This window comes from Dryobates pubescens, chromosome 6 (assembly GCF_014839835.1).
Source record: "Dryobates pubescens isolate bDryPub1 chromosome 6, bDryPub1.pri, whole genome shotgun sequence".
Classification (NCBI taxonomy): domain Eukaryota; kingdom Metazoa; phylum Chordata; class Aves; order Piciformes; family Picidae; genus Dryobates; species Dryobates pubescens.
In genome coordinates, this window is record NC_071617.1 from 18,950,318 (window position 1) to 19,094,496 (window position 144,179).

General features: G+C 39.5%; 1 protein-coding gene across 1 annotated transcript; it reads right to left on the reverse strand.

Moving 5' to 3' along the window:
- Positions 1 to 38,607: 38,607 nt before the first annotated feature.
- SCAF8 (SR-related CTD associated factor 8) lies at positions 38,608 to 90,547 on the reverse strand. The gene is made up of 20 exons (XM_054162698.1): positions 90,188 to 90,547; positions 70,623 to 70,706; positions 69,099 to 69,143; positions 66,712 to 66,873; positions 64,811 to 64,967; positions 63,652 to 63,782; positions 60,133 to 60,309; positions 55,300 to 55,379; positions 54,765 to 54,882; positions 51,577 to 51,708; positions 51,315 to 51,427; positions 50,598 to 50,791; positions 48,128 to 48,228; positions 45,621 to 45,734; positions 44,893 to 45,049; positions 43,788 to 43,918; positions 42,278 to 42,422; positions 41,686 to 41,766; positions 41,152 to 41,373; positions 38,608 to 40,522 (listed from the first exon to the last, which is right to left on the reverse strand). The coding sequence occupies exons 1-20, from the start codon at positions 90,215 to 90,217 to the stop codon at positions 38,826 to 38,828; spliced, it is 4,071 nt and encodes a 1,356-aa protein (XP_054018673.1). The 5' UTR covers positions 90,218 to 90,547; the 3' UTR covers positions 38,608 to 38,825.
- Between the last annotated feature and the right edge of the window lie 53,632 nt (positions 90,548 to 144,179).

Consider the following 144,179-nt stretch of genomic DNA (forward strand, 5'->3'; position numbering starts at 1 on the left):
AACAAAATAATTACATTTTATGCTTAATTACTCCCCTTCCTATAGCACATAATAGTGTTGGCCTTGTTTGCAGTAGCACATCACTGGGGCACGCTCAGCTTGTGATTATTATGACACTGGGTCTTTACTGCAGAACTGCTGCTTGGCCAGTTGTTTCCCATTTGTATTTATGTGCAGCTTATTACATTGAGCTCCATGTACAGTTCTGCATTTGTTCTAATTGAGCGTCTGGAAAGATGATGTTTTCTAAGCTGCTCTGCTACTTTATGAAGGTTGTGTTCATCTCCTTGCTTCCAACATGCTTGTTTTGCTCTAAGCATTTATTAAGTGTACTTTCTAACCTTTCATCCAAGCTGTCAGTGAGAATACTAAATAGTACCAGAACAAGGACAAACACATGCAGAACTGCACTTAATGGTGTATCATTGAGAACTGTTCTCTGTGAATGGTTTCCAAATAATTCACACACTCACATAATGATCATGGAATCATAGATTCATAGGGGTTGGAAAGGACCTCTGGAGATCATCTAGATCAACACCCCCTGCTAATGCAGGTATATCTAGATCAAGGTTGCACAGGAACGCAACCAGGCAGGTTTTGGAAGTCTCCAGAGAAGGAGACTCCACAGCCTCTCTGGGCAGCCTGTTCCAGTACTCTGTCACCCTCAAAGTAAAGAAGTTTCTCCTTGAATTCAAGTGAAACCTCCTGTGTTCTAGTCCAGTTGCCCTAGCACACATGAGAACAGAAACAATACAAGTAGTCTGCCCTACAGCCTTGTTCAAATAGAGCAGATTATACTAGTAGGTATCTTTTAAAATGAAGTATTGTATACACTTTGAAAATGAAAGCATTATGGAGAAAAGATTTCAAGTGAGAATACAACTTTTTTACATCCATATAGCTACTTTCATGAAGTATGTGCTCTACTGGAATATTGTTCAATTTAGGCTTAATGGAGGTCTTTCACAGCCTCTTAAAATTTAGTTTTGTTCAGTGGAAATCCCCACTAAGAATGCTGCAAAATCATACCACTACAGTACCTCCTCTGGAAATAAATCCATTGCACAAGTTCAAAAAAATTCCAAGCTGCAAAATTACTGTTTACAATTGATCTTGCATAACTTCTTGATCAGAAACATACTGAACAAGAACTGCTAACAACAACAGGACTGATGGTAATGAGCCTTTCAAAGAAAGTATCATCATTTACATGAATCTTTATGGTGATATAAGGCAATCCCACAAATAAAGAAGGCACAGATCACTCTTGCCTAATATGGGTTATTTGGTAGACTTTTTCTACTTCTCATCCTATGATATATTCTACTTATGTTATCTGAGCTACTCACAAGATTGCTTCCTGAGGCAAAGACAGAGCCCCCAGTTCCTTCCCAGTGACACACAATATTATATTTTCAGTTCTGGACTGAAAGAATTTGGGAGCAGGAAAAATTGAAATACAAACCAGTGATTAAATACAACACAAAGCCCATCTTCCCTTCAATTAACAAGAAATGTGATTTGATATCTAGGACTAAATACCATTGGATTTCCAGTGAAAGGAATCATAGAATCACAGAACAGCTTAGGTTGGATGGGACCTTAGAGATTATGTACTCCAACCCTCCTGCCATGGACCACCTCTCAACTAGACTTGGTTGCTCAAGGCTTCAAAAGAGAGATACTGACTTTGCTCTGAAAAATATATGGTTACAGAGAGACAGAAGCATGAATAATACACACAAATACTTTTGACTTTCTCCAGTGCAACAGAAAGGAGGAAGAAGGAAATAGAAGAAGGAAGGATGGCAAGACATCCTGACCTAGGACTGCTCATGACATACTGCCTGCTGTTTGACCACCGAGGCAGAGGATTCCCACAATAAACTCCCTTGTTACAGGAAGTTGAAAGTCCTGAGGCTAGGATAAACCAGATGTCTGTGTCTCTCTGAGAACAGCTCTAGGGATTTTAAACTCAAAGATTTAAGAGACTTCACTGAGAAATGTAGACATCCAAATACCAAAATTACCTTTGTCTTTTTGTCAGAGGCAGGCCTAGGATTTCTGACCTTTCCTGGGATCAAGACTTTTGCTAACAAGGAAAGAGAAAGACAGAAACACAGCTTGAGAAAAAAACAAACAAACAAACAGCAAGCAAACTGCCCCCCCAAACAACCAAAACCCAAAACAAACCCCAACCAACCAAAACCAAAAAACAAACACAATCAAACAAAACCCACAAATAAAACAAAACAACCAGGCACCATCTGGTTTAGAAGCAGAAGAGCTGGTACCCTTTGGAAATGGAAAGATAATACGTGTCATAGCAATTTCACTCTTAAAAGATCATCACTGTTCTCTTCGCAATCTAGAAATGAAATCCACTCAGCTTGTCTACTTTACAGGCAAAGAAAGGTGAACTGTTAAGGAGTGAACTCTGCTTTCTGTGCAGGGTATCAACACACAGTCATGTCCTGGCAGAGAACAGAATAGAACAGAACAAAACAGAACAGAATAGAATAGAATAGAATAGAATAGAACAGAATAGAATAGAATAGAACAGAACCGAACAGAACAGAACCAGGTTGGAAGAGACCTTAGAGATCATCAAGTCCAACCTATCATCCAACACCATCTAATCAACTGAACTATGGCACCAGGCACCCCATCCAGTCTCTTCCTAAACACCTCCAGTGATGGTGACTCCACGACCTCCCTGGGCAGCCCATTCCAATGGCCAATCACTCTTTCTAGGAAGAACCTCTTCCTAACATCCAGCCTAAACCTCCCGTGGTGCACCTTGAGACTGTATCCTCTTGTTCTGGTGCTGGTTGCCTGGGAAAAGAGACCAACCCCCACCTGGCTACAACCTCCCTTCAGGTAGTTGTAGACAGCAATAAGGTCTCCTCTGAGCCTCCTCTTCTCCAAGCTAAGCAACCCCAGCTCCCTCAGCCTCTCGTCTTAGGGCTTGTGCTCCAAACCCCTCACCAGCTTTGTTGCCCTTCTCAGGACACATTCCAGCAAGTCAACATCTTTCCTAAACTGAGGGGCCCAGAACTGGACACAGGACTCAAGGTGTGGCCCCCAGCTTGGTGTCGTCTGTAAATTTACTGATGATGGACTCAATACTCTCATCCAGATCATCAACAGATATTAAAGGGCATGGGTCCCAGCACTGATCCCTGGGGGATACCACTAGTGACTGGCTGCCAGCTGGATGTGGCACCATTGACCACCACTCTCTGGGCTCAGCCCTCCAGCCAGTTCCTAACCCAACACAGAGTGCTGCTGTCCAAGCCACGGACTGACAGAAAGGGGAATGAAGGGGACTGCACCATCCTGCTCAGTGTTTGAACTGCCCTCTCTGTGGATATAGGCATATCTTGCCTATGGGCTTCATGTGCTTAGAAGAGCCCTGAGCTCCAAGATGTGGACAGGATACTGCTTCGTTCCTCCAAGACCAACGAAACCTGCATATGAGGTCACTTGAGTGAGTTTCCCAAGGGAGGGAAAGGACAGATGTTAGCAGGGTTGGACAAGATGACCTTTGAGGGTCACTTCCAACCCAATGCAATATGTGAATCTGTTAGCACCAGCAGGCTCATACTACTACAGTGGGGCACAACTCATAGGCCCATGAGGATGCCAGGCTAAGCATAGCCAAAGCCTGTGATGCCTGAGGCAAACCTGGATGATTTCAGAGGTGCACCTCATCTGCAGGCAAAAGAGACAAAGTGGATAGGTTGATATTACTGTGACCTGAGAAATAAAGATAATTCACCTGCAGTAATTCTATAGCAGTCCAAAATTCTTGCATAATTATGATGCATGTGTTTGAAACACGTAGTGTATTTTTTCCTGATCAATGCTTTTCTGTGGTGGCTGAAGTTGCACACAGAGATGCAGTTCTAATGAACACAAAATCTCTTCTTACACCTCAAACAACATGCAGGGAAGCCAGTTCAGTCATGTGGAATGGGGTGGGAGACCAATCACCTCACCTGAGTTGGGTACTAAAGGATGGGACTCACTTATCTATGCTTAGATGCCTAGTGCCTTTTCAGACATCCTAAAGGTTTTCTGTCTCATTAGCATGGGAATCATCATAGAACAGTTTGGGTTGGAAGGCACCATAACAATAATCTGGTTTCAACCCCCTTGCCATGGGCAGGGACAGCTCCTACCAGGCCAGGTCACTCAAGGCACCATCAAGCTGAGATTTGAACACTTCCAAGGCTGGGGCCTCCCCATCTTCTCTGAGCAGCCTGTTTCAGTGCCTCACCACCTTCATGTTAATCTAAATCTAAATTCTTCCAGTTTGAAGTCATTGCCTCCCATCCTACATGCTTTTGTAAAAAGTTCTCCAGCTATGCTGTAGGAGCCCCTCAGGACATCTTTAATGGCACATATATACACTACTCTTTAGGCAAGCAAACCCATAACTGTCATGTGCTCAGCCAGAGTAATCTAGAGCCACTCAATGATGGAAGGAGAATTGGTCCCATGCTTGCCTAAGTGTCTAACAGAGTGGCAGAAGCAGCTGCGAGCAATCACTCTATACTACAGAGACAAAGCAAGCAGCCATGCAGGGTAAATGTTCTGCAAGGGTAAGGTTAAGTGAGATGAGTCCCACACATATTGTTTTTTATACTCATAGATACAAAGAAAAGGTGCAAAATATTATTTTAGCTGCTGATAGGCTCTGAAGAGGCTGAGAAAAGCAGAATGCAAAAGAAAAGGGAATTCCAGAGCCTTAATTTTATGTTTATAAGATTTTGAAACCAGTCTCATAATTTTTGAAGCCACAATTTTTGAATGTTTGACATTTGCAAGACAAGAAACATCCAAATCAACTGTCTTACAGCCTCTCAGGCTGATGCAGTTATCCTGCTCTGCCTTGCCATGAGAGAGACAAAGATTTATGTTTGTTATGGAGTATGTCTGTAAAGTTACATGACTGAATCTTGACCACAAGCCAGCTCTGGACATACTTGCTAGAGCACTTCATCTGCATTCAAGCCAAACAGTGCTCATCAAGGTGGCTACAATATGGCAGAGGGTGTGAGCTGGAAACTGCAAACAACACTTCAAAGTGTTAATGAAGAGCAGTCTTAGTCTATTCTCAGATGAGCTTGACTGCAGGAATGCTTCTGGTTTGCTTCAAGGCAAAGCATAAGCACAGCAGGGTTCAACCCTTTTGTGCTGTGCTGAAGCAGTGAGGATGGGCTCACAGAGTCTGGTGGTGCAGAGAACTGCTACACAGCATCCTCCTGGAGAAACTGGCTGCTCGTAGCTCAGATGGGTGGACGCTTTGCTGAATTAAAAGCCAGCTGGATGGCTGGCCCCAAGGAATGGTGCTGAATGGAGTTGGAAATCCAGTTTGTCGCCAGTAACAAGGGGTATTTCCAGGGCTTGATATTTGGGGCAGTTCTGTTTAATATCTTTATCTATGCTCCGAACAAGGGGATTGAGTGCAGCCTCAGTAAGTTGGCAGATGACACTAAATTGGTGGGAGTGTTGATCTGCTTGAGGGTACAAAGGCTCTGCAAAGAGGTCTGGACAGGCTGGATTGATGGGCTGAGGTCAGTTATGTGAGGTTTAACAAGACCAAGCATTGGATCCTGCACGTGGGTCGCAACATCCCATGCAACGCTATGGGCTTGGGGCAGAGTGGCTGGACCTGGTGGTGCTGGTTGACAGCTGGCTAAATATGAGCCAGCAGAGTTCCCAGGTGGCCAAGAAGGCCAACAGCATCCTTGCCTGGATCAGGAACAGTGAAGCCAGCAGGAGAAGGGAAGTGATCATGCCCCTGAACTTGGCACTGGTAAGGCTGCACCTTGAATACTGTGTTCAGTTCTGGGTCCTTCACAACAAGAAAGACATTGAGGTGCCAGAGCAACAAAGCTGCTGAAGGGTGTAAAGAACAAGTCTTATGAGGAGCAGCTGAGGGACATGAGGTTGTTCAGCCTGGAGAAGAGAAGCCTATGGGGAGAGCTCATTACTGTCTATAACTACCTGAAAGGAGGATGTAGTGAGGTGGGGATTGGTCTCTTCTCCCTAGTATCAGGTAACAGAATGAGAGGAATTGGCCTGAAATTGTGCTGGGGAGATCTAGATTGGCTATTAGAAAAAAATTATTTACTGAAAGAATAGTCAGACATTGGAATAGGCTGCCCAGGGATGTGGTGGAGTCACTGTCTCTGGAAGTGTTCAAGACATGTGTGGATGTGGCACTCTGGGATGTGGTTCAGTGGCCATGCTGGTCATAGGCTGACTGTTGGACTTGATGATCTTAAGCACTCTTCTCCAACCACAACAATTCTATCATTCTAAACATGGTGAGAGCATCCCAACCATGCAGCCACATGTCCAGTAGGACAGCCAGGAGCTGACAGCATGACTGCTCTTGTGCTGTGTTAGTCCTATGAGATAAAGCTTTAAATTAAACTGAACCTCTTCACCTTTCAGAAGCTGGGACAACCTCCAAGTGGCTGTAACTTATTTAGGGAGGTGTTTGGTGCCAGAGTCCAGGTGAATGCAATTTGTCCCAAACTGCTTGTTTCTCCCAGTGCAAGGCAGCAGGGAGACGGAGTGCTCACTGCCGGCACCTTTCTGGCCTGACTGACAGGTTGGGTGCTGCTGCCTCCCAGCTGTGGGCCTGGAGTGTTCCTGTAACTGATTGCACTGAGACAAAGTAAAAAATCATTGCACAATCACAGAAGATCAAGTGGAATTAGCTAACAAATTGCTTGCCAGCAGCACAGAGCACTTCCCTGTACTGTCTCAAAGCAGTAGCTGATAGTTGGACTTCCAGTGATGGGGAAGAAGCCAGATGAAATCCAAATCAGCATTTCTACCCAGAAATGGACTTAAAGCTCTTACAGTTCTCTGAGTGTTTGTCAAAGCTGTATCACACAATCAAGAAACCTAGATGTTTATTCTCTCACAGCTGAAGTGTCTTCTTGCATTTTTACTATTGTGTCCCACCTCACTGAATACCTTACGAATGTTTGGTTCCCAAAGGCAATCTCAGGAACATACAAAACTGTTCATAGTCCTTTGCTTTGTAGAACAGGAGGGGTACAAAGTAAGGGCGCAGGAGACTGAATGATCTCAGCATGAAGGCATTTGCTGTTCCTTTCCATTACCTGGCCAAGCTCTATCCCTAAAAGCTGGGTGTTTTGTTGTGATTTTTTTCAACGCCTTTTTGCTTACTGCTCCAGAAATTCATTGCTCTGATGGCAGGTACATTTTTTTCTAATTTGCACCTTACATTTATTCATGATCAATTTATACCCCTGAGGTTTGTGTCTACAGTAAGCATCTTTTCTGGTTTGTTTTGGGTTTTTTTTCAGGCATACACTACTTGAAGGCAGTTAGAGAGACCATGATCAGCATCTTCTTCCCAGACGTCCTTTTACTGGGTTATGCCAACAGCTATTAGCATCCTCTTCCCTCTTAGTTTTTCTGTAGTTTGTCTTTGAGTCTCTTGGCGTTTGACTTGATCTTTCTTGAAAGTGGATGATGAGACTTACATACTTTATCCTACAAAGGCCCATTTAGGGGCCTGGTAGAGAGAATCCCTTGGTAGGCAGTCCAGGAAGGCTGGACACTGTTCAAGAAGGAAATCTTAAAAGTGCAGGAACAGGCCATCTCTATGTGCCAAAATATGAGCAGAACAAGAAGGAAGAAGGCCAGCCTGGCTGAACAGAGATTTGTCTGGAACTTAGGAACAAAAGGAGAATTTATGGCTCTTTGGAAGAAGGGGCAGGCAAGTCAGGAGAACAGCAAGGGTGTCATGAGGTTATGCAGGGGTACAACCAGAAGGGGCGAAGCCCAGCTACTGCTATAAAAGACAAATAAAAAAGGTTTCTATGAATACATCAGCAATAAGAAAATGTATGTGAGAGGAAACATAGTGACAAAGGATGAGGAAAAGGCTGAGATATTTAATGTCCTACCTCAGTAAGACCAGTTGTACCTGCGTTACCCATTCCTGAGATGGAAGACAGGGATGAGAAGCCAGGATTATGAAGCCTCCATAATCCAAGGGGAAATGGTCGGTGGCCTGCTACACCATTTAGGCATACACAAGTGTGTGGGACCAGGGTATAGGAGGAGCTGGCAAAGTGCTCACCAAGCCACTTACAAGCATTTACCAGCAGTCCTGGCTAACTGGGGAGGTCCCAGTTGAGTAGAGGTTATCAAATGTGATGCTCATCTATAAGAAGGGCCTGAAGGAGGACCTGGGGATCTACAGACCTGTCAGTCTGACCTTAGTGTCAGGGAAGGTTATGAAGCAGATCATCTTGAGTGCTGTCACATGGCATATACAGGACAATCAGGTTATCAAGCCTAGTTAGCATGAGTTTATGAAAAGCAAGTCCTGCTTGATTCACCTGATCTTAGTGGAAGAGGGAAAGACTGTGGATGTTGTCCACCTAGTAAAGCCTTTGACACATTTCCCACAGCATCATCCTGGAGAAACTGAATGCTCATGGCTTGGCTGGGACCTTCATTGGATAAAAAACTAGCTGGATGGCTGGGCCCAAAGAGTGGTAGTGAATGAAATTTAATCTAGTTGGAAGCTGGTCACAAGTGGTGTTCCTCAGGACTCAGTATTTGGGCTGGTTCCCTTTAACGTCTTTATCAATGATCTAGAAAAAGGGGTTGAATGCACCATCAGTAAGTTTGCAGGTAATACCAAGCTGGGCATGTGTGTCAATCTTCTTGAAGGTAGAAAGGCTCTAAGGAGGGAGCTGGTCAGGCTGGATCAATGGGCGAAGGCCAATGCTATGAGGTTCAACAAGGTCAAGTGTGGGGTTGGGCACTTGGGTCACAAACCCCATGAAAAGCTACAGGCTTGGGGCAGAGTGGCTGCAAAGCTGACCAGCCCAGTGAAAAAGGACCTGGGGGTGTTGATTTGACAGCCAGCTACATGAGCCAGCAGTGTGCTCAGGTGGCCAAGGAGACCAAGAGCACCCTGGCTTGCATTAGAAATAGTGTGGCAGACGGATTGATTGTCTTACTATGCTTGGCAGCGGTGAGGCTGCAACTCAAATTCTGTGTTCAGTTTTGGGCCTCGCACTACAAGAAGAGCATTAAAGTGCTGGAACGTGTCCAGAGAAGGGCAATGAATCTGGAGAGGGTTGTAGAACTAGAGCACAAGTACTATGAGGAGAGGCTGAGGGAAGTGGGATTATTTAACCTGTAAAAGAGGAGGCTGAGGGGAGACCTCATTACTCTCTACATGAAAGGAGGTTGTAGCAAGGACAGGTGTCAGTTTCTTTTCCCAAGTAACTTGTGATAGGGAGAGAGAAAATGGCCTCAAGTTGTATCAGAGGAGGTTTAGATTGGATATTAGGAAATATTTCTCCACAGAAAGGGAAGGATGCCCCAGGAAGTGGTGGAATCACCATCCCTGGAGGTATTTAAAAGATATTAGACATAGCACTTAGGAACAGGGTTTAGTGGCGGACTTCACAGTGTAAGCTTCATAGTGGGACTTGATAACAGAATCATAGAATCAATAAGGTTGGAAAAGACCTCAAAGATCATCAAGTCCAACCTGTCACCCAAGACCTCATGACTACTAAGCCATGGCAATCCTGAAGATCTTTTTCCAACATGAATGATTCTACGATTCTACGATAAAGGCACTGATAACCTCACTCTCTGTTGAAGATATCTTTCATCAAAAAGGAATGTTGGAAATTGCTTATTTCTCTAAATGCCTGAATTTATATTTGTACTACTAAATTTTATCTTGGTCTTTCAGCATCTCTTTGGGATAAAAGGTGTCCATCTGCAGTTGCCTCCCAGAGTTTTACCAATCTGCAGAATGAACATGTTGCTGTGTTTACACTGTGTCTTCTGCCTGGCTTTAGCCACACAGTGGAGCCCATCAGCTTCCTTCCTACATACCCATTGCAGTATTCGCTCTGCAGTGGAAATACCATTTCCAGTAGCTGCAGTGCAGGAATTGCCTTCCTGGTGAATTAAAAATGTGTGACTAGCCATGGAAGGTGAACTTTGCAACCTAGAGCTCCTCTTGAAGATCCTGAAATTGCTTGAAAATATCAAGTCTACATTTAAACTTAATCATTTATATTTAGCTTTAATTACTGACTTAAATATCTTTATTGTAGGTGCAAGCTTTGAGCTGTCATTACATTAGTGTGATTTCTTTGTGACCTTAGCTGGTATTGATCAGAAAGCAAATAATTACAGTGCTCATTCTGTCATGTTGGGGCTGGCATCAAAAATATTTTGGCATTCTTCATTTAAAATTTATATATTACACAAATGGAATGCCTCTTACTCCCATACCCTTATTATTCTATAAATATCTCCGTATTGATGCTAGATCCATCCAGCAATAAATAAGCAGAAGATACTCTTCCTGTAGGTCATTTGCTTTCAGATCATTAATTTAGTTTTGCAGCCTGGTGTATCTCTGTAGAATTCTAAAGACATTAAGTGAATCTATACTGGTGTTACTGTGCATCCATTTCCCTTATTCCAACATACAAAAAATGCCTCAGATAATCATTACAGGACTACAGAGCTTCAGGGCATAGGCAAGACTCTTGCACCCACTGAAAGATATTGGCTGCTAGCATGCCAGCTACAGTCCCTCACTTACTTACTTTTGAACCCATACTGGAGGTTTAACTGGATGAACAGATTTTGCTTCTATATTCACTCACATTACATTATAGAATGCCCAAATACAGCCCCCCTTTTTTTCCCTTTATTTTTTAATCTTTAATATCCTTCTTAATAAAACCCAGCTTTCTATAATTAATTGTCATAATTAGCAAAATACTTACTACTACTGCAAGAAATCTTAATAGAGAAAATAAGAGAATGCTATTATTTTACCAATGACTGAGCCCACCTTTTTCTTCTAAAATACAAACCAAGCCACCCTTCATGTTAACACAGAAACATCTCCATCACCACTATTTTTCTCCATTAGCTCTGGCAAAGACTTTGATCTGTTTTTAAAGAATGGCTTTTGCATTTGTTTGACACCACTGCTTTTGAAATGATCCCTTTTGCACATATCTACTTCTAGAATCTAGTGAAGTTCCTATGTTGTTGGGCATTTAATATCAAATCCTCGAAACTGTTTAGCTTTTTCAAACATACTATTGCCAGCAGATACTATTTTTGTAAGAAATGATGGGATTAAAGTAAAATTCAACTCTGGTTGTGCAGAGACAAATGGGTTTTTTCCTAAAAATGACAATCATTAAAGACAGTCTTTCTTCCTCACCTCCACCACAGACCACCCCACCTACAGAAAGCTATCTGTCAGCTCTGTTCAGTGGAGGAACATAGTCTGCTCTGGATGCCAAGGATCTCCAGAGAGTGGCAGAGCCAAATTCTTGTCATCCCTGTTCAACCAAGGAGTTAAACCAGAACTATTCTTGCGGATTACTATAATCTTTCTTACTGTAACTACCATCGGTGTTTCTGAAGAAATATGACATTATGCAAAGCACGAAAAGTTGTTTGAAGCAGAGGAAGGTAAAGAAACGTCAGAAGACAGTTGCTTTCTAATCAGATTAAGAATATTAAATTAAAAAATAATCTGAAGACCCTTAATTTTACCACGAAGACACATTCTGTTTCTTCGTCCAAACAAAAATTCGGCACAAAGGAAAATTTGTTTACTTTAAGCAAAGCTTTTAGTACACAAACCAAGGTGTTGCAGTAGAAGGCATTTGTAGATGTACTAAAAAGAGTAATATATCTCAATGCCAAAATGGCATTTAAAAAAACAAAAAGAATTAAACTATGTCTTATTAACTGTTAGGTTGGGTGTGCTTTGGATCATATCACTAACAGGAAAAAAGTGCTATCAGTATTTATTAATTCTGCAATTACAAAATGAACAAGCACATTTATTTTTTCTTCTAATTGTAGAACAGGAGGAGACTTGATAGGGTGCTTGGTTGCATGGTTTAGTTGATTAGGTGTTGTTGGATGATAGGTTGGACACGATGATCTTGAAGGTCTCTTCCAACCTGGTCTGGTCTGGTCTGGTCTATTCTATTCTATTCTACTCTACTCTATTCTACTCTATTCTATTCTATTCTATTCCTATTCTATTCGGCTTCTGCAGTGATATAAATAGCTGGAAAAACCTATGTATATATCATGTAATTGAGACAACTGAGCAAGAAGGCTTAACCAGCCAAAGCAAACTTTATCCCATAGCTACTTCACAGAATTCCTACATATGTGGACATAAGATTAGGAAAATATAATCTTCATCAAAAATATATACTTGCTATATTTCTTGAATGGTTTCAGCCTAGAAAATTGAGTCTGGTGCCTTTAAATACAACTTCTTTGGAGCTTCCTAAGAATGTAGAGGACTGTCCACAAATGTCATTTGTAAAGTTGGGTCTTTCTGCGAGTGCAGTGCTGCCAAATATTTTTACCACTAAAGAAATGCTATTTCAGCCGCATTTGAGCAGAGTAATAGTGGTAGCTAATGGCCTATTCAGTTAATCATAGTTATTCACTCCCTGGAAATGCCTCAGAATATAATAAATGTTTTGTTTTCCTTGTGGGCTCTTAAATTACAAGCATTATATAATACCCATGATATATAACCTATCAGTATGGATACAAACTGAATCCAAAACCACTCTTCTAAAATAATTCTAATATTTGGAGCCTCCACTGACAGAAAAATGCTGTTGTTACCCACAGAGCTACTGAAATGTAACTGATAGCAGGGTAAGAAATGGCTATAAAGAAAGTTCTAGTTTAACTAAACTGTGTCTATTTGTCATCCATTTACAGACATCTGAAATAACTATTGCAGAACATTTTTTAAACAAAGAAAACAAGAAATGTGCTCCAATAGCTGAACCACATACATCCTCTCCTAAAGGAAAAAAAAAAGGTGCAGATGTAGGGTTGAAGTTTGGCCCATAAGAGACAGATCAACCATGGAGTTTTCACTATGAGATCAATGCTCTCACTGGGTGTTCTGCCAATATAGGATTCATCTTCTTCACCTCTGTATTCACATCCATATAGATTGTAGAAGTCCCTGTCAGACTTGGCTCTGCTTTGTCTGCTGCTCAGGGAAGATTATTACACTGCAAGTTGAGTACCTGTCACAAGGGTAAGGTTATATCTCAATGGTTATATCTCTATGCTCTGTGGTTGCCATTACACTGATGAGGCATAGAATCCCTTGTAGTTTCTTCTGGAAGTTTCTTCCACACATACTTTAAAAAGCTGCACAATATGATTTTAAAACAATTTCAAGCTTCTGAGGTCAGAGCAGCCGGTGTTTTTTAGTTGCACCTGCTTTGAAAAAATGCTGAGATTACTAGCTTATAAAAAATATTCCACTGGCTATTTCAGGGAGCGAAGCCAACCCTTAAATCAGCCTTCTGTTGGCTTCCTGGATAGAAGAACACCTCCATGGAAGCACAGAGAAACTCAAAATCGCCTAAAAATCAGAATGCACACAAAGTTTGGTATTAAATGTCCCTTTTATTTCTCCTGAAGAAAGAGATACTCATGTATTGGGTGAAAAAGCAATCTGGGAGGCCATAAAGTGACAAAAGGTATTGCACAAGTGATGGTGTCCTAGCTTTCACTTCAGTTTTGTAGAAGAACTGTTAAGAATTCAGTGATTAAAAGAAAATCAAATAAAACTGATTACAAAATGAGAGATTCATGACTCCTAGGAAAAGAAGAGCAGACAAATGTTAGGAAAGCACAGGAATGCAGCTGCAGGGAGCTCCAGGGACTAATGCAAGACGCCCTCAGGCAAAGGGGGAAAAGTTCAGAGAGAGGACAAGCTTACAGGAGGGAAGTGCTAGAGGCACAGCAGCCTGGAGGTATTTAATTACCTTAAAGCCCCAAAGGAGTAATTTTACAGGCACTGGCAAGTATACACAGCTTAGCATGTTGGGGGACTCAGGGAAAAAGAATATGAAACAAGGACAAAGAGCAATGTTTTTAAACTAGGGTAAGGTAGATTTAGACTGGATATTAGAAAGAAGTTCTTTGCTCTGAGTGATGGAACACTAACAGCTTCCCCAGACAGGTGGTGATGGCCCCAACCCTGGAGACATTCAAAGTTGGGCATGATGGGGCTCTGAGCAATCTGATCTAGTTAAAGATGTCCCTGCTACTGCAGGGGGATTGGACTAGGTGACCCTTAAAGGTCCCTTCCAAACCAACACATTCTATGATTCTAGGAAATATAAGAAAAAAACCTTGCAAATGTGTTTAAAAAAGAAGGAACAACTGTGGTAGTTCAGAATAAGCTCTGCCCGAGAGTATACTGTTGCCATGACCTGCAGCTCCACACAGGCTAATTTAGCATCCCAGTGTTGCTTTCGGGGGAAACCAAAACATCAGTTACCTCAGGTCATCATACCCTGTCACAGCAACCAGCGGAAAAAAGTTTGACTACATCCTGTAACATAACTGCTGCCTGCTCACCAGAGAGGTGGGCACGACCAGACAAAGACATTTCATTGTGTTTTCAAAACAAGCTATTCATAATTCTGTTGCCCTGAGTACTTGTTGATAAATGAGACTTGTAAAATCTGATGTGGTAAAAAACTGGGCAAGGTTGCAAGCAGTTTACAAGATTGGCTTAAAGTTCAACATGATCACAGTAACTGGAATAATTTTTCTGAAATTAATGAATTAGACCCACAAAGAGAAATGTAAATTGCCACAGAAGGATAATTAAAGTGCACAAATATATAAAGGAGCCTTGCCAGGCAGCTGTACTGCAAAAAGAATCTGCAGGGGAGTCTTAGTGGTATACAAGCAAATTACAAATCAGGATGATACCCATCTGCAGAAAAGGTAATATGATGCATATTCATAGTAATACTGTAAGTAAATCAAGTAATTATTTTTCCCCTGCTAGCAGTGGCAAGGCCCTGACTGCATTACTGTGTCTAGCTCTGCTGACCGGGGCTGTTGGAAGAAGGAGACAGTTGGAGGGAGTCCAGGTAAAAGACAGAAAAAAATGGTAACAGATGTAGAACAAGAGGAGTATGAATTAAATTGTTTAGTCTAGAAAAAGCAAAGAGTAAGAGAAGACATGATAACATATTTAAAATATGTGAAGTTTGTTATGAGGTTTTCTCCACGTCCATCATGCGGAAGACAAGGCCTATTACGTAGTTGAGGAGAAAAGCTTTCTAACACAATGACAACCAGCCCAGAAGCAGGCTGCCTACAGGTATTACATGTAATGTTGTCACAGGAAGTGATGGGAGCAGTTGAGACCAACACCTCAAGATGAGGAAAGGTATGCTCGATCCTCCCTGAAAGCAAGTGAACAGCCCAGGTGATCCCATGTGAGATCATGTCTAGCCTTATTCCTCATGCTCAGCCACAGAATCAAAGAAGAAATCAGAGATTTCCTTCAAAGAAACACAATACCACAATCCAAATGACTTGTTTGTTAATGTTTGCCAGGAAGGACAAGGACTGCAGGACAAGGGATGGATCTCTCAAATCTGTTTAACTAATTAATTCAATTGGCTGGAAGTAGCAGAGAGCAACCCTCTCAGTCACCGCTGCATGCTTTTACTTCTTTAATGTGCTCATACCCAGGCATACATTTACTCCACCTTTGTTCCAACAGCCCTTTTCCCTGGTTTGTAGGACTGATCCAGAGTAATTAGGTGTACACTGCTGTCTGGCCAGTGGAGAAATGAGTTGAACAGGCTTTAAAAAAATAGGCAGGGCCAAGGCTGTAGCAATGCCTGGCAGGAACCAGTCTGGTCACAAAGCTGGTAGCCTAGAGAAAACAAATGGTGTGCAGAGGCCCTCAAGTTCTGCCACCTTTAGAAGAGTCTTAGGTGTAAGGATGAGGGTAAAAGGGCATGAAAGGTCCTGTCACCTCACATGAAAGTGATGAGCTCAAGCATGAATACCCTCAGAGCAGCTTTGCCTTGTACACTGGTGTATTCACAACAGGTCTCTAGCCATTATTATGCTTTTTCTTTTCGGAGGTGTAGAATTCAACAGAGGTTAGCAAGGATTTTCCAAAATAAACCCATGTGTAAGCTGGTGAATTGGGCTCAGCCATTCAGAGAAGGGTCTGCATGGCTAGAAGGTGCTTCTGGGGAACTTGTGTAGTGGTCTTGGATGGTGCTGCCAGGGCCTTCCACAGGTTCCTCCTTGAGCTACCCTGTGCCTGACTACAGCCTGTTTACAGGATAAGGTACTGCATATGCTGAAACTTCCTTCTCATATGACAATGCAGACTACAGTTCTTGCCCTGGGAAAAGCAAATTAATGGATAAATGGTACTAAACTGAACCTATCAATGTTTCAATTGTTCTTTCTACTTTCCTGCCAAGCCTAACACCTTGCTGAATAAATTCCTCAGGTTGGAATTAAAAAACCCCAAAATTCATACTTCAACCAGCTTTAATGATCATTTACATGGTTTTCCTGCCATGATGTCAAAATCCCTGTAATGACATTCATTTTTTACTTACAAATATACACAACTAAGGACAGTTTACAAAAGTACAGTTTACAAAAATTGAGATTTGAATCTTTTAATGGTCCCTGCAGGGGGAAAAAAAAAATATATATATATAAGAAATTGTACAATAGTGATACAGAAATGTTTGTAATGCCACGTCCTGATTACCCTCTTTTCCCTTTCAAATGCACTGAGGTAACATTAACATTTAATTGCCTAATTCCTTTTAAAACTGATTTAAATTTAACAGCTCTTTTCACCTGTAGCCACTTCAGGGGATGCACCTGTAATTCTAGAAATGAGCAACAAAGCAGTACTTTTAAGAATTATTTCCTCCTTTGATTCCTCAGCTGTTCTACAGCCTCTGCAGATCCCATTTGCATGGGTAATGGTGACTCATGAAGAACAACAGTTCTGAAGGTGAGTTCTTGATAAATTGATGCAGCTAAGTGAGACATCATCAGTTTCCAGAAAATGCCTGGAAAATGCCTGCTTTTCTTCACTTTGTAAGATTGCCCTAGTGGGCATCTACTTCAGTCTCTCCACTGAATGCCAGCACCAGCTAAATGCTATGAATATAGTAAATATTCCTCCTGTTGCTATGTATATTTCGATTGCTGCAAGTTGAACAATGATTATAAACATTTATGGTGGCATAAACACCTAAGAAACTATGCTGACTAAGGATACAGAAAATAAATATAAGCTTCCAAGTACAGAAAAATTGCCTGTAAATGCCCAAATTACATGATAGCATCCTTGTCATTCTTAAGCTGTGTCAGTCTCCTTGAAAGTGTACAGGATGAGAAGGCATCACAAAACTGCCAGTAGTGGCAGTAGGACCCAAGTCCGTTCCTAGCACTTCTGTAATGAAACCTACCACACACATGCAAAAATGTTCCTCAGCTAAAATGTTCACACTCAAAACAGAGAAGATAAAGAACTGAAGGAAAGGAAATGCCACTGTCATCCCTTTATCATGGAAAACCAAGGAACTGAAACAGCAAGCAATACCTTCAGTATCACACTGCAAGCCTACAGTAAGCCACCGAAGATCTCAACTTTAGAGCACTTAAACCAGTTCCCATTTAAACTACAATTCATACAAGAGATCATACTCCTATGAATTAGCACTATATATAGGACAAGGTGTCAATGCAGGCAAAAATGCCTGAGTCCCCTGAGTTTTCTGAAATCATAGCATTGATATGTTTAAATGAGTGCCTCAGATCCCTTCCAACAAGAAATAAAGCAGGAACACTTCTCATCTGAAATGGAAAGTCTGAAGTACATAGAAGAGAAACAGGTGCATGTTAGTCAAACTGCTCAGGTGATGACATACAATAAGGTGAAAAATAAAGATGTAATGTGGAATCAGGGTTTATGAAAGGTAATATTATATTTTCCTTTGATCTCTGCAAATCAAAGAGAAGGAAGAAGGAATTTACAGAAAATCAGCAGGCCTAACACTCTAACTATCACCATAACATTTTGAATGTTGTGATTTTAGTGGTTTACCTGGCAAGTATCTTTGCATGAGAGCCTGAAAGATAAAGGAGTACATTTGTGTACCTGGCCATGATTCAAAAAGAACACAGACTTTTAAGCATTGTACTTCACAAGTTAAAATCATTGGACACAAGGTTAAGTGCTGCTTAAGTGCCTTGAGAAATGAAGTGATGGTGTGTAGAAGAGCAGGGCAGTTCGATAAGAAGAGGAAGCCTGAACATAAGAGACATTACATTTTGTGGGAAGAGACAAGGAAATCCAACATGCAAGACTACATGAGTGCATATTTGTAAGCATGCACAGGAAGCTTATTCTGTGATAATCCAATCCCAGATAGGCTGATTTCAGCACAACTACCAGGAAATATCAAACATTTTAATTAAAAATCTGCTTTACTTCTCAAGAGCAGTTCCATCAGAATTTACACCCACCTGGTGGGGAACACAATCTGTCTCTTTGAAAACTTGTGCTTTTATACTGTGCACTGTATCATGCTCAGGGTGAACAGATGCCTCAAAAGAAGGGAATGATGGAGTTGTGTAACGTCTGACACTGAAATTACTGTTTTATCTTTAGTACTACAGGCCAGATTGTCATGTCTTGTAATTGCTTACTTTTTATAGTTACACAATCATAAGCTAAAGAAGCCTGATAAAAGTAGTAGCATTCATTTCCTGTGCTGAAAAACAAGCATCTTTCAAGGGGAAAGAATGAAATGGCATTATCATATGTTGCAAAGCAAAAGTAATCTATTATGGCGGTGGAGTCCTTTTTTAATGTGATGACACATTGATTTTTGGAGGCAACCACAATGCAGCTTTATTTTGTATAGAAGCTTCCATACAAATCATGTCCTTGTTTGAGTCTTCTTTTGTTTAAACAGTGCAGTAATTCAATAATACAGTATCAAAGTTCATGTAAAATAAATGCAGATAAGGAGACAAATTAAGGATGCATAGCTATTTACATTTATATCGTAACTGTCCAATAAGGACTTAAAAGGGCTTCAACTATTAAGTCTGCTTAAGAATCAAGCTAAATATCATACTGGACTAAAAGCAGTCAGACACCAGAAAGAGCATAATTAAAACCTCAAGGATCTTAGTGACAAGATATTTACTCAGACAATACCCAGGCTTATCGACACTCATCTGTAGGTATTAGAATATGGTTTCACACACAGAAATAAAACATCACTAAAACCTGTGTCAGTTAAAAATCTTGCAGCCTGTAAAACATACTTGCTTTATGAGAAGCTAATTAGAAGTTAAGGAAGGCATCATATCTAACAGAGCTAATGAAAAATCAACATTTTCCTAACTTAATATGGAACTGAGGGAGATGAGCTCAGTTTCATAACTTGCCAGGTGCTTTAAAAACATGAATAGTATTGCACATTCTAGCATAGAAAAGGTGGTTTCAATAAAAAAACAAAACAATACCAAATCTGACAAGCTTATTTACCTTGAACTACAAGGTCAGGAAAACAGAAACCTGCAAAACCAAACCAACAACAACAAAAAGGGGGGGTTGGGGGGGAGGGAGCTAAACTAGGTGTGGTTTAACTTATTAGACTTCATGGGCTGCATCAAGAGAAGTGTGGCCAGCAGGTCAAGGGAGGTGATTCTCCCCCTCTACTCAGCTCTGGTGAGACCCCACCTGGAGGGATATGGACATGCTGGAACGTGTCCAGAGGAGGATGATCAGAGGGCTGGAGCACCTCTCCTATGAGGACAGACTGAAGGAGTTGGGGCTGTTCAGTCTGGAGAAGAGAAGGCTCTGAGGTGACCTAATTGTGGCCTTCCAGTATCTGAAGGAGGCCTACAAGAAGGCTGGGGAGAGACTTCTCAGGATCTCAGGTAGTGATAGGACTAGCGGGAATGGAATGAAGCTGGAGGTGGGGAGATTCAGGCTTTACATGAGGAGGAAGTTCTTCACCATGAGAGTGGTGAAGCCCTGGAATGGGTTGTCCAGGGAGGTGATTGAGGCCCCGTCCCTGGAGGTGTTTAAGACCAGGCTGGATGAGGCTCCGGCCAGCCTGATCTAGTGTGGGGTGTCCCTGCCCATGGCAGGGGGGTTGGAACTAAGTGATCCTTGTGGTCCCTTCCAACCCTGACTGACACTATGATACTGTGATACTTTAAAACTTGTCACTGCTTTATCAATCATGTTCATCCCAAGTAAGCAAATTATCAAGTTTATGTAAGTATTGTTTTAAAACTCATCTTTCATTTTTTACATTATTTTTCTGTTTCTCCAGATTTGCCTTATTTATCCTTTTTCAAGTAGGCAGTACTGCAATTATGCACTCATGTACTTAAATGTAAGCACAGAAGACATTCCAGTCAGTCAGACTAGTTACATTTTATGTGCTTTGCTGTATTACTTTCTAGATTCTTAAATTTTATATTAACCATAAAAAGGATTGGTGAAAACAATCAATGGGGGGAAGCATTTCAACCCACTTTTCAAAGTATTAATGATAAATCAAAGACAATTATTATGATAAAATTTAAAGCACTGCTGAGTGTTTATCACAGTATCACCAAGGTTGGAAGAGACCTTGAGGATCATTGAGTCCAACCTTTCTCCACAGACCTCATGACTAGACCATGGCACCAAGTGCCATGTCCAGTCCCCTCTTGAACACCTCCAGGGATGGTGACTCCACCACCTCCCTGGGCAGCCCACTCCAATGACGAACTTCTCACAGTTGACCATGTCTCCAGTGGACATATTCCTAACAGATTATCTTTATGCTCTTTTTTTGTCAGCATTGCTCTTCAACCTCTTCAAATGTGGCTTGATCCTAAAAACTGCCAAGGATTAAATAAAAGTGTACAAAAGATGCCAGGAAAGCTTTCAGTTACACATCATTAAGTAATGTTTAATTACCACTTTCAGATAGTCAGTCACTATTAAAGCCTTACACAGACAAAGCAACTGTGCCACCAAATAGCCACCAAACTGACATCCATTCCACTCACTATCAGCTTACATATATGACAAATGGAAAAAAAATGCCATCTGCTGTGCAATGGTAGCAGGAAGTGGTCATAAGTTTTAAGTTCATTGACCTGGCCTGTCTTATAATCTTCAAACCATGTATGTATCCCATTTAATGTAACCATTGTCCCAATTTTGCTGGGACAGAATCACAGGCCTCTTATAGGCTGCAGGCCACTAGCAGTTCTGTGCCAGCCAGGACAGCTGACTGGAGTTAGCTCAGTGGTGAATCTCATACCATGAGCCTCACAGTCAGCATGAAGAAAGAAGTTTGCTGAGGAGAAGGGAGCTTCCCCCTAGAGCTCCTCCTTACCCTGTTGTTCTTCCTTCTGCTCTCGAGAATAGCTTTCCTGTCTATTGTGATTACTGCACTTTTGTTGGGCTGACTATCACTGAGTGATAGAGTAACTGCTACAGTTTAGCCCCAGATAAATGTAGACAACTGTACATATCTGTTTATATTGTATCTGTTTATATACTTGGGCAGTATTTTGTTTCCCTAGTATTAAAACTAACTTTATATTCTGTTGCAATGTGTATGAATGAGTACTGATTGAGGCAGGGTGACAGCTTGAACTCAGCTCCTTGGCCAGTTTGAGGGGTGCCTTCCTCACCCTCTCAGGAGGCTGGCTGACCAGGATTAATGTCTACTCCTCACACCAGAGCCAGCATCACAGGAAATTACTGAGTTGCTTATTTGACATCAAGTAGGAATTTGGGAAAGAGGTGCAGTACATACCTTGCCAGCCTGGGAACAATGTCTATCATAATTAAGCCTTGGTCTCCACAGTAATCTCTGAGTTAATTTAATTTAGCATCTCTAGTCGTGTTGGTGGTAAATATTTAAGACATGCTTTAGAATAAGAAATTTTTGTTAGGTATATAGAACGTGCTTAGAGCAACTACAGGGAATTGTGATCCCCTAGTAACTACAAAGAAGTTCTTTTAACACAGACCCCTTTCTCTATTGGTTCCTTCCACACACCAGCTCAGACTTGAAGAATCACAGTGTAAAATATGAATGTTTCATGGAAGATGTGTAGTTCCTGCTCTCAAAATTTCATTCCTTTTCTAGACAGTAAAAGTTTCACATGTTGGAGATTGAGAATTGGATATAACAAGAAGTAGTTTTGCTGACTCTTTCCAAATGATACCAGGACTTCTCCTAGGTCTCTCAGATTTTGTAAGTGTCTTGGAAGATAAATAAGAAGCAGCACTTTTTTCAAGATTTGTCAAGTAGCCAGGAGAGCTGCTTCCCAGCAGGATGAGTCTGAGATTTCGTGTTTCCAAGAAACGCCTTTGGAAACCATCACCTTGCTGGGGCTTGGGCAAGCATACCCACTGGCGGATGAGCAACAGTAAGGTTGCTCATGACCTAACGACATGAGCATGTGAAAAAGAATCATTTTCTTCTTAAGTATCTTTAAGAAAGCTGACCTTTGGACACTGACACCATTCACTGAGCAGCACAACCTCACCTGTAAAACCCCAGCAAAAGCTTGAACTTTGTTCTGACAGCAATGAAAACTTCCTGCACCTGCATTTACTTGGCCAGCAAAGAGGTGGACAGACAGCTTCCTTGTTCCTGCTATGAAGAGCAGCCTTTATGCTCTCCTGTTGTCATAGAATCATAGAATGCTTTGGGTCATCTAGTTCAAACCTCTCTGCAATCAGCAGGGGCATCCTCAACTAGATCAGGTTGCCCAGAGCCCTGTTGAGCCTCACTTTGAATATCTCCAGGGATTGGGTCCAAACCACCTCCCTGAGCAACCTGTTCCAGTATTCCATCACCTTCACAGTAAAAAACCTGTTCCTAACATCCAATCTAAATCTGCTCTTCTCTAGTTTGAAGTCATTGCCCCTCGTCCCATCACTACAGGCCTTTGTAAACAGCCTCTCTCCACCCTTCTTGTAGGTCCCCTTCAGGCACTGAAAGGCTGCTATTAGGTCTCCCCAGAGCCTTCTTTTCCAGGCTGAACAACCCCAGCTCCCTCAGCCTCTTCTTGTATCGGAGGTGCTCCAGCCCCCTGATTATTTTTGTGGCCCTCCTCTGGACCCGCTCCATCAGGTCCATGTCCTTCCTTCACTGAGGGCTGTATGTTGCTGGTGTGTTTCTCCACACAAGCTGCCTTTGAAGCCAGCCCACTTGCCACATCTCCAATTATTATTCATTAAACATTCAAATGCTGCTTCTCCTGTCACAACAGTACCTGGACAGCCTGATCTAGAAAATCTGTAAACTGGGAAACTTTTCCTTCTCTCTGCTACAGTAGGAGTGCAAAAGGGTTCTTGAGAAGAAGAAGGTACCATGTGAGATTTTACCATACTGACATGCCCTCAGTAACACAATGGCCTGATGATAAATGAATAGAAGAATCCAAGATGGACAAACGACAATAGATTGTTATGAATGACAGAGCTGCTGCCCTTGGCTCCACACACAGAGAGATCTGTCTAGATCTCTGTGTTGCACCTACTGCACCACTCTGATAAAGGTGTTCAAGCAGCAACCAAATACCCAGATTTGATCCAGTGGAGGTTATGCTATTGCGGCATGGAAAACACCCTTTTCACCTCCTTCACACAACCAATTCTAGCAGGTGTTTCTTTCTTTGATACAAATAAAACTGCAAACATGCCTCTTTCCTACTGTTTGGGACAAACTAGGATTTTGGTTAACAGATTGACAACAACAACAAAAAAATCTACTAGTTTGGGATTTTTCAAGCAATATTTTTTTTAAATACCTTATTAAATCTGTATTTGACAAGACTTCATGTCCATGCAAAAGGTGAGAAAGTGTACTTATACTCTATATGCCCAAGAGCTGTGTAAAAATGGAGACTCCTTTACTTCCTTCAATTCACAGTAAAGCACATAATATATATTCTGCAGCTGCAGAGAATACAACAATTACATTGGTTTTGAATGGTGAGGAGATATTTGATGTAGTATGAGGGGTAGGGGAACCAAAGAATTAGGACATCACAGAAGAACTGCAAAAGACTTCAATAAAGAGATCAGTATGAAATTAAGTCTCAATGAAGATTATCATGTGAAAAATCTCTAGTTTCCTGGCACTGCCTCTCACATTTCAACATCATAAGGATAAACTCACAGGTTTCTCTTGATGCATTGAAACAAAGTACTGTGAAAAAACTGAAATACAAATCCAACAGGCATTCCAACATATTAAATGTAGCACTAGATACACCACTCTCATTAAAGAAACTCTCAGCTTACCCAAACTGTACAGAAGTGAATTTTATGAGTGAGATTGAAATATTAGTAAAGCAAAGAAGACCTCAAATCACTTGCTCCTTTGGATGCAAACCTCCTGTCATCACCCCTCTTTCCAACCGTTGCTAGTCAGTAAAAGAGAAACTGAAGGTAAGTCAGTACAAAGAATGTTACACTTCAATCCTATTCTGCTAGTACTAGATGCTGCATTTCCCTGCGAAACTACAGAATTACACAATGCTTTGGGTTGGAAGGGACCTTTAAAGATCATGTAGTCCAACCTTCCCACAATAAGTAGGTACATCTTTAATTAGATCAGGTTCCTCAGAGTGCCATTCAACCTGACTTTGAATATTGCCATGGACGAGGCTTCCATAACCTATCTGGGCAACCCATTCCAGTGTTTCATCGCACTCACTTAAAAAAAATTCTTCTTTACATCTAGGCTAAATCTACCCTCTTTTAGTTTAAAACTATTACCCCTTGTCCTGTTGCACAAGGCCCTGCAAAAATATAATTTCCCTTTTCCTTCTTATAGGCCTCATTTAAGTACTGGAAGTCAACAATAAGGTCTCCCTGGAGCCTTCTCTTCTCCAGGCTGAACAGCCCCAACTCTCTCAACCTGTCCTCATAGAAGTGTTCCAGATCCCAAATCATTTATATGGCCCTGATCATGTGACCTACATTGTTCTGCAAGAACAGCCCCCAGAGTCAGAGACAGGCTTTAACTACCTTACTGGCATCCAAACATTCTTTGAGGCAGAAATGGTGTTTACCCAGAAAAGAAAGAACTGCTGGCATACATCATGAGCTGCCTAAGTCATGGCTTTCCAGCCCATACTCCCAGACACCAATGCACCATGGTTTAGAGAGTGAGGAAATAAGTACCTAAGGAAGGCAAACCCCATCACAAGTAGGCTGAAATTTGCTGTTTGACATTAAAGTGACCAATTAACATTAAAACATTTTGAGGGCTATCAGCAGGCTGCCGAACCTTCAGAACTAGAGTTTGCATCAGTTATTTAAATTAATGTTCTCTAGGGCTGGTTTGAACTGTTCCTACCTCTACAGGGACAATTAGCTGCAGGGTCAAAGGAAGAACATAGGATGATGTCTGCAAAAACCACAAGAAAAAGTTTTCAGGGTAAATGCAGTTAAAAAAGGCCCAAAACCTATAGAAATAAGACTCACTTGGAACAACTGATGATTCTTCTTATAAACAACAATAGAAAGAATTGTTTTTAGCACTTTGAGATCCACAGTTAATTACAGCACAACTTAGCTAGAAATGAGCTTGGCCTGCTAGAAATAAGCAACAACCAAGCTGTATTTGATACAAGCATCTTGATTTCAACAAGATCCTGGGAGAACAAGATGTTTCTGAAAAAAAAGATACAAACAGGACAAATTACAAAGCAGAAACATGTTAAGAGGAACTAACAAGAGAGCTACCAAGTGCATTTCTGTGACTTAGAGCAGGCTAACTGACAGAATTAGGCACTTATTCTAACAACCAAGCAATAGAAACATACCACCAGACATAAGGGGGAAATTAAGCGCAGGAAAAGAGTGCCTCACTGTGGACAGAAAAAAAATAATCCTTCCAAGTGGTATGCAACCAGATCACACTGATGGTAAGTGTCTACTAAAGTTTACGTTTAGAGTTTAAAGTTTATGAAGCTAAACCATAGATTGGTTTTTTCCCTTCCATTCCTTAAAATACTTCTTGTAGAAATTAATTTAGGGCTTTTGAGATGTCACAGCTGCAAGGTCCTACATGTTGAATTTACAAAGACTCCTTTTATGTCTGCAAAAATCCTAGCTGTGACCTATTTTAAAGTAAGGTAGTGAAACTACATATAAAATGTGCTCATGTTTTCAGTATACTTAAAGGATTGAAGATCTTATTAAATATTAATGCATAGATATCAATAATGTCCTTGTTATATGCAATATTCGCTATTGCAATACATTTACTGTTACAGAATCACAGAATCACCAAGGTTGGAAGAGACCTCAAAGATCATCAAGTCCAACCTGTCACCACAGACCTCATGACTAAACCATGGCACAAAGTGCCATGTCCAGTCCCCTCTTGAACATCTCCAGGGATGGTGAGTTCATAAAGGCAATCATTTCCTTAAATCTTTCAGATAATTGTAGTAAAATAAATACTACCCATTTTGAGCAAATGTATGCTTAAAGCCAAAGCTGATTGACAGCCGCCTAAACATGAGCCAGCAGTGTGCCCAGGTGGCCAAGAAGGCCAACGGCATCCTGGCCTGCATTAGGAATAGTGTGGCCAGCAGGAGCAGGGAAGTCATTGTGCCTCTGGACTCAGCATTGGTTAGGCCACACCTTGAGTACTGTGTCCAGTTCCGGGCCCCTCAGTTTAAGAAGGACATCGAGACACTTGAACGTGTCCAGAGAAGGGCAACAAGGCTGGGGACAGGCCTTGAGCACAAGCCCTAGGAGAGGCTGAGGGAGATGGGATTGTTTAGCCTGGAGAAGAGGAGGCTCAGGGGTGACCTCATTGCTCTCTACAACTACCTGAAAGGTGGTTGTAGCCAGGAAGGGGTTGGTCTCTTCTCCCAGGCAACCAGCACCAGAACAAGGGGACACAGTCTCAAGCTGCGCCAGGGGAAGTTTAGGCTCGAGGTGAGGAGAAAGTTCTTCACCAAGAGAGTCATTCGTCATTGGAATGGGCTGCCCAGCGAGGTGGTGGAATCACCATCCCTGGAGGTGTTCAAGAGGGGACTGGACGTGGCACTTGGTGCCATGGTCTAGTCATGAGGTCTGTGGTGACAGGTTGGACTTGATGATCTTTGAGGTCTCTTCCAACCTTAGTGATACTGTAAAGGACTACCTTAGTCATTATGACTTCATCACATAAATGACAAAACCCTATGTAAATAAATTTGTAAAGCATTCATATTTTTTCCCACAGGAATGACGTTGGAGAATGGTTTGTAGTGGAAAATGGAAGATTGCAGCTACTTTTCCCTTTCTGAAATACTGCAGGTGGTAGGATATGCAGATGGACATCAAAAGAAGAGTATAAATGGGATGGCAGGGACAAGCATTGCAGCAGCTTTTGAGGAATGGTAATAGACATGCAGCCCTGCCAGGAGGCAAGAGGTAACTGTCAGAAGAGGAATCCCTGTTGGAGACACAGATTTGAAAGGGGGCTGTTATTGAGAACTGCTGATCTCCAGAGTAGTACTTGATTACCTGTGAGCACTTTCTACATAGTTGATAATAAGAAACCAAAAGCACTCTAAAGCTGATGGAAGTACCTATCTGCTGAAATGTATCATCCAATCGAGTCACGTTATCCAGAAATACTTTGAAAGTGATGAAAATATTTACAACATCCCAGTCTAGAAACAAGTTTTTTAGATATTTTACTGGGTTATTACACTTCTGTAATTGTGCCTGGAGAAGAATGGTATATTACTCTAAATACATACAAGCCCATTAATGTTACTCTTCAAAGAAAACTTCTCTCATCTAGGGTATCCATAAATAAGGGAGAATAATATCCAAGAGATGATAGGATCAAAATCATCCTACTAAAAGCTGTTACAAACCTACAATGCACCTCAAATCCTAACCTTCAGCACTAGAGCAGACAGCTTTAGGTAAAAGCCTTTTTCCCTTCTCACTTGGCTTGCTCCCCGCCAGACACGATACTTTGCAAAGTCAAAACAAAACAGAATGCAAAACCAACAAACGATTACTCAATAGAATAAAACGTGGTATACAGCAGTTAAATAGAGCATTTCTACATGGAGGAAAAAAAAAAACCACAACATATTCCACAGCTAATTACAAGTATATTGCCTCAGATACATTTCTTAACTGAGCCCTCCTGACTGCAATTCTCTAATAAATACATACATTTTTTTAAAAAAGATCATGCAGAGCAGAAGCACTCTGGCAAAGAAGCCCAGGACTTGTAAAAGGAAACAAATTTAAAGTTATCTAAGTGCTTGAGCTAGTTTGTTATGAGCAGATAAGAAAGAAACGGGGACTTATCACTAATTATAGCAGACATTTAAAGGCCAGGTATATGGAAATTGTACATTACCCTGAGCCTGGCATACAATGCAGGGGAAAATTACCCCCAGTTAGAATGTAGATGCAGAATTGGATAGTAACCACTGAAGCACAACAGTGAACTGTTTTGAATTGCACTTAAGTCATATGGCACTTCACCTGAATAGAGATTAAGAGGAAAGCTAGCTATCTGGTTTCGAGTTATCAACCACTAAGTGGACTGTGAGAAAACGGCCGCGACTAAGTATGTTCTGTGCCCCCTCTGCTGGTTTCACTGCAGCAAGCAACCACATCTCAGGAAACAAAGGTAATAAACAAAGGTAATTCCAGGAAAGAAGAGTCATTTTAACTGCAAAGCAATAGTTAAAAAGCGATACCAAAATTACTTTCAAAAATTGAAATATATTTTTTTAACCTTTTTTATTTTGAAATTACAAAAAGAAATCTAATTATTGGGTGGTGTCCCTTGCTGGAAGTTATTTGCTACATGTTGTAAATTACTGGTCCTATGTTTCTACCGAGCCTTCTTAATGGTTGCTTAAGTCTACCTGCATTTTTCCAAAATGATTTAAAGCATTTGGTTAGATTTCAGTATTCTGTTCTTTTGCAAGAGAATAAGTCAACTGGACTAATCTTAAAGATCTTAGGAAAGAAACTGATTACTGTGTGTTTAAGTAAGCCAGGTATTTTCCTACCATCTATTTCAGCTGTTTTTAGTTGTAGTTTCTACCAGACTAATAAAGACACTCATAAACATAGGACTCAGCATTTCTGGTTTTCAGAATTGCCTTTTCCCCCGCCTTTAACATAGCTTTTACAAACATCCTGGCTTGCAATGATCATTTCTCCTTAGTTTACAAGGCTCCTTTTGACTGTTCAAAGGGTTAAACGTGAACCTCTATGGTCTGTAAAGTGGGCATAACCCAAACTCCTGCATGTTTGAAATTACCAAAACCTAAACCAGTAACAACGTACCAAGCCATAACAGTATTAACCCTCAACAGCAGCCAGCTGCTTAAGCACCAATTCCACTTTATAACTGAATGACCCCCAGTAACTCCACATAATATCCTTTAATCTCATAGTTCTTCTGAAGCACAGTAATCTCCCTTTGGTCACTGCTGACACTTCTAAAAAATGTATTTGATCAGTATTAAAACAATAACGAAAGGAATATCAAATCTGAAGTTCATTGTGTCACTGACAAAATCAGGAAGTGCTTAGAAAACGTAGAATGTACAACCGTTTGCATCTTTGTGAGAGGAGCTTCTGTACCGTTTCTTAATTTTCACAAAACAAGAATCTCTTAAAACAAAAGTCCCTCTGTCATGTTCCAGCTTGCTCCTGCCTGTGGACTTGATTACAAACGTGTTCATTTTAGTGTGCAGAACAAAATATTATGGCATTAACCAGGGATAAGGTGACTGAGCAAGGCCTCTCCTTCCTTCTACACACAACTCACTCAGTCCTGCTAGAACAGATTTCCCAGTTCCTGCGCTAATCTGCTGTTTGGCTGCTCATGGTTGCATCCTACTCTCACTCCATTATGTTGTGACACACTCAGATGGAAACAAATGCAGAAAAGAGAATTTTCCAAAAAAGAAAATAAACTACTAGTAGTTTTTTTCAAGGAGCACACCGTACATAGAACCAATGTACAGGGATATAGGAAACAGAGAATAAAGTATAAAAGGCAGAAGAATAAACAGAAACTAACTCAAATTCCTTATATTGCAGTCTCGACAGCCAGAATACACAACTTTGTTTCTCGAAACCAGATGTAATCACCACCTGAAGACAACAAATTTAATTGCACTGGTGTGGAGTAGAAGATCCTCTCTACATCAATTACTGCTGTAAGCAGGAGATAAGCAAGTCCTCTCATCACTACTGTAATTCAACCAGCTGTATTTTATGCAGAAAGGAATTAAATAGCAAAAAACAAGTGTTTTCTTTTTAAAGAAGAGACAGTAAAAGGCACAAAGAAATTGAGTGCTTTCCTCACATCACAGACAAAACCTAGCAACACCTGGTACCTGCATACTTCACAGGTAACAGTAGGGTTCACAGCTTTGCTTGGTATTTCAAATGTACAGAACACGTCAGAACTGGCTCCACTTCACTAAAGGACAGCCAGCTACTGGCCTTGTAATTCATACAGGGTCCCTGACCCTCAGCAAAGGTGATAGTTAACTAGCAGCACAACTCATGCAATTGCCCTTCTTATCTTCTTTTATCTAGGGGCTTGCTGCAAACAGAAGTTCAAAAAACAGGTAAGGTGTCCTGGCAAGGCAGGCTCACTCTTTTTGCACGCTCCATATGCTGCACATACCCTGAGAAGGTGCTCTTCCTGGAAGTTGCAAATGTCTCCTAAGGACACAACATACCTTCCCTCTTAAGAAGGTGAAAAAGTAGGCTGCAGGGGCTGGTTGGACACCATTGCTTTATATATGCATAAACAACAGTACTATATGGATATATATATATGAGAATAGCAAGAGTATATGGAAACTGTTCCTTCAAAACCCATCAAAACTCTCAGACTGAAGATGCTGGAAACCATGTTACAATAATCAGCTTTGAAACGCTCACTGAAAACAGCTTTTGGCAAAGAAATGACAGTGAAAATACAAACTTCAGAAGTATATTATCACTTAAGGAGAGTTTGTCCCCAAAGAAAATAAATCAAATTTCCTAGTTCAAACGCCTTAGAAATGGAGACTAATGACATCAGGACACAAAAGGCCACTGGAAGAGACCTAGTAGTATTTTGGTTAGGCACAGTGGTGATAGTGGGACATAGCACTTTTGTGCCAGTTGTTTCTAAACATGGTCAAGACTTCGTGAAGAATGGGAAAGCAAATGCAGGTGAATGCTGTATTAGAGGCATCCACCTACTGCCTTTCAAGCCAGAATCTGGAATTTTCAGAATTTAACTCTTAGGCTTTTCCCAAAAAGTGAGACCTAAAAGTAGGAATCACATGACTACAGCATCTTCAGATACAATTCTGTTTCAGAACAATCTGAACAAGCACTTATGGTGGCTTAATCATCCTTCCAGCTCGTTTGTAAGCAAGGTTCCTTCTACATAAAGCACCTGCTTTGCAAATCTGACTTGCCAGCATTAACTTGAAAAATCACTAATTAACTTTAAATACTTTTCCTATTTATCAATATTAACCATGAGACAAAGTTCAGTATAAGACTACTCTGCTGCCTGCAGTAGAAATATTCTTATTATGGCCCATGAAGAAAAGCAAGCCTTCATCCCCAGGTGAGTGGGAGCCCTGTGTTTGTATGGGTCAAGACTAGCCCACCCTCAGGGCATATGCCTGTGCACCTTTAAGGCACAGCAGTTTGCCTGGACCTGTTTTCAGTCCCTGTGCTACCTCATAACTGAGATGAAAAGTAGCAGGTGTTTTTTTTTCCAGCCAAGTGCCAGAGTAACTATGACTTTGCCTGTCACAGTTCACCAGAGCACTTTTTTTCTATAGTAAAAGGCTGGGAACTTTGTACTTCACATAATAGAATCAATCACCAATGAGACTGAACCCTTCCTACACAGACAGCAATATTTTACTGAAACAAAAAAATCTTACCCACAGAATGGTGTAAAGTCTAGTGTAACCAACCAAATGTTTTATAGCAATCTAAATTTAGGTTTTGAACCTAATATTTAGATGTTTAAATATTCACCTGATTTTCAAATATGATGTGAACTTAAATCTGTCTGTGAACACATCCATGCCTAACTCTTTTGAGACAGTAAGAGAGGAAGACAAAACAAAGATGCTTCAACTGCAGGAACACCACAAGTGTGACATGTACAGCAAAAGGAAGACTTCGTACTGTACTTCATGTTTCCTTTCATATGGTGTTAAGCTCTACATACTGTGGCTAAGCTTTCCAGAAGCTTCTACAAAAAGGATATAAACACACACATCAACAGCTGAACAGTAATAAATTCTAATGTATTGTTTATCTTGTGGTATGTGGCTCATATTAATGGTACACAATTATTGTAACAAAAGAGGTAGAATTTCAAAACTGTATGATAAAATACTTAATAGTGCCCTGTTTGTTTGTTGGTGTTTTGGTGATGGCTTTTTTTTTTTTGGTGTTTTTTTGGGGTGGGGTGGGGGTTTTTTTTTGTGGTTTTGTTGTTTGGGGTTTTTTTGTTTTTAAAAAGACAAACCAGTGGCATCTCTATGGATGGACTTCTAAAAATATAATTTCCAAATAGATGGCTTTCAAATAAAGCTAGTATGGTGAAACTACTACTTAAAATCTTTACAGTTCTATAGCACTAGAAATATTTAGAAGATAGCTGTCACATGTCTTCGTTGGGGATTTATGTTTGCTTGCCTTCTTTTTTTTAAATCAATATGAGAGAAACTTAGAATAATTACTCAAAGTTGGGAAAAGTGAAAATTCTTCATGATTTTCAGACAATATGTTGGTTAAATTGCTTCAAGAAAGACTAATATCTGCTAATAAGGTAAGGAATGGAGAAGGGCAATGTAAGACCTTGGCATTCACTAAATTGTGCGAATGAGGTTGCTCTAACTTGTCTGTAACCTTTCAAGTTGCTACCAGAGAGAGCACAAACTGTTAAGTGGTGTGAAAAATATGCCAGTTTAGTTATGTTCTTGGACACGCTATAACCAGACTATCATGACAAAAATGTGTAATTTTGGATTAAAATTTTATTTATTTTTTTTTTTTTTACATATCATCCATTCTTATTTCTATTCTAGTTAATACAGAAAGGTTTCCACTGGAGAAGGAAATTTATTAATGAGAGTTAGGCAGCACATTCTAAAATGAAATAAAAACTTTTATTAACCTAGTGCATTCATTTTTTCTTTAAATCTCTTGGAAAAAAAGCTATTTAAATAAGATTCTAAACAAAGACCAGAGACTGTGTATTACAGGGCTGCTCTACGTACTGCAGTGAAAAGATCTACTTAGAACGTGCAATCATTTTGGGAGAGCCAGAAGACCAATGCATTTGACTAGCTTTAATTTGCTTGCTTTCTTTCATTCCATGAACTTCCTAGCACAGGACTAGCCGAAGTGTAGAGCTTGCCATTTTTTTTTTCAGACACGTTGCACTGTCTATTCCACCGCAAAAGATTCACAGGATCTCAAAACGATCCGTATTAAGAGCTGCCTGCTCATAAATACTTACACATGGGAAGAGGACTCGAAAGAGAAAAAACAAAACAAAACCAAAAAACTATCCCCTAGAAGGCTTTGGGCATGTAAGCAGTAGAAAAGTCAATGAAACCAGAACCACATCATCTTCTACCACCATCTTTTCTAAAGGCCACTGACGAAGAAAGTGAGATGTGCAAGTGTTTGAAATTCTGGATCCAGTGAAGCCAACAGCAATGTCCACTGGTAAACTAGTAAGGCTGCCTATCACATATTGGTTTGGTACTATGAATAAAGTAGCATTCTTTTAAAGTCTCTAGAAATAACATGAAAGGCAATGTAATAATTTTCCTCATGAAAAGTGTATTTTCTACAATAGCAGAAAGCAAATGATACTGTAGCAGTAACTTTCCAAATTGGGATACTGCTGTGCAGTGCACCCTTCCAACTACTGAGGTACTCAAGGGTAATCAGTAATTCCTCACACATTCCTTAACAGCAAGGTTTGAGATTGGTAGTTCACACAGTTCAGCCACTTCCTCTCTTGATTTCTGATGATTTTGACCGAAACAACATTGCTGTCAGTGTCTGTATTACAGCAATACATATCCTGCATTACATATTAAACAAAAATTAATCAGCAATATCACTGTAACTAGGCAAGTGCTGAAGTGTACGTTTCAAATTTCTTCTAAAAAAATACATTCATATTCAACTGCAAAATAGATCTAAGAGTGCACAGTCCTTCAATTCCTCTAATCTTTGGTAGCAGAGAACCTAAGAGATACTAAGAGTAGGATATTCAATGAGACTACTCTTTTTCATCAAGTTTGTGCAAGATCAAAAGGAATGTAAGAATTATGGACAATATAATTTCACAGCTTCTCAACTTCAACAAACCTCCTATTAACAGACTTTCATACCATCTCAATATTGGCAGGAATAATTTTTCAGACCTTACACACCTTTGCTGGAAGTTATTAATCTTAAAGGGATGTCACAAATTTTCTTTTCAGTAGCTCTATTTAACTTGACTGTGAAATATCATGTACATACATTACTAATATTCAAAATGTTTTACCGAGTATCCAAAGAGCTCATAAAGACTAAGTGGAATGAGTAGCATCACTCAAGACAACCTTTCAAGAAGAGTAAGCCTAGTCACAATTAAGTAACTATTGTAGTATAATAGCATCTTTGCCACTGCAAAGTTTCTGCTGATGCAAATGAACATAGCCAAGTATCATGGCAAAAAGATGCTTTTGCCATTCTTATTCCAATAAAGAGCTTCAAACTAAAGAATATCCTGCTTTTATGCCTTTTAAATGAATCTCTCATCTACAAAAGCAGATAGCTCCACAGTACATGCTTACTTGTGAAATCTCACACTTGGATGGAAAATGTGGCCAATGTAAAACTGAAACAACCTGCAAGATTCTTTCATTACCTGAATTAACAATAACAAAAACTTGTTCTAGTTACTCATGATGACTCCTGATACTCTGCATAGGTTTTGAAAGTATATCTGCTTAGCTCCCATTATCAAGAACAAAAACGTCACCCTTATTATGCTGTTAAACACATTACTGAAAATACAAAGAAGGAACTTTGGGATCCATTTTTAACAGTTTCTGATCAAACGGCCCAAAGATTTAACTTGTTTTGGGGAATATGAATTAAGAAAGAGAGTACTTTTAGTGTTGACTGGCATAAAGTATCCTTGCAAGTGTTCACAACTGCTGACACTGCATTATGAGAAAATTCTACAGTAAATGAACTTATTTTATAAATACCTTCCATAACCATCTTATTTGAGAATTTTCCAACTGTGCTTAAGTAATCTGTGCGTGCTACACCACAGGCTTGATTACGGTATTTTCAACTTGCCTTATTCAGGGTAAGAGTACCTTAGCTTCATAAATAAAATCATTTAAATCACTGAAATGGCTTGAAGAATGGTATAGTAATCTACTGAAGCAAACGAATCTAACAGCATCTATCCCCTTGGCTTTGTAATAACAACATGAAGCACAACATACAAAAATGAAAGTGTGGCAACATTTTCACAGGAAAAGGCTTCACCAAAGAATTCATGCCCTTATAGGAAATGAAAGTTGTATTTCCTCTTTCTAATCTTTAGGAACATAGCATTCTGCTCAAATACAGTACAGTAGAAGATCACAGGCTGTTAATAAAGGTAATAAATCCATCAATCAACTAAGCATAATGTTTTCAAGTAAATGTGCATTCCTAAATAGACTGTGTTACCTGCAAAGCTACCTGCAATACTTTTCAATATGTATCTTACTTATGTAAATAGTAGATCAGCGTCCTCAGTTGCTTATCACTAGAGATCAAACTTCAAACAAGCATAGGACTGAACTCCTTCCCAAATGCCTGGCCTCCATCATCCTTCTGTCCCATTCTCACTCTTCCTTTCGCACCATCAAAAATTACATATCACTACTATGAACTGTACCAAAGAACTGATCTGGACCTCAGGACAACTCCTTTCAATGGCTTATGATGACTTAATCTACAGTGAGAAAGGTAAATCTTCACCTGAACTCTGAAAGTCCTACTGGCACGATAGACATTCAGCTGTTTTGGTAATACCAAGTCCCTTCTGAGTTTCTGAATATGTCTGTCTTGGTAATATTTGTTTGCAGGCTACATTAATAAGAAATTGAACAATTCTAGCTGTAAACATGATGCAACTGAAGACTGTACAAAAAACTTTTATTCTATGAAAAATAGCTGTTAGAAATTGATGGTGTAACACATATGTACAGTAGCCAATTTATTAATGCTTGAAAAATATTAACAAAGATGAAAATTCATTAAATAATACACTGTTGCATACCACTACCAACCAAATTGTTTAACATCTCTTATCTGATTAACTTCCCATTTTAAAGAGGCATTTACCAAAATGTTTGAAGAGCTACTGCCAATATGTGTTTGATTCCGAGTATTTATGTGGTCTATGACTGAAAGCCTTTCCAAACTTAACATATTAAAATGAAATACAGAAAATCCCTTAAGTTCATAAAGTACCCTTTACAGCTATTTTGCACATTTCAGCTTTCACGTAACCATATTCACCTGACCAGAACACTACCAGCAGGTGATGCAGCAGTATCAGTCAAGTTTTTTGAGCCAAAGTCTGCTCATGAAGATATTTTATCTTAAACATTGTTCATCTCGACTCTGGAGACACGTTCTGCTAATAAACACATCAGCAAGGTCTATTACAAAGCAAAAAGTTATTTAATGCATACCTCACTACTTCCTAATGACTACTACTTGCACAGTAGATAAGAATCATTAATGCAAATCCACTCTTTCAAAGGGCTGCCTTCATTAAGCTGACAGTTTACTACCCAGAATAAAAGTCTCTGTAATTAAAAAAACTGAACCATGACACAGCATGAAAAATACTCCAGCTCCCAGAGGGAGAGGGCAACACACACATGCGTAACTTGCTTCTACATTCAAAGGCATGCTTATGCTTTACACTCACGTGACATTCTCATACTTTCATCCCTTTGAGGGAAGCAGAAAGGGAATTAAAACTTGCATGTTAACACTTTAATGGTAAAGATCAAAATTCTAATCTGAGCTAAAAAAAAAAAAAGTTTCTTCTACCAAAGGGGCATTCATGTAACAGAATTTACTCTTAGATCCTATTATGCAAGAGAAAAAACAACTTTCTTAAAACTGAGTGAAGGGATGCTTTCAGACACAGAATTTCACAGAAGTTATGTTGAAAGAAGTTGGTGAAATGCACTTGAGTGGAACAAATTGAAAATCTGGCATTATCCTATAGCCAAATCTTTTACCACCAATTTAAAGGATACACAAGCAGCAAAGTAGCTGAAACAGGAGAGAACAGCGCTACTATTTTACCTAAGCAGCCAGTTAATCTCAACAGTTTAGCAAGAGGCTTCAATATTAAGCCATCAAAACACAAAGCCCCCCTTATTTCTGTTAAAAACATGTAAGGTTTTTTAGACCAACAACAGATTTTTTTTCGTGCAACATTCCTGGACTTTGAGTCACTGAAAACAAACAACCACAAAGTACTGGAACACTGTCACTATCTATCCAGAATACCAAATATTTTACAAAATAAGACAATGCAAATATTTGCTTAAGTTTTGGCTTCATGCATATCTGCATTTTAAAAAGTAAGCTAAAATCCTACTGTATATTCTTATAGAATATCATGTTCCACCTTCTATAAGTAGTAAGAACATCGTAACAATGAGCATGAGAAGGTAAACATAAGCTTGCAGTGAAATAAGCTTTATCTTGCTACCTAAAGAAGGTGAAAGGCAAATTTTTACAACCTAATTAAATTTCAGTTTTATTTAACTGTCTACAATATTCTGTGAGTGTGTGCACATACACAGGCACGCACAGAAAGAGTGGTATCTACAAACAGTTTACACAAATTATTTACATACATGTTATTTACATAAACTAGTATGGCTGCATGATCTTTGATGTAAAAAACCATATGCTGCTTGCACATATGACTGTTGCATTGGTCTTACAAAAGTAATATAAACCTTCTGCAACAACTATCTAAGCACATATCATATCTGGCATGTCTTTAAAAAAAAATACAATACCTAGAACACTGTTATCAAACAAATATGCTTTATTGGCATCTAAAAACAAAATGCACCCAACATTAAAATGTACTTTTTTCATTATTTTTTTTTTTTAAAACCCACTGCAGTACGAGGAACAAATCACAAACACTTACTTTAGAGAAAACAGAGACTATAGTGTGGATTTTACAAAATCACTTTTAATCTCTGTGTTATGCTCCTTAAATAACATGGGCCGTTTCTTTTTCTGCCGAATTGTAGGAACATAAAATATGACAGCTTTGTCTATACTTTAAAACTCTGCAGCAGCCTAAAAACACGGACAAGATACACCAGCACCTCTTTTCAAGTATAACAATTTTGATAGCCAACCTAAGGGTAGTTATCTAAAAAATTCCATTTCCTTCCATAGGAAGTCTTTGTTTGACAAGCTGTTATTTTATCTTTGTGAAATTAAAAGCAAGTGGGGGAAAGTTTAAGCTTTAGCAGAGAAATTTAAAAAAAAAGAAAAAGAGAAAAAAAAAAAAAAGCTTACCTACTATGTTCAAATTAAGAACAGTGTTCTATACAAGTCAGTTGTACAGTTATTTAAGTGAAAGATGAACATGAACATCAGATTAACTTAATTCTGGCAGACAAAAGTGAACTGCTATGGTCCAGTCGGCCATTTATCTATTACAGAGAGATGACAACTTTACAAAAGGTATCTTTTACCTACTGAGTGATGATTATGTCCCCTCAGTTTCTGTGCTTTCTACCACTGGTTCACTTTCTATATCAGCTTCTGTGTCACTCTTCTCTTTGTTTATCTCGACGGAAGATGTCAGTTTTTCATAAAGTTCTGGATCGTCCTGCACCTGTGCAGTTGGTGGTTGACTTTCTGTCTCTGTATTTTCACCATTTACCTGGGGCATACTATCAGCTTTGCGTTGGGAAGTGGCCCCATCAAAATATTCAAAAACCCGTGGATGTGGAGGGGGGATCCAGTTGTTTGACATTCTGTCTCTTCCAAACCTGTTCCCATTAATTTCTCTGCAAAAATTAAAATCTCTGTCATCCCTATCCCTCTGTCTTTCCCAGGGTCTTCTGCGGTCATCAAAATCTCTGTGAGCATCTTGTTCAAATCCTCTATTCCAACTGGGACCACTTCTGCTCTCAAATCTATAGTTTACATGCCGAAACCTCTCTCTGTCTTCATGGAAGCCTTTAGGGCCACCATAAACAGGGAAGGCATGGTGCTCTCTTTCATCATAATCTCCTCTCTGCCCCCAGTGCTTGTCTGAATTGAAACCAAAATGCTCTCTTCGACCAAGGTTATCTATACCTGGTCTTCCAAAATTTTCTCTCATGTCTACATGTGGCCTTGTGAAGTGTTCTCTTCCATCTGCTGGAGGCCTTCCTATACCCTCCCTTGGATCAACTGGTGGTCGTCCAACAGAATCTCTGACATCTACTGGAGATGGTCTGTTAAGGTTATCTCGGTTTTCCACTGGAGGAAAGCGATAATCTCTGTCTCCTTCCTGCTGAATGTTATCACCTCCAAGTGACAGCCTTTTCTCTGGATTAGAAATGCTATCAATATTTTGTCTTCCAGGTGTTCCAAAAGGTCTTTCTGTTTGATTAAAAATATCTCCTGGAGGAAAAGGACCTCGAGGTGGTGGGTGAAGAGATGGATCAAGGATTGCAGGAGGAGGAATACTACGCTGTGGTGGGATTCCTGGCTGCATCAATGGAAACCTTGGTCCAGGTGAGTGGGGCATCAGGCCTGGACGGATATCTATGAGAGGCATTCCTGGCATCCTTGGACTACTAATATTTAAATGAGGCATGTTTTGAACCCCAGCTGGATGCTGCATTGCCATAAGTCCAGAACTACTTGAAATATTTGGTGGTGGCACTCCCATGAGTCCAGAACTACTTGAAACATTTGGTGGTGGCATTAACAGAAGCCCAGAATTGCTTGAGACAATTGGTGGCTGTACTCCTGCTAGAACTCCTGAGCTGCTTGAGACACTGGGTGGCTGCATTCCTGTCAGAAGGCCAGGGCTGCTTGAGACACTGGGTGGATGCACTCCAGCTAGAAGCCCTGAGCTATTTGGGACATTGGGTTGCTGCACTCCAGCCATAAGTCCAGAGCTATTTGAGACGCTGTTTGGCTGAACTCCACCACCAAGAGAAGAGCTACTGGAGACAGTAGGTAGCTGCACCCCTCCTGCAAGCCCAGAACTGCTTGAAACGATGGGTGGTTGCACTCCTCCTACCAGTCCAGAGCTGCTTGAAACACTGGGTGGTGGTACTCCTGCTGCAAGTCCAGAGCTGCTTGAGACACTGGGTGGCTGACCTTCTCCAGTAAGCCCAGAACTGCTTGAGACGCTGGGTGGCTGCACTCCTCCCAGTCCAGAGCTACTTGAGACATCACTTTGCACTAAAATGCATCAACAAGAAGGACAGTTAACAGAAAATGACAGTGGAACACATGGCATTCAGAAAAAAATGCAGCTTAATTCATATTCAGTTAATGCATTCAGTGATGATACTACTGGCAAGGTCTATCTCAGCTTTTGTAACAAACATAATTTTAATCACATTGGTGATAAACAGACATTATGCCACAAAAATGAACATCTCTACAGAGTAAGGAATGTACAGCAACTTGAAACTGACAAATCCCACAGCTATGACCAAACTTATGCAGGACAGTATTAAAATCTTTGATAAAATTCTATATATGTATACTGCCCTACCCTCTCCTGCTCCCTTCCACTGCCTCTTGTGTAGTAAGATCGCACTATAAAGAAGTTTTCCAAAGCACTCCCAGTCTCAGCTTTAGTTCTTGAGTCTATGAAGAAAATAACCCTGAACATAAACTGGTAGAAATCAACGATCACATGACAACAAAGATGGTTCCCACCAACCCTCAACTTAAACTGGAAATGATACCGCGCCTAAAACTTTGGACTACGTAGTTATTAGTGGAATGGACTATGATCTGCAAAAAAACCCTCATGATGTTTCCTGTATGGAATTGTATCGGACAACAAAAACATTTCTTACCAGATCTGTTGTTTTCACTGGAAGAAATCTGCAGGTCTGCAAGATGTGAACCCTTTTCATCTGGTTCTGGTTTGTTGACAGGCAAAGGATTGAAAACGCTTCCAGCAGACAACGTTGGAGTAGCCAGATTACTAGTAACTGTGCCAACTGGTAGAACAAGGCTAGTAAAAGGAACATCCTTCATCGTCTCTTGTGCAATTGGTAATGGAGGTTGTACTAAAGCTGTAGAGAAGTAACAGAAATGTACCACAGTAATTATATATTCAAGCTTTCAAGACTAGTCTGGCAGAGGTCGAGATGATAAATCAAAGTGAAATTAATTACCCTAAGTGTTATGGGTTTTGATAATGATATTAATCAGCACTGCAACATTTAATGTTTCAGTAAAGACCATGTTACAGTCAGGTTCAAATATGAAAATATGTACGCAATAATAATTAATTTAGCCTAATCTTTTTTCTTTTTTTTTTTGCTAGTTAGTACACAGTAAACTTTTTGTAACACACAAATAAGTATTAGAAGACTCAAACTTACGTGTTGGAACAACTGGTGGGACCACAGGTGGTGGGACCACAGGTGGTGGAACCACAGGTGGAACTGGGGGAGGCATATAACCTATATGAAAAAAAACCAACAAAATTATTACAGGGGAAGCAAATAAAGTTTTGCAGTAAAAGCTTGCCCACATCATCCTGCAAAATTCCATCACTGAGGTCTAGCAAGTATCGAATGTGTGGAAAGAGACAATGGCAGTTGTTATTTCCAAAACCAATCTCATCTTACTGTAGGTGATCAGCATGTACATCTTTAGAATTGATTCCTGCCAGCAATATCCAAAGAAGAAAATTAAGAGCTTCAAATTTCCCAAGAAAAGAGATTAATCTTAGGGATTTTGAATAATTATTTTTTTATCAACATTTTAAATGCTTTAATTCCTACTCTCAATAGAATATACTAGTAAAAATAATACTAAGTTAAATGTAAGAAATTTCATACTAAAGAATCAAAAGTCAGCTGGCTCAAACAATAACCAGTAGCCAGTGTAAAACTATACAAAGCAATGTACATAGAAGCACACAAACCGAATATACTCATTACATATTCAGCTTCATTTTTACCAACCTACCTGGAGGGGGCTGTGAAGGGTTGAAACTTGCTCTCAAGAAGGGAGGAGGAGGAATTGCACTATAACCAGGAGGAGGGACAGACATTGTGACAGGAAATGCAGGTGGAACCAAGCTAACAGCAGGCACAGCTGGAGCTACTGGAATCTTCATTCATGGAAAGAAAAAACAAGCAACTTCAATACTTAACAATGCAATTCATGTTCAGCAGTAAATGTATCAAAGGTTTTGTTATAGTCTGAGCACCCTGCACTCTGAAATGGTGAAGATCATGTTGAAATGGTGGTACCTACATTACAGGTAAACACGGATACTGAAAGAATCCTGTTATCTTTATTCTAAAAAGAACATTAAAATACAGTTAAACACTATGCCTATTCAAGAATTTTAAAACTCCTGTGGGAGACAGGTGAATGTAGAAAGGGAAACAGAGAAAAGATAGGAAAATACATTAGAAAAAAATTAAGCTCAAAAGCCAATGCAAGTAAGTGAAAATATGTTATCTAAATATGTTATCTTGCATACTAATTTTATGCCAGCTCAATTACTGGAAATATCTATACATGTTAGGAAAGACAAAAAAGTAATAACATGAATAGAAAAAAAATATATTAAGCTAATATTTCCCACTTTACAATTTCATATGGTCATCATCAAAAAGGATTTAAAGAGTTTGCCAAAAATGCATTTGTACCTATACTGGATAAATGCGTCATGTAGTACACTCAAGAAAAATGACACTGTAAGTCTTCTAGCCTTCCACAATACCTTGTTACTGACTGGATGTTAATAATTCTCTTTTTAGGAGAATTAAAAAAAATACAGGAGAGAATTAAAGACTCTCATAAATTACTGTGTACCAAGTGCAAGCACACACTAATTCAGTAATTGTATATTTTAAAGATTACAGTCCCTACAAAATCCTGCCCAGAATCATTGAGAAAATAATTAAACTTGAACTCAAAGCTGATACAGGGAAAAGCAGACAGGTAGAAAAGAAACAAGCACAAGTGAAAAAGAGGATATTGTATTGCTTAACTTACCAAAATATACCCTCCTCTAGCCACAAAATACTTTCTGTAAGCTCCTTTTAATTTCTCCTTTAAAAAAAAAATCTAACATGCCAGTTTGGTGGGGGGTTTTAGGTGGGTTTTTTTACTTGTTTGTGGTTTTTTCTTGGAGAGGTGATTCTTGTAGTGGTTTGGTTTTGGTAGGATTCTTTTGGCAGGGGCACAGGACTGGTTTTTTTCTTTTCAATTGCTCTGCCTTCAACATCTAAGTCTTCAACCATAATTCTGCACAAACTTGGGCTATGTTGTGCACATGAAACTAAGATTTTGCTCAAGCACAGCAACTGATTCTACTCTTAAAATATTTCAGAGATAAACACATATGGATGCAGAACTTAAGTGTTTTTAAGAACTTTAACTCAGCATTAAAATTTAACTGTACTGAATTAAATGTTTCCCCTCCAGTTCTGTGAAAGTTTTGCAAACTCAAACCTATACAAACCTGCAGCATAGTGACTGGCTGTGTGTAAGCTTCTGTCTGCGTTGTAATAACTGTGCTCTTATCAACTGCAGCACTCTGAGTAGTTTGAGTATTTTCTTTAGCAGCTTCTGAGCTCCTGGCTGTTTCCCATTCTTAAAACAAAAAAAAGGTATATATTTAATATTAAAATGTAATGAATGTATTATTTTTGTTTAAATACTAAAAAGTCTTCTGTCTTCTTAAACAATACATTTTTATCTGGAATATAGACTGATTACAAATAACCCTCCAACTTACTATGAAAAGAAGCAAGTGAAAATGTTTATGATTATACATTTTAAAGCATGTAAAATATCTTTAATCACTGCAATACTGTTTCATTATGCCTGCATACAAACTGTTTTTTCAGTTGCCAAGTTTTTTCACCAATCATTCTGTTACAAATTTATAGTATAGAGTATGCTCCCAAAACTGCTGCTGTCAACTACACGTGTTATCAGCTGGCTACTGTAGAATGACAGAGAATCTTCATGTTAAACAAACCTCATCCCAACTCTTCCAGTTAGTTGGTGCTAGATCTGATTCAAGAACATATGGTACTCGTCAATCATTTACAAACCTAACACACCTCATGATTAACTGGAATTCAAAGTAAGGTCTAACATCACTTGATTTCCTATCTTTCTGATTTTCTGGGGAAAAAAAACTTAATGTTCAGCTAAGATATGCTTAGCTTGGACAAGTTCCCACTCCAAATCTTATACCTGAATGTAAGACTTTTCACAGTCACACCCAGATCATAATTTCTACACAAATTACTATTTTACATACTTCGAAACTAGTACACAACAAACTCGTAACTGTTTTTAAAAATACTAACTTTTAACAGCTTGCTTAAATGAATTCCACTTTGTCATTGGTTCCTCATTGTTATGACAATTAACTAATTACACATCTACAATCTAGATTTCAGCATTACAGTGTAATTTATATTGTAAATAACTAGTAAAATTGATACAAGCTGAAAAGGAGTAAGTATCACCTAAACCAGTGAACTTTCTAATGATTCATGATTACCAGAATAAACACATTTTCTAGCTACCAGAATTGCTGTTAATGTCCATACCTGTATTTACTGTTTCCTGGTCAATCATGCCACCTTCAGCAAAGCCCTCCAAATCATCCAATTTTACTTTCTCCCATGGAATATATGAAACTCCCAGATCTACATCCCAGAACTGTTTGTATTCAGTTTTCACACCTTTATTCAAAGCCCAGGCAATCTGAAAATAAAACCCAACCAGATAATCTGATTAAACCATACAACCTCTGTCACTACAGATTAAGCTGTAGGAAATACAGAAAATTTACATGGCCTCTGGAACAGCTTTGTCAAAGATTAATTACATCAAAAAACTGAGGTATCTTCTACATTTATTTTAACATATAGATGGGGAAATGAAAAACAGCAGTGTTTGAAGCATCAAAGAAAGCATAAAAAAAGTCAACATTTGATCATATACTTAACCATAAGAATACCACCAAAATTAATATGAAGTGATTCACATGGTCAAGTGCAAGACACAGGTTGTTTATAGTCTTGTATGCCTATCACTAGCAGATACATGAAATGCTCTTCAAGTATTTCCTGAGTAACAATTCTCAATTTCATTTTACTATCTCTCACATCACCTGTTAAAACCTCCCCTTGCAGAGTGAAACAAACCCCCCAAAAAATTACATATTCCTGTTTCATTTTTCTTCATATTGCACACTCAATTAGCTGCAATTAAAAGTTGTATTAAGTGTACTGTATTTGAAATGGACAGCAACCTTGGACAAAAATCAACTTACCTTAATAATTTTAGATCCAATTTTATAGGACCCAGAGCTAAGTTTCTGAAGAGCACGATATGCATCTTGTCTATGAACCATACAGACGTAAGCACAACCCCTTGGAGGAATCATCTATGGAATAAAAACAACAGTCTTAAAAAGCACGAAAACTGTTACTTCAGATTATGTAACTACACTAAGAGAATATTAATACTGAGAAATGAAAGGCTTACACCGTAAACAATTGTTACCTTTATCAGCAACATTAACACTTTTGAGCATCTGCAAAACTTAAGTGATATTGACATGGCACTTCAGGTGTAACACTTTCAAGAAGCTCAGAAACCTGAAGGGGTGCTAAAAATGACATGAAGGATTTGAATGACATGGAGCGGGCAAGAACCGGGAGCTATACTATGACAACTTCAGAAAAGCAGAGGTTGCCTCCTCTTATTAAGCTCCAAATTCACTGCAAGCTGAGCAACACCCTTTCACAGAGGTGCAAACTAGTAGTTATCTTGCAGTTCTGAAGGGGAGAGTCCTCATTCCTGAAGCATGATTTCCACTACCTGTAATGTTTTAATTAGGAAAAAAAAGTACAATGTGGCAAGTAACCTTTGGAAGTGAGCAAAACATCTATGACAAATGTTTGTTTTAGTCAAAAGCATGTGTGTGCCTTTATGCTTTTTAGGAGCACGCAGTAAGATAATGAACAGAAGAGGACAGATTTTAATGCAGTTCTTATCAAAGTATGTTATACAACAAGATATCCTTGGTACTTAACGCTTTGTGCAATGCATGGGCTAAGCAACTTTCAATATGGTCTGCCTCTGAAATGTAACAGGCACATGGTTGTTACATTACTTTCAACTTCCTCAATTGATAGTCTCTGCAAATCAAAATGAGGTATAAGTATCAGGTTATGGGGTTTAAATTCTGTAATGCCACAAAAAATATTCCTTATAAATTATATATTTGAATATACTAACATGATAGGAAAAACAGTAAAAATATTATCTGAAATTAATGAAATTGCTGAGAAATGCTTTAAAACAACTAAAGAAAGAGACAAAAATCCAAATTTCTTTCATGTGGATAAGAATTATGCTGGATTATAGGCAATACTGAAGTATGACTCTAAACATTTAAATCTAAATTAAATAGTAAGAAACGTACAAGGGCAGCCTGTTTCAGTGCCTCACCATCCTCATGTTACAGATATTCTTCCTAATGTCTAATCTACACCTAAGTTCTTCTAAGTTTGAAGTCACTACCCCTCATCCTATAACTACATGCCTTTATAAAAAGGTCCCTTTCCAACTGTCCTCTAGGCCCCTTTCAAATACTGTAAGGTTTCTGTAAGGTCTTCCTGGAGCCTTCTCGTCTCCAAGCTGAACAACCCCAACTCTCTCAGCCTGTCTTCACAGGAGAGGTGCTCCAGCCCTTTGATCATCCTCATGGTCCTCTGCTCTAACAGTTCCATGACTTTCTTGTGTTGGAAGCTCCAGAGCTGGACACAGTACTCCAAGTGGGTTCTCACCAGAGCAGAGAATAGGGGGAGAATCACTTCCCTCAACTTGCTGGCCGTGTTTCTTTTGATGCAGCCCAGAAAGCCAACTGTATCCTGGGCTGAAAGCACACATTGCTGGCTCATCTTAAACTTCTCATCAACTAGGACTTCCAAGTCTTTCTCCTCAGGACTTTTCAAATATGATGGAAAGAGGCTTGGCAACTTCATACACCAGTTCCCTCATGACCTGTAGATGGATCTCATAAGGTTCCATGGGCTTGTGTACCTTCAGATTCTTTAGGTGGTCTCAAACCTGATCTTCACTTACAGATGGAACTTTCTCATTTTCCCAGTTCTTGTTTTTACCTTCTGTAACTTGGGTGGTGTGGTTAGAGACCTTGCCAGTGAAGACTGAGGCAAAAAAACACTGAGTACCTCAGCCTTCTCCTTACTCTGGGTGACCAGGTCCCCCTGTTCCTTCCAGTGAGAGCCTGCTTCTTCCCTAGTCTTTCTTTTAATGCTGACATACCTACAGAAGCCTTTGTTGATGTATTTGATGTCCTGGGCCAGATTAATTCTGAGCTTTATTTTTCCTGACTTGGTCTCTGGCTACTCAGACAACTTCTCTGTATTCCCCTGAGGATACCTGTCCTTGCTCCCATCCTCTGCAGGGCCCCTTTAATGTGAATACACAACAATATGTGTCCATTAGTCCAAGGAAATATGATGCCTGTGCCATGTCACAACATGAAAAAAGATGTAACTTCTTCTTTGTTAAGACCCTGGTTTACAAAACTGTGTAAATTGTCAGTGCTTGGGGAAAGCCAGTTTACCATAAAGTGTACAGCTTTTAGTACTTCAGAAGTCAGTACATGGAAACCTACAAGCAAATATGAAAGCCACAGTTTTTAAACAGTGATAAAAAAGAATCCTCAATAAAACCTTAAGCTGCTAAAAGGAATTCAGACGCATAAGCACATTTAGGTTACTAGTCTATAACTCCATGCTTACTTACATTAATTGACTCTATTTGTCCAAATTCTTCAAACAAGTTAGTTAAATCTTGCTGCGTTGCCTTCTTGTCAACTTGACCTACCCAAAGAGTAGTGCTGCAAACTGTCAAGAGACACATTCACATCAATCAAAATACCAGAATGTAAGTTTATAAAACCTCTATAGCATGGATACATAAGGCTCTACAATTACATAGAAATCATTGATCAAAGAAGCAAGAATAGTAAATTGATGACTTACTACACAGAAAATGAGTACATTTACAAAACAGGTATTCCCCAAACAAATAGCATTTCATGTCTTATTTCATTTTCCTTTAAACACAGAATTTGTTTTAAAATAAATGAAAAAAAAATCCTGTAGATTTTCATGTGCTATGGTGAACTGCAGTTGAAATTACTTAAGAAAAATAAACCAAATAATTTCTATCCCATATTCCATAAAAAACGTGCCTCTAGGATGTAGTCATTTTTAAAGAAGTAAGAATAAGTGCTAACTGGCTAGAAATGTATTACAGAAAGAACGTAACTGCAGTACTAGGCACTGCATTTTCACTTAAAATAAATGGAAATTTGACTTTACCTTGGGAACAAAAGTCAAAGACAAACTTATCTGAGGCCCATCAATGAGATGAAGCTGTCCAGGACACTTCTGACTCTTGTCAATTCCAACACAAGGTCAGATCCCTGTAATTTCTCTCAGAAGTGCCTACCACGCCCTCTCTCACCAAATATAAATACTCACTGACATGTGAGCTAAAACTTCTTCCATATATACATGGTTCCAATTCTTTTTTCCCCCCAAATATTAACCAGTTTATGTGTGCAAGTCTCAATAAAATCAGTTATTTCCACTTAACAACATATGATCTAAATCAGCAAGAGATCAGGGCAATATTGGTGGTTTTCCTCAAATATTTTACAACCCCGAGTAACTCACTCAGTATCTTAAAAGATCTAAGACAGACAACCCAGATCTCTTGGGCCTGCCCTATTCTGAACCAAGGAAACATCTTTTCTTCATCATCATCTTGATGTATCACACATCCTTCCTGTACCAATCTTGGTGCACCAAACTGGAAAACCAGTGTTGTGCATTCCTATGTCAACTAGTATTTCCCGTGGATCGCAGTACTGAGAATGACTAGCCCTAAGACTTGGACAGAAACCATTCCTCTCGTGCCTGTAGATGACCTTTTTGATTCTCATGCTGTTAACATCAGCAAGTGGTAACAGTGGCTGTCACTAGAAGAATTTCATGAAGTAAAACGCTCATCAGGTGAATTACCTACCTACCTACTTATTTGTTTAGTAAGTTATTTTTAACCCTAAAGCTTCCACACTTCCCTTAGCCACCTCAATACCTTCTTTCATGAGCTGGTCACTTCACAGGACCTCATAGCTCCCTGCTTTGTGGACTACTGGAAGAAATCTAAACCATAAAACTTAGGTGACTCTTTTCATGTGAAAAAACAAATAAGCAAAAAAATATATATCTTAACTGTAGTTCAGTCCCAAGTTTAAAGTCACCTTGGAATAATGCAAAATATTTATGGCAACAGAACACTCCTTTCAGTACAAAAATGAATTTTGAACTGCTGAACTTCTCAGATAAATGAAACAGTTTTAACACAAACACAAAATAAATGCAAAACTACACCAGAAACTGTGTATAAAATATCTAAACCACTTTGGGAGTACAAGTTCATTATAATAATAAGTACAATTTTGCATCCCAACAATTCAGGATCCTGCTAAAAGGAGTTATGGGGTATGCTGATACAGTAGCAGATGACTCCATCCAATTTCACTGTTTCTAGTGCTCATCTCAAAATACACTCCTTTTGATTTAAGCAACTGTGTGGAGGAAGTTCTCCTTCTCCCTGCTATCTTCCTTCTTTTTAGTATGCAAATTCTCTGTAGAAACAACAGTGTACAGCAACACTGCAGAAGCGGAAATCCAGATGGGTTTTGGATGCTTTCTTGGGATAAAATCATTAAGGTCTGCCTTATGATAGTAAATTACTTGTTTCACTTTTCTGTCTGCCTTTGCTCTATGTTCCTGCTATTTAAAAAACACTCTAAAAGTTTAACAAAACTGGCCTCTGTATAAGTTACTCAGCATAGTGTCCAAAGTGTATACAACATACTTAAATATTATCACAGTATCAATTTTCAGATCAAATGCCCCATCCCATAGAAGGCAGCATGAAAGAGAGCTCGCTGGAACTCAGGGACAGCCTTTGCTACTCTGTTCAGAAGTAGTGTTACTGATGCAACAGTATGAGCAAAATCATCAGCAGAATAGCCTGATACTTGCTTTCCTCTAAGATGAAACTGTAAGTTTCCTAAATGGTAAAAAAAATAATGGTTACTATATCTTGTAACAATACTCATTTCTTTCAGTGAAAAGCAATGCCTTTTTTTTCCTCTGATACTACATTATTAAATCAGTAAGCAGCTTCTACTTACCACTTAGTGTTTTTGACCGTATAGGAGGCAATCCCTTCTTCTGACGCTCTTTTTCCCTTTCCCTAGCCCTTCTTTCACTGGAATATGACCGAGATGACTTTCTCTTCCTTTCTCTTGATCTTGACCGTGATCGTTTCCTGTGCTTACGCTTACGAGAACCAGACCGTGATCTAGACCTTCGCTTTCTTGGTGACCTACAAAATACTTCATTTCAGTATGCTAAGTTAAAGAATAAATAAAAAAAGAAATCTAATTTAGTCATCTGCTAACTACAAACTTCAGTTGGTAGTTAAGTGATACAGACATTTCTGTTATATTTTACATATTCAGATTTTTCTGTTGTATTCACTTGTACTGCTTCGGGAAATAATGCTATCAGAACTAAGAAGAGAACATACCACCTTGAGCTCAAAACCAAGCACATTCAAAGAGTTTCTATTTTCTGGCACACAAAACCTGACCAGCTGCTAGTGTTAGCTATTTTTGCTACCTGAATAGGGCACAAAAAATTTAAAGCAGAACACAGATATGCTAAATGAACTGCCATACAGAAAGTCTGTATGTTAACACATAAATACTAAATGAAAACTTTCTGCACTGCCAAAAACTGCTCATAACAATTTTGGAGAAGACAGAATTCAGAATGATAATCACAAATTGAATTGCAACTTTGTTTCAGAGAATTTTCATTTACTTAATACAAGTTAATTATGAAACCTTGAACGAGATCTTGAACGGGTTCTTGATCTTGAGCGAACAGCTGATTTTTTTTCTTCTTGCTCAAAAATCTCTTCTTCAGCAACATCCTGTCCTTCATCTATATCCATGTCCTAAGGTCAGACATAACAAATGTTCAATAATTATTAAACATAATCACAATACGTACAATTATATTGAAGCATGGATCCGTATTACTCATTCTGAAATCATCTGAGTTTGTGCTTTCAACTTCTGTAATCAAATTTAAAATAGGTTTTACCTGTTGTTGAATATCCATTGAATCATCTACATTGGTTTCTACTTCTAAAAACTGCTGCTGACTACTCCCTTGTGATGGTGAGGCGGAGTGTTCTGAACCAAAATTTCCTTCTTGGTTCTCTTCAGGGCTTGCCTAAATAACAAAAAATCATATGCCATTGAAAAAAATATATACTATTTTCTGAATTTAAAAAAATCTAAGTATGACATTTGTTGCTTAATATGGCTGCCTTGAAAACAAAAACTCACAGGAGAAACAGTAATTGTAGCAGCCATACCTACACTGACAATGAAAGATACCCACTGGCAACATACCCATGCACATGGACTAATAAATTACAAGCTGTTATTAACATAATGGAAACATACCATTTAACTCCAAACTTTCTTACAGTCTGTGACTTTAGACAAATAATTACTACAAGATGAGGCAGGGTGCTGTGTCATTTGTCAGCACATCAATTACAAGACCTAACAAAACATGCAGCTCTGAAACCAATAAATTCTAATACTACTAGAGGAAAAAAAAAATATAATGGCCTGTACATTGGATGGAAAATACAGCTTTGCAATAAACATTTGTAAGATACGAAAGAAATTCAATAAAAACCAAGAAATACAATTAAAATACACAGAAATGCTATCAGGATAATTTTGAAAAGTAATTTTAAGCCTAGAATCCAATACTGCAGGTAAACATTTTGGCAATTCTCATTACATTTTCACTTCAAGTAAAGAAATACTAAATACACTAATCAGCAGAATGGTAGAAAGTTTGCAGAATGACAAGTGGTTCCATGTGTTTTTTATTGTTTTATCTTCATATCATTAAACATCTTATAAATAAAAAACTCCAAAAGAAGTCAGTTCCTGCATTTTCATTTTAACATTAACTGTCATCTCTTTTTCATTTTTTTTCCAACAGCCTGTTTCTTGATATCAATTCCTATAAATCTTGTTTCTTCTTCTTTGTCCATCCTCTCCTCCCTGCTCCGTACTGCTAATTTTCCCTTAATAATTTTGATTTGTATTGTATATTCCTTATCTTCCCTTAATCTTTTTCACTGATGCTTAAACATGGAACTAAAGAAATTCTCACTCATAACACACTGCAGTCATTACAGAGTAGTTCCAGCAGAAGTTTCTATTTTTAGCTTCTATAAAGGTAAAAAAAAATTTTCCTCTGTATAGTGACTAGACAAGAAACTGAGTGGACCAGAAAGGAAACAACTTCTAGACTTGGAATAGAACATCAAATAATAAGGGATGAGTCATACGAACATTCTACCCTTAAGTGTATTGTAACCTAATTTCAGAGATTAAATTAGTTCAAACTCCAATTCTGCTTGTTTTACAGTAAGGTAGGCATTCAGCATTTTTATTTTCAAATTAGATATATGCTTTCAGAAACATCACATAAAAAGCTCTTCAAACAGATGTGCTATTCCAAGTTATATTCCTTTACTTTTTTTAGTGTTTGAAGCCAGAAATTTCTAGATATGCACCAACCCCAAAACCTCTTTAGTCTATAGTGATATTGTACAAGCTTTGTCAGTTGCAGCACTTAAATGAGAAATGAAAATGAAACATAGTAAAATAAAGCAGCAGAATAAGAAAATACTATCTAGGAAAAATTACTCTTTTTCTAAACACTAAAAAGTCAAAATCATAAATTCAAAACTTACACATTCTTCATTGAAAGCTGAGCAACTGCACCTTTGCACAGGTTACACTAAAAATCCTAACAGCCGTTTGTTAAGTTTGTCCCTCAGACTTTTCAATCTCAGATTTCTATTTTACTGTGAAACTTCACAGAAAGATCCAAACACTTCACAGAAAGTGTACTTCTGTTCTGTCTTGATACTAACCAGACACAGCTTCTGGGTTTTTTTCTAATGGGATCAGGATGGGAAAAGAGCAGCTAAATACCAAGGACTAACCTCAGAAGAAATAAGTCCATTTACCTTAATGGAGAAAGGTCTAAATAAACATAGTTAAGAATGAATCTTAAGAGGTCTTGAGCATCAACTCTTAATACATCAGCCCTCCAGGAAAGGGCTTGGAGCTACTGGTAGATGAGAAGCTGGACCTGAGCCAACAATGTACGCTTGAAGCCCAGAAGGCCAATCACATCGTGGGCTGCATCAAAGCAGTGTGGCCAGGAGATTGAGAGGTGATTCTGCCCCTCTACCCTGCTCTGGTGAGATCTCACTTGGAGTACTGTGTCCATTTACGAGACCTCCAACACAGGAAGGGCATAGACCTGATGGAGCTGGTCCTGAGGAGGACAACAAGGACTATCAGGGGGCTGGAGCACCTCTCCTATGAAGACAGGCCGTTCACCCTGAAGAGATGGCGGCTCCAGCAGGATCTTGTAACTCCATTTCAATATTTGAAGGCTGGGGAAGGACTGTTTAGGAGAGCTTGTAGTGACAGGATGAGGGGCAATGGTTCCAAACTGAAGCAGTGTAGGTTTGGGTCAGACATAGGAAGGAAGTTCTTTACAACGAGAGTGGTAAAATACCAAACAGGCTGCAATGGATGTGGCTGAGGCCCTCTCTCTGAAGACATTCAAGATCGAACTTGATGTGGCCGTGGGCAGCCTGATCTAGTTGGAGGTGTCCCTGCTCACTGCAGAGGGGTTGGACAAGATGATCTTTGAAGGGCCCTTCCAACGCAGTGCAATCTGAGAATGTGACTCTACTCTTTAGCTCAGATTCTTCAAGACAAAGCACATTCACTAGCCAAGACTTAAAAGTTTAGTAGGGTAAAGTTATCCACAATCTGTATTCTGTTCTCTCTTGTTCTGCAGCAGCAACTTGCACACTGCTCTTCCTTTACAGACAGGAGCATAATAACTTAAGTGCTCACCACCTCCTTTTTGATAGCAGGGAAAAAGCTGATTTTCCCCTTATTAAGGGGTGAATAACTGAAGCGCTGTCAGTCTTTCCAAAGAGAAACAAAATGTACACCCTGCACCATTCTTTTGGGTTTTTTTCATCTTCTTTGGGTACCTCCTTCTGCTTATTACACTTACTGTACAAGCTTCTGTTACATGATCAGCCAACAACAAAGATTTTCATTACAACATAAGTGTCAGTAACAAGGCAATGTTTATGTTCTACAGTATGAAGTTTTTAATCAGTGGAGAAGATAATTATTATGACAGCCACAAGGTGGAGTTCTTACTTTTTGAGGTGGCTGTTGCTCCAGAAGCTGTTGCCTGAGATGTTCTAAATTTTGTTGCTGTAGCTGTTCGGCTAGTTGGTGAAAAAGTGAGTTGTTCACAGATTCTGGTACTAAAGGCCTAAAATGAGACAATTTCAGTTACAAAACTACAATAGAACTACAACAGTTATTTTCTTGGGTTAACCAGTTGGTAACTAGGTCTTCACAGTTTAAAGTTTAACTGAAAGTGTAAAAAAATCCACCTTTACTCACCACTCTTATCAAATTTAACACTATGAACATAAATAACAAAGCAAAGAACATGCTACCTCTAAGATAAGGCAACAAAATATAAGAATTTTAAGAATACTTAATACATCTACATGCCAGATATTTCATTAATTTAGTAAACTATTTTTCTCTACCTACTGTTTTAGTTTATTTATGCTTTGAAGAAAAATAAACCCAAAACATTTTCCTTTCTATTTAATCCTAATGTTCAACTAGCATCAGGCAAATTTTAGCATTTTCCATAAGAAACATAGCTTGATCTTACAGTTGAGAAGTGGGAGTTTCCTTTTTAGGCTCTTCACTTTGTTCAGATTCTTCCCCAAAGTCGAACCTGTCCATCAGCTTCTAGGAGAAAGCAAAATAAGCATTACTCACTACTCCTTATATGTCACTTCGTGTATGTACTTTTCAAAAGAAAAATGCTCTTCTTTCTCAATGTTAAAAGTTGGCAAATAACCCAAATAGAAAATTAAATGTCATACTGCTTCAAATACCAAATTTTGTCCATTGCTTTCTTGAGCCCTGGCTGCTGTTAAATGTACAACTACATGTTCTTTTGATAGTAAATAACAGCTATTTGGAGGAAAGCTTAAATAAATAATTCATATTATGTAATGGTACCTTTAATTAGAAGAAATTACTACGAAGAGGCCAACTATTCAGTCCTTTGGCAATCAGCAAACTGGTCTGCTCATACCAAGAGAAGACCTACAGCTTGATTACTTTGCAAAGAATTACTGTATTTTCACACACACGTGTCATTTAGACAACCTGAATTCCTTCAAATATACTGTTTCTTGAAAACAACTTCTCACACAGTCTGCAAAAAAAAACCAAAGCAAGGTGTTATCATGTAAGAGGAATAAGCCTCCACAGGGATAAAAAGAAAGGTATCTGACAGGGAAAAAGATAAACTTCCTGGTTTATCTGTAAAAATGTCTACACTGTAGTTTGGCTGAACAAAAAAAATTTGTTTTGTTTATTAATTGAAGACAAAACTAAAGCATGAAGAAATACAACACATATTATTTGTTACTGAGATTGCCATTTTTCAGTAACTATGTATAGATAGAGCAGTGCTATCAGACCCATGTCCATACATTTTTACACCTTGAAGTCCTCTGAAAAGCAGTCACTGCTGTACTACAAACTACCATAACTTCTTCTGAAGTCTTGGTCTCAAGAAAAAAAAAAACAACAGGATGAGAACATAGGGCAGTCATTTCAAAATCCCAAGGGAAGAACATCTCCAGTAAAAAGCCATGATAATTTAGTAGCTTATTCTGTTTTTCAGGTGTTCTGTTTACCCTTGGTTACTGGACTCCAGTAGGAATAACAATGGGTAAGTGAAAAAGAATCATCAATCAAGAATTTCTAGAACTATTTTCTCAATGAAATTATCTCATTTATATGGAAGTAGAGCTGAATATATTTCTGAGAAAACACAGCAGAAGCATAGACCATCGATCTTATGTGAGCTAGGAGGCTAAAATCCAGGATAACTTTCACCATATATATCCAAATCCATTTAAAGCAAGCTGACCACCTTCTCTTTATATATATTTTTCTTCATATTCCAGAACATTTTCAAGTAAAGCATTTCCAAAATCTGTTGCTCTGATAAAAATACAAGTTTTACAAAAACAACTAGTCTAATCTTTAAAGTCTTATTAATCATCATGTATCTTCCACCAGGACAAAGTAGACAGGAAGTTAACAGAATACACATTACTTAATGCTCTAAAAAAAAAAAGGAAAAAATGGAAAGTAGTCAATTATTTATGATATGCAAAAAAATTATTCAGTTAAACTGGGGGCAATTAAAACAGAAGGAATAGAACATAAATATATAGAAAATGTTGATGAAAAATCTTTCTGTACCATAACACAAGTGTACAGTCATGTAGCAAGATTACAAAAGACACACGTTTGATGTTGACAAAAGAAGGAAGCTTTCCACACATTGCATATTAATTTGTGCAACTTACTACAAGATGCTATGGAGACCAAAGAGCTTGAAAACAAAGGACTGGAAAAATTGCCACACTTATTAAAAATAGGGACTTTAAAAGAGATGGGTACTTATGTATTCATCAGATACATTTTCCTGCACTGTTTAGATTTGTTAGCCAATTCACCATCATTATATTACAGAATGAGAACTAAGCTTCACCATTTTCTTTGAATCATCATGCTTACTGTTTATTTATCATATCTTCTTTTTTTTTTGGTCTGCCAATTCAAAACACTTGGCTTTTGGACACTGCCTTCCATGTAAGTATTTCTACATCCACTCCATTTTCTAAACTTTATCACAAGCCTATTCAGTATCTTCTACAGAAACTACTCCATATTTCTAATTACTGCTTTCAGGAACAGCTGGATTCTCTTAATTTTGCTGTCAGAGGTTTTTAAGATGTTCAGGACTGGTTCCTGTACCTCGGGTACCTTCATCAATTTCTACTAGATGACAGTTTGTCTTTTGTCCCATTCCTCAAAAAACTTAGGATCACACAACAGTCCAGGCTGAAAGAGACCTCAGTAGGTCAGTTCAATATTCTGATCACAGCAAGTTTAGCTCAGATCAGGTTACTCAAGGCTTTATCCAGTTGAGTCTTGGAGACACTTCTACATTTCCAACAACTGAGACTGCAAAATCTTTCCAAGCAACCTGTTTCAGTGCTTGACTGTTCTCATGGGAAAACAGGTTTACCTCATACTCACTCCAAACCCTTTTGGTTCTCTTTGCTGTGGAAAGCTGACCTTCCCATAGGCCCCTAGAAGAGGAAAGTGGGGGGTGCTGACAACAATGACACACATACAAATGCTGATAGATCTGCACCCTAAAGCCACCTATTATTCCCCAGGCTGAACCACCTCCAGTCCCACATAGGGTGAGTGACCAATTTGGTGGTCCCCCACTAAACTCACTTTGGTTCTCAATGTCTTTCCAGTGTGGTGGCAGGGGCAGCAAGATGTAATACTCTAAATGCAGGCTACAACAGATGGGATGTCTAGATGAGACAACTGTTTCCATCAGTCCTGGTCACACAGCCCACAATGTTGTTAGCCTTCTCAGCTGGCAGGGCACTCTGCTGGCTCACTCTGTTGTTTTAAGTATACTTGTTAACAATTTATTTTATATATTGTGTTAAATATAAAATTATTATAAGTTCTCTAAAATGCATACAAAAACTCTAGAACTTCAGAACATTCTGAAAGATCACTAACAAAGATCTAGGTTTGCTGTCAAAGCAAAGCATACCCAAAAAAATTCCTCTTAAAAAGTCTGATTTACGTTTTTTGTTTGATTTTATTTGGGCATGCTATTTGGACTTTGTCAAGGGTTACTGTGAAGCAGCTCCAGTCTGGCCTTGTCAACTGAGTGCTCATCAGGAGCTGCAGTATATAAGTATATATTTTGCTTCAGCTTAATCCAAATGAATCCTGTTGCATGCACTGAAGATTGCTCTGCTGTGTGAAATGTGTGGGACATGTAAACAATCAAAAGTGTCACATCAAAAGCATGCTACTTATTGAAACTAAAACACTGCTGTAGGTGCTTCCTATAGAAGCAAATACTGCCTTTTCAGTAATTTTATTAGGCTGCCATGTCTGGTAAAAAGAAATACACAACTATTTACATAATAAAGTAAAAGTAAAGAGTCTAATAAATGGAACTATATCATTATGACTCATGGTCTTCATCTACTGAGAAGTGGGATTCAGGTTGCATGTGATATTGCAGCTGAGAAATCAACTTTTTATAAAAGGAAAATTTGTATCCCCAAAACTTGTAATTGCAAAAATGATTGGCCATTAAAGCATATATTCTATTATGCCTAGATTTAGAAAGCCTCAAACTAGCTATGGTAGCACCAACATTACATTAATAAAACAAATAAATAAATTCTAAATCAACATGGTATTTCTGTGTCTAAAATAACAGCCTATATAATCTCTGAGTACAAGCCTCAATGGGTGAACAAGACATGAGGTATCAGTTCACTCAGAGATGCTACAGAACACTGAACAAGGAATCTGAGATGTTTTAAATTGTAATACACCTACCTAACACTATTTGTACAATGCAAAACTGAGGTACAGATCACATACTATAAACACAACTCTTCCACAGCTTACAAAATGGATTAACACCTCAGAACTTACTGAACGCTTGTAAACTATCACGCTGCCACAAGAATTCCTTCCACAACACTTACCTTCAAAGTCCCAGAAATCACAATCATGTACACTCACTTTGCTGACAACTTCCATGACAACAAGACTCCTGTATACTATCACTGGCATAAACCAACTAAAGGAGCACTAGAACCCTCTCAAGGTATATAAACATCTTATCAGAATGCCCACTCCTTCAATTTGAAACAAGTTGTCCAATATTCAGGACAGCTACAGCTACAAGTACACCTATCCATATAAATGCTGGAATTAAAACCTGTTAAACAAACCACAATACAACATTGTATTCTTCATTAGTTTTCTCATACACATTAAGGCAGTCCCTATTAACTGGTGCATTCATTCCCTGTGATTATATCCTGCTCGAACTGATGGTTACAATTGTGATACAAGTTATTTTTTTTTCAGTATTTAAAGAAGTGTAAGATGAATTGCCTTAACACTTTAAACTCAGCACTTCTTAAGTTCTGAGCAGCTACCTGCCCATAAAAGAAATTATCTGGTTTAGGAAAAACAAACAAAACCAACAAACCAAAACCACCACTTCCACATTTTTTGCTTCTCTAATTTTGTTATTCTTTATTCACTTCAGGACAATCCTAGAGAGATTATCCACTCACAAGCCATGTATATACATATCTGTGTGTTTCCCTTTCATTAATTTGGTAATAAATAACTTCCTATCTCACATCATAAACACAGGAATGGGAAATACCAGACACGCTCAATTCTCAGGGCTGCATTACAAAGGGTGAAGGAAGACAATATAACATGGGCTTTATAGTACATTCATGAATTTTTCAAATTTCTCAAGTCAAACCTTAAAATCCAAAAGAAGACTCACATCTACTGTAAGAATGAAAATGTCTTCAAACTTCTACTATTCTACTTCTACCTTATTAAAAGAGACACTCTGTTCCAGTGGATTAAGTGTGTTAGCAGCAGCAGCTGCAGCCGTAAGTTGTGCTGTGAGAGCCTGCAACTGAACGACAAGACCAGCATCCAGCGCCTGAAGCAGGGAAGGCTGAGGTTTCTGCTGCTGTATCTGCAGTGTCTGTATCAACTGCTGAAGCTAAAAGAGAAAAGATAGCAAATGAATTAATTCAGAAAAAAGAAACAGAAAGAAAACAAACAACAAAACTAGTCTTTCTTTCTCTTTCCATTGAAAATAAACCACAAAGTCAGTCAGGAATACAGCATCATCTAACCTATGCTATCATTACACCTTAATTTCCTTTCATTTAAAGGAAATTTTATTCCCACTTACTGGCTAATTTGTTTGATGTGTCTGGTAAGACATGTAGACACTTCTTCCTCCATCATAAAACCTTGCTCTGACAGGTTGTATGATGACCAGTCACCACTCACAATTCCCTGCTTTCTAGGGTTTCCCCTCTTCTGTTTCACCAGTTTGATTCCTCTTGAGCCGAATAAAATCTTTTAGCCTACTGCAGCTTCCTAAGGGCTCATTTATATGAGGAAAATCTGTATGCTTTAACATTTGTGTAGAGAAGATTACACAGTTGCAAACTGTCGTTCTGGATGATACAACATATATCATGAACACTTGCCACTAGAGTTACAGGGAAACTCTCACACTCAAATTTCAGGTTTGCACTTACAGAATGCAACTCCCTTGCTATGTTAAGATAAAAAGCAAATCAACCAGGAACTAGGAATGTAACTTCATTGCCAGCAGTCGCACAGACTCTAAGCTCTGTATAGCACTATCTGAGGATAAAAATTTCCTAGACGCAATGTTGAACCAGAGGCAGCAGCTCTGGGGCAACAAACAGAGTGAAAACAAAGTACATTACAGTAAAAGCAAAGTATGGGTAAAGCCACAGGGTAGGTGTTAAAAACAATGTTATTTAAAAATAGTGCTGAGTGTTTCAAATATTACTTAAAAATAGTTTTGTGGAGTGGTGGAGTGGTTTGACTTGTTTATTTAAACAACTCTGCTCTGCAACTCAGGAAAGGTCTAGGATTATAGTGGAATGACTACTAAGTATTATGAGAGAAGAACTTTCAAAAGTGTAGTGAATGGATGCGAGGCATTCTATCAGTATTTCAGGATACCCCTAAGAGTCTGTCTCCTCCTCCAGATTTGGAGGAAAACAAAGAAAAATATATTATCTTCCGTATTTTTTTTAGAACAAATGTACAACCCAACTGTCGAAGTATCTTTTTTTCCTTGCTTAAACTGCCTATTTGTATATTTTTAAATGAACTGTCCCAATGAGCAAGTAAAGGACAGTAAAAGACTTTTTCATGTGCAGATATATTAATCTGTTAAAGAGAGATGATTCCATAGAATTGTACAGATTTACCTGAACAGAGAAGAAAAAAAATCTTACCCCTACATAAGGAAGGCTTCTTGAAGTACTGCCTAATTAGAGGAAGCAGTTGTTTGACCTTCCATTAAGTAAACCCCTGGAGTGTTACCTTCAGGCAAAAAGGCTGAGCAAATCCAGGTAGTTAAAATTGTGCTGACCTAAATCCCTCATGATCTTTATGTTCATATTGCACCTCCTGATGGGGTTCACTACTGAACTCTTATAGGGTTCAATCCTTCCCTTCTTACTAGGCCTCACCCTACATAAGCTGATTAGGTTGATCACCTTTTCCACAATTCATCAAGAATGCATGATCCTTTCTCAAGATGTTTTTTTTGGTAATACGAAACAACTCTCTCTATTCTCCCAAAACAGTTATATAGACTCCTTGTACAGCAGTCTGAAAATGCTTCAATTATTGTTCTACCTCACCAAGAGCTTTCACTGATTACTGCAACAGGCAAAGCTGAAAAGCTCCCTACTTCATTCTTGTCTGACCCACAAAAGATGAGCAAATATGGCTGATCTACCTCATGCAGTGCTCTGAGTAGAAAGGAATCAAACTGAAGAAGCAGAGGTGGAAGCCTTAGCATGGGAAAATCCTATGGGTTGTCATTCTAGCTGTTTTCACATTCTTGTTGACCACATCTTTCTTAATCAGCCCTCTCCTATGCTATGTCTAGACTCAACTGTCTGCATGCATTCTCACCTACAAAACACTGTCTTATGACAAAATAAAAAATATTAGAACTTGGGGGAGTGGGGTGGGTGGGCATGTAGTTGCTTTGCTTGAAGAACAGGAAAAAAATAAGGATAGAAACAAATGTTCTAGGATTGGTAGATGAACTGCAAATCTGCATATACATATTTATTACACACCCAGTCTGTCTCCACACTTCTGCTTAAGACCATCTTTTTCCTCGCTCAAAATCCATTGTTCCTTATTTTACCATTTTGAGCTAAATATTCAAATATTATTTCTTTGGGATCTGACTTTAAAACTCTAACTCCCTTCTCGTCTTCATAATTTTTGGTTTGGTTTGTTTTGTTAATACTGTATAGATAATGATCTTTAAAATTATCTTACTGACTTTCCACATATTTCCCATTCTCACTTCACTTTACTTCCTTGTTTAAGAGTTATTCCGCTACCTAACCTTTGCATTTCATAAAGCATCCCACAAACTTGTTTTGTTCTGTTTTTCAAAAACCCATCAATTTTTTTTCAGTGTAGTCAGATAAAAATATTCCTTTTACTTAATTTATGAGCACTACAAACAAATCTGCTTAGCTCAACACTGCAAAACAATCTCACTAAGTTGTTATTGTCAGCATCAGTGCTTTACAACAGCTCACTGGTGACTGCTTCTCATTCACACACATGGGATTGTTGTTCAATAGTCCAGCAGGTAGAGCATCCTATTCCTCAGTCCAAATAAAAATCATAATGCCAAAGTTATGTTTGTGTCAGAGTTCTAGCATGAACTAAAACATTATCTAGATTTTTACAGAAAGTAGTTCAGGTGCACTCAATGTACGTGACTGAGGGTTAAGAGGACAATTCAACATATGCTGCACTTTCTTGGAGCTGAGAAAATAGAAACTGAGGAACACAGTCACTTCTAAGACCTTATTTTTCCATGCTGCAGAATAAAAACTGTATTTTGCTGATGGAAAGAATCATCACAATGCACTTGCAGAATGAGTACATTCCCACTATTACCATTCTGTACAATGTTTAGCTTCTTGGGGTATCACGCAGAAAAATAAGCTTAAACTGGCATTCCATTTTCTTGCTCCATCCATGAAATCTCAATGCTGCTCTACTGTCTAGGAAAGTATGTATTACAAAACATCTTACATGAATTTACATTATGTGACACTGTCAGAGAACCCACAGGGCTCGTTACAAAAGGTAACAGGAAGTTTTAGCTTATCTAGAACTTGTGATGAAGAACTTTGAGAGACAGTTAACATTTGATGCCAGACACAAAACTATGAGATACTGATGAAAACAGTATTCCTTAAGTGCACCTTAAAGACGTAAGGTATCAAACAGAGTACTACAAAATAGTTACCTGCTGGCCTTGAGGACTCTGTAAAATCTGTGCAACAGCAGCAAGGGTATCTGTATTAGCAATCTGAGATACCCAAGGATCTGGCAAACTCTGTACCACATTGGCTGGAGTAACTGGTGTCACAGGTGTTCCTAAAACAGACAAAATCCAGTAAGTTGAAATATTTTAACACACAGACTTAAAAACAGTGTTAGAGAAGAAAAAAAAAACAAAATAAAACACCACAAAGACTTGCTGTAAAAATAAATTATAAACCAGGTATGAATATTCCTGTTTATTTTCTACAGTAAAGGTTTGGGGATTGCAAAAAAAAAATAAAATTGTAATGATACTGCAATCTTTCTAGGACATCAAACAGAATTACAGAATTATAGGGGCTGAAAGGGACCTCTGCAGATGATCTAGTTCAACTCCCCCCACCAGAGCAGGTAGGCCTACAGCAGAGTGCACAGAACAGCATCCATGAGGGTCCTGAATGACTCCAGAGACAAGAGACTCCACCATTTCTCTGGTAAGCCTGTTCCAGTGCTCTACCACACTCAAAGCAAAGACACCTCTCTTCATATTTAGATGGAACTTCCTATGTTCACGTCTGTGTTCTCTACCTCTTGCCGTGCCAGTGGGCACCACTGAAAAGAGACTGGCCCCAGCCTCTTGACACCCACACATTAAGTATTTATTAAGTGTTGATAAGATGCCCCTCAGTTTTCTCTTCTCCAGGCTAGAAGTCTGAATTGTCAACATTTTCCCTCAAAATAATTTCCTGTTGGCCAGCATGAGTGAAGGACCACTGTCTGTTATGATGCAATATTATGGATATCAAAAAGATACTGATGTATCATTTCTCTCAAATGTGACACTGCTAATTAACAAAGATTGCATTCAGTTCTACACTGTGTTTTTAAACTCTGTCAGTGATCTACTATTTTAACTCTGAAGTACAAAACTAGGTCTTACTGCACTGTTACTCAATCTAAATATAATAAACAGCTGGAAAGAAAACACAACAGTCTTTTTCCTGGCTTTGCTGTTTTCTGGATCTGGATGCTGGCTAGAACATACCTCTTTCTAGCATTCATTTCAATTGTTTTAACTGTGAGATTTTTCAGCATGTTAACAGCCAGCATACCAAAGCTGATTTTACCCTATTGTTGTTTACCTGGTGTATTGTTGCTCATAGCAGCTGTAGTGCTGGGCAAGACAGGTGTCACAACTGGAGGAGGAATTCCTGCTGCCATATCCAAGAGGGGCTGAATAATTTCACTCTTGAATACGTTATTCTTCTGCCATAAATTCAGCACTCTAACAATTTTACTCTAAAAATGAAGAAAGGATAACAAAATATCTTGGTCATACTTTTCTTTCTTGCAAACAGTAGTTACATTCGGTCCCACCAAAAATGCTTAACCTTTGAACCTGAGGTTGAACTATGCAAGATGCCTAGGCAACAGTAAAGACACACCATGTACACTGTGATAGTCTTCTCAACAGAAAATGAAAGTCAGTACAGCAAAACAGAACTCAGTAACCTTATCTTACACTTTTATACCTTTGTTTCTTGGAAGATGGTATGGAAGGTAAATTATTTTAAAGTAACTTTTTAAAGTATTTACTCTCTTAAACTTTTAAAGTCAACATATATTAATGCAATTCTGATCTACCTATGAAACAAAATTACTTCTGTCCATTGAAAAATGGACCTATACTAGTAAGACTACTAAATAACTTGATTAGGAAAGTAGCTCAGTTTTTTGCAAGCTCTCTTGAAGTGAGGAATATAAACTGGATTCCCTGCCTATTTAAATTACATAACAATATTAAAAATGTGGATCATGAGAAAGAATAAAAGTCAAGATTTCATACAATTCTATGAGATCTTAACTCATTTTTCAGCTTGCAAATATATTTGTATTCCACCACTTAAATTTGTTCCCTCATCTTTTCTTTCCTAACATTCACTTCTATCCACAGTTTTGATCAGTCGTGTATGTGATGCAAAAAAGACACTACTTATCTGAAAGGGAAAAAAGAAGTTGAGCTGTATTATGAAGAACAAAATTTCTTCACAGAATCTTTTATTTGCTGTCATGAAGATGGTTTAATTATTTAAATTCTATAAAACATGAACAGAGAGTACTTAACCATACAGTGTTTAAACCAAAGGAAAAAAATGTCTGCTTGCACAGAATTCCAAGTGGATCCTTAAATTTAATAGAGAGAAGTGATGAATTTTCACTGCATCCAATATAGAATTCAGTGTTCTTTTAAAGAAATCTCTGAAGGCTTCCATTCAGTATTACAGTATGAAAGCCTTTCTTCTTTGGAAGTTGTTTTTCAAGGCAGTCCCTGCCAAGTCCACCCCTCTTCTACCCAAAACAGGAATATAAACTATTTCTGCACCTCAGTATCTATCTCCCTCTTGCATTTTCCATGGCTGACCCAGACAAGGGAATCAGCAGGGCGCTTTTTGTGCTTTTAAATGAAATGCTACTGATATGTTTCTCTGTTACAATTTTTAATCAGATCAAACATAAAATACTAGAGAACATGGACATAACCTTGGTAGCTTGAACAGCAGAGTTTTTTGCTGGGTCAGATACATCGTAACTGTAACTGCTTTCACAGCACAAAGACTTTCCTGTAACACTGAATCCATATGCAAAACACTGGTTGGCACTAAAGGTACTGCTACTAAGAACAATTATTTATTCCTTCACACTACGCAAAATGTGCTTGTCCATTTTCTCACTGAAGAGGTGAAGATGACAGTGAAAGACCGAATGAACTGCCTGTCTGACCAAATGCCCATCTAATTTTTTCCCCATCAAAATACATTAAGTCAAATCTATTCTGTCTTCCTGAAAATCTTTCTAAAATGCTGATGAATCTAATTGGATGTGTCTTCCCATATTCCTACAATCCTACAAAGTCAATAAAATAAATACATATGTGTAAGTCTATGATTAGATCTACTCTAGCAAGCAAAACATGAGATCAAAAATCCTTAATAGAGAATATACTATAACTTTTTTAGTTAGGAAAACACTGTAAGTGATTTACCTTGTCATCTCCAGGACAACGGTACAAGTTTTGGAAAGTGCTGATGATGTTATTGCTGAATCTTGGAGCAAATACATCCTTTTCTTGCCCAAACTGATGCCGGGATTGTCTCACAATGGAGTCAATGACATACAGACCAGGAACCTTGTATTCTGGTTTGCACTACAAAGAATAATAATTTAAAATGTACATATGTGAAGAACACCAAAAACCATTAAAGGTAAAGTAAATATGAGCAGTCCTCTCCACTTTTTTGGTAATATTTTAACTCTTTTATATGTTCTCTACCAACTATCCTGAAAAATAAAATGCCCTCAAAAATTGGTAGCCTTTGATGTTCAAATTACCACACCTATATGTATTCTACAAATATATAAATGGTTTTAAATCAATTTATTAAAAAAATCTTTTCAGATTACATACATTAAACACCAGCACATGAACCACACACCCTTTTTAAATGCACACACCTTTTTTAACAGCATAAAGCATAACAAATTCTTAGCAGTATATCAGGACTAGCAGTAAGTATAATTCAAAACCTTTTTGTCCTTCTTTACAATCGTAGTCAACATTAAAGTTAACATTTGTTTACTTTATTTTATATTGTTCTAAGTAGCATGTGGCATATCCTACTCCTGTCAGGACCAGAACATATTTATATGGGTATGTGTTTGGTTGAGAATATACCAGTGATAATTTTAAAACTGTGGAAAACTTGTATAATTTACAAAACAGTATTTTTTTGTATTTATAAAGCATACCTGCTAACCTGTTACTTAACAATTAAAGCTATTTTTTTGCCTTTAATTGCAAAGTAATTACACCAGACTAGTGCAACCAGTTTTAAGACAATGTAAAGTCGTACAAAAATACACTGAAGTCATTACCAGAATATACTATGGCATGGATTCCCTTCATGAATATTGGCTATACATAGAATACATAGAATAAACCAGATTGGAAGAGACCTTCAAGATCATCGCGTCCAACCCATCAACCAATCCAACACACCTAAACAACTAACCCATGGCACCAAGCACCCCATCAAGTCTTCTCCTGAAAACCTCCAATGATGGCGACTCCACCACCTCCCCAGGCAGCCCATTCCAATGGGCAATCACTCTTTCTGTATAGAACTTTTTCCTAACATCTATATACACTTATCACCCAAGGTACTACGGAAAACATGGGAAAGTACACCCATTCCCTCTCTGGTCCAGACAGTCTATAAACATATTATGTAACATACTAAATCCATCATCTCTAACAGTACCAAACAAACTCTTCAGACTAATTTTATCACAGCCTAGATACAAACTTCCTGTTTTCAAAAGTGTAATTTGCTAACATTTTCAATCTTGATAAAGCATTTATTTAGGCTGGTGGTCCAGCGTTTTGAAGTATGGCATTCATTTTTACTTAAAAAAAAAAATAAAATCTGTGGCATCTTTTTAAGAATAAATGTGCACATTATTAAAACTATGAAATTGAAATCTAATTGCATATAATACACTATCTTCAGCTAATCACTTTGATGCATTGTATCTGCTTAAATTTTAGTGAAACCAGGATAAAGAGTATTCTGCATACAGAACAGACAAGTCTATGACTTCACAATACTGAAATTAATAAAACCAGGTATTTAGTAAGAAAGCTCAGTAAATATGCTATGTGGAGTACTTCCAAACATGTAACATGTAGAAAGTAAAAAAGAATTGCAATTAATAAAATAATATAGGTAATAAAAAAGGAAAATACCATAAAATATATATTGAAAAATAAACAGAGAATGACGGCTGAAGCAGTGAGCACTTACACCACTCTGGACAAGTTTGTGGTAGATTTTATGGAAGATTCAGTAGTTTTAAGCTTCAACTTGAACTGACTGATTCCAGAAAGATACCAAATGGCTAGAACAGAACTTTCATCTTTAGAAATTCTATTCTAATACAATAACACCCTACTATTTGATGTTATTAATAATTTGCATGTTTCATTAAATACTGGGGAAAATACATCAAGCTTACCACATGGGCTACACTGACAACCTCTTTTAACATTAAATAAATACACAGAGAAGTCGTATTAAGACAGTATCCATAGTTACAGTATCACCACCACAGTACCAAAGCTCATCGAGTCCAACCTGTGATAAGTTCTTCAGACCACAGCATAACAACAAAACACAAAGTATTTGCCTTTCTGCATCATCAGCTACTGATTATTGGAAGAAACTCAATGTGATTAAAAATTGAAATAAACTGAGGTGTGATAAAAATGTTATTCCATATGTGTACCTAAAAGCCAATAGTCTTCAATACTCCATAATCTAATACGAGGAAATATTTCTCAGTGTTAACACAAAATATCCATGACTGACTTACCTTCTGAATGAATTTCTCAACACTCTGTACAACATGCTTGTAGAACTGGAAAATAAAACAGTATTTCAATAGGGGAGAAAATCCAAAGATACATATATTTGTTCAAGTCATGCATTACTGATAGTAAAACCAGAATTAGAAACTTTGGTTGACTAACCAGCAATCCAACACCTACAGCTGAGTACTCTGTCTTCCTCAGACCATTTAAGAGCATGTGTAAAAAGCTAGCCTCACTCTTTATTGCCTTTTGAAGGTGTTTCACATTGAATTTTTTTAATTTATTTTTTCAATATAGCCTATTTAGTGAAAGATGAATCCTTCAACAATGTATTGTTATTTCATTGTATACAACTGAAAACATTATCCTATACTAAGCATAGCACTTCTCAGTACTTTGTTTATTTTCCAAGTGGTCACTTTAATAACCTAATAACATAAGTACATCAAGACTCAATAACATTTACTGAACACTTTTTGTTTTAATTTTGTTGGGTTTTTTATAAATCCCATATATCATCACAATGGCTCTACAGTATCTCAGTAACTGCTCTACACAGTTATTTTGCTACTGAAATAAGAAGTTAAATACACCATAAAACATTTTATTCAATTTATACAATAATGTACCATTGTTTATTAATTGTGTTCAATACAAGTTTTTAGCATTTCCATTATACTGCAACAGACTCTAATTTACAGTTTTTTATATAGAAAAGCCAGTGAATTTCACTCTTCTGTCAACAAACCGCTCTCTCCAAATTACAGAAAATCCCAATACAAATTTCATGATCTGAAAATGTATCTGCATTCTCAGCAGAGGAAACTAGGAAAAGCATAAGTTCATGGCTTTTTAGCTTTTATTCTGTCCTCTTTTTCACTTGTAGCTTTTATTGAGTTTCCATTTGTTTTAATGCTTAACATTAATGGCATACTTCTTTCCATCATATTTCAGTGCTATTTCCTGCTGCTCCAATGCTGTTTGTCAATTAGTTTTACGTTATGGAAAGAAAAGTCTTTAATTAGTCTTTAAAACTTTAAAAAACTTTTTAAAACTTTAAAAGTCTTTAAAACTTAGGAACAATTTGTACCAAAGCAAGAACAAAAGTAAAAGCCATGAACAACACTCATGGAAAGGTATGTTAGGAATTTATAAAAATGAACTGTATTGATCCAAAGGCACATATCTTATTTTTTAAAGGGCTGGGGGTGGTGACATTTGTAGTTTTATATTTATTCATCTGTTCTCAAGCAATGCCAGTGATTCTTTTTTAAACTGAGGAAAGATCTGACTGCAGTCAAGTTGGTACAATTCTCTCTCATGTATGACAACTAGCAAAGAAAAGTCACACATCAAAATTAAGCCTTCTGTTGCATTCCTGAAAACTCCATCACTACCACATTTGATCATAAGTTGGAAATTGTACACAGAACAAGGAAAATGGAAAGATTTGCAGTAAATTCTTTAACCTATTCAGTTAAGTTGACAGAGATGAAAAAGTCAAAATAAATTAGCCAGTTTCTTACCTTTATAGCCTTGATTGCTGCCTTGGTAATCTGTGTCATTTTAGCTTTAGAAATGGGTGGCTTATAATCATTTAGCGAGTACAACTGCCAAAAAAAACCAAGAAAGCAAGTTTTCAGAAAGGTATTCTGCCATTTTAAGCAGTATAAAAATGCATTATATTTCCACAAGAAAAATTTTCATAGGATTTTAAGTATGTATTACACCAAAAAAGGCATCCTCAATTAAGAAAAGTATTAAAATGCCCAATGAAATACAATGTAAGATCCAAAATCTTACACTATTTTTTCTTTCTAGGGCAAAAAACCTAATATATTTGATGACCATTATGGAAGCACAACAGATGTTTAACCAAATTTTTACTGTATTCATCATCATATGCCTGCTAAATCAAACATTTTTATTTTCCACTAAACAAAGAAGTCCAGCCCACTGAGACAAAGTACATAGCAATTTTGCTACTTAAAACAGCAAATTTGGGAAAAGTGCACACTTCCTTCATTCTCTGCATTAGCTCAGAGAAATAATATGTTAGAAGTATTACAATTGCTTAAGCAAAAACCCAGGCAGGTTCTCAATTGTAACACAGCTTTTTAACATCACTACTATCTAACCACCAAAAAAGGCACAATACACAAGTAGCAGAGTTGTGCAACAGTTTTCTCTGAGGATACAGTAATGACTCTATTCTTTCTTTCCCCCCTATATCTCCTAGCAGAAGCAATCCAGCATGACAGATACTCATCAGAAGTTAGCTACATAGTGAGAATGTTACTTTTAACTTCATAGCTATTGACTGACAATTGATAATTGAAAAAAACCTCCTTCCTTCATATTGAGTCTGGACTCCATTGTTTCACATGCTGTGACAACCCCTTGCAAAGTATGACTTCAAAAAAAATGCTGCTCTTTTCTCCTTTAACTGGAGGTGTTAATAGACAAAGGACTGCCTGATATTTCCTTTCACATAGAAAGAAACCAGATACAAAATGCCAAACTAGTTTTAAGGATATTCTTAACTTGCATTGCACTTCTGTTTACAAAGCATGTATTTATAAGCATGTTAGGTCAAAACCAGAGCCCTGATAATGGGAATGGCCACCCATAGACAATTTTTAAATTCCTTCCTAAAGACAGCAAGAATTGGGAGTTTTTTTCTGTTAAATGGTCACTGGAACAAAGGCAAAGTCAAAAGACCTCTCTCCTCTCATACTACCCATTGTGAGCAATATTGAACAAGATTAATATCTATATTGATATTAACAGTATCTTTAACTTTCCAAGATAAATTCAATTTTCAGCAAATTACTACCTCAAAAAACGTAATTCATAATTTTCCACATTTAACAAAGTAAAAAGCAACAGTAAGCAGGATCAAACACCAAAAAGGATTAAGTAACCTTTTTAAGTCATGCTCCTCAAATTGATCAAAATAATTTATTACTCTGAAGCTAACATGTGGATATTCTTCAATCATACTTGAGTTTCAAAAGGACAAGGAATTCTTCTCCCTGCAAACATGAAGTGCTTTTTTCTATCCTTTCCTGACTAAACCAGTTTTAACTAAAACTTTTCAGAGCTGTCAAAAGACAAACTGGGAGGTGGGGGGGAAACCTGGTTTGCACAAATATATATACATCAGTCTTCTCAGACTGATTGAAAGGATTTCCATTATAACAGTGAAACTACAATCAGTTTACAACTAGATATCCACTTTTAAAACAACTCCTTCTCACTAATGCTAACTGCTGTTGCAAAATATTCCAAATTACTAATGTGCTTCTTATTCAACAAAGAGCAGTAAGTTTCTAGAACTCAAATAGATCAAAATGCTCTTTACCACCACAGAGAGAAAAGGAAGAAGAGAGGCAGGAAAAAAAATTTCAGGATTCTTCAATCAATTTCTTCTTGTTCTTCTACTCATAGTTCAGTGCCCAACTTGATGTTACCCACATGTGATTTATCAGACTGTGGATCACTCATCTTGGCTACTGCCTTTGCTGGATGATATACAATGACAGCTAAACTATTTCTGGGGCCACTGTAGAGACAGAAATATTTTGCTTGCATTCAAGCAGTGGCTGATCAGTCAGTTTGGGTATTCCTGTTCAGCACTCTCAAAGCCCAAAATACTAGTAAAAGCAATTCACAGACACATGACAGAACGTGAAATCAACCTAGATTCAAAAAGCCACCTTGCCAGTCCAAGAAGAGCGAGCAGCAGGAACTGCTTCAGCTATGACACACACAGCTATGAGGAGACAGAACTGCTGACTCACATAGATATGTCAGGACCACACCTGACCAGTCCATCAGCTTTGAAATGATCGGGGGGGAAAATCAAAACAGGCCAGCTCAAAGCATCAGGAATGCTACAACACAGTACTGGGAAACACAAAATAGTAGTACACAACTGGTTCTGAACCATCAGCTGCATGCAGTCAGGTATCTTAGTATGACATACACAGAAAATACCAAAAATCAACAGGATAATAAAGGTTGTTACTAGAATCTCATTACTTTATTCCAGGTAGCAGAAAATCAAATGTAGTGATTTGAGGGATTCAAAAAGAAAAACAAAAAAAAAGGGGGGGGGGGGGGGGGGGAGAAAAGGAAGGGGGAAAAAAAAAAGCAACACAAAAAAACCCTCCAGCACAATTAGGGAAACTAATTAGAGACAGGCTTTTTGGACAATGGCTATACATGCTCCAGGTTTTAATTGCCATTTAAAGAAAAAAAAAAAATTACAAATCTAGTAGGTGGAAAAAGCCAAGAAAAAATGATAATAATAATTTTTTTTTTTAAAATCAATCTTGATTTATTTTCGCTTAATTGCCTCTAAGAAACTTTTTATTTCTTCTAAATACATATAATTTTGAGAAGTACATCCACTTAGAAAACTAGTGATTTGGGTCTATCAGTAGATGGCAGAAGCCCCAAGCAGCAGCATTTGTAATAGGGAGAAACTGAGGGCCCATTGTAAAATACCTACTGGCAATTTTGAAACATGTAGTATACCACTTGTTTTTAGCTTTTGAAAAAAAATTTAATTTCTTTGCAAAATTAAGAAATGTGGCCTTTGCTTCCCCAGTCTTAATGACCTCCACTCTCAGCCTTCCTTCACAGGAGACACTCTTCAGCCCTCTGATCATTCCTGTGGCCCTTCCCTGGATCCACTCCACAGGTCCACAGCCTTTCTTGTGCTAGGAACCCCAATATCCTGTACCCCAGATGCAGTATCCAAAGGGGTCTCACGAGAGCTGAATCAAGGGGCAGAATCACCACCCTCAACCTGATGGCCATGCTTCTTTTTATGCAACCCAAAATTTGATTTGCTTTCTTGGAGCACATTGCTGTTTTGTGTCTGATCTTTCATCTACCAACACCCCCAAGCCCTTCTCTGCAGGGCTGCTCTCAATTCATTCATCTCCCAGCCTGTATTGATGCTAGTGATTGCCCTGGTCCAGGCACAGGAGAATCTTGCACTCACTTTTTGAACTTTATTATATGGACCCATTCATCAAGCTTCTCAACATCCCCCTGGACAGCATTCTGTCCCTTAAGCAGATGAATTGCATTGGTCATCTTGGTGTCACCTACAAACTTGTTTAGAGTACACACAATCCCACAATATAGTTGATAAAGATATGAAATACTATGAGTCTCAATACAGACCTCTGAAGTACCACCACTTGTAACTGATGTCCATTTGGACACTGAGCCACTGACTGCAACTCTTTGGATGCTGCCATCTACCAAATCCTTATCCACCAAATAGTTCACCCATTTGCTCTACTGCTGGTCTGGCTAAAGAAGTTAGGCTTTGTTGCTTCTCTAGTAATGAAAATTTGTTTGTTTTTTTTCATCTAGCATAGATGATTTTAAAGACAGAAAGCATTTAAAGGAATCAGACAACCTTCCAATCTAGTTAAAGCAAAATAACCAGGGAAAAATAACTGAGGAAAAATTGTGGAGACATTCTATACCAGAATCCTCTTCAAATGTGTTTATAAAAAGGTAAGGAACAAGCTCACAGTGTGAAAAATAATGAAGTGCTAGAATGGAACTCAAAAATGAAAGACCTACCAGGTGTGATTCATGAATTTTCACTTAAACAATTTCAATCTTGTAGCTCCAAGAGACAGGAAAAGCAACATGAATTTTTGACAAGCGTTCAAAAGGATAATCAGGAAAAAAAAGGATGTTAGGTTCAATGTTTGCACCAGGAAAGACTGTGTATTTTACCCATGAGAAAAATTAGCAGGAACACAGAAAATTCCACGCAGGTACTGCAAGGAAAAACCCCATCTCAGTCTACCATTTCTCCTCAAAAGTCTTCATGAGCACACTGAAAAAAATCACTGATATAGTCCACTAAATGACATTTACCAAAGATGTCTCACAAAGGGAGGATGTGCATAGTGGAAGTATTTGCATCATTTCTTATCTGGAAAACCAAAAAGCACAGAAAGTTGCTGTTGAAATCTGATGCACTGCTGTAGAGAGCATCACAGTTTGGAGTCTCTTTTTAATACGTGCTCTAAGAGAATAACAATTTCTCTCCAAACACTGCACATCTATTAACAGCTGATGATATATACATACATATCAAAATCCTATTCAAAACCCACTGAACTTGTTTGATAAATTAATTTTCCCCTCTCATTTAGTAATTGATTTTGCACCAGAAATTAAGAAGAATATGCTAATCTAAACAAAACCAGTACTCAGCTCCCAGCTACCCTAATATCTAAGAGGGATAAAGAGTCTACTGATATTTGCCTGGAAAAGAACACTGCTGTGAAGAGCTGTGTATTCACTCAAGGATCATTCTTGACAAAAAGGCTTCCCTAAGCTAAGTCACCATAATAGAAGCACAACATCTGGGAGAACGCTGCTCCATTAAGACCAAGGGAAAAATAAATCTGAAAGGTTAAATCCTAATTAAAAAAATACCAAAAACTGTACAGCATTGTACAAACCTTTGCTTCGTACTGTTTGGTTTTGAACTATAGCACATCACTCAAAACTGAAAGTGAGGCATACCATCTTTAAAGGTACATGGCATTTTACACACACAGAATTAACAGAAAGAAATGGTATGTCTGATGCTAAAGAAAAAAAAATAATAATGGCCTCCAAAGAACACAAATGTTAAAAAGGAACAAAGACTAAAGTTCTACAGAATTTCATGCATGAGAGAAGTCTAACAATCAGAGACAAGTCACTGGTAAGACAAATGATTTCCAAACTGCTGGCTCGGTTTTGGGGTAAAAAAACCCCAACTGTTAAATAATCAAGTTAGAACATTAAATACAAGCTTCCCATATGACCTTTTGGGAATAATTGTGTATTCCTCTGGAAGAAAAAGGCATAGCAAAAATAAAGGCTATAATTTCAGGTTACTGTAAAGGTGCCAGTGATTTTTCAACTGAGCACACTTAATAGTAGTAAACATTAGCTTGTAGCATCAATGAAAATTTAATGGTCTATCAGTTTGTTCTAGAAAGCTGTGGACAAGACAGCCTGTCTCAAGCTGTGTACAAGAACTGCCTATTTCAAATATTCTAGATGACTGAACATACTCAGATCCCAACACATTGCAAACACTACTGGAACTACAAAGTACAAATTAACAATCTTCCCAACTCATTTATAGGCAAAGAAAACAACAGATCAATTTGCAGTGAATCTGGGAGGAGGGGGGGAGTTGTTTTACTGCTTTGCTGTATGGAGATTCCATCAAGCTGTGCCCTACACACATCCCCATTTTTATAATTAGGTGGGGATCAATCAATAGACCTTTGAAAGAAGTATGCAAGTTTGATTAAATTCCAACTATGAATAACAGGAAATCCTTAAAAGGAAGTCTTAAATCAGATTGGCACTTCAGGGGCAAAAGGAGTCCACAAAGATACACATCACCAAATCCTATCTGTCTCAGTGAAAGCAATTCCCAGGGTAATGATCATGCAAAGTTGGAATCAGATACCAGCCAAATGGCCATGTAAGCACGTAACAGCTTATTAGACACACGGCACTTAAAAGTCTTCAAGATGATCAAAGTAACAGGTACTTTTTAGGGTAAATTTTTGCTCTAGTGTTATAAGACTATCCCTAAACTCATTCCATTACTGAGTTGTAAAAGTAAAATTTGTTGTTTTACAAGTTCTTATCCTAACACAACTGTACAAAAATGTAACAAGGAGCCATAAAGGGTCAAATTTGAACCAGTAATTCCTTCCCATATGTCTTTGGTAGGGTGTATAACAGTTAACCAATTGAAATCAAGAATCAGAATACTACTTTATCCAATTGTGCTTCAATCCCCAAACTCCTTGGCCTTGTGTCACATTGAAACATTTATAGCATGACTTATTGACATAAGCAGGTGAAAAAAACCCGTATAGCTTATGTTGTTAACCAAGTCTACTGCTTCACAGGACTGTGAATTGGGAAATTCTCAGGGAAGGACTTGAGAGGTGTGAGGACTTAGGGTGTGCTTGTGGAAACTTGATTCATGAGAGGGGAAGACCCTGTATAAAAATATCAAATCTCAGCATCATTAAGGTTGGAAAAGACCTCCAAGATCATAGAGCCCAATCGATAACCTAACACTGTCAAGTCGACCACTAAATAACGTCCCCAAGTGCCACATCTACACAGTTTTAGTATGTTTCCAGGGATTGTGACCACTTCTCTTCTCTGGGAAGCCTCTTCCAATACTTAACTAGTCCTTCAGTGAATAATTTTTTCCTAATAATCAATCTAAACCTCCCCTGGTGTAACTTGAGGCTGTTTCCTCTCATTCTGTCACTTGTTGTAATATATCAGATTCCTTTACCAATTCCTCCAGAATTTCCTGAAATGGCATATATATTCCTTTATCACCCTCCACATCCAAAGCCTTGTCAAGTCTTGGAATGTTCTTGTCAACTTCACCTAGCTCCAGTCAGTGTGGCCATTTCAAGTGCCCAGAAGAGCACTGATAATTAGGTGGGCGACATCTGGTAATCAGGTGAGGGGCAATCAAAAAACCTTTGATAGAGGCATGCATGCTTCTACCATGTTGTTAATTAACAGAGACCTGGCAACTGTTTCGAGCTCCCTGACTAACCATGCCTCTGGGTTGAGCATCACCAAGAAGCAACCACTTCTTCTTGGACCCTACACCAAGGGTATCATTGCTATCAGCACTGCCTTCCTCTGTCTCTCTCTTGATCCCTCTTTTTAAATTCTTTCTGTTCTTTCTACCTTTATGCAATGTTTTTTTTGTCTTCTACTCCCCCCTTTTTTTTCTCCTTACTTCTCACCCCTCCTCCTTTCCTTTTTTTTTTAAGCTAAAGCATGGAAGAAAATACATTATTACTGATGCATACCCACAAAACTTTAAGTCTCAGTTTTCAGTACCATATCCTAAACCAAACATTCCTTATATACCACACTCTCCATTGCAGTCAATTATCTGTAAATAGATGAGAAATTGTCTTCATAGGGATTTTGTATGCATTTGTTGAACAATGAAAAAAATGGTATTTCCTCACACATCTCCTTCAGAATCAGCAGCTTCCAAATGCAACAAATTACATAGATTTACTACAGAAATGCACATTTAAGTGTTAATTTCCCAGAACAGATCAGGCTGCTAAATAAAGCCAATTACAGTAACTTTGTGTTTTCTTCTATCTGACAAGGCAATGTCATAATTTGCGCAGTAAAAAGCAATGGTGTTGAGTGTTAGAAAGCTAGGTAATAGGCAATATTCCAGTGTACATGTAAGCTAGGCTTAACAGCACTATTAAAACTCCTTTTCCACACCATAATTTTTAATAAACCAAATCCTATTTCCAAACATTGTCTAGGGAAAAAAAAATAAAACAAAAAAAGCAACCAACCAATCAACAAACCCCAACAACAACAAAACACTGGCTTACTTAAAGATTAAATGAGCTGTATAAATTACATTTTGGAAACAGGGGAAAGTCAAAAGGTCAAGTTGCTGCTGTAGATAAAAGCAATGAATTTCTGCTCTCTATTTTTAATTTAATTCTGTTAAGAATAGTGTTCTTCAGGAGCAAAAAGTTTATTCTATTGTGAACAGCAGCACTTTACAAGACAGTAGATGCTACATAACATTAAGCTATGGTCTAAAGTTCCTCAAGTAAAGCACAGGCAGCACACACAAACTACAACCACTATTGATGGTCAGTTGCTTTCAGAGTAAATTACTACACAGAAGGCTTCTACAAGCTCTTTTAACACGATCCTCAACAGGCAAGAGAGCCAGGCAGTTGTTTCTATACCAAAACCTTCAATAAAAATTAGAACAAAGTACTATACTAAAATACAGTTTCATAAGTAACATATCCCTTTTCATACCCCTGGCCACATCTTACAAAGGCAAGGAAAGAGCGGCTAGGAAGTAATTTTTCATTTAAGTCTAATTTTGCCATTAGAAGGTTTGAAAGCTGAGAACACCTCTGGCTTCATGTGATCCACAGGAGCAGATATTCACACAGCTGACTGTTATATCATTATATTAACTAAGGGAATAAACATTTTCATACTGATACTCTAGGACTCAAACTAATTTCTGAGATTAGGGCCAAAGTAGTGTCAGGGATACCAATTATGACATCTCTGAAATAATATTAATTCTCTGGCTTCTACCAGGTCAAAACACTAACCAAACATTGTATACAAAAGTAAATGTCTAAAATTTCAATGTGCAAAAGACAAAATAAATACTAGAAGTCAAGCCTAATACAATATATCCTAACATTAGGTTAATTCTTTCACATTTCAATAGCACAAAAATAAATCAAATCCAATTGTATATACAGAAATAGTCACTGAATTGCTTACCAAATATTTATATCCCCACACTGTAAAGAACAAGAAAAGAGTATTGTGTCAGTTATTGCTTAAAAAAAAAACAAAAACATAGAATCAACAAAGTTTAGTTATGTTGCATTTTACACAAGCTCCTGAAAATTATCTGTAGGAAGAGTTACTTTAATCATGTGAGTGCATGCCCCAGTGCAAAGGATGCACTGAATTTTTCCTGGATCCTGACTAGGATACTAGCGAGAACTGCTATTTAAACTCAATCAATGTATTGCTGCTTTCTGTGCTGCACAGAACTGTTAAAATACATACCAAATATGTGCATGTAGGATGACCAGAATGGCAGATGCTCCATTCTGCATATAGTATTTTAGTTTGGAGGGAAAACACAAAATAGTTCTTTTCTTCCAATAATCAACAAAACAATACAAGTTGCCAAAACCCAACATAAAAAAACAAAACAAAACCACAACCCACAGAACAAGAGTGGGATGGAACTCTACAGCAACTATCTTAATACAACTGTTTTCAAACACTTGAAGTCTATGATGTGATTTAAATTAATAAACAAAAAGTAATAGTCAATATGCTTGAGATCCCAGTGTGTGTCTTCCTATTACTGTTGCATATAAATGATTTATAAAGAAATTTAAAAGCCATCAAGAACAGTCACACAAAAAGCCTGCCCCCCCCCATCAGCTGTATTAAATGCCACTTCACATATGTTTATGTTTAAGGAGGACACCTGAATATTCATCCAGAGTGTTTAAGTAATGAAGTGAAATAACATGCAAAGGTAATACAGCAGTCTTTCTAGCCCAGCATATTTCAGCTCATGGAGAAGTCAGATGTTACCATCACTGCTTTTCTCAGTCCACCTAACCCTTTCATTGTAACAAAGCAGTATTAATTGTGACTTTCACATTTACCAAACCTGAACAATTTGAGATGGAACAACAAAATTCCATTTTAGTTTGCATATATTTAGGCCAAAAGGCATATTACAGCCTATTTACAATTTCCTCTTCAAGACTACTTTCAAAAAAAGCTTTTAAGTACTGTTGGTACAGCTTTCTTTGTACAAATAGCCTACGACTGTAAAACTAGAATTTAAAGAAACCAGTTGGATTCAACTCTATAGTCTTCTGAATTGCAGGCAACTAGGAAACAGATGTTAAGTTGAGAATAGTCTCTACAACATACTTAATTTGCTCCTAGCCCTTCACATGCCATAAAATACAATTGCCCACTTCATAGTAACTTAAGATGTTCACTGCAAAGGAAAAAAAGTTTAGAAGCACCTGGACCACATACAATAGCTAAGCAAGACTGGGCACTTTACCAACACCTAAGATCCCAACAAAAGAAAGGAAAGATTGATCAGAAAATCTAGATGATCTTTGAAAACTTATCACATAAGGAAAAAAGGAATATAATAGGGGAATTTCACTTTCTACAACTTTTTTATTGTTCCAGCCATATGGCTTATTTCCATAATTAATATTTTGTCATTATTTTATAACTGATTCTAGATCACAAACATGGGAATTGATCAGCTTCAGGTATTATTTCAGTTTCTACTGATTTCCAGGGGGAAGCTTGCGAACTGGAGAAGCAGCCTATTTTCTTTTTACAATACGATGGTTTGGTAAAGCATGGCGCAGTATGAAATTAAACATCTCGAAAAAGTCTAAATACAATCATACCTCTGCAACTATGAGATATGAAATACAGGGACAAATCTTAAACCTCATGAAAATCAATGACTCACACATTTTCTCTGCCAACCAGTTTTAGGGCTCATAACAAAAGCTGTCCCATCATACTGATTTCAAAATATTTGCTCCTTACATGTGCTTTTAAATCCATTGCATTCACAATGAAGCTTCATGATTTCATTATTTTTTTTAATCATGGTTGGATTTCTCCAACCAATATAATCATTATATAAACATTCCTCCTTTCCTGTTAAGTATTCCACTTCACTTTTCAGATAATTAAAAAGCAGTGGCTACTACTGTGTATCTCATAACCAAGACATGAAGATCAAAATGTTATTTGAAGTTGTAATTTTGAGGAGATTCAGAGAATATCCTATTTCTTTTCACACAAACCAGCTTTGATTTCTTAGTATGTATAGGAGATTTGGTATTCTGAAAGACTTAAGTACAATCAGATCTTTCCATATGCTTCTAGCAACCTGGTTAACACATTGAAAGCTCTTTGGATTCAACCTCTGGAAAATCCCAATACATTTATAATTATTTCTCTTCTTAAAACTGCAATCACAGCAATATCAAAATATTACAATTGCATTTTTATCTATCATACTATTCCTAAATTATTTGTCAAGTGTGCTCCATAAAGTCATGCCATGAGGCCAGTATGTTTAAATCAATAATTTCATAGTGAGCAAAAATTTACAGTATTTTGTAATTCTTTAAAGAAAAAAATGTGCCATAAAATAATAGGGATGGAAAGCAAAGGATGCACATAATTAATTCTACATCAGTTTGCAAAAGTAACAGAAAAACCAACCAACCAACCCAAGGAAATCCTTACCATTTAACTCCAAATGAATGAGTATTTGGAAGCACTGAACCCTAGGCCAAACAACACAAGAAGATGGATCTTCTGAAATATCTTACCCTCCCAAATGCATGTCTATTTCAACTCTAAATGCCAATTCAAACATGTAAGACAGCTGTTTATTGCCTTGAATAAAACACCTTGTGCAGCTGTCATCGGTGTTTCTAAAAGCTAACATTATAGACAAAACTTCAGAATAAACAGGTACCTTCAATCTCTCAGTTTGTTGCTACCCTATGCTGTTTTACTGCTCAGCCACCATCCACCCAAAACACCATTTCCTGCTACTACTGCCTCCAGGATCTCAGCCCCACAGCTTTTACACATCCTTTGTGCCTTCATCGTAAATGGGAACCAGAGCACTCTCTGGCCTCAAAAGCCATCAATAGAAAACACAACAAGGCCTTACCATCCACATATGTATTTCATAATATCATGCACTATATTTCTGAATGTCAAAGCATCAGAAAAATGATCACTGGCTACCTGCCTGTATAATCACAAAATTAGCATAAAATATAGCCACTATTATTCATTTGGAACTTTTAAATAACAAAACCAAATCTCATTCAATGAAGAATTGTACTCACTAAAACCATGTAAGCTCTGTAGGCCATCTTGAAAAAAATAAGTGGAAAGAAAATTATCTATTATTTTGCATCCACAGTTGCCATTTCTGTACAAATGGTAGCTAGCTTACTTGCCAAAAGCATAAGGGCAGGCTACTACAAGAAATATATACTTATAGTGGGGATAAATGTGACAGAGCACGATAGTGGTAATGCAATAATTTCCTCATATTTCCTCCAAATTTTAACAATTCCTTTTTAAATTCTACTTTTAAAAATATCTCCTTTTTGTCAATACAACTGGCAAGAACAGGTGAAGAACTAGTATAGCAATAGCTGAGGATCCACTTTATCTCTTAAAAAACACGTATCCTACAGCACAGAAGCTGCTGAATAAGGTTGAAAAAAATATCCAGCTTGACAGCCACTGCTGCCAATACTCCTAGAGAAACACTCCAGAGAAGTAGCTCCAAAGAAACAACAAAATGAAAGGACAGAAACACATATGCAATCCATGAAAATCTCTGAAACACCTCACTGAAATCTCAGTGCACATGTGAACATACAATTATGCACCATTGTCCTAAGCCTCACAAGAGAGTTACATCAGCAGTTGCTGAGGCCAGAAACACAGGCTCTAATCAAAACTGAATCAGCTGCTCAGGATAAATGCCTTGGTAGCTGTCCAGAGGTAGAATGATGGATCAGGTTTACTGAAGAAAAAGGTGGGCCTCTTCCTAAGTGGAAAAAAAAAAAAAAAAGTAATCAAGTGTCTAGAACACATTTTAAGACCTGCTTTATCAAATACTTTCTTCCTTCTGAGTGTCTTTTATGTCCTATAAGAAGGTCATTTGGATTACTAGAGTCTGCTTTTATAACTGCTATGGGAATACAGACTGTTGATGGCAAACACAAACAAGACCTGTTAAGATAATTTCAAGTACTTTGCCAAAGATTGTAGCCCTAGGTATCGTCTTAATGAGTAGGTGAAAATAAAAGGATCTGAAGTCATAAGAGTTCAGAAGTGCAACTGTTTTAAACTACAAAATGGTTCACTGCTCACTAAATGAGTAGCAAGAAGGACCAAGTCACACTTCCAACTATTTTGTTACAACTCGAGTGTTACCAGAACCCAGAGATCTACATTACCCTCCCAGGCTTGTAGAAGGGATCTATCCAGACCACCGTTTAAGAAGCAATTTAAAGTGTATGTATTAAAGACAAAAAAAGTAATCATCTGTCCTATACTACTTAATGAAAAAAAATAGGTCCTTGACTAAGATATGCACGCACACAAAAAAACCCTAACATTTTGAGCTTTTAACAGAGCTTTGCATGATTATGTCTTTACAGGGACAGAAGACAAGATTCTGTGGCTGGTGAAAGTCTAAGGTCAGGTTAGTCTTTGAAAACATTGTAATAAAACTATAAATATTTATTCAACACATGGAGACACTTAATTAGCTGAACATTAATATTTCCTGTATCTTAAAAAGGCCTTTATTTTCCTATGCCCTTCTAACAAAATACACAGTTCAGCCAGCAAAGTTCAGCTCCTGCTGAGATGCAACAAAGTATTTACGTATCACTGATACCACTCAATGGTTGGGACAGTCAAAGGGAAATTGACACACTCTTTATATTTTGCTGTATCTTAAGGGAATTCATGCAGTTTATAACGATTCAGTGTTTCTTCTCTGAGGAGCAGTATCACAGTATCACCAAGGTTGGAAGAGACCTCAAAGATCATCAAGTCCAACCTGTCACCACAGACCTCATGACTAGACCATGGCACCAAGTGCCACATCCAATCCCCTCTTAAACACCTCCAAGGGTGGTGACTCCACCACCTCCCTGGGCAGCCCATTGCAATGGCGAACGACTCCCTCAGTGAAGAACTTCCTCCTCACCTCGAGCCTAAACTTTCCCTGGTGCAGCTTGAGACTGTGTCCTCTTGTTCTGGTGCTGGTTGCTTGAGAGAAGAGACCAACTCCCTTCTGGCTACAACCTCCCTTCAGGTAGTTGTAGACAGCAATGAGGTCACCCCTGAGCCTCCTCTTCTCCAGGCCAAACAATTCCAGCTCCCTCAGCCTCTCCTCATAGGGCTTGTGCTCAAGGCCTCTCATCAGCCTTGTTGCCCTTCTCTGGACACGTTCAAGTGTCTTAAACTGAGGGGCCCAGAACTGGACACAGTACTCAAGGTATGGCCTAACCAGTATGGGATTATAAAGCAAAATAAAACTGAAGACCTTTTTCAAATCTATCACAGAGGTTAAAAACGAAAAACAGTGACAACTTTTCAGATCCATGTGTTCACAGGCACACGTGAATACCACTGAGATAACTTTTTATTCCAAAAAATAAGTAAACAAAATGCTTGCCTCCCAATTTGCTACTAAAAATCAATCATGAATATAGGACTATAAATACAGTATCAGATAAACAAAAAAGGAAAAAAGCTTTGAATATATCATAGTTGCAGAACCCTTCAAAATGTAAGGATATGGAAGACTGCACTATTTTATGACTGGTAAAATATTAGAAGTGGAAACAGGCACAAGTTCTCTCATTTTCTCAGCAACTAGGAAAAAATGCTCTGCAGTCAAGTGCTTCAGCCAACGTGAAACATGCAGCAGAATCTAAAAAAAAATAGTACGTAGCTTGCCAGAGGATTAGCTTACATGCCGCTTCACCATTCCCTACACTTAACTGCTACTATCACTACTTAACACTAATCAAAGCCCTGGCTCCTCATTTCAAAGAGGATCGTTTTTTCCCCACTCTCCCCAGCTATTCAGCATCTCTCTCTATTTAGCATCTTAACTAAGTACACCACTTCTTTTTTTGTTTGTTTGGGGTTTGGTGTCCTTTTTTTTTTTTTTTTTTTTACGCACTGGAAGGCTTCTTATCTGAAAAAGCTGCCTCAGTGACTTAGGATATGCCATTTGTGTGTCCCTACACTCCAATGCTCAGTAATTAAAATGTGGGTATTTCCAAGGGTCACATTTCTGAAATTGTCGTCTACTGAACTGCTCCCCACTACCACTTACAACATACCTTCTAAAAAACCCCATCATGATAAAGGTGATCCACAGACATGAAGTGCAAATAGAGTATACAGAGAACAGTATTGAAAGCAAGTGGTTAGTGACTGTTACATCCCTACCACTGACAAATTTCAGAAAAGAGTTAACCCCAAAGTAGCAATAATCACTTTATATAGTGCTTACCATTTTACATGGCTCTCACCACTCTAGACACCAAAAACTCAGTGACTGTGTTTTAAAATGAGCTATGTGAGTACCATAATTTTTACTGTCAGTAACAGCCGAACCCCAGCCTAGCAATGTGTGGAAGTTTTAATTGTGACTCTCACACCATAGAAGACATTTAAATTAGCAAGAGTAAAGGCATAGGAGCCCACCTCACTCTTTAAGCACACTATCTGTATCTCAGACACTTCATGTGCATTCTCACCTTAGTGCCAAGACTGAGCATATTCCACATCTCTCTCATGACCCTTAGTTTTCCATTCAATTCCCTGATACAGGAAAATTGTAGAGGGGAGAGGAATTAAACTTTTCCTACAAAACATGTTCAAACAAATCCATACGGCATTTCTGGAAGGAATGAGAAGATGTATGAATTTCAAAGGTGAAGCTTTGCCTTAAACTTTGTTGTATTTTTGTTTGGTTTTGTTCGTTTGGTGAGTTGGTTTAAGCGTGATTGCCTCTCCAATATCATAGTATATTGTGTTACCTAACAAATATGAAACACTATTTTTTAAATTTGTAGCACTGGACATTGACAACTATTGTCCACTGGATCCAACAATGTGCATTCTACAGCTAGGTATGTAGTTAAAATATGCAGAGGTCAGTCTCAGCAAAATGTTTTCAATACAAGCATTTTCAATAATTTGACCAAAAGACGTATTGCTCATGCATGAAATATTCTTGCTTTGTTTTTAAATAAAGAGGATGCAAAACCAAATCAAATCAAAACAAACAAACAAAACCACCGCAACAAAAAAGCCCAGTAAGGGCAGTATCGTGGACAGCAAGACTTAACAAAGTTCCTGTGACTGAAAATATTGAAAAATTTGAAACAGAAAAGCTATGTTTAATTGAACTAGATCATTGAATGACTACTGGAATCGCCTGCCCAGAGTAGTGATGGAGTGACTATCCCTGCAGGTTTTTAAGCAGTGTGTAGTCCTGGCACTTAGGGACATGGCTTAGTGTTTGACCCTTCAGTGCTGGGTTGAGGGTTGGACTGGATAATGTTTGAGCTCTCTTCCAATCTGATGCATTCTGTGACAAAGTGAAAAAGAATTTGAAAATACAAAGCTTGCTGCTACAAAAAGTACAAGTATTGCAAGAAAACTCTAAGGAGCATAGTGCCTAAAACCAATACCTGGAACCAATCTGAGAATGGCAACACTTGAAGCCGACAGCAAGACTGTAACACTAAAGTGACTATCTAACAAATACTGAGTTTTTCATTAGGTAACTCTGCAAGTAAAACATTACTATTGCAGTGGTGGAACCATGACTGCCTCTAGGCCAGTTCAATTCTTTTTAGACCATTTGAAAAATCTGAAACATTGCAGTTATTTTCCTCTTTCAATGCCTGTTCTTGTCTTTGATGTGCTTTTCAGAAAAAAATCCCTTGGATTTGGAAGGAAAATGATTCTGTAATGGTTAGCCTTCGTGATGACAACTGCAGCAACTGTGTAACATAGAACACTGCCGACTCCCTCGACAGTATACTAAGTTGTCTAATATTCTATTTTTCAGTTGCCAAGCAGTTTTAATCAAATATCAAAACATCGATCATTACATGAAAACAAAGAGCAAGTTTTATTTCAGAGAGTGATTATTTCTCATTTTTAAATTTGTTTTTCCCAAGATTTTAAATGTTAGGGCTAAGTATATGTTTAGGTACAGCACTGACAATACTACATATCATTGCTAGATATTGAACAGCTTTCCACAACAGCTGATATTATTTCCTATAGACATTTACATATTTCTTTCTAATCAAGTTAATGACAAGCCAATATTAATCGCTTCAAGTCTGACTATCACAGAGATAGCTATAGTATATTGCTTAGCTCACATACACATTTGAAATAACCTGTGTTACCTAGATGGACAGCTAGGTCCCTTTACTACAGCTTCACTGCAGAATATAAACACAATTCCTTCCTTTAACAAAAGAAACAAAACAAAAAAACCCAACCTAGAAGTACCCAACCTGCATTGATTAAATGTATTAAATATCTTCTTTCTAAACTGTATTTCAACAGTAAATAACATAAACTGTTTCAAATTGATTAACTGAAGATAAAAGGTATAGTAAAAATTTTTGTACAATTTAGTCTAACCCACCTGCTGCTAAATTGAATTTACAACTATTTTAAGTAAAAAATCTCTAGAACAGAACTCTGACATAATTTCTTAAGTATGACTTTAAAATATAACAAAACCAAAGAAAATATTTTTAGACATAAAGTTAATTAAAAGCATCTAGTTACAGCACAAACTGTAATCTACAGACTCATATGCTTCAGCTATTTTAAATACTTATTAATCACTTTACTGTTCTAAAATGCAAATTGTGCATAGGTCAGTTACGACCATAGATAATGATGGAAAGTTAATGACGACCAAGTTGTGTACTGAGTACAGAAGTGTTAAGAATTGCTAGCAACGACACCAAGGATTCCCCAAATGTAACAAGTCTTGTACCACTTCCAGGATCAGACGTCTTTAAAGCCTTCCTATCAGTGTAGCCTAAAACAAAACTGTAAGAGAAGACACAAACCAAAGTCTACTCATAAATGATCTCTATACCACAGAAGAGAAGTTTGTTAAAACGTCATTGCCCACTCTTCAGCATTTTCTTTTCCAGCAATTCACGTTTCATTGTTTTTCAAGCATTTTGAAGGTTTCAGGCATATTCTAAAGCTTTCCTCTTCAGTAGTTTTCACTTTATATCTTCAGAGTTAATTATTTTTATGGTGCTCAACACCTGAGTGCTCAGCAAGTCAGGCAGAAGTTTTTTTCCAATATGGAAGTAAAGACTTCTACTCACTAGTAGGTACATACAAGAAAAAGGTTCTAATCTAATTATGTTCTGTCTTTGTGACTAGACTCTTCCTTTCCTCACTTAACAATATAACACATAAGCAAATCAAGTAATAAAGAGGAAAAAAGTTTTCCAGTATTTATTTGTCTTGTAGTGACCACAATGTGATTCCTACTGAAGAATTCAAATTGCAAGTGCAACACCACCTAGAAGTGCACATAAGTTATGGCTGTTCAACCACTCCTGAGTTATTAGAAAGAGTCTGCCCATTTCAAAAATTTGTTTTATTGCAGCTTGGAGAAACAACATGGCTGGCACACTGTTCCATTACAAATCAATAAGTGTTTAAAAAACCCAAACCAGTACTGTATTACTTAATACCATTAATCCCATTCATCTGTACTGGCGGTAGCAAGAGCTCCAATATGTGAGCTGTCTGTAAAAATGTACATTGCAACTAGAGCTAACACTTTCTACAGTTAATATAAGTAAGAATCTTTTTCTAAGATGTGTAACTTCCCATAAAGAAAATAGGTGTTTATTTCCCTTCTTCTTACATTAACTACAAAATATAAATGACACAAAGTCTTGTAATGAAGAGGAACAAAGCGGTTGCCACAAGAACTACCTTGCAATAAAATAAACATGCACTATGTATACATAAGGAAAGGCAGGTGCTGTATTCATATGTGAGCCAGTATGCGTGCTTGCAGGTGCCTTAGTCCAATTTAAGCATAGTTCTTCAGTGGAGGACCTGAGCTCTTGCGCAGCACACTGGGAATATCTGCTTCCACCCTGACCACTGCGAATATTGTATTCTCAAACACAGAAATGAGCCCTCAGGCCTTTGTATTGCCATCCCCAGATTTAAAAACACAGCTCCACGAGGTGTTAGAAATGCGCACTGGCGAGGAGGAAGAGTAGCACCATAAGCGAGGGATGCGGGAAAGCGCAGAGACCCCGCGCCTTCGATCCAGGAAACCCCCCTGCCGCCCCGCGCAACCTCCTCAGGTCAGCGCGTGAAGTTACCGGTCATCACCGGCCCCACTGCACGCCAGGCGCAAGGAAGAGGCCTCCTCCACTTCGGCCTCCTCCCGCTCCCTCCTCTCCCCTCAACCCGCCGCTAGACCTATTCTTCTCCGTTCAGAGTCCCCCAGACTCACGGTGGAAAGAGGAGTGGGAGCGTGTCTCCAGTACCCTTTTCCCCCCATCCTGTTTCCCAGGGACGGTGACAACGGCCCGCTCCCGCCCGACGGGGGCGGGGGGGTGGGAAAGCCCCATGGCTGCCTCCAGAACCGCTCCACCACCCCCGGCCCCCGCCGTCTCGCTCAGCACCCCCAATTCCTGTCCCCTCCCCGCGGCGAGGCGCACGCAGCGGGAGGGGGCAGAAAAGGCGCCAGGGCCTGGGGCCCCGCCCGCTCCCCGACCCCGAGATGAAGGAGCTGGGGGATGGGGGGGGCGGTACACACCTCGCTGTTAAAGGCTTTCACGGCCTCCATGTCGCGGCAGAAGCGCGAGCCGGGCGGCTTCTCTCCGCTGATGGCGGCCGCACCGGGCCGCGGCCAGGAGGGGGCTAGTCTCGGTCTGCGTGTGCACCTCGCTCAGGGGCCGCCAGGCCTCCTCGCCATGGCGGGTGGCGCAGGGGGCGGGTGCGGAGGGACGTGAGCCGCTCGTTTCCGTCTCCTCCCGACAGTATGCGGCCTCCTCGCCCCGCTTCCCGCCCGGCGGCGCCGACGTCCCCTCCCCCGCTCGGCACCGCTCGGCCGCGCCGGCAGGAGATGGAGGAACAACGCGCAGAGGCTGCAGCGCGGGAGCCAATATGGCGGACACACGGGGGCTCCTCGTAGCGCAGCTCCAAGAGGCGCCGAGAGCGGCGCAGGAGGCTACAGCGCCGCCTGCCGGACAGCGTCAGCCCGCCCGCCGGGCTCTGCCGGGATGGCGGCCAGATCCGCCCCGCCCGCCCGCCTCCGCGCCCTCCCCGGCTCTGCGAGCAGGCGTGAAAAGAGGAGTTACGGAAACAAGGTGTTAAGTGCCGTAGTGTTTTGTCATCAGGAATTCTCTGGACGTCGCTTTCGCAGGTTCCGGCTAAAGGCCAGACTGCCAGAGGGGGACGACCGTTTGCCTCCTCACACCTTGCCCGCAGAGCCTCAGCTCCCAGCAAGGAGACCGGGAACAGCACCAGGCTTGAAGAAAAACGACTGTAAAAAGAATTGTCAGAACATAGACGGGAAAAGAAATTAAAAAATCACAACCAATTAGCAAACTATATTATTTATCAAGAGGAAAGAAGAAAAGAAAAATAATAATATGTAGTGCAAATCAATTGCAAATTCCAGTGCCATTACTACACGAATATAACTTGATAATCTGATGCCACAAAGTCTCCAAATCCATCCCCAGGCGTGAAGGCATTACTGTTCCATTACCGAGGGCGTACTCCCAAGCTACATCTTTGGTATAGTGCACTTGCTTCCCAGTGTGCAGAAGTGCTGTCTGTATTCCTCATCACCATTCCTGCCTCTCTTGAAACACCAACACCTCGCTCAGGTGAAAATCCCAGCAGGAACAGCTGTATCAAACAAGACTGGCTTCCAGGGCATAGATTTGTATTCTCTCAAACGCAAAGGCTGCCCTTTGACTCACCTTCATCAGGGAGAGCCTCAAGGAACTCAGAAGCATTGGGGATGAAACTTTGGATTTGTCTTTAGCTGCTCTTTTTCCACAATTGTTTTGTTCTTTCAACTCTGCTGACACAACAGAGCTCTGACAGCATGAATTTGGCTTCAATTCAAATTGATTCCATTATTTTCCAGTCAAGACTCTAGGGCCATGCTCTTTAGAAACTGCATATTCCTGCCCTCACAAGCGCCCTTCAGACCGGAGCCACAGGGTAGTGAATACTCCCACTACAGGCCAGAGTCAGGGACTTCCAAACTGGAACAAGCCTTACTCCACAAACAAGGTAATTTATTAATTAATATAACCCCAGCATTTGTTGCAGACCTGGAATCCAACATTTCTATTCTTACAGAAACACAAGGGAGACTAAGGATTTTCCCCCAACAGCATTACTTAGAGAAGTCCATCTCTAATACCAGTCACTGCTGTTGCAGTATTGTGTGTTAACTGCCTGGCTTGCTGTGTGACAGGAGTTCAAATTAGTGCACTTCAGGAGAAAGATCAATATGCTTACAATCAAGGGATGTTCATCTCTGGAACTGGGAATGAAGATCCATGAAGCTGGATCCAAATGGCTGAAGGAAGAAATCCTGTGAAGGTAAGACCCCCTGCTTTGCCTCAAACCACTGAAGCAAGGCTAAAACAGCAAAACCAAGTAGCTTCAAAACAGATTTTGAAGGCTATAGTGCCCAACCAAAGACCTGCAAAATTAATATTAAAATTGACTGCAAATGTAATATTAAAATTGACAGCCCTCAGTATGATAATGAACCAAATTGAGTACACACTAACATACAACTACATTACTCAAACTCTCCACACAGATCACCTAGAGGGCAGAGATGGCTGGGGTTAGGATATTAAAAACCACAAGAAGGACACCTTTCTGGGTGAAAGGCTGACTTTAGCAGAGAGGGGGACAGCTAATGGGCTGTGCTCCTTTTCTTCCACCCAAGACAGGGACACCTTTCTTGATGAAAACTGCATATTCAATGCACAGCTTAACTTTTGCCAGCATTAGTATTACTGTTATATATTAGCACTATTGAAAAGCCTTGCACCTTTGACTTTGTCAGATGCTCCACAAGATTTATTAACCTGATCTTGATCACTTGCAGTTAGTGCATTTATCACCAGCAATCCCAAACCAGTTGTATCTGTGGCTTTAATAAATTAAAGCTATCTGTTATTTTAATGTTCTGAATCTGTGTCAGTGCAAGTCCTTATGGGAGCACTGCAAAAGAGGCAAACATTGATTTTGTCAAACAGTGTCAGTAAGAGTTCTGAGGCTCTGAGACAGGCAGACAGCAGGATCTTACTCATAATGCAACAAGTAGGATGAAAGGAGGGGGTCTGGTCAGACTGAAAAAGAAAAGATAGTCATGGGATAGAGAAGGCACCCAGTACCAGCCAACACCTGTAACATAAAATGACTGAATAATGCTCAATTTTTATCATTCTGAAGCAATTAAATAAAACTCTTTAATGGAGATACATAGCAGGAGGTCAAGAGGCAGCAGTCTCAAATTAGAACAGGGGAGGTTCTGACAGAATGAGAGGGAAACCTTTTCTGCTGTGAAGATGGCCAAGCAGTGAAACACATTTCCCAGAGAAGCTGTGCAGTCTCCATTCCTTTCCAAGGTCCTGTGGAATAAAGGTCTTAGAAGGGACCTGTGAGCTCTCTAGTCCAGTCTCTGGCACAAAGCAGGATCAACTCTGAGTGGGTTACTAAGTGGAGTAACACTGATATTCTGTGAACTGCATAGCTCAGTGCAACTCCCTGGTACTCCTCTGCCAGAACTGCTCCTGCCTTCACAGATTCTTTAAGAGAAGCACACCTGCTTACTAGGAGGGACAGAGTCTCTGCTCCTCTTTTTTTCTTTCTTTTCCTGTGGGAATTAAGAGTAAACACAATGTGAAGAAGCCCCTCAGTTCAAATTATTGTAGAAGCTTTACATGGGATTCATTGTACTGCAAGAATAACTGGTAAAAATCATTGGCTTTGTAGTTACAACAATCTTCCAGGAGCTTTAATTTTAGGTGAAATTGAAGCAAGTCTAGTTTTCCTTATTAAAATGGATGGAATACCACCCTGCACAAGAAAAAGCTCTGCAAAAAGTACTTTGGAATTGGCCTCAAAGTGACCACAAAACTCCCATACAGTTGCTTTTCCAGAATATTTATTTCAGACACATAAGTTATTCCTGTGAAAGAAGGACAAGAATAAGTAAAGGAGAAACCAGAGAAAGAGGAGTAGGATTTATACTTAGGGATATATACACAAAGCCTGACCTCAAGAGCACAGAGCTTGAATTTGAAACTAAGTGGTTCCCCTCCTCCCATATTTAGCCTGTTTGCTGTAGGTCTGTAATAAACATTTAAACAAATATACTTACCACTTAAAGAGTTTAGATAACAAAGCCTTGCAACAACCCTATTTAATTCCAGCAGCAGAAAAAAAGCATAGAAGCAGAGTACATCTCTGATGAGCTAGGTACCATCCAAGAAACAGAATACAGAACAAATACTGCAGTTTATCTTCAATTATAACTAAATGTCCTAAATTAAACAAACATACAAATTAAATAATATCAAAACAGTATTAGTGCAGAAACATTGTCTCATTCTGGGGCAAGCCCACCTTGCCCCCCAAGAGTGATTCAATGACTTGCATTGAACTCAAAGTCAAAGCTGGGAGACTTCTCATTGTGTTGGGGAGAGGGATGAGTGTCAGCTTGCTGCATGACACAAGCCTTGTCCAGTTCCAGTGCCCTGTGCAGGTGCTGAAACTTGTACCAGAATCTCCAGTTTTGCAAATAAGATCCTGTGGCAATGCCAGCGACGAGCAGTGTGAGCAACCTGGCAGTGTAGGCCTAGAGCCTGACATGGTGGTAGGCCATGCTCAGCGTTAATGCAGAGCCAGCTAGCAGTGTACCAAAACAGTGCTGTGCCTGTGGCATGTAACTAAAACAGGACACTGGTAGCTATAAACACAGAAAGTTATCTTGGGACAACGGGACATGCACCTGCATCAAGAAACCTCGCGTGTCATTAGTAGTTGGACCAATAATCTATAATAGTGCGATGTGTGGTCACTCATCGAGAACCAATGAGTCCATGCCAGCAAGGCACTCCAAGTTTATATAAGTTGTAGAAGTTCCCTTGCTACACACTTCTGCCTTTCCTTTCCCTTCTTCTTCTTTGCTTTACACTACTGTGCTATACTTGCACCATAGGCCTGCAATACTGGAACAATAAAGGAACAATACTCGATCATATTGGTCAGCTGTATTGACTCCAATCTCCGTCGTCGATAAGATCCTACTTGTTTTCCAACATGTCAATTAATTATATGTGGGATTTGCATTGATGGGACATGCTTCCTGTGTGGATGCTAACAGATTTGCAATTCTGAGAGAAAAGTAAGACTGAGTAGACATTTAATATGATATTTAGTAATTTTTCTTCTGTATAAGAAGGTAAAATAGGTAGCCTTCTTCCTGTTTCAAACTAATCCAAACACAGACTCACAAGATCAAGCATTGTAGTGACAAATGCCATTAATAAATTCACTATCCAAGTGAGCAATTTCCTGTTGTTTCCTCTTAGCAGAGGAAACCACATGCAAGTGTTAGGAGGAGGACCTGGTGTGCGAAAATTGATCTGTTGTTAGCCACTTGTAGCTTCAGGTAAGATGTCACTAAATTTGTTTCACAGTAACTCTCTCTGCACGTATTTTGATAGCACAGCTACATCATCCTCCATGTTCACTACCAGTCTCTAGTTATTTTTTCAGTGTGTTTTCAAAGAGCTGCTCACATTTTTTACTGAAATTTAGCACGTTTCTCTCCTTTGTCCTCCCTCACTAACTTTACCTCCTCTTCCTCTCCGATTTCCATATTCCAGTTGTCATTCATCCTGCACTATAACCATTGTAGAAGCTCTTAGTTTGTAACTAAAAGTATAGAAATAAATTTTCTATTGAACTTTTCCCTGAAAATTTTAGGGATGTATTCATATAAGGAGCTGGGTTTTTTCAAGTACTTAAACTCAGATATAGCAAGAAAAATTTTGAACCAAGGCATTTGTAACTACATGCTGGTTATGATAGCCTGATAATTGGGAACTCCAGTTAGCTCACTATGCAGTTCCTTCTGGTCAAGCTTGACCTACTTTGAATAGCTTGCATTTGTGGCATGTGGCACAAATTTGCACAAAATACATATGGCATTTGTGGCACTGAATATCTAGTGTGATGGTGTCAGACTCTCAGCACCACACCACAGAAATCACCTCAAGATTACCTTATTGGAAAAAAACCCACATTTAAAGGCAATTGAAGCTTTAGTTTATAGGCTAGGTTCTGCTCTCTGACACATACTCCAAGTCTGTGCTGATTTCAAAGGGAACTGCTACTCTCAGTAAACTGGAAAAAAGACTTGGAAATTACTTTCAAGTAACATTTCTCAGACTTGCTTGTAGAAAGTTTGGGTAACCTGATTCAAGTGTGCTGGCAATGCAAGTCACACCTACTGTGGCATTTCCAGCATTGCTAAAATCAGCCCAGCCAGGAAGCATTTTCTAATGCTTTCTTATTCTGTGTGTGGTTATAATCTCAAAGTTTGAACTTTGCACCATCCTGTTTCTAATTACAGTGTAGAATCACAAGGTAGAGTGATCATTGTTTCATATAGCTGTGTAGTCACCATTTTAGTTCTGCTCCTAACAAGACAGTTTAAAATAAAGGTCAGACAATGATTTTGCAATAGCAATTACAGCATGCTTACCTCATTTTGATGTAATAGAACTAAAAGGATAGAACATTCTTCTTGTCTCAGCTTGCAAATACCATAAATATTTTATAGCCAATTCCAACTACAACCATATCAAAACCCCCCCATCAAAATAGTTTTTCAGTAGATATATGTATATAAAAAATATGTATTTAAATGTTCTTGAAGAATTAAATTCCAGCACTAAGTAAAACTTTCAAAATATACTTCAGTATTTAAAGGAAAATCCAAGAAGGATTCATGGGTAGATATCAGACTTCATAAACAGGAAAAGATTGCTCATTTGGGGTGGTGATATTTGCAAAGCAACAAGCAAACCTAGGGGCAGAAAGCCTGAAGTGAGAACATTAGAAATGATACTTTTTCATTAAAAGAACAAATTAAAAGGGGAGGTCATAACACACAGATACGACACAAGGGAGGGGACATGTGTTTACCACCCAGTTCATGTTCCTTTTAAGTCACAGGCTGACAGCAAGGCCAGCAGACCTTGACCAGCTGTTTCACATTGTGTTAATTTCTCTATCCTGCCTATATACACCAAATCTCCAGCTTGCAATAGAAAGGCTTCAAAAGTAGAGGGTTTTTTCCTCCCAGTTTGCTAAGACAATTTCATTACAGAATATAACAGAAGCGAGCACATTACTCTTAGAGACATTTCCATGATTTCTGTCTCGACCATCTCAAGCAAATGACATGAAAATGAGCAATTTTGGTTCAAGACTCTTTTTCTGATTCAAGTTAGGCCTACACTATCACATTCATTGTCCTTAAAAAAAAAATAAATAAATAAAATAAAACCCCAAATAATAAACTTAATCTCCATAGACATGAAATTGAAATGTTATCCAATGCTTTAAAAAAATTACTTTTGGTAGAAAAAAATAAGAATACTAAATATCATGATAAAGAGAAAAGACTCAGTAGGCAGATTCCCTAGGCATAGGTCTTTGCCACAAGTCTATGTGGAATAGGGCAAGGTTTTCTGCAGTGGTTGGTCCAGACTCACTACATGTATCTGTATTCTGATACCAAAATCACAATCTGTAGAGGATGAGAAATGAAGGAATAGCCAAGGTTATTTCATACTGCTTAAAACTGTTTTCAATGCCTAACTGACAACTGACAAAACATTTGAGAAAGTCCCCAGAGAAGAAATATGCCTTCTCATCACATAACAGTTTTCTTGTCATATTCAGCTGTTGAACCTGATCTTAAAGTTCCAGAATTTCTTTTCTGGCAACTTACGACCTCATTACAGTCATATCAAAGGCACTGTTTTGTCTAAAAATATGGATTTCTTGTCTCTTCTGTAGCTTTTCAGTAAATAGTATCACAGTATCACCAAGGTTGGAAGAGACCTCAAAGATCATCAAGTCCAACCTGTCACCACAGACCTCATGACTAGACCATGGCACCAAGTGCCACGTCCAATCCCCTCTTAAACACCTCCAGGGGTGGTGACTCCAACACCTCCCTAGGCAGCCCATTCCAATGGCGAACGACTCTCTCAGTGATGAACTTTCTCCTCACCTCGAGCCTAAACTTCCCCTGGCACACCTTGAGACTGTGTCCTCTTGTTCTGGTGCTGGTTGCTTGAGAGAAGAGACCAACTCCCTTCTGGTTACAACCTCCCTTCAGGTAGTTGTAGACAGCAATGAGGTCACTCCTGAGCCTCCTCTTCTCCAGGCCAAACAATCCCAGCTCCCTCAGCCTCTCCTCATAGGGCTTGTGCTCAAGGCCTCTCATCAGCCTTGTTGCCCTTCTCTGGACACGTTCAAGTGTCTCAATGTCCTTCTTAAACTGATGGGCCCAGAACTGGACACAGTACTCAAGGTGCGGCCTAACCAGTGCAGAGTCCAGGGGCACAATGACTTCCCTGCTCCTGCTGGCCACACTATTCCTGATGCAGGCCAGGATGCCATTGGCCTTCTTGGCCACCTGGGCACACTGCTGGCTCATGTTTAGGTGGCTGTCAATCAGCTCCCCCAGGTCCCTTTCTGTTTGGCACCTCTCCAGCCACTCCGACCCCAGCCTGTAGCTCTGCATGGGGTTATTGTGGCCAAGTGCAGCACCCGGCACTTGGATTTGTTGAATGCCATCCTGTTGGACTCTGCCCATCTGTCCAGTCGGTCGAGGTCCGTCTGCAGAGCCCTTCTGCCCTCTAACAGATCAAAATCTGCTCCCAACTTGGTGTCATCTGCAAATTTGCTGATGACTGACTCAACCCCCTCATCCAGATCATCAATGAAGATATTAAAGAGGATGGGGCCCAGCACTGATCCCTGGGGGACACCACTAGTGACTGGCTGCCAGTAATTCCAGTTCGTGAAGTAAATGATTTCCTTTCACTTACTTCTTCTGTTAGATCTTGGACAATGAATCTCAGCTCATTAGCAATTCACAGAGCAGTAAGAGAGATACCTGAAGTCCGTGGTGGCACAGACTATACAGAAAAATCTGTTCTTTTCTCCACAGACATGCTTGTGCTTCATAAAAGAACAAGTCGCTCTGAATTAAAGCCTTGCACTGAAAAAGTTAACTGAAAACAAGCACAACATAAACGATTACATGTACACACACACAAGATGAACGGTGTTGGCTAGCAATAAAAGTCTAAGGAATTTTAAATAGCCACCATCATACTTATGGTGGTATGAAAAATCCTGGAAATAAAAAACCTTAAAAAAAATAAAATCACTGGCTACTTACAACTTTTGCAAAGGAAAGTTAGAGAGTTATGCTTTCTTTATGCTTTTATATTCCCATTCTGATGTGTTTACTGGAAACACATACTAGAATAACAAGATTTATTACTTACAATAGTAACTCTGTTTTGAAGTAATATGGCCATTAACATTGTGTCAACACATATATTTCTATCCAGATGTCCTAAAAAAAATAAATTACTTCACTCAAGCCTATATGGTTGAGATAAAGCAAGGAAAAACATATTTTAAAAAGGCCCCATTGAGTGTAATGCTCAATTTTGCATGAGGAAACAGTCATCCTCCTTGAATGTTATTACACAACACTAGCACTATGCTTCAAGCAAGGCATGAGAACATGCTTACTAATTTTCACCATTAATTAGATCACCTGATGACCAGTAGATCAGAATGAAAACAAAGAAATGTTGGCAAATCCCTTTCTTCCTCCTCCAAGAATAAGAATTATCTATCCAAGCTCACAGAGACAACACAAACATTTAATAAAGAAAATTGCACAGCATATATTTTAAAATCACATCACATGGTCTGCAGGTCAACCTGGTATCCTCCTTTTCAAAATGGAGGCAGACGAGAGTAAGCAGATTCCCTGATGTGGCAGGACATGATAGTGTCGTCCACATGGAGCTTGACAGGAAGAACTACAGACATATCCTGTATGTGCATAATCCTTTGTCTGCTAAATAGCTCTAGAAATAGCTCTAAATCCTTCAGCTACCCAGAAGATTCAAGAGTCCACAAACACAGACTCCTTACACATCTTTGTTGTCTCTTTGCCAATAACTAGCACAAAAGAGTAACCAACAAAAATTGCTTGTAAATTCCACCCAGGGAGGAAAATATTTGCCACTTGAGTATAGTTACCTTTAACACTCTGAGCCTGATGCTTATTTGACTTTCATTAGCTACACAACACATATGTATGTGTGTCAACATACTTAACAGCTCTTCATTATGAACAATAACAAGAAACTAGGCAAACTAAAAGTACTGTGTGGCTCAGCAAACACCATTTAAACTGCAGTTTAGCTCTGATTGAGCATGGTCAGTGCTCAGAGCTACTCAACTCACCTGGGCTGAGCTGACACATGCAGTTATTCAGGTGTCAGCACTCCACTTGCCAAACTCTTGCAGTCACCACAGGGAAGTTAGTTCCTCCCATGCATGCAAACTGCTCTAGCCTCCAGATGCAGATCCCCAGAATCAGAACAACAGGAGTTCACAGAATAACAGGAGTTGGAAGAGACATCTGAGTGTCAGCTAGTCCAATGCCTCTGTTAAAGCAAGTTTGCCTAGTGTAGGAGTACAGTCAAGTGGGTTTTTCAAGTCTCCAGAGGAGAATCTACAATCTCTCTGGGCAGTTCTCCGTCACCCTCAAAAAAGTTTTTCCTTATGCTCAGGTGGAACTTCCTCTGTTCCAGTTTGTGCCCATTACTCCCTAACCTGTCACTGGGCACCACTTGAAAGAAAGTGGCCCCATCTTCTTGACTCTGTCCCTTTAGTTCTTTATAGGCATTGTTAAGATTCTCTCTGACTTCTCCAGGCTAAATAGTCCCAGATGCCTCAGCCTGTCCTTGTGAGATATTCCAGTCCCGCTAATCATCATTGTAGCCTCTGTTGAACGCTCTCCAGTAGCTCCCAATCTCTCTTGAACCTGGGAAGACCAGAACTAGACACATTACTCTACTGCCTCACTAGGGCAGAGTAGAGGGGGAGAAGAATCCCTCTTGATTGTTAGCCTCACTCTTCTTAATGCATCCCAGGATACCATTTGCCTTCTGGGCCACATGAGCACTCCCAGGTCCTTCTCTACAGAGACACTTTCCAGCAGGTTAACCCCTAACCTGTACCTAGGCACAGGGTTTTTATTTCTCCCTAGATGCAAGACTCTATACTTCCTTTTGCTGAACTTCATAAGAAGTTCTGCCCAACTCTCTAGCCTGTCCAGGTCTCCCTGAATTGCAGCACAGCCTGATGGGGCATCAGCCACTCCTCCCAGTTTCTTACTGAGAGTATACTCCAGGTCATTGATGCAGACATTGAAGACTGGACCCAGTACTAACCCCTGGGGAACATCACTAGCCACAGGCTTCCAAACAGACTGTGCTACTGATTGGAGTCTCCTGACCTCCCTCATTCAGCCAGTTCTCAATCCACCTCACTGACCACTCTTGTAACCCACACTTCCTAAGTTTACCTATCAGGATGTTACGGAGACAGTGTCAAATGCCCTGCTGAAGTTGAGGTAGACAACATCCACTGTTCTCCTCAAATCTATTCAGCCAGAAGGCTATTCAGATAGAAGGCTATCAGATTGGTCGAGCATGATTTCCCCTGTGTGAATCCATTCTGACTATTCCTGGCAATCTTTTCCTCCTCTGCTGGCTCAGGTACAGCAGAGTTTAGCAGTAACATTACCAGATCTTTCTTCAAATTTGTCAAGCACCTGCATCTGAGTGGTCCCCAAAAGAGTTCAGTTAAACCAAAGCAACACTTCAGTTCATTTACTTCTCAGTCTCACCTGAGGCTCTGATCTCAGACCAGGGAAAAGGCTGGTACCAGGAAACAGACATAAAGTATTCTGTGAAGCTCAGAAAAGTTTATATTCTTTAAGCTCCTCTAATCGAGGACCAAGTGTTGGGGTTTCTTTCCATTGATACATTGAAACAGTTGCAAAGTTGCATTTCTCCACGGGAATCTATCAATCATTTGGAGGGAAAAAAACTTCCTCCAATGTAATTTAATAGGTAATTTATTTTGAAAACAACTCACTTTAGGAAACAAACTAACCAAAATAAGCTTATTGGTAGTTTCCCAGTCTAAGGCTGTGCTTGCCAAAACACAAGCTGTACAGAAACCATCCTTCTGATTAACCCTTACAGTCACTGTCTTGTGAACATTAAACCCAGGGCTACACAAGATAAAGCTAGAAACAGCACACAGGCTGCTGGTGCCTTAGCTGGTGGAATTGGGTATATTGCTTAGGATAAAGAGCAAAAATTTACACTGCCTCTGTAGGAACACTGATATTTACTTCACAGTATAATCTGTTTGTTTTAGCTTTGATACAGGACAATTTGTAATCCACCTAGCCTTTGTCAGTAAATAGCTTTTGCTAACAAAGTGTGCTTTCCCAAGCTTGATAGCCCTCAATATGCTCCACCATCAGCTGTCAGGCTCTTAGACTTCTTAAGGGCGTGTACAGCCTTAATGGAAGGTAATCATAGAATTGTTAGGGTTGGAATGGACCTCAAGGATCAGCTAGTCCCAACCCCCCTGCCATGGGCAGGGACACCTCACACTAGATCAGGTTGCTCAGAGCCACATACAGCCTGGCTTTTAAAACTTCCAGGGATGGTGCTTCTACCACCTCCCTGGGCAACCTGTTCCAGTGTCTCACCATCCTAATGGTGAAGAGCTTCTCCTAACATCCAATCTGAATCTACCCATTTCTATTTTTGTTCCATTCTCCCTAGTCCTGTCATTACCTGACACTCTCCCCAGCTTTCTTGTAGGCCCCCTTAAGATACTGGAAGGCTGCAATAAGGTCACCTCAGAGCCTTCTCTTCTCCAGACTGAATAGTCCCAACTCTCTCAGTCTGTCCTCATAGGAGAGGAGCTCCAGCCCTCTAATCATCCTCATGGCCTTTCTCTGGACACACTCTAGCATGTCCAGATTCTTCCCGTAATACGGGCTCCAGAACTGGACACAATACTCCAGGTGGGGTCTCACCAGAGCGGAGTAGAGGGGGAGAATCACCTTCCTCAACCTGCTGGCTATGCTTCTCTTGATGCAGCCCAGGATGTAATTGAGGGTGCACTCAATGCCACTGTCCATGTTGCCAACAAAGATGTTAAATAAGCCTGGTCCCAGTACTGATCCTTGAGGGACTCCACTTGTCACTGGCCTCCACTTGGACATGGACCCATTAACAGCCACCCTTTGGGTGTGGCCATAAAGCCAGTTCTTTATCCACTGAATGGTCCATCCATCAAACCCATACTGCACCAGCTTGGAGACCAGGATGTGGTGCGAGACAGTGTTGAAGGCTTTGCCCAGGTCCAGGTAAATTACATCAGTTGCTTGACCTTCATCTATTTATGTTGTGACCTTGTCATAGAAGGCCACCAGGTTTGTGAGGCAGGATTTGCCCTTGGTGAGCCTGTGCTGATTGTACCCAATCACGTCTTTGCTATTCTTCTGCCTCAGCAGTGCCTCCATGAAGATCTGTTCCATGACTTTACTAGGCACAGAGGTGAGACTGACTGGCCTGTAGTTCCCTGGGTCATCCCTCTTTCCCTTTTTGAAAATGGGGGTAATGTTTCCCCTTTTCCAGTCAGTGGGGACCTCCCCGGACTGCCATGAGTTTTGGAATGATGGAGAGCAGCCTAGCAACCTCATCCACCAGTTCCCTCAGCACCTGTGGGTGTATCCCATCAGGTCCCATGGCTTGAACACTCTGAGGTTCTTCAGATGGTCATGAACCTGATCTTCACTCACAATGGACAGTTCCTTCTTCCAGTCCCTGCCATTATCTTTGGGAATGCAGATGGAGCCCTTGCTAGTGAAGACTGAGGTAAATAAGTCATTGAGAACCTCAGCCTTCTCCTTGTCACCAGTCCACCTGTTTCCTTTCTGAGGGGGCTCACACCTTCCCAAGTCTTCTTTTTACCAGTAATATACCTATAAACATTTTTACTGTTCCCCTTGATCTCCCTGGCTAGATTTAATTCTAACTGAGCTTTAGCTTTTCTAACCAGGTCTCTTGCTGCTTGGGCAGCTTCCTTATATGCCCCACATTCCAGCTGTCCTTTCTTCCACTCCTTGTAGAGTTTCTTTTCTTGCGACAGTGTGTGCAGGAGCTCCTTGCTCATCCAGGCAGGTCTCCTAGCATTCTTTCCTACTTTCCTCTTTCTGGGTGTCCTTTGCTCCTGGGCATGGAGAAGGTGATCCTTGAACACTGACCAGCTGTCTTGGGCCCCTCTTTCCTCTAGGGCTTTGTCCCACGATACTTTGGCCAGCAGATTCCTGAAGTGATCAAAGTCTGCATGCCTGAAGTCCAGGGTTGTAAGCTGGGGTACGTCCTCCTAGTTGCCCTGAGGATCTTAAATTCTATTGCTTCATGGTCACTGCAGCCAAGATTATCCCCGAGCCTCACATTGGTCACTAGCTTTTCCTTATTGGTGAGAACCAGGTCCAGCATAGCACCTTTTCTTGTTGGTTCCTCTACCATTTGGAGGAGGAAGTTGTCATCTATGCATTCCAGGAACATCATGGAATGCTGATACCTTGCTGTGTTGTCCTTACAGCAGATGTCAGGGTGGTTGAAATCCCCCATGAGGACCAGGGCCTGCCTTCCCTTTAATCTTCACCCATATTCTCTCAACTAGCTCATCATCCTTCTCCAGGTCTTTATGGCCTACATAGCCTTTCAATTTCATATAAAGCTACAGATGCACATGTGAAAATTACAGCTACAAGGATGTCAACACTCAGAAACTTTATATTCACTTAAATGATTTGTTTTTAGAGTAGACAAATTGTGGTGTAGATTTATTTTTTTAAACTGAGTAATAACAGGTAGATCCTACACTGGTCAGGAGTTATGGAATAGGACTCGAAAGCTCTTTGTCAGGCTTTTAAAGACTTTGTATCTGTAAGATCTGAACTGCTGATTCTAATAGGGTTTTGAAAAGCACTACAGCATGATACATTTTATAACAGCCAATCTCTTTAAGGCCAAGCCTTAAGGAACTAGCACTGGTATACGCTTCATGTCTTAGCTGAAAGATTAATTTTGCCTAGATAATAGTACTATTGCAAACCCACGAACATTCGACAACACTTTCTATCATCAGTTTTGGTCTTGATACAAATGCATTTGTCAAAGAATTGCTCTCATTAAGAGCTGATGGAGCTAGCCCAGATCACTCAGAAATAGCTAAATGATGCATTCAGAAGCATAGCAGGGCACACCAGAAGCCAAGTTTGGATATGCTCATTTCATCTTAACATCAAAGTGATGTTATGCTTATGCTTTAAAGACACACCTTCCCCACATCCATACAAGAAAAAGATGTAAAAAGGACAAAAATAAAACTTACCTCTCCAGACCAGAGCCCAGCCACTGGCGGAATGAACTATTACAAGACAGGCAATCCTTCTCAGTCTTGTGCAAAAGTCCCAAATCAATATTATATATTTTAAAAACTCTTACACAACCAGAAAGATGGTATATGCCCTACTGGAAAAAAACAACTCATTACTAAATTCAGCATTTCAGCTTCATATGCATCTCTTCAGATATAATTAAAATTACAAGAAGCTAACCTACAGTCTGAAAAAATCTCTTTCCTGAATGTCTGACCTAAGCCCACTCTGGTGATGGTACAGAGATCAGTGAAATGCAAGAAGCTGACAAACAACATAATTAGTAATGCTTGCTTGAGTTTCAAGATTTCAAATGCAATATTGCCCTGGTTTTGCTCTATTTAAATCCATATACAGAGATGCACCAGGATTTGTTCTTCTGTCTTCCAATGAGAGATACTGAGAATTGTTTCGGAGAAAAGCTTTCCTGAGCCTCAGTTTCTCTAGCATGATGCCAGTGTTACTGAATACATCATACTGAATACAAAATACATCATCCCCAAAGGAAAATCTGCACCTCACAGGCTAAATGACTTATAAAATTCCACATTCTTGGCTCCTGACTTTTTTGGGCCACAGCCCATAGTCTCTTCTCTGCTTTGTGTTGCACTTCTTTACCATCAAAACTCTCTATGAAAAGCTCCATGACAGAGACAGTTCTGTGGAGCTTATCAAGTTGCTGTAAGCTATCACAGCTGCCATCAGGGCAGGTAACAGCCTGCACCTGGGCTTGGGCTTTCAGCCGAGAACCGAGGGCTGAGTAACTCCGACAGCAGTTTTAAAAGTGGTAAAAGACATTACTGGGTTTCAGCTCTAGGCTTAGGCTGCATTTACAGCACTGCAACTTTTTTATTCCCCGCCCCGAGAGACCAGAAGTCAGCCCCGGCATTCCGTGGAGGCAGCCCTGCAACCTCCGAGAGCAAGCTCGCCGCTCAGAGTTTCCAAAAGCCGCAAACGTCAGGCTGTCCCGTTGCCCATGGTTCAAAACGGTACGTGAAGTTGGATGCCTAACCACAGGCCTTTCTCTCGAAAACGCCGCACTTCTCTCCTCCTTCCCCGGAGAGCTTTTGCTTCGCCCGTGCAAGCCGCGGGAGGATGGCCTGGCCTGGCCCGCCCCGGCCCGGCCCCGCCCCGTCTCCAGCACCACCACAGCCCGGCTCCGGCGCGGTGCAATGGCGCCACTTGGCGGTCGCGCCGGGGAGCAGCTCCGCAAGAAAGGCCGGCGGGCAGCGAGATCGCCCCCCATCGTGTACCGAGGGGACTGCGCCTGGCGCAGGCAAAAAGGAAAGAGCAGCCCTCCCCCGAAAGGCATTTTTTCACATTTTTACACTGGAGGGAAATGCGGTTCTTTTCACCTGCGTACGCGCCCCTTGCATTCCTTCTTTCCATGTTCAAATAAACTCCTCCACGCAAATACCACTCTGAGGGCCTGTTTGCCATCCGCTCACCCCAGTGCCTGCCCGCAGTACTTTGCAACAAAAACCTGGAAGACTGTACCTCACTGATTGCCCACAGGTGTCCTTCGCTCTGGACTCTCACAAATCAGCAATGCAGCTGAAAAGAGGTAGTTGTTTCAACATTAACAGGACAGAGAAGCCTTTTTATTTTTTCAGAAAGCACTTCTGTCTCTCCTTTCCTTCCCTCCACAGGTGGAAGTGATTTAAAAGGAAAAGAATTTGCTAAGTATCTAGTCTAATAAAAGGTTGCCCTTAGTTGTATACTGCTATGTTATGCTAATTATATACGCCATATCAACCCAAAAGCCAGGTTATTAGCAAGAGAGTCACACTTCAGCTACAGTTTTTATTTATCTTTATTCAGTTTAGGTATTCCAGCTCCCATGAATTCAGCATGCATTTGCTTTGGTTTAATAAAAAGATTATACCCAGTAAGCTTTGCATGATGAGGACCAGAACTCACCTTTTGTCCATCATCACTCTGTTCCCACAGAGCTCTGCTGAAGTAAATGTGAGTCTTGAACCCCTCTGCGAAAGATATCCTGGTTTATCTCCACTAGTAATTTATGGAGAAATTATACAAAGTGAAAGTAGATACAAAATGGGAACCAAACAGTCCATTAGTGCCTTTATCAACTCATTCTCTTAATTTTAACACTTCAGTTTTCCTCATCTAATTCTTCCTCAAATTCTAAGTTCTCTGGTTCAGTCACAACCTACCTAAGGATTAGGGTAAAAACTACTTCTCAGTCAGCATACAGAGACAAGACTTTGGCCTTTGTTTTGGCCTCTCAAAGCTCCTAGTCATTAGCACTGGTGCATTTTCAAGCTTCTTTGTACAACTCTGAACCCTCTGCTGTAACATCTGATAGGGTTGAACCTGTGATACAATGTAACCAGTCTGAGGTTATACATAGATAAAGTGCATGATAACCATAGGCATAAGGTCTGCCAGCTGAAGCACCTGCAATAAGGACTGACAATCCTGTTATTAAGGCATTAATTCTAGTAAAGGGAATCCAGGTACTAGTAAATTCTGCCTGATGGTATCTCATGGCAGCGTAGCAAACGATGATCCAGGTACAAGAAAAAACGACCCAACTTCTGTGTATGTTAAAAATCCGATGACTTTTAATTGGTACTGAAAAAACTTGCAACAGTAATAAAAATTACAAGAGAAGAAGCATTAATAGCACCTCCTATGTTGGGAAACCATGAAAAGGAAAGAAGCTGTCCAAAAATAGTCACAAAATAATTAAATCACGATTGCATATTTATCAAGTTGTAAAAAGTTAGGCTAAGCATGCTGTAGTAGCTCTGAATAATAATAACTATTGACTTGATTTCTGAATCTTCAATTGAATAAACTTTTGAAAGAGAAAAGAAAGTACAGTATAAATCTAACTTAGCATGTTTGTCTTCTTCTAGAATGCTCTCTGGACAAAGAGAAAAACTTTAAAAGCATGTAATCAAAGTCTGGTCCTAATAAGTGAGAACAGTAATTCTTCTCAAATCTAACATCAAATTGTTTGCTTGAGTTCATGGACTTTGAGCAAACCTCTGAAGTTTTACATAAAGGAACAAAGTGGCATCCAATTTTAGGATCAGACTTTGCACAACTGTAACTAATGTTGACAGTTCCCCAGGACTTCTCTTATAAACTACTTGAGAAAAGATTGGCTGGATCTGGAACACAAAGAATCAGTCACAGGCAAAGTTAAATTTCATGCTTCTGTTTCTAGTAAAACTACAATAATCAGTGGCTGCTCCTCTGATAAAGAAGGTAGAATGAATGCTATTGTGCACAGCAACTTTATCACAAGGTAGATGCAGTCCTTAAAATTTTGGCAAGTTGCCAGTGTAATCCTTCACATAGAGTTTACCTACCATGAAATTAGGACTGAATTTTCATCTGCTGTGACTTACTAAATATTGTTCTTTTTCTAATACCTGAACTAGATGTGGACTTTCAGATTTGAGGGAGATCTGGAAAACTGTGGAAAGAAGAAAATGCTACAGTAAAAGAACAACTTCAGAAAGGAGGTCAATACTAAGTGGACTGTAGTTAAAAGCAAACCAAACCTATACAAAAATCATAATATTCCTATCACTAATTATGTGTTCAAAGGTCACCATTATCTAAACTTCACTTAACCAAGTAAGGGTGTAGAGATTGCTTGCATTCATTTTACAGTTATTATTAACATGGTTAAATTGCATAATATTGAAATAGTCCTGCACATTCATTTTAATCATCATTACTAGCTACACAGTTCCTCTCCCAAACCCACAATATAACACTTTACATTTCCAGGCTAGCAAAAGCCTTAATGGAACCACAAACTGTACTCTTAACGCTAGGTTTTGAACTCAATTTCAAGTACAATGCCAGTTTTTCCATGGAGGTACATATAATAATCACACAGGGAAAGAGAAGAGATGGATTTAATCTGTTCATTTTCAAGGAACAGAAGGAAGAATTCTTCCTCCTGAGAAAGAAGCCTGACTTAAAATTCAAGTATGCAGTAAATATTGCTTTAAGAAAAAAAGCATTGTTGTTTTAACAAAAGCTTTAGTTGAAAGTTGTGCTGAAGATGTTAAGAACACACCGGCAGGATGATTACTGTGTTTCTTTTTCCTATTCACCCCTCTAGCAATCCCCTAAAAAGGCTAAGCACTTACTGGGGGTAAAAAAAAAAGGGGGTTGGGGAGGGGAGAATAAGAAAGGCAATTAATCCTCAATGCTAGCAACTCAACACCACTCAATAAGGAATAGTATTGATCCTGTCACATAGCATTTTCTTCTGCCACAAACCCACCAATATTTACCATCCAGTATGGGACCTGCTTGATCCCAAACAGTGGAACTGTAAATTCTAGAGGAGCTTGCACTTTGAGTTCCCATGAGAAAAAATTCCTTTCTTTTTTCTCTTTACAATAATTTATATACACAACTGTTTCTCAGAAGAAAACTAAAAAAAAACCCACCTGGTTTACACCCAGAGCAGATACTTTCCTCACCTCAGACACATAGATTACTAGCAGCTCCTACTTTACCAAACACACCTGAGATAATTTAATCACTTCAGTGAAGTCAGTCAACCACCTCACTAACTCATGAGCAGACTTAACTCAGATGAAATTATTTCACCCTGGTTATTTGTCCTAGCCTTGAGGAAAGTACTACTGAGCCACAAATAATGATGATTTTTGAGGTCTCTTCCAACCGTGGTGATTCTGTGTAATAGCTTGTAACAATGCATATTAAGTACTAGCTGACCTTAGCATGGCAGGCTGTAAAATAAGTTCTTAGATTGGTTTTACACGGTTTAGCTTTCCCTGTAATGAGGTAGCAACTACCAGCAGAGGGAGAAGTGCAGGATTAGGTTGTTTTTACATTCCAGTTCCACTTGTATTCTTGAGCACTATTGGATGTCAAGTTAGCAGTAGTGGGATTCAAACCAAAAATACCTATTCTTCAAAATTTACAGTACTTTAAAACATCAACATATTTACACAGCAAAATTATATCGATGAAAATAGCAGCTTTTTTTTTAATCACAACCAAATTGCCCCCATATGTTTATTTGAATATATTCTAATCTACATTAATTTAATATTATTCCAATATATTCTAGTCTACATTACTCATTTAGTATAGAGGCATCTAAACATCAGATATGTACAACAGCCTCTGTTTTACTGTTTCTTCTGTCTTCTCAGTGATGTTGTGGGAAAAAAAACACCCTAAACTCCTTAAACAGATAAATTCATCTGTTTCATGAGAATGAGAGGGACAGAAACATATTTAGATGGTTTATTGAGAGGAGGCTATTACCCATTTTAAAGGGTAAGTTATTAGAGAAAAAAAAAAAGGTATTGTTATCTAATGTAAGGAAGTTAAAGAACTTTGTTGTAGTGTGTGTGTGTGTGTATGTGCAGGTATTTTCTGTGTAAGTTTGCTCTTTCCTTTTGAATGCTGAACATCAAAACCTGATTCTGAGGTTTTGCAGCTGAAGGGTTCTGATTTGTGTGCTCCTACTGATATAAAAATATAGCTTGTCTACTTCTAACTGAAAGATGTAGTTAGCTCTGAGGACAGAGGAAATAATGCTGTGGTTGTACTTAAGAATGTGTTTGTCTACAAGTCTTGTACAGAAATAAGTTAGTAATGATTAAAGGTGGTGTGTGGCTGCTGATGTTTCGTACTGTGCTTCTAGGTAGCCTTCTTGCTTGTCACTAATCAAGATGAATAGTAGAAGTACAAAAAGAAAAAAATCTTTTGCTTTTTAGATAATGGACTTTATTGTATAGTTTAATCAGTAGCTGCTATTTCCAAGTTAGTGACTTGACATGGCATAGCAGACTTACTGTAGCATTGAAGAGTTTTAATTAGTTTGTTTTGTTCAAGCTGCCTGTGCATGGTGTGTATTTGTCATGTTCCATCTCCCCTAAAAGCTGAGATGGGACTGTCTGAAGTTGGTTCTATCTCCCCTAAAAGCTGAGATGGGACTTTCTGAAGTTGGTTCTATCTCCCCTGAAAGCTAAGATGGGACTGTCTGAAGTTGTAAGCAATGAAACTTTAAATGCTGAAGTTTATAGTATTCTATATGTTAAGGGGAGTAATAATTAACTCAAAAAAATCTATTCCTCCTGGATGTGAGATATAGCATTTCACATGAAAATATTGACTTATTCAAAGGCAGTATTATCTTTAAGCTAATTGAATACTCCTGAACACCATTGCCTGCAAGATTATACTTGCTGGGGGTCCTGCATGTTTTTTCTTTTTTCTTCCAAATGTCAGTAAAAATATTGTAAGTATGATACAGAAACTAATTAATATTCCCACAGAGATATCCAATTCATTACAACACAGGAGAAGTTTAGATAAACTAGCTTAATTTGAGCAAAATCTGATAAAAATGTTTAAACAGATATCAAATATAATCTATACAGTCCTTTTCTTCAGTTACTTTCCCTTGGAATGCAACTGCAGCTATTGTATGAATTACATGGACAGATTCCTTATAGAGTTTGAGCTTTGGATACGGGCATTTTAAAAAGCAGTAGTACTCTCTTTTTGTTGAAGGCTTATATACACAGCTTTATAGAAAATATTGCCAATGTTTTCCTTTGTGCATCATATATTCACTGAAAGATTTTGTCAGCAGATGTAGGTTTCCATTGAGAATGGAAATCCTGTGGTCCTGGATGCATTGTTTGAAATAAGATGCATGCTTTGGAACAGACAGGAAGAAACTAATAAAATGGGTATCCTATTCAACATCATCTGGTCTTCTCATGTAGTATAATAAGTCCTGGGGAGTTATTACAGCCTCGCAGGCTTTATTGTTGGGTGGTACATGGATTGAGCACAAAAGAAGTTTAGTTACAAATCTACTCTTTTCCTTTATGTGGCTGTCTCTGATGAGAACCAGGCTGCCTTCAGGACAGCATGTGTCAGTCTCCTGCTGTAGAAGTCTTTATGCTGCACTGGGATAAGGACCTGTGCTCAGGTATGAGTCGCAGGTGGCTATTCTGATTAGTTAGCCCTGTGTAACTGAGTGTGGTGGGTTGAAAATTTCCCCCAAACATTAAATTTGCCAGACCAGCTCAGCTGGAAGTAAATAGAAGCTGTATTTATAAGCAAAACTACAATCTACAATGAAAAGTGTGAATGAATATATACAAATATACAATATCTACAATATTTACAGGTATTTACAATTAATAAACAGCACAAGGACCTCCTTTGGCCAAGGATCAGGGAAAGCTAATAGCTTCTCCCTTCCCTGCCTCCTTTCCTACTCACCGGGACACAAAGGGACAAGTCAAAGAGCAGAGAGACATTAGAACTTAGCCAAAACAATACAGCCATGGTCAAGCAGAAGCACAAAGTTAGTATCTCCCAGAGCAAAGAAGCAAGAAGAGAAATTGTTTTGCACAGCTAGTTTGAGTCCATTATCTTTCCAATGGGATTGTTTAGAATTACCATTATTTTCCTTTTTACATGCAATAGTGATTTATTTACATTCTACCACTTTCTGTTCAAGATCTGTGAAAAATCTTTAAAGACATAGTCTAAAACTACCATACTGAGTCCTTCTGTCCTTCTGGAAAAAAAAAAAAATAAAATCCAGCTACCAGTGCAAGCTGCATGTAATGCATACCTATTTTTTCCTGTAGCCCTAAAGTTGGAGCACTTACTCATTATTTTCTCTGCCTGTGCTGCTGGGTGTGTGTGTGTGTGTGTGTGTGTGTGTGTGCATGTGTGGGGGAATTCAGGTAGCTTACACAGAATAGGTCAGAATGGGTTTTCAGTCTTGGTTATCATCCAATAACTCCAGAGACTTGTGAATTCAGTCCTGTTTATTCTCAGTAAAACCTGTGTAATTGTTCCCTTGAAGGCCTTGCAACTACCTTATGTTGTGTCACATTAAAGTAAACACAAAAAAATCCAGTGGAGGAATGTGGTAGTTTTAGACTATGCCTTTGAATTTTTTTCACAGATCTTGAACAGAAAGTATCAAAATGTAAATAAATCACTATTGGGTGTAAAAATTAAAATAATGATAGTTCTAAACAATCCCATTGGAGAAGCATCTACCACAAGATTTAGTTTGCAAAACAATCTTTCTCTCACTTCCTCGAGCTGGGAGATACTAACTCGTTTCTGCTTGACCTTGGCTGCACTGCTTTGTTGTGATTCATATTAACAATAACTTCTTTCTGCTCTCTTTTTCTCCCTTTTCGTCTACAGGGATGTAAGGAAGGAGGAAGGGAGGGAGAAGCTGTTGCAGCTCCCCTGGTCTTTGGCCAGGGGCGTTCTTGTGCTGTTTATTAGTTGTAAATACCTGCAAATATTATGAATACTGTATATTTTGTACATATTCATTGCATTCCATTGTAGAGTGTAATTTTGCTTGTAAATACACCTTCATTTGCTTCCAGCTGAGCTGGTCTGGCAAATTTAATGTTGGGGGATGGAGAATTTTCAATCAACTGCAAGGAAAATGAAAGAACAGAACAGATCTTGACATGCACACTGTAAAAATCCATTAAAGCCATAAAAGCAATACATGGGTGTGCTCCAGTTTGCTTTCACTCTTCACCTTAGGAGGTGGATAACCTTTATTCTGGTAATAATGTTATTGTGTTAGATGTGACAAGATGTCCCCCCATCCCCCGACATCACATGTCTAATTAGGGCTCTTAAGTGAATAGGATCTGGCCTTTTAGCCTATCCTGAATGCACTATTGACTTGCTGACAGAAAGCCCAGTAGCTGTAACAAAGGAAGAAATGATTCAGCAATCACTGGAAACTCTCCCTTGATTTCACATCTGCTAGTCCATCTATTTCCATGCCAGCAGTAGCTGCCTTTACAAGAGGGCAACGTCTCTCATTGCTCACTACTTGGTTCCCCTCTTTTTTCCTTCTTTCTTTTTACTTTAAAATGTCATATTTTCCATAGGCACTATCAAGCCCCAAATAAAACGACTGCTAGGGTGATGGAGTGTCTAAAAGTATTAACTGCTGCTAACTACAGCAGAAGACGGGTATGTGAAGATAAAGTGCTGCATTATGAATGGAAGGGTGATTTCCAAAATTAGCTTAAGAAAGTCCAAGGGATTAGGGTATTGTCTTACGGAACTGTGGCAGACTGTTATTGTCTCTAGGATGACTGCTGCAGCCCTTTAAAGCAAAAATCTCAAATCCTGTTTTGGATAAGTTGCATTTGTTTTGTTACTGTAACAAAGAGGCACCGTCCAAGTTTAAAATGCTTTTGCATTGTGCTACAATACTCGATGTGCTTAAGCAGCTAAAAAAAATGTTAGGAAATAATTTTATTTTAGAAAGAAAGTACTAAAGCCAGGCTTTCTGTTGATCCATGTTTCTTGTGAGAGTACAGTGTATGCCAGCATTCTTAGCATGACTAGGAAAATTCCTTTGCTGTATTTGGGCAACATCTTCACCAGGACATTTTTGTACTTATCTGGATGAACTCAAAACATCACGTTCTGGTGTAGATATTGGAACGGTGTCAAAATTAACAAATATGCTTGGAAGTGTGTAAAAGCAGCTCACTAGCCCTAATATGTTTATTTTTAAAATGTTTCACACAACATAAAGGTTACATATCCTTGTTTTAATGCAGTGAATGTTGTAGGAACATATAAATTACCATATACAACCAAAGCAGTTGTCCGTCTATTTCGTTGTTTCATCTCCTAGTTAAAACAAGTTTGAGGTATTCCTGGAGTTCTGCTCTTTGTTCTACTTAAATCAAAAAGGAACTACCATTTTTTCTAAATACTCACAGAGAATGCTGTCTTTCTAAAGCAGCTTAATTTTTCTGTGTTGTGCCTTGAGTCACTCCTTGTGCTACTGCTTCTCTTCTAGCTTTTTTTTTTCCTTCAATGTGCCTGTTTTCTGTGACATTCTATTGCTGCATGGATTCTGATGTTTTTATGTTCTTAATTTAGGCCTCCAGATTAATTTCTTTTTTTGGTGAGGGAGGGTGTAGGAGAGTTGCAGATTGTTCACCGAATCATCCTTGAGATCTGGTGTGAGAGCTTTCTGAAGGCCCAGGGGAAATTTTGGCAGACTAGCTCTCTCGTGGAGGCAGCGGGGTTGCAGTTCTATGTTGGAGGTGCTGAAGCCTAGCCAACGCATGGCAAATCTCCAGTTAATTTGATCTGGGGAGAGCATAAGAAGATTATATTTAAAATAATAAAGGTAAGCCCTAATTTTAGGTCATATCTTTGGAAATGGAAGTAGTCAGTCACCACTGTAGTACTCTATGCAGCGTAGGGTGAGCGTGACTAGGAGAAGGGCAAAAGATACTTTGTGACTTTAAAGTGGTTGTCTCTGTATTTTGGCAGGGTTGGTATGGAAAGAAGTGTTAAACTGTTGTTAATTTATAAGTGAAAACTCCACCCATATATTCCAAAGCATATGTATTTCCAGCAGTGTGACATACAGTTGTGATCATCAATTGGATTTTTCTGGAAAGTGGTTATGGGCCCAGAAGGTGTGAGGCCTTTCCTGGCAGTACATGTTTGCTTTTCTCAGCAGAAGTCACAGAATTCACACAATTACTTGTTAGGAAATATTGCAGGACAGTTTCAGAAATCCTCCGATTTTTATGGAGGAAAATGACTCAGGAATACAATTCGCAACTGAAGGGAATGACAAGCTCTAATTATGCCTTTCTTGCTATGTATAAAAGGTCAATCCATATCTTATGGCAAGCTAGGAATAAAATAGTCATACAACACTTAGAGAAGAGAACCAGGGATGTAGGGGGAAGAGTGAGAAAACATACTTACATAACGGGATGTTCCCTGTTATCTTTAAGCTGTGAAAATGAAATGAGGGTATAAATCACCATCGTCATTGCTTAGGGACCTTCATGTGTCATATCTATTCAAATTGTTTGAGTTACCGGTGTTTCTGGCATCTTGCCCTCATAAATCGATTGCTGTCCCCTACTGGTATCAATTCAGATGAGGAGACAGTGGATTGTGTGCAGAAAGGTGCTTTTCTGTAGGACAAGTGTAAATATTTTCTTTTGTCTATATGGACACACATATGAAAAGAAATATTTAAAAAGTATGTTTCTGTACGTAAGGAATAGAATATATCTGGATAAATTAATACAGAGCTCTACAGATACATTCACAGGCTATAGACAGATCTATATATTCCTGTAGGTATGATCCCAGGAAAGACGTGGTGTGACATCAGAGCTGCCTCTAAGTCTAGGCGAGGAGGAGGGGCGGGCAGACGGAGGACGCGGGAGGGTCCCGGCACTGGGGGGCAGCGCTGCCCCGCCGCCGCCCTGCTGGAACCTGTCGCCCTGGGAATTCGTTGCGAGTTCGAGAGCGCTGGCGGTGCTGTCGGACTCCCTACTTCTTCAGGGCAAGCGAACTTGGCCCTGCGTAGCTGCCTCGCATGCTTCACCCTTGTTATTTAAAATGAGAAATGCTGTTTTCCTTTTCCATCCCTGATGCGCTATATCCGGCTGGAAGAGGGGAACTCGCAAGCTCGGGGCCGGGCGGTGAGCAGTTAGCGTGATGAGCCGTCCTTCAATCCGTGCTGGCAGAGCAGTCTCTCTGGCTGAATATAACGGAACCCGTGGAGACACAGTGATCGAGTCCCTCAGGCTCCCTAGAAGGTCTGGAGCGTAGAGATTGCACCAGCACTACAAAAATGGAGACATCAGGATATCGGTCCAGTTGCCCCAAGCACAGTCCGTGTCCAGCTCCCTATGGGAAGTATGTAATAACACGGTGATTAGTTCCGTGCTTCTGTAGGTTTCATCTTGACGTTTCTAGCAGCCTAGTGAATGAATGCTGGGAAGAACCACTCTCTTCTGCCGCGTTTCGAAGAGCAGTCTCATGCAGGAAGTTGCACATTATGCTTTGCCATGGAAACATTACTTATTTCCCCCCATTTGCTGATATTTCCCCCCACGAATTCGAAGTGACCTGAAACTTAGGGCTGTTCTTTCAGTATGTGAAGTATTAGCTAATGTGACAGAGGATGTATGCCATATAAAGGAAATTCTTGATCACTGACAGTCCATTCTGAAGAACTACTAAATATTTATTGAATACTGCTCCTAACATGAACTTTTTAGCTGCCCTGGGGTAAAAGGATAGTAAACAATGGTAAACACATTCTGTAAAACTGTATATGGTGTCCAGGTTTTTTGTGGTTGGTTGGTTTGTTTTTTTCTGGCCCTGAGGCGACTCAAATTCTTCAGGAAGCATCTTTATTATTATTATTATTTAATTGCCAGATTAGTTAAGTGATTTATCTGTTGTTTCTACCACTGTGTTATTTTCCCTACTAACTTTGTGTCACCAGACAATTTTTCCCTTCGCTGCTGTTAAAGCTTTCATTCTCTAGAGTTCCCCGGGGAAGCAGATCCCTGACACCCTATTCGCGTAACAAAGCTCAGTGATTACTTACTGGCTTGACTTCATTTGTGTATGTAAAGATTGCTCAAGGTACTAAGATCGCTGTGATCAAGCCATCTCTGCTGGCATTTCTTACATTGTGACTAATAATACAGTTGTTCTTCCCATGTCTAAAAATGGTGCTGTGTGTAAAGCACGTTTGCACGTTTTGTTTTCTGATGGAAGAGGTGTATATATTCCTTGCTTATTTTACAAAGAGAAATTGTGAGTGTTTTATTTTTAGCACTAATAACAATAACTGATTCCTATATTATGCTGCTGGATTATTATTTTTTTTTCCCATTTCATACGTGGGGAACTGAAGCACAGCAAAGGAAAATGAATTCCTGGAAAACACCCAAGAAGCACATGGCAGAAGCTGGCAAATAATCAAGTATTTTCAGTACCAGTCATCTGCCTTGTGCACAATGGTTCTCCTTCATTAAAACTGGGAGGATTTTCTTTTCTTCGGAGTGCGGAGGTCAAGCATTGTGTGAGAGGCATTTAAACTCTAATGAAGCTTCAAATAGGTGAAAAAGAAATGAAACAATCTGCTCTTTATGAAATGTAAATAAATGTAAACATTTTATGACAAAAAAATGATGCAATGAAGGGAAAGAAGGACTAGAACATGAAAAGTTAAGGCAAGGGAAGAAGGGAATACCGGTTAAAAAGTGAAATTGCTATTATTATATTGCTAGAAGTAAGCTGCTCTAAGGGTTTGTAAACTTGTCACTTATCAACTAATCTGTCAGAGCTTTCTCGGCCTATTGAAAGAACTCAAAGCTCAGGCTAAAATACACTTTGTAAGTACCTGTGGTTACTTTGTAAGTACCTGCATTATTCTTTATTTCCATAGTAAACTGATGGCCTGTCCCATGTCTCCATGCTGTAGGTGGTCCCACAGCTCTGAAAGATGAAGTACACTGTTTACAGGACAGGTGCCATAAAGCACATGCTTATCAGCCATGACTGAGTAGGGCTTTTGATCCTGGCTGGTCACATTTTTTCCTTTGAACCTACAAGTCAGAGAAAGTGGTTTGTGATGTTGAAGCTTTTTTTCACAAGACGTCAAACCTCCCACTTTAAACATCAGAAAGCAGTCTTGCTCTGTTGGACTGAAAACAGCAATCCCTTCCATCACCTGTGTCTCTGATCTTGTGCCATTAGGTCACAGCAAAGATGTTACTATGGTGCTGATGAATCCCTCTTTTCTTGTCATCCTTACCTCGTGATTCAGGGGTCGTGTACTCCCACAGGACCACTAGACTATCCTTCTTGTAGTCCTGCAAGGATTTTCCAGGAGGCCTGGCATTCCCTGTGATACTTCATAGTTGGGCCTTTCTGTTTACACAGAGCAGTCATACACATCATAAGGTGCTTGCTCTGCAGAAACAGATAGCTAGCTTTCATCAGATGGAACTTCTACCGGTCTGCTGGCTGGTATTTTGATATGGGCAACCTGACCAAAGTATTAGTAGGAGTCCACAAGGAGATTCATGTCATGGTTTAGCCTTACTACTTTCTCAAAAGAAATGTATGTCCAAAGAAATGTGTCTCCAAAGAAATAATCACTTTGACACAACAAAGGTTCAAGATTACTCTGAGGCTATGAGAAAGTATTGGTACTTCTGTCTCATGGTCCTTCAGAAAGTGAAAAAATATGCCAAACTTGGTGGGATTAAGTAGGCAACTGGCTGATAACTATGGCCTTGAACATATGATGCCTCTTCACTGAGAGTATGTTAAGAGAGAAGCTGAATCACAGAATGGTCTGAGTTGAAAGGGACCTCCAAAGGTTCCCTAGTCCAACCCCCTCTGCAGTAAGCAGGAGCATCCTCAACTAGATCAGGCTGCCCAGAGCCCTGTTGAGCCTCTCTTTGAATATCTCCAGGGATGGGGCCCCAACCACCTACCTGGGCAACCTGTTCCAGGCTTCCACTACCCTTATGGTCAAGAACCTGTTCCTAACATCCAATCTAAATCTACTCTTCTTTAGTTTGGAGCCATTGCAGGCCTTTGTAAACAGTCTCTCTCCAGCCTTCTTGTAGGCTCCCTTCAGGTACTGAAAGGCTGCTATTAGGTCTCCCCAGAGCCTCCTCTTTTGCAGGCTGAACAACCCCAGCTCCCTCAGTAAGTCCTTGTAGCAGAGGTGCTCCAACCCCCTGATGATTTTTGCGGCCCTCCTCTGGACCTGCTCCACCAGGTCCATGTCCTTCCTGTATTGAGGGCTCCAGACCTGGATGCGGTTGTGGTGGTTTTAGACTGTGCCTTTAAAATTTAGTTATAAATTTTGAGCAGAAAAGTAGAAAAATATAACTAAATCACTGTTGGGTGTAAAAACGAAAACAAAGGATTATTCTAAACAAATTCATTCAATAAATAGAATAAGATGGGCTGTACTGTAACAATTCTCTTCTGATCTCTTCTGTTTTGCCTTGCTTGGGAGAGATAACCTGTTTTGGCTGGCCTTGGCTAAGTCTAACCCACTGCTTTTTCTCTCCACTCCTCTTTTTCTCTTGGAACAGGGGAGTAAGTGAGACATTGGAATGACTTCCCTGGTCTCTGACTGGAGGGAGGTTGTGTCGTTTGCTAATTGTAAATATCTGTATAATATTGTAAATACTGTATATTTTGTACATATTCATAGCATTCCATTGTAGAGAGTAGTTTTTGCTTGTAAATACAGCTTCATTTGCTTCTACATGAGTTGGTCTGGCAAAGTTAATGCTGAGGTGAAACTTCAACCCACCAGAGTGGTACTCCAGGTCAGGTCTCACCAGAGCAAAGTGGCAGAATCACCTCTATGGATCTGCTGGCAAAGCATCCTTTGATGCAGCCCAGGATGAAATTTTCCTTCTGGGGTGCAAGTGCACACTGTCTGTTCACGTCCAGCTTCTCGTCCATCAGCACCACCAAGTCCTTTTCCCAGGGCTGCATTCTATCACCTCATCCCCCAGTCTGTATTGATAACGAGGATTGTTATGGCCCAGGTACAGAACCCTGCACTTGCTCCTGTTGATCCTCATGAGGTTCACCTGGGCTAACCTCTCCAGCTTGTCCAGGTCCCTCTGAATGACATCTCTTTCCTCTGGTGTATGAACAGCAGCACTCAGCTTGGTGTCATCTGCAAACTTGCTGATGGTGCACTTGATCCCACTGTCTGTATCAGTGATAAAAATGTTAAACAGTACAGAACCCTGAGGGTCACCACTTGTCACTGCTCTCCATCTGGACTTCAAGCCATTGAGAACTATGCTCTGGATGTGACCACTCATACAACTTATCCACTGAACAGTCCACCCATCAAATCCGTAGCTCTCCAACTCGGTGAGCAGGATGTTGTGGGGGACTGTGTCAAAGGCCCTGCCGAAGTCCAGATAGATCACATCCGTAGGTCATCCCTTACCTACTGACAGTCACTTTATTGTAGAAAGCCACTGGCTGGTCAGGCAGCATTTGCCCCTAGTAAAGCCAAGCTGGCTGTCTTGAATCATTTCCCTGTTCTCCTTGTGCCTTAGCATGGCATCTAGGAGGATCTGTTCCATGATCTTCCCAGGCACGGAACTGAGGCTGACAGGTTGGTAGTTCCCAGGGTCCTCCTTTCTACCCTTTTAAAGAATGGGTGTAATGTTTCCTTTCTTCCAGTTTCCAGGCACTTCACCTGACTGCCATGACTTTTCAAATATAATGGAGAATGTCTTGGCAACTACATCAGCTAATTCTGTCAGGACTCTGGGATGCATTTCATCAGGTCCAATGGACTTGTATATCTTCAGGTTCTTCAGATGATCTCATACCTTGTCTTCGCTTACAGTGGGAGGGACTTTATGTCCCTGGTCTCCATCTTGTGGGCCACCAACATGAAAGCCATGAGGAGAGGGGTTGCCAGTGAAGACTGAGGCAAAAAAGTTGTCTAGAATCTCAGCCTTTTCCTTTTCCATGGATACTAGTTCACGACTGAAATTTTATTTCCTTTTCATTGCTGTGATTATGGGTTGGAGAGATCATCCATTACATTGGAGGCCTCCAGTCAAGGGATAAAGAGGTGGGTTAGTGGAAATTCTCCAGTATTGCAGGAAGTGGCAAGGTGATGTCCAAAGATGTATGAAACACTGAAAGCAAGAGAATGCCATTTCTGAAACTATTTCCATGTGTGGCAGGTCTTATCTGTGCTGTTATGGCCTGTCAATGACATTGCCAAGACTAAAGCAAAATATTTTCAAATGGACTCAGTCTGAGACATGGCTGGTTAGCTGGCTGTGCTCAGGTACCAGAAAGCATACTGATTAATATTGGTGTGCCATCGTGACAGAGAAGGGGGAGAAGTGGTACTTGAGTCTTGCACACTGGAAAGTGGAATTTGGGAATTACTGGTTGGAAAGGTAAGTGCTGCTTTCCTACTCAGGTTGAGCTAGACTTCTATTATAATTATCTCTGGTAATCACATGAGTTTGGCAATATATTATCATTTAAGAAGGTAAAATGATTTGGTGATTGTAGGTGTGATGGGTTAGCGCCTTTTCCTGAAAACAAAGCTGGGTGGAGGGCTTGCGGGTACTTTACCCTCCCCTGCAGGGCGTTTTCCCCTAGGAAGCTGAGTCTGTTCCACTCCCCCCTCCCTGCCCAGCTAGGGTATAAAAAGCAGGACATCATAGCTGTTGGGTCTCTTTTTGGCTCCTGCTTCTGCTGGATGAAAGCTGCTGCATTTGCCCTCCTGCTCCTCAGCCACGTGGCCGGACCTGATCCTTCTTCCTGCTGCCTCCACACCTCCTCAGAGACGGACTGGTTTTGTATTATTTTTTCTTGTCCCCTTTCCCATCCATCCTTGTTCCTTGCCCCTTGTGAACCTTTCCTGTTATTGTTATATATATATATATATATATATATTTTAAAGAAAATTCTTCACCTCTGTACTTCCAAGCCAACTCCAGATTGTTGTTTAGTGGATTTGCTCCTTACCCTTTTCTTTCCCCCTCTCTGTTTTGGGGGGAGAAGGGGAAGTGGGGGAGAGATTCTCAGCCTTTCCCCTATCTGGGCTTTTAACTCCCAGCTAAGGCTCAAACCACCACAGTAGGAATAGTTTGTTCAGTGTTAAATTTCGGTGTCACACTTCCTATAAGCCTTGTTTTGATTATGAAAATGTAGTTGGAACGTTTATTGTAATAAATGTCTGGTTTGGGTTTTGAGTTAAAATAAAATCACAGCCCTTTTTCTTTCCATGATGGATGCATTTTTTATCTCTAATAGATACATATTTGAAGGGTTTTATTTTCATTTTTGAAATATTTTTTGAATGACCACTACTGCGTGGGGAAAATCCTCAAGTCTTACAGGTGCATTTAAAGTGGAGGTGGAAGTTTGACAGATTAACTGCCTGCTAGCAGCTTGAATGGTGTTTTTTTCTTTTTGAAAGTAAAAATTAATATAAATGACAGTTTACTTGTTTTCAAATGGCTGGTGTACATTTGACTCCCCAGCTCCCAGTCTAAAGTAAACCAAAATACTGCAAACAGTTGTTAACTTAGGGAGGAGGGTTTTAAACCAGGTGTGTTGAGGGAAGAGTGACTGAGAGCTACAGGTGAGAGAAAAACATTACAAAGGAGAGTAGAAACATGCTCGACTGAAGTTTATAAAGGAAGTCTGATATCCCATGCAGAAGTGAGAGTGCTCAGAGGCTTACTTTATATGTGGGCTAACACATTAAGGCTGGATGGCAGCCAAGAAGGGCTGGAGATCCATACGCAGTCCTAAGGCCGTGTATGGACAGATTGTGCAAAGTGTCATGATAGGAGTACTCCAATGATGTTTTTGAAAACAGACTTTTGAACTGGTCGAGCATGTCCAAGTCCTACAGCTGTGCTGGATCAGCCTAAGGATGGAGAGAGGATGCAAGCATATTTTAAAGCCTTTTCTCCCTTCTCCAGCTTCCAGTACTTAATTGTTTAGTCAGGGCAAAGAATCTGCTGGGTTTCATCCAGTTTCCTCTTGTTCTTAGGGCTGACTTTACTGCAGTTTAAGTAGCAATGAAATGTGAACTGATTTTGTCAGTCTGGCTGCTCTGTAGGTCTCAGACCTCTTTGTCCATTTCTACTCCTATAAGGAGCCTTTTCCAAAAACAATACAACCACAGATCTGGCAAGCCAGGATGCTGTAGGAGTCAGATTCCAGGATGGCAAAACTGCTGGCTCATGGTCTGCACTAAAGGTCAAACTGTGGAGAGTTGTGGTATACTTGCAGTGATATCAATAACTCTGGTTGATGGTGGTTCATGTGCTCAGGCCTTTGCATCCACAATGCTTCCTAGGACAGATTTTGCCATGTGTAGTAACATAGCTAAATATGTTCTAGTGCTCTCTGAGCTAGCTTTATCAGGAAACAACAAGAGGAATAACTCCAGTCCTCAGGGAAGACTCCTTCTCAGTGACATTAAGAAGTAGAGCTCATTTACAGGAGAAAAAAAAAAAAAATTTCCTTGTTACTCAAGTGCCAGTTCTGACCAACCAGTTGAGGAGTTAAGTGCTTCAGCTTCTCTTGCCTACTAATGGCCCCCAGGCCTCCTCTGGAAGAACTCTGGAGAGCTGCTACAGAGCTGAGTTTCTTGATGCCCTATGTAGTTGATGAGATATGTACATGTGATGATGTGTGAAGACAGAGACCAGTTGCCTGGAAGAAGATGTGAAAAAGGCTAATGATGTGAACAGTGTGAGCTGGAGTGACGGTTCCTTTGAGTACACTGAGTGTTCTGCAAGAGTGTCTGGGCATTTGTAAGATGTTAACATCCTCCCTCCTCTCCAACCAGCTTTCTAACCTGTTCAGAGTGCAGACACCATATTACAGAGGTGACACCTGGGAAAACTCAGGGTTTTTTTGGAAAAAAATAAAAAAATCTCTGAATTCCCCTTCTCAGCCAGACTTTTCCAAACTTAATGTCTGCTCTTTTCCGCCTAGTGTTTGTTTTCTCTGGTACTGGTATGGTCTGAAACATGTAAAGGCAAGTTTTTCAATTGAGTACTAAGAATTTAAGAGTGCTCTGATGCTCACAGAATGGATTATGGCCTTTGCAGAGCCTAAGACATCAGTTAGAAGTTGGAGGTTTGCAGAAGCTGGCCCGCTATGGAATGCAAGTGCTTACCTGTGTTTTTTTCTTTATCCCCAGCAATGGATACTTCACAGTGACTATTAAAAGGGATAAAATCAGAAGGTAAGGACAGGCTGCAGTGAATGTGTTGGAGTTTTTTTATTATTTTTTTTTTTAATCAAAATGTGAAATAGTGTCGTGGTAGAGGAACCAAAGGCTGTAACAGTTTCTTTGACAGTTTCATCAGTGCAACTTCTTCATAGTTGCCTGTAGCCTGATGTTTGTAGTCTAAGGACTCCTGTCTACACGTGCTCACCTATTAAGCAGCTTCTGAGCAGGCAAATACATTTTTACAGCATATATAATTTGTGTAGAACTGGGGAGGGTATTTACAAAATAGAAATCAGCTAGGGAGAGAGGAGGGTTTGTCTTGACAGCGTTTTCTGGAAAACAAAGTCAAAGGTGCCAGAGGCGCCAGAGATAACCCAAAACAGCCCCTTCCTTGTTCTGCAGGAGTCTGAGCATACCAGCTGCCACTGGTGTGCAATCATGGGTATTCCTGCAGGGGTCTGCATCTGTGATGCTCTGCTTTTAAAGGCTGTGTACACATGGTACCATCAGGCAGTAACTGTTTAGAAGTTAGAAAGATATAACTGATCAGTGACATGTTCCTGCAAGATAAATCAGTAATGGATTTGACTCGTCCTTTTCCTATGTTTTAATTACTCTAATTCATACAACAAAGATTAATAGTCTATTTTGTTTAATTTGGAGGTCCTTAAACCAGCAGCCTCTGCTCAATGTGCACAGTACAGAAAGTAGGAAAACCTACTTTGAATTGATGCCCAGGAGATTTTTCTGAGTTCTAATAAGATTCAGCTCATGGTTTTGACCAGAGTACTGCAGCTTGTGGGGGAAAAAAAAAAAAAAGATGGGTTTTATGCATAGCAGCAACAACAGTCCTAATGTAGTGATGTTATCTGGAGGTATCATGTTCAGAGTGAGTGCAGCTGGTAATCTGCTGTGCAAACACCCTGCCAAAAAAAGAAAACCAACAAAAACTCCTCCCTGCTTTCAGAAGTTTCCAGTCCAAGTAGCTAAGAGCAAAGAAAGCAGTCATTGAAGCACCTTGAGATTTGCTACATGTAGGAAAGAGAAGATAGTTTGCTTAAGCAATATACCTGTAATGGGTTGGGGCAAACCCCCTCCCCACCACACTCAGAAATAACGACTCAGACAAACAGACTGCAAAAGTGATGGAAAGTTTAAATAGAGAACAGCGAGTGTGTACAAAAAAAACATAGTAACAAGAAAGAGACCAAACTAGACTCAGAAAGATCCCAACCCCACCTGAGGGTGCACCCAAAACCCCCAGGGCTCCTCCTTCCCTCCCTCCCCCCCCCCTACTGCTAGGCTAGTCTCAGCTGGCCAGATCTGAGACTGCCCATCCCCCCCGTGGCCTTGGGCCTAATCAGGTCCATGGCCGGGAGATCTCTTTCCCAGTTACTGGGTCTCAGAGAGGAAAAGAAAGAGGAAGTGCCAGACCCCGCCACAAAATTTATAGTGGTGCAAAGGATTATGGTAGAAATACATAATTTCCTGTGTCCACCCACTGGGCTGGACTTCTGGACACAGGAAACACCCCTGTAGCAGAGGGCACCCAGCCCAAACTATGACAATACCTGTCTCTCAGATGGTTAGAATAATACAGAATCTGCAAGAAAATGTAAATCTGTTCCCTCCATGTTTATGAGGCTGCTCCATGGCCTGAGAACACTTTTTGATGAAAACAGACTCCAACAGGGTGAGAATGCAGTTACACCTGTGTCAGAAAACCTTGTAAAAGCAGCGTTTCCTCATTCGCTTAACATTGGATGCGGTCAACAGCAAATTAAGTGAGGAGAAACCTCTGTGGCCAAGCAAAAGAGACAGTTCCTATTTAGGAACATCTGTATGGGAAAGAAATGCTAAGTACAAAACTGTTGTTGCAACAGAAGTACTATTGTATGGATTGTTTTATCTTGCATTTACCAGGAGTTGTCTAGAATATAAAATGATGGAATTGTGTGGGCTCCAAAGCTATGTACAAAATTTCAGCAGAAGGCTAAGAATTATTCTGTTGCCTTTTTTTGTAAGATTAAGGATGTCTTCCCATTTGTTGTCACATGCTGGTGTGTGTTTTACAATTCTTGTTTGCTCTTATATTGGCTTGGGGTGAAGTATTGGAGTGGAGTTCAGCAGTCTACCTTTGCTGGGATACTGGCTCTGATTTTCCTGTTCCAACAGACCGCTGCTCTTAATCCTCTTCTCGAACTCACTCCTCCTCAACACAGAGAAATGTGAAAGTCTTCCAAACAATAGCTTCTGTATTCTGTAAACACACCAAAGGTCATAAAAATATACAGTGCTAACATTAGCTCTGCTTTCCAGCCCCTGTTACCCCTGTTTGACCTTGTATGATTCTGTAAAAAGCTGAATAGTCATCCTCAGGCTTAACAGTGAGGATAAAGTGAGTTTGGTCACTTCAGTAATAGGAGAAACCTTTTCTCAGCAGGTGTTCAGGGAGCTTTGTTTGCTTTTTATTTTTGTCTGACTCAGTAGCACGGAGGACAACCATAATAGACTTCTGCCTAGAGCTTTGAGTGGTCAGAAAAGTCTTCAGTGACCCAGGATTAGAGGTGATTATTTTACCCCTTGGTTAAAGTTTGCATACAGTGCTGTCTAAAGTCATTCATTTAACCAAGTAAGTGACAAATGTAGCAAGAGTGGAACATTTTGCAGAATCTAAACACTAAATGGCACAGGCCTGCTCTCTCCCAGTCTGATAGGGTTATTATTCTGTAGACTGTAAAAGTAAAGAAAGGGATTTGTGCTCTCTTAAATATTTGATGAGCTCTTCCAAGAGACTCATTAAGTAGCATGTCAATAATTGAATCAGGCCTATAAAACCCAGCTTTGGGGTTTGGTGGTATTTACAGTTTTCCAAGCTCTTTGCATGTCTTTCTCAAGCCTGGTAAGGCCGTGAGGATGTTTCTGTGAAGGAGCAGAATGTGCTTGGTCTGTGAGCGGAAGGTATTTCAGTCTCCACTGTCATGTTTTTGCTCTAAGCTGCCAGGAAACATTAAGTTCTGTGTGTTTAAGGTTGATGATAATATGAAAAGATGGAAAGCTATTTCTGCTGCTAAGTATTTTTCTCTCCTCCCTCCATTAGAAGTGTTTATCTAACTTGTCTGAGAAAAAGCTATGTGAATGTGGTGACTTGCCCCAGCCAAAAGATTCTGAGATCTATAGCCTCACTGGAAGCTGATGTGTCAAAGTGGGCTGTTTGAAAGAGCTGGATTCAAAACTGGAACTTAACATTTCAAACTCTTGATTTCAGTGTCTTTCATTTGGAAATGTATATGACGACTGCTGTTTTATTTAGGATCACTAGGTTTGCCTTTTTGTCTCGCTTCCTTCACTTGGCTGTGAGGAAATATCCTGGCCCCATCACAGTCAACAGAAAAGCCCTCATTTGACATTAGTAAGAACAAGATTGGCTCCCAGTGCTGTGTTTCAGACTCCTCAACTTTTTCAGAGGTTGGTCCACATAGGATAGGATCCCAGAAGATGATGGACCTGGGGACTCCTTACCTCAGCCCAGTAACTGTGTTCTCAGAACCCCAGTTTAGACGGAGCCTAATTCCTAGCACTGCAGTTCAGGATGATGACCACAGAACTGTGTGCCTCTCTGGGGCAGCAACTGGGGCCTGCCCTGGGGCAGGGAGGTCACAGCCAGCCCCTCTCCTTCTTGCATTGAGCTGGAGGACCTAGGACTCTCCTGAGCATGTAAGAAGCTGGAGTTTGTGACCATCCAGGCTGCTGCACTACTGGAGCTGGTGCCAGCATGGGTGGTAGTGCAGTATTGTATGAGCATTTCTGCAAAAAAGCAGGGCTGTTCTCCCCCATCTCATGTATTCTCTGCTCACTGGAACCATGGAGAAGGAATGACTTTGCTTAGGCTGTCTTAATGCTTGCAGGATCTCATACTTCCTACTTGGCTCAGCCACTTCTTTTACATGAAGCTTGCACCCTCCCTGGTGTGGCTTCATACCACTGCCTTCCTTGTTAATTCAGTCTTTGTTTTTGGACTGCCTTGAAATTCAGGCAATCCCATATTGCTGCCATTGTTCAGAGATGCAACTCCACACCTCCTTAAAATTCTTTTAATTCTTTTTCTTTGTACTAAAAGCAATAGAAAGCTTAGAAATAAAACAAAAAAGACCATACTTCATGTAATTCAAACTTCAGCTCCTCCAATTTGTGGCTCCACTTTCCCAGCTTGTGATGTTAACAGGAGTCTTGAAGATTAAAAACATATCAAATTTCACTGGCTGGCTTAAAGTTACCCTACTGGGAAATGTTGCAGACCCTTTTTCCCTCTGCCAAGTTAAAATCTTAAGAAGTTTAATAAATAAATAATAAAAAAAATAGGTGAAAAGTTAAGACTTCTACTAAAAAGAAATGAGCACATACCTCCTGAGAGTGGGCCAGTGTACCACCTTCTGGCCAGGATCCATCAGCATCCCACCTGTCTACCAACAGCAGTGCTGCCACATCCTAGAGTATTACCACAGCTGCCACTCTGCACTGCTTCATCTAGACTTGGACTTTATCTGCTCCAGTTACATTCCTAGTTGCTCTAGATTTGCATGTTCTCGAACTGAGAAGTCCTCAATAAGTTTTATTCTCTGGATGTCTTCTCCCCAGGTCATGACACAAGAACATCCACATTGCCACTGAGTCCCATTGGGCACCCATGAGCTTTATTGCTTTGAAATGATGGAGGTGGTTGATGGGAAATTTGATTTCTTCAGAAATTCAATAAGCCTAATTTAGACCTTAACATAGAATCAAAGCATTCATGTGGTATTTTTCCTATGATGTGTTTATATACATCCAACATAAGAATAACTTAATATATTTTTAAGGAAAATGTATTGTCAAAAGAGGAACTTTCCCCAGAGCCCTTCTAACATGCTGAAAATCGGAGACAACCTTGCTCTCATCTGCACTCAGCCACACTGTGGTAAGAAAGTGAGTGTGTGCTGTGACAGTGGTACCCAATTTTATACCTTTGCTACTCCTATGTATTGTTTGTTTGCTACTTACTCCCATACTCCATGATAAAAACAATGACTTTGTGGGATTATGACACACAGACTCATTTCAAGAGCAATCAGGATAGGGACAAAGAGAGCAGAAGGTCCAGCTTCTGGAACAGCTCCTGCTTTCCTTCTATGAACGTGCACTCTCTGACACTAATAGAGGGGGTAGAGCCTTCATTCCCTGTTGTCTTTCATCAGATAAGTCAGTAATTCTGACTTAGCCTTTCTGTGAGAGCAAACTTTCACTTCATTAACTGGTGTCATTAGTGGGATTGGGTAATTTATCATGTGGCACAAAGCCAGCTGTGACCTGCATGGAGCCATCCAGTGGCAGGGCTAATTATTGACTTGGTGCTATGTGAACACTTCTCCACAGTCACTTTGGATGAAGCCATAACTAATTTCACTTCTATCATTAAGCAGCCATTGCCTGGTAACTAATTTTGGCCTCTAACTTCTTTAGCAAAACCTCCAACCCTGCTGCCAACGATAAATGACATCCTGTCGTTTATCTGTTCTCTGGGCAGCTGCTTAATTCCCACATCAGCTTTGGTTTGCTGTCTCCATTGAATGACAGTGCTTCAGGCATTGCAGCATGTCCCTGATATGAATGTGAATAATAAGTGCAATTAGGGGCTGGCTGGGCAGAAACACATCAGACCCTGGTTTCAAAAGCTCACATTGGACTTTGGAAATATTTCTTCCTTTTCAGTCTAATTTTCAGATCAAGAGGGAGGGGAGCAGGGAGCAGGCATGCTGAGGCAGGGCTGACAACTTTCTCTGAATTCCCAGGAAACACAGCCTGACACTTTTATGCATTTAATTCTGTTTGTGATTGTTTGGCATGGCTGTGCAGTATGACGATGTGCATGGCACTGTGAAGAGCTGCAGGGGAAATGCCTACTGTGAAGGATTGTTTGGGATTGTGGAGGAGGGGAGTAGTGTATTTTGGTGGGGGTGCAGGCAGTGTTTACCCAGGAGAGGTAAGAAAACTAATTTTAATGTTCTGATTTTCAGTTGGGCAAGGCCTTGGAGCTAGTGGCATTAAGAGAGCTATTACCTACAATGAGGAAGTGTCTTCTTGCTAGGAGTCCAGGATATTAATTTTTCTTGTGTATTTTAAATTATGATTAGGTGTCTATCCTCAAGGGTCTTTGAATGATTTTTCTAATGCCTACTATTTCAGACACTTGAGTTAGCCCATGTGGCCTCAAAACCAGGCTCCATGTGATCAGAGTGAGTTCAGTGTGTGCACGTATCCTGAGTGTATCCTGACAGCTGGTGTTTCATGGAAACCTGCCACCAGATTCATCTCTATCTGCTGCTGTTGACAATAGCTAAGCTAAAGGCTGTCTACATCAGGAAAAATAATGACAGACTTTTTTACTGGAGGAAAAAAACCCACATAATCAAAAAACTGCCCAAACCCCCTGAATCCCAGACTCAGTACAGAAATAACAGTTGCTCATCCAGCAATCTAGTTGCTGTAATAAGTGATCCCAATGATACAATATACTAAACTTGGTTCTATATTTTTGTACTGAGGATGTATTCTCTGTGATGGCGTGGTTTTTCTTTCTCATATGCTTAGCTTTTATTTCCCCATTAGAAATCAACCCCTTTCCAGTGGAAGCTTCAGAGTAGCAGTAGACAATACAGTAATAAGGGTGGAAAATTAAACTGGTTTAAGACTGAAATACATAGTCTCTTTTACAGACATTATCATGTAAAGATCTCTGCCCAGTTCAAATAAGGCTAAACAAATGTATTTACAGGCTGGATATCTAGCATTCCAGCTGTCAGGTTTCAGCTATGGGACTGGATTTTACCCTGAAGTAGAAGTTTATCTACTGGTAAAATAAGATGTGCCTGCAGAGCCTCTGAGGTGAAGCAAAAAATTCCAAGCTCCTCACCATTTACAGCCCATAGAACTTAAAAGGCTCTGTTTATAAGGGGTCTCTTCTGAGGTTCTGGACATATTTCAGTTTGTATTTATGCCTGACCTTTTCAAAATAGCTTTCTTTTTCCCCTTGGTTTCTGTACTTCAGTGAACTTGTGCTCTGCTGTTTGCTGTACAGACCATCACCACATACCATTTAACAGCTCCAAATGGATACATTTTAGGAAAGGCTGAAGTGATCCCTATTTGTGCGTGTTTTTCTGAAGTACTGCTGACAAAAGCTGTGTTAAGTGTAACATGTGGCTACTGTTGATGGTAGATTAAGCTTGTTTGGCATTTATCAGTAATGTTCCTGGTTTGCAATTAAAATAAAGAAAAAAAATTGTGGTGGAGTTGTTTTTGTGGTTTCAGTTAATAATTAACCTAATCTGACAAAAACTATCTGGCAAAAATAGTTAGACTGGACAGATACGTGGCAGAAGGCTCCTCAGCAGGAAGAAGGCAACCTTTGGAAATGACCAGCAAAGCCAATATGTTAATTATGCTGAGACTCAGAAGCAGTTTAGCTATGTTTCTTTTTTTTTTTTTTCCTTTCCCAACAGTGAAATATAGTTTAAACCATCTCCTCCTGTTGTTCCTGTCAGTATGTTCCTGCCCCTCGAAGAACATAGCTCTGTGTGATCGCACCCAAGCCAAATTACGCAGTGCAAGCTGTTCTGACAAGTCGGCAAATTTTAGAGAATCTGTGGGCCTTGGGCAAAAAGCCCTATAAAGACTTTTACCCACGGAAGCATGGCAAGCCTCCTGTATTTCTGGGCTAATTTAACTTCTCTTTTACCTTTGTAGTTTACTTTTAATAGGGGTAACCTCTGTTTGAGTAAGATAAACTGTGGTGGTCAGCGCCTAACAGTCTGGTGAAGGCAAAGTAAGGGGGAAACTAGTTTGGAACTTTAATATACAATATGAATGCAAAAGAAAGGGTGCTCTGACTGATGGCACACTAATTGAGGGGAAAGGAAAGGTGTGTTGTACGGTGTCTTGGTCTCTCTGGTATCTAAAAAATTCTCCTTGGCCTGCTCCTGCATATTGCCTTTTTCTATTTAAAAATTGAAAAGAAAAGAAAAGGCAAAAAAAAAGGCAAAAAAAAAAAAAGAAAAAGCTTATGTTCTTCATTATCAAGGGCAGTGGAAAATCTGTAAAAATTCAGGACTAGAAAAACAAAGCAGATTTAGTCAGTGGGTGGTCTCCGTTCACTGCAACATTTTCTCAAGTGTCTGGACACTGAATTTGCAGTAATCACTTTCACTTTAAATGTGTATGTCTGGGTGGGAAGGAGGTTGAGACAAGAGAAAAGTAACATATGTTATTTGGTTGTTTGGGTTTTTTTAAAGGTAAAGATGTTACCAGAAAGGAAACATGACCCACTCTATTGTTAAGCATCACCTTGTTTATATTTTTGTATCACAGCTCAGTGTTGGTTCCTGTGTCACTGAATTTAATTTCACTTTCAGTCTTTCTTTTGTTTCTTACTTAAATGAAGCTCATATATTAAACACTGCTGGTTGCTTTTAAAAATGCTGAACAATTTTAAGTCCTAAATCCATGGATATTTCATCTTGTTGGCTAGAAGAGGCAGACTTCCCTTGCCTTTGTTTCTCATGGAAATGCCTCCATTGCTGTGCATTTTCCAGTAGCACAGGAGACTTTTCAGATGCAGAGTGGCAAGATAGATGTAGCTCTACACAAACGGACAAATCTTCTCATGCTATGTTGTGGATGTGCCATATAAGTGACAGAAAACTGATACTAACTAAAAAGAAAAATAAAATAAAGAAGCACAACAAAAATACTTTTCTCCCTCTCCCTCTCCCTCTCCCTCTCCCTCTCCCTCTCCCTCTCCCTCTCCCTCTCCCTCTCCCTCTCCCTCTCCCTCTCCCTCTCCCTCTCCCTCTCCCTCTCCCTCTCCCTCTCCCTCTCCCTCTCCCTCTCCCTCTCCCTCTCCCTCTCCCTCTCCCTCTCCCTCTCCCTCTCCCTCTCCCTCTCCCCCTTCCCTTTTCCTTTTTTTCTTTTCAGAGGCTTGAGAAACCTTCACTTTCTCTGCATAGCAAATACAGTACTGGGGTCACATTCCTGTGCCAGGCATGGATGTCCTCCCACAGGGTCACTGAAGGGTTGCGTCCCTTCCACCCATGGGTACCAGGCTCTGTGCAAAATTATTTTTAACAGGCCTTTAACAAACATTGAAATTTTAATCTGATATGCAGCATGTGAGCCTTGTGCCTGCTCCTGAGTCCAGATGCATATGCTGGACACTTCCCTGCAGTGACAGGGAACGAAAGACCTGGTGGGTGTCATTCCTTCTCCATAGGGAACCCCCTCTGTGGGCTGGAAGGCAGCACAGTACTTTCTGTCAAACATGTAACGTGAGGTGGCAAGGAGGTAGCATCCCACAGTGTACAGTTTTTACATAGCCTAGGATTATCAGGGCAAACTCTACTGTACAAACTCCTCAGCTGAGACAGTACCATACATGTACATATAATTCCACATTTACAAACACTTGCTGTACTAAATCACTATGTTGTTATTACTACCTTTTATGAAGCTTTATCAATGAGTTATTTTGCAGTTGCTAGCACAGCAAGGTGGATGGTGAAGGTGAAATGGTAAAGGGTATTTTTGTACTGAAGTGAAGAGGTAGTGCTCTGTCTTGCTGATAGCTGACACTGACTGCCTTGCAAAAATCATGCTAGCAGGAAGTTTGTAAAATAATACAATTTTGTTCTCTGTTTCTTCCAAAGCAAAAGTCAGGATTTATGTATTTATTTTAAAAACATATCTACTTCCTCTGCAGTCCTTATTTCCGTTGGCTTAATTGATAAAGCTGAACTGAAGTCGCAAATATGACTCTACTTCATGGGTGGATGAGGTTCGTATCAACTCTGACCTGATACAGAAGCCAATTCCATTATTAAGTTGACTCCTGAGATTGTTTTCTTCCTGACTACCATGTCCCACCCCAGAGCTAATGTAATTCAACTCTGAGACACTTTTGTGTACTTTCCTGGTGGTTTTGACTCTTTTGTTTATCATGTACAAGGTGACCTTTAGGAATATGCCCCCAAAGCTGAGTAATCCTCCTCATTTGATTCATCCCTATCAGTAGCAAAGATCCAGCCCCTCTCAGACCAATCTCATCTCAGGGACTGCAGAAGCATCTTCCAATTGTTTTGCACTATGTTGTGCATGTGCAGGGATGCATTACAGCTCACATACTTGCATGTGTGCAGTAGCAGAATTAGTCCTGCTGCTTCTGAGAAAGCTGCTTCGAGCACAAGAGGAGGCATTTTCTGCCTGGGGAGCTACTCACCTTCTCCTTAGGGGGTGAAAATGTGAGGGATGAGGTAGGGATAGTCTGTATTCTGAGTGTAGGACAGAGGCTATTATACCTAAATAAAAGTAAATTTAAATGTATATGTCATTCTTTGCAAAGGTTAAATGCTTCTTCAATTCCATTGATGTTACATATTTTCAAGTTTCAAATGCTTTTAAACTGTCGTGTGAGTGAATATTGTGCTGTGCTTTACACCATGTATTATGTAACAGCTAATTCCAAGTGTCCCACAGTTTCTCAGGGCCAAAGAAATGGGTGTGGGGCCTTGTATATAAATCTCCTTACTTCAGGTGCAGAGTGTTGTTTGTTTTTTCACCTCCATTGTTGTTGTTTGTTTGTTTTTACCAGGAGAGGAATCTGCCTTTTTTATATTATACTGTTGCATGCAGCTTGTGTTAAGTATATCATCTTTGGTTTCATTAAGGTGTTTTTCCTTGCATAATTTAAAGCAGTATTCAGCCCTCTACCAGTATGGTGCAAAAAAGCCTTTAAGATGAATGAAGACCAGAGAAAGATTATTTTTTGCAAGACTGTACATCTCTTTCTGCTTTGAATATTACCACTGATCATAACAAATTTAGGTCAACTCCAATTCATATGGAGACTAAGTGCCATAGCTGTGGATTTAATTGTACAGTATATCCCTGCAATTTATAGTAGAAGTTTAGTTAATTGTAGAAATAAATAACTTTGTTTTCCTCTGCTGTGGGTCTCTGTTGAATTTGGCACCAGTTGAAACAGCCTTGTAGCATCCAGCCTTTGCTGGATCATAAAGCCTCCCTAGGAACACAAACAAAATTTCTTTCTACCACTACAGCGAGATTAATGACACTGTTAGTAGGGTGGTTTTTTCCCCTCTCCCTTTATCCTGTAAATCTGAGCTCTATTCAACTAAACTGCCCTTTAAAGAAAACAAACTAAAACTCAGGCTGCCTAAATTCTCCTGAGGCACCATTCAAGGGGCAGTATTTTGTTCATCCCACAAACATTTCAAGGCACTGGATTTTGAGCAGGAGATGTATACAGGGTCAGGCATGCTGGCAGAGACTACTGGGGTTTGCAGTTGTAAGAAAAAGAGGCCACATATCAGCTGATGCTGCTGATGTGGTGATGGATTAGTGAACAGAGAAAGGTTTGCATTGTGCTAAAAATGGAAGGATTAGCAGCTGCCCTTGTTGAGACAGACTAGGGGGAGGAGGTTGAGGAGGACAGCAACATACTGTAGCAGTGGCCTGTTCTAAATATTTTATGAACATCCTTCTTCTGCTAATATCTCTCCCATTTCTTTAGTGAGAAAGGTACTTCTGGAAGCTTTTTGTATCAGAGAAGAACCCTTTCCCTTTCCTTATTACACTGCTGATTGAGCTTTCAACTTCTCAAATATTCTTAGTCCAAAATAACTTCTGTATAGAAAAGAGTTAGAGGTGCTTTCTTAACTGCAAAAGCAGATCCCAGCCTGAATAACAACCAGAGGTGGTTATGCATATGGATTTGTTTAATGCTACAGCTGTGTGGCTGGACAGAATGTCCTCTGATCTCTTTCTGTGATGAGAGGTTTCAGTTAAAATCCACCTCTAAAATTAATAAGCCATGATGTTTTCTTTTCACATCCTCCAAAAAGCAAATTGGTTGCTTATGTTCATTCTTAGTTCCTTAGGGCTCCTGTTTCACTATTTTGATACAGCTCAGCAGTTAGGACTTTTATTTGGCACATGATCTGTTTCAGTATCAACAGTAGATACCATCATCACCGATGGACTCCTGTAAGAGTCAAAAAGTGTACTTGGATGTTTGCTGTCTTTTGCTGGCATCTGTCCCTGATGCTGGAGGCTGCCACCCTCAGAGGCTCGTTGGGAAGAAAGATCTTTCCATAATGGCTGTATTGGAAAGGGCTGGAGCTGAACCTTAAATCACTTCTGAATGTAGCTCTGAGCTTGCTTACTGGGATGTAAATAGAAGCAGCTGTGTACCACGTAAATCCCACTTCCTAGCTTTGCCACAAGCCTGCAGCTACTGGAGTGGGTGGTGAGGTATTCATCATGGCATGTGCTTCCCCAAGCCTGACATAGCTCCTGGGGCTGTGCTTAAGTGTTTTGCTGAATTAGGGTACTGGCCCTTCAAGGTCCCCCCCCACCCCCAGTTTTAAATTCCATCTGGCTAAATGAAATTGCATTCCTCAAGGAAATGGGTTTGCACCAGCTTTTGATCTTAGCAGAAAATTCAGTCTAATAGTTGAAGGTAAGTGAACCCCCTCTTTTCCAGAGTAAAAGAAGAGAAATAAAATAGTGGGCTTAAAATACCTGATTCAGATGGTGAGACAATGCAGTGGCCATAACACATGTAGGGTTCACCACTTCACTGCAACTTTCTACTATGTTGGCTGCCCTTGTATTGCTCATGGGGGAGCTTTGTGTGAAACCACAAAACTTCCACTATAGGTGGTAAAATTTGTCTTGCACTAATATAGGATAATGATGTGTGGTATTTTTAAAATACCTGCAAAGAGCTTTGTAGATCAATACTGGTATTTTAGATCTAATTATAGATAGCTTTTAACAAAGAAAACCTCAAGATTGCTAAAATGTGTTGTAATATGGTACAGCAAGAGAGATTTTTCTTGATCGCTTTCTGTTAGCCAAGGTGCAACATCTTTTGGCATTTCAGATTTCTTGTAATTTGAGGAAGAAGGCAAGCCTAATTTTGGAAAATAGAGCACTTAAAAAGCTCTGTTCCCTGAATTTTTTTGTGTTCTAGATGAGTTAAGCTCAAGCAAGCTCTTCAGAGAACCGGGCAATTTTCTTCAATGTCACCTTGTGAATTAAATGCTTATTTTGGGTTTAACCAATTGAAAAAAATTCTCTGTAAGACAGCGTGTTGATGTGAAGAACCTTGTTTAACATGTTAGAAAAGTAAAAGAAACCTTTGAAAACAGCTTGAATTAAAAACCAAACAAACCCAAAACTGCTGTGGAGAATTAACTCTAAGTGCTGTTTAAGAAAGATGGTCCTTCTTGGTTGAGAGCAAATGAGTCTCTTTGCACTGTCTACAGGTGCTCACCATGTAGGGTCTACTCCGCCTTCTGAACAAGGACAGAGAAACACCCGAAGACAAGTACTCCTACTTGCTTCTCATAATCATGACTAGCTGCCTTATTTTCTGTAACATAATAATCTAGAATATTTGAGATCTTCAGATGAAAGAAGAAGAGGCCTTGTGGGTACATGCAGGAGCACTAATTAAGGAAAATGATGATCACTTGCCAAGTGAGAAAGCATTTCACTACTTGTCATCTCAGAAAGTTGGGAAGTTAGGACACAAAGAATCTAGGAATAATCCATCTATGCCCCTGTGGTGGGTTGAAATTTCACACACACCCACACCCACCCAACATTAAATTTACCAGACCAGCTCAGTTGGAAGCAAATGAAAGCTGTATTTACAAGCAAAACTACAATCTACAATGAAATGCAGCGAATATGTAGAAATACACAATATTTACAATATGTACAGGTATTTGCAATTTATAAACAGCCAAGGACCAGGGGAAGCTACTAGCTTCTCCCTCCTTACCTCCCCCTTACCCCCCTGTACAAAAGAGACAAGAGACAGAAGCAGAGACATTCATACCAGTCACAACAAAAGCAGTGCAACCAAGTTCAAGCAGAAGCAGCCAGCCCGAGAAAGCAAGAAGAGAGAGATTGTTTTGGTACAACTAGTTTAAGTTCCTTATCGCTCCTATGGGATTGTTTAGAACTATCATTATTTTCCTTTTTACACCCAATAGTGATTTATTTACATTTTACTACTTTCTGTTCAAGGTCTGTGAAATATTTCTAAAGGCGTAGCCTAAAACTGCCAGAAAAAAATCCTGGGAGGGTGCAGGTGGGTGGGTGGGAATAAAAAAAAGGCAGAAGCTGGAAAGAAGGAATGAGTTCATTCAATGTTGTATCTTATCTTGCAATCTTTAGACTGCAAGAATGAGGTTTTTTCCTTCCATATCTAAACATTATTGTGTGGAGATCTCACAGCTGCTCTGGGTGTTTGTACCAGGCCTCTAATACCTTCCTTGAGAAGAAATTAAGCATCTTCTAAATGAATTCTCCTTGTTGCAAGCATACATGCAGTGTATAAGTATGTACCAGCAGATTTTACCTGCAGAGAGGCAAGGTGATGGAGATTACCTTTTAAAAATCCCTAAAAATATAATAAGGCTTGTAGCTTCAACAGAAAGGGGAAGTTTATTTGAAAATATTAACCTATTCTCATTGGAATATTTATCCAATGTTGGTTTTTAATGGAGGCAAGAAATAAAACTCACTCTCATCATGTTATATAAATATACCATTGAGACTAAAGTCCATGGAGGTTGTTGAGGCACTTGGATGGATATGAAGTTAAGGCTACAAGGCTCTGTGTTCTGATTCATGTGGTTTCCTCAGGGATGGTATAATGGCTGAGATCCTGACAAAGTACCCAGAATCCTTATTACATCCTGATAAATGTGTTTTTTAGAACGGTGATGGTAAATTTGACAGAAGAAAAATGACAAAAGTCCTCCAGCTCTTGGTCAGCAATTTGAGTTGCCTGGGAGATGGGTGTGAGCCAACAGAGGCCTTTCCAGGAGTTACCCAGGGGAACTCAAATTCATTCCTTCCACTGTTAACAGCTCAAGCTGTTTTATAAAGTACCCCTGCTTTTGCTTGTTTTATTTCAGCTTTTTTTGTTTGCTTGGTTGGTTTGGTTGGTTGGCTATGGGTTTTTGTTTGTTTTCCAAAAAGTGCAGGCTGAGAGTGTGAGAAATTTGTGTGCATCCTTCAATTCCAAGGTCCAGTAAGTTTCTTTCTCTTTGTGGAGATATCAGAAGAAAGAATCACTTCAGTGTATTGTCCTGATTTGCGCAAGCTCCTTTGTGTGCTTCAGCAGACCAGAACAGCTGTTGCCAGCCGGCATGCAAATGGCTGCATCTAGCCAGTGTCTGAGTATGCTTATGCTAAGATTAATCATGTTCTGATGTTAATCACTTTATACCCTTGTAAAACCTCATGATGAACTGCAGTGAATCCTGCTTCCTCAACAAAGCTCTTTCATGCACAGGCCCAAGGTGGCCTTCAGATGAGCTAGTAAAACATTGACTTATCTTCTCTGAGGCATGCAGGGTCCTGGACACCTGAGTACTTGTGGTACTTTGCCAGATGAGTCTCTTCTTGTTTTGGCTACCAGTGCTTTTCACATAGCTCAGGAGCCTATGCTGCACTGCTGAATACGCTCATGATGTCTTGCAGCTCTACCAAAGTCAATGCAAACCTAAATTTTTAGCCAGCACAGTAAACAATCATAATTTGAGGAAAAAAAACATTAAAAATAGAAAATTAAACCTCATCTGCCTGAAAGACTTAATTTTGCCTTAGCTCCAGAAGCTGATAAATGTACAGCAGAGATGACGTAGAAATCCTGTCAGCATGCTTGGCCTTGCTTTTCGTTTGTCTTTCAGAAAAGTTTGGACAAAGCCAGCATTGGCTGAATACCTCCTTCCAGCCTCCTGTGTTTGCCATGCAGCTTTACCAGGCTCTGTGTGGTTTTTGATGTTGTGCTCATGCAGTAATGATCACACCAATCATGGTATATGCCCTATAAAAGAGTTTCCTCAAGAAAACATGCCCTTCTTGCCTATGGGATAGGCTTGTGCTGAAAACTGTGAGGGTTTTTGAGATTCTAGAAGGAATGCAAACAGATTTCCCTCTGGCTATCTCACATGTGCACTGAGTGTACTTCAGATAGAAACTTGAAAGAACAGTGGAGGAAGGAAATGCTCAAACACGCTAGGGACTGATAAAGTTTGTGGTGTCCTTCAAGTGTAACAAAAGCAACCATCTTTATTTCTGTGCTTCTGCAGCTAGAATGAAAGGAGTCTGTGATATACAGGCTAAACTGAAACTAGACAACTGATTTAGTAAAACAACCAGTTACTTAATATAAAGGCATCATGTTAATGCTTTTCATTTATCAAAATGTGTCAATGATACATGGAATAGGAGAAAGTCTATTAAACAAAAAGTGTGTAGTACAAATACAGAGAAGCGTGCAGCCTTATCTGTCACCAAAGACTCAAAGCTGGAGATTGTTCACTGCTATTTGGACTAATCATAGAATTGTTCTGGTTGGAAAAGTCCTCTAAGATCATTAAGTCCAAACATGAACCTAACTTCACCATGCCACAGCCATCACCAATGCCATGCCATTAAACCAGGCCACAGAGTGCCATGTCTACATGTGTGTTTTTTTAACATCTCCAGGGGTGGTGACTCCATCAACTTCCTGGGCAACCTGTTCCAATTGTGTATCTCAACATTCTTCATGCTTTCAAGAGAGCTTAGTTCAAATCCCATTTGAGATCTGGAGGTGGTAGCTAGCTCTAGTGATCAATGCTACTGCAGGAATCTGGCTCAGATTCAGGTATGCAGGAACTTAAGACTGTTTATCCAAATGCTTGAATCACCCTCACTTATATTTGAGTAGTCTTGGCTGGCAATCAGTTAGGAAAACAGAATTCTTCAGCAGCAGAATGCTTGAGGCAGGGATGTGTTTTACAGACAGGGAGGATGTGAGATGCCATTGCTGGGCTGGGAGGAAAGGAAGCTGTTGCTATGATGAAGGAACACAAACAACCAAATCAGTTCTTTGCAACTTTGAAAATAACATCATGACTGTGAACCTAGATCTCTCTCCATCCTGAGGAATGCTATAGTTGCCTCTCTGGCAGTTTTATTAATCTTCCTGCTTACTTGTGTTCTTGGGAGTCTGTTCTTTCTGCCATTGCTTGTTTCCCAGCAAGTCTGTTGATGAAACAGAATTGTTGCTAAGGGGATAGAATTTGTTTTAATGCAGATTCCAGTATGGGATGTGGCAATAGAAATTGCCATCTGATGTCTGCTGGGATTAAAGTTACTTCCAACTACAGAGCTCCTTGGCACTCCCAAGACAGGACTTGAAAGGCACAGGTGTAAAAAATGTTTCAATAACCTTCCCTCCTACCCCCCATCATATTCTTCAGTAAAAGGAGCGGTTTGAGTAGCAGTCAGTGTGGAAAGATAAGTATTAAAAAAAGCAAAGAGACATTGTGGCATCAGAATTGCATCAAGCATCAGAAATCTATTTTGGCTCGCCTATTGACTTGTTGTGTGGCCTTAGACAGGCTGGTTTATAAAGCTGGGAGAGGAAACTGGCACAGGAACACATGAAGATTAAAAGATGTTTACAGAGTGCTTTGTACTTGCATAATTTTACATTTTCAGTATGTTTATTAATTCTGAGCTAGTCTCTTACACCACTGTAACAGGACTCAACTTTCTTCAGCTGTATCTGTTTCTTCACAAAAACAGTCAGACGCAACACTCTACACCATTTCTAAACCCTTATAGATGTCTTAATATGATCTTGTAGGTATTTAATGTTAAAAAAGAGTTGAATCTCAAGGGAATAAAATTCTTTGTGGGATAAGCATCTCTTGAAGTCTTTCCTACAGCTGCATTTTTAACTGCTCATTTAAGGAAGTATTTGACTGAAGAATACACATTATGTATGTTTTTTAAGTCTGTTAACTTAGTGACATCTTCTATGGCATGAAGTCCCAAGAGCATTTTGCGACAGATGTTTCTGAGGATCCAAGTCCTGCTTTTCTGTATGAGAATAGAGTGAAAGTAGGTGCTACTACATCACTGCCTACAGGCATTGCAGTGCTTGTTTTGAGAGACAATAAGTCATGTGTTAATCCTCATTACAGGATGAAACTACTAGCTGCAGTCAATACAAGAGTTCCTGCAGAGCGATTCCCCTAAACCCACTTGTCTGCCTGGTTTCCTGAGCCACTGTGGTAGGATAGGCTATGAAGAGCATATGAAAGGGGGGAGGAAAACAACTGTACGTAATGCTGATTCTTGATAAAACTGAACAAAGTGCAGTAGGTGAAGGGGCTGAAAATAAGAGGAAAAAGATATATTTAATCATAAACATATGCTATGAATGTTCAAGAGTATTCAGTCATAAAAGAAAACCTTTGAACAGAATGAGGACTTTATGAGCAATTACACAAACACAGTCTATGACAGATGATACTGCAGATGCAGTAGATCACAATTATTGCATGTATACACTGAAAGCCTGGAGTTCTTCTGTATACAGTAGCTATGAAAGAAATATTTCTGTGCTCATTTAACTGGCTGATAGAGTTCAGAGGCTCTAGGAGTTAGTATCTTCCGTTGTGTTACTGTTTACTTTTGCAAAGCAGCTCTGAATATTCAAGCAGTGGCATGGCAGAAGTTTTATGTGGCTGGAGCTTTTTGTAGCTTTGTGGCAGCTCTACAACTTCATTGCATTTCACTAGTGGTAGAACTGCAGCCTCACTTTCAATAAGCTTGGCAAGTGAGCTTGAGAGAATGAATGTAACTGTGAAGCAGAATGGTACACCTGGTTCCCATCCTTGGATTTTTCATGCATAAAGTCATGAGAAAAGGCCTTTCAGACTCACGTGCCTTGGATCAGACACCCACATTCAGTGTTGAGGTATACTGATAAGCAGTGTGATTTCCAGGAACGGCAAGGGGCACACTACAGACAGTAAAATTTGTATAAGAATCAGTTACTCTGAAAACCAGGCCCCTGGCATTGAATGCTTACCATCAGACACCTGATTTTGAAAATGTTGGCCAAATGCCACAAAACTGCTTCTTCTAGAGAATGGAACCTGGTTTTTTTTTAAACCCCTAATCTGTAATGTGAAGGCTTTGTATATAATCTCAGCTGTGTCCCACTATAAAATTAATGAATCATTTATCAACAGGGAAATAGATCAGCTTGATTTTTCTCTCATTGCCCTTACTTCTGCAGCGAATGCTGTAAGACTAAAGCTGAAATGATTACTAGAGGAAGAATTCTCTCTGCTTCTGTCTTTCTAGCTAAAAGCCTTGTAAAAGAAAATGCTTCCTGCTCCTGGCTCTCATTCCTGGGAGCTAGACTTGCTCTCACCCCAAACTATTTTTGAATCTGCTTGAAGTGCTTCCTTTGTGCATTTTTGTTTATGTGTATGTACAACTGGGATGAAATGTATTGTTAGGTTGTTAAGGCAGATTGTTGTGGACATGAAGGGTATGAAATCTTCAAGGTCT

What these genes read in the sequence shown, in the direction of transcription:
- SCAF8 (XM_054162698.1), bottom strand. Translation starts at nt 90,217, where the DNA reads ATGGAGGCCGTGAAAGCCTTTAACAGCGAG. An exon ending in TTGAGAAATTCATTCAGAAG is followed by an intron (nt 66,874 to 69,098) that starts GTAAGTCAGTCA and finishes TATTCTTTGTAG; the next exon opens with TGCAAACCAGAATACAAGGT. An exon ending in AGAGTCCTCAAGGCCAGCAG is followed by an intron (nt 60,310 to 63,651) that starts GTAACTATTTTG and finishes TTTCTCTTTTAG; the next exon opens with CTTCAGCAGTTGATACAGAC.